This window comes from Danio rerio, chromosome 8 (assembly GCF_049306965.1).
Source record: "Danio rerio strain Tuebingen ecotype United States chromosome 8, GRCz12tu, whole genome shotgun sequence".
Taxonomy (NCBI): domain Eukaryota; kingdom Metazoa; phylum Chordata; class Actinopteri; order Cypriniformes; family Danionidae; genus Danio; species Danio rerio.
The window spans coordinates 18935521-19079699 of record NC_133183.1 but is presented as its reverse complement, the minus strand read 5'-3'; the positions used below and the strand labels follow the sequence as shown (position 1 = coordinate 19079699).

Below are 144179 nucleotides of genomic sequence, written 5' to 3'. Positions count from 1 at the left end.
TTATAGAGTAATCTTATAAAAAAGTTTAATCACTGGTGTGGAAAAAACGTATAGTACATATCAACAAAGGTATTATTAGGCTAAATTATCTATAGTAATTGAACTTTGAAATAAATTTATCTTCCTGCCTCATATTGGTAGCCTAATTAAATGCAAATTGTAACTCATGAATAGAAAAAAAACCTTTAAAATAATTTCTCAGATACGTTTTGTCATTGTGTGCCTGTACACGACAGCTTTCGGGTGTAAGTTCAGATTTCATGTTTTGAATTGCTTCTTTAGCTGTTGTGCAACTGCACGAGCACCAAAGGACAGTCCGTAAGAGCAGTATGACCAAATAATGACTGACGTTAGCATTATTCAGAAGCCTGTGGTTTTTTCGACCAGCACAGCGATGACTAAACACTTCAAAACTGCAAAGACTCTTTCTCTCCGTGTGGCAAATAGTCGTCGTTATACCTTGACAACTATGATCTATTTTCAGCATGTATTATTGAAAGTATAGAGACCTCTGAATACTTGTGTTATTCACAAGGACAGCGACTGTAATGAGATTTGCTATTGTGTTCAAAAAGAGCGAGAACATTCTCTTTTTTCCCCCATTATGCAGCAGGTATTTTAGATTTGTGTGCAATGATTATATACTAGTTCCGTCTTCTCTTTCGGTCAGCTTAGATTTTGTATAGAAAAATTCGAGAGAGAGCTCTGAGATTTGACATCTTACTAATAATACTGGGGAAAAAATATTTTTGAGAACTAAAAAAAGAAAACTTTCAAAGAGTGTACAGTGTTGAGCAGAAGCTAAATACCCACTGCTCACATTCATAATTCATTTATAGCCAAAAATGAAGAAGAAAACAAGAAGAAGATGGATGAAGGAATATGGTTGCTGTTTATTTGACCGTATTTTGTTCTGGATCAATTCCTGTGACTTTTTCCAGTATGTAAAAAAGATTTAATGCACCAAATGAACATGTAAAAATGTTTTATCTATTATAGGAGTCTCATGGGACAGATCCTAGAACAAATGAAGGAAAGAACAGCTGATAAAGTGATTGGAGGAATTAACGAACAAACAAAAAACAATAATACAAACAAAAAGAATAGTAGATCAACAGTATACACTATAGAATAGACAACAAAACAAATACACAAGAACAAAGCAACAATAGAACAAACAATTGAGAAAATGATCCGACGGATGAACAAAAGGAAAACAAAAAAGAATGAACAATAACACAAACAAAAAGAATGATAGATTAACAGTACACACTACACAACAGACAACAGAATAAATACACAAGAACAATCAAATGAAAGAACAAAAAAATGAGAAAATATACGGACAAAAAGATGGACAGAGGGAAACAAAGAAGAAAAACAATAATACAAACAAAAGAAAGGCAGATCAACAGTATGCACTATAGAACAGACAACAAAACAAATACACAGAAGAACAAGGCAACGAAAGAACAAACAAATGAGAAAATAAATGGACGGATGAACAGAAGGAAAACACAAAAACTAACGAACAATCATACAAACCAAAAGAATGGTAGATCAACAGTATTTACTACAGAACAGAGAACAAAACAAATACACAACAACAAACTAGTGACAGAACAAACAAATGCAAAAATGAATGGATGGATGGATGGACAGAAGGAAAACAAAGAAGAACAAACAATAACACAAACAAAAAGAATGGTAGATCAACAGAACAAACAATAAAACAGACAACAGAACAAATACACAATAAAAACTAGTGATCGAGCAAACATTAGAAAATGAACGAACAGAAGGACAAAAGAAAAACAAAGAAGAACAAACAATAATACTAACAAAGAGAACGATATAGCAACAGTATTCACTATAGAACAGATAACAGAACCAATACACAAGAACAAACCAATCACAGAACAAACAATTGAGAAAACGAATGAAGGGATGGTTTGACAGAAGGAAAACAAAAAAGAACAAACAATAATGCAAAAAAGGAATGGTAGACTGATCAACAGAACAAACAATAAAACAGACAACAAAACAAATACATGAAAGAGTAAACAAAAAAATACAACAAACAAAACAGAATGAACAATAACAGACAAAAAGACAGAGTGACCAACAGAACCAACAACAAATGGAAAAACATTTTGACAACATCATGAAAAAATTAACCAACAATAGAAAGAGCTATAAAACAAACAACAAACAAACATAATAAAATACAAAAACAAATACAATGATCGATATCAACAGAACGAATGACAGAATTACTAAAAAATGACAGATAAATATGTGCATAGACACACTGATGATCAGTTGACTTACTGTAAGTGAGTGACCATTTGCCTTGAAATTAGGTAAATGAATTATGTGCATAATTATAAAACAAATATTTAAGTCAACTTAACAGTTCTCAGTTACAATGGGCTTACTCACTTTTTGAGTAGTAAATTTTTCGCTTTTAAAGCAACTAATCCATGTACAGTGTAGTAAATGTACATCTATATACATAGGTACACTCACCAGCCACTTTAGGTACATCTGTCCAACTACTTGTTAATGCAAATTGCTGATCAGTCGATCACATGGCGGCAACTCAACTCACCAACTGAGCATCAGAATGGGGTAGAAAAGTGATTTAAGTGGCTTTGAACGTGGCATTGTTGTCAGTGCCAGACAGAGTATTTCAGAAACTGCTGATCTACTAATATTCACACACAACCATCCATAGGGTTTACAAAGAATGGACCAAAAAAGAGAAAATATTCAGTGAGCTGCAGTTCTGTGGGCACAAATGCCTTGTTGACGACAGAGGAGAATGGCCAGACCAGTTTCAGCTGATAGAAAGGCAACAGTAACTCAAATAACCACTCGTTACAACAGAGGTATGCAGAGGAGCATCTCTGAACACACAACACATCCAACCTTGAGGCAGATAGATGGGCTACAGCAGCAGAAGACCACACAAGGTGCCACTCCTGTCAGGTAAAAACAGGAAAATGAGGCTACAATTCACACAGCCTCACCAAAATTGGACAATAGAAGATTGGAAAAATGTTGCCTGGTCTGATGAGTCTCGATTTCTGCTGCAACATTCGGATGGGAGAGCCAGAAATTGGCATCAACAACATGAATTCATGGATCCATCCTGCCTTCATCAGTTAGGCTGGTGGTGGTGGTGTAATGGTGTGGGGAATATTTTCATGGTACACTTTGGGCCCATTAGTACAAATTAAGCATTGTGTCAACACCACAGCCTATCCGAGTATTGTTGACGACCAGGTCCATCCCTTTATGACCACAGTGTACTCATCTTCTAACACTCTATGTCATGAAGCACAAATCATCTTAGACTGTTATTTTAACATGACAATGTGTTCACTGCACTCAAATGGCCTCCACAGTCCACTCCACGGACGGACGGACGGACGGACGGACAGACAGATACAGACAGACAGACAGACAGACAGACAGACAGACAGACAGACAGACAGACAGACAGACAGACAGACAGACAGACAGACAGACAGACAGACAGACAGACAGACAGACAGACAGATAGACAGATAGATAGATAGATAGATAGATAGATAGATAGATAGATAGATAGATAGATAGATAGATAGATAGATAGATAGATAGATAGATAGATAGATAGATAGATAGATAGATAGATAGATAGATCTTTATTGTACACATGCTGTCAGTATGTGCATTAAAACATATGGGCGAATTAATAAGTCATGAAGGGAAGCGGGTAAGCAGAGTTCTGAGGGCGATGACCGCAACCATCTGGCTCTCCTATTTTATCAACTCATGAACGAAACATTTTACAAGCTTTAAATGTACGTTATGCTGATGCACGTCGCACCTCATTTGCAACAAGGGCATTAGAGTGATGAATCAAAGCTGATCTTCCAGCCAAAGCCAGGTAAAGAACAAGCAGAGGCAGGTCAGTGTGATGATGGGCGCTCAGTGTCTTAAATGGCAAGGGGAAAAAAAACATGGCCCATTAATTTTCATATTACATATCAGCTTTACTGAAACTGCTTTTGTCCTTAGCGATAAAAGATGTCAAATTTATGGCTTCTGTGTGGTCTCACTTTCTCCAACACACACACACTCTCTAATTCTCTTTTTGACTTTCGCTCTCCCTGTCTTTTCCCCCACAGATTAAATGCCATTAACACACAGCCAATTACGGTTGGAAAGTTGTGAACGAGACTTCACCGGTATCTGCCCCAACCTGCCTGCTCATCCCAACCAGTTTATCTGAGCGTCACGCGAGGGCAAATGTGTTTGTGCTGAGTCCACGACACTTAACAACATCAACGCTTCCTCCATGCAAATTGTCTTGACAATGCAAAAACATGCTGGCTAATTCAAACGCAGCTGAGTCCAAGAAATTGTGCAGAACTCCAATTTGCTGGAGTTATCGTATAAAATGAACACGGAGGCTGTAAAATGCTCGTTTATCTTTTCATGCTAATTATAAGAATGGGGAGATTTTTAGTAAAGGAAGACTTACTTTAGAGTGGTTTCTTGCTCAGCTCCTTGAAAAAAAAAAAAAAGATTTATTGCACACCTAACAATTCGATTCAATTCAGGTCTTTTATTTCTATAGCGCTTTTACAATGTAGATTGTGTCAAAGCAGATTAACATAGAAGTTCTAGTAAATTGAAACCGTGTCAGTCCAGTTTTCAGAGTTGAAGTTCAGTTTAGTTCAGTGTGGTTTAAATTTCATTGCTGGAAGTCCAAACACTGAAGAGCAAATACATTGATTCTCAGGTCCCAAACAAACAATACAAAAATGATAACACTAAAATTACCAATAATTAGAAGTTCCCAGTAAAATGAAAGAGCATGCCAACTTGCTTAATTGCTCATCTAGTATCCGCTTAAGTTGTGACGTATGGAGTACTGTTTCCAGGTCAAAGGCTGCTATTCATTTGAATTGATTGTTTATGACTACTTTTCAGTCATATCACACATTATAGTGAAGTTTATATAAAATGGTGCACATGACTGTCTCTGGACTTCACAGACGTCAATATTTTAACCATTTATAAAAAAACCAATCACTTTCCGGCCATCTGATATTATGAATTTATATATTGTGATTCTAATTTTTGAAAGTATTACATAGTTTTGTAAACATATATAATTACCATTTGTTAAGCCTCCCCGTAGAGTTTAATATAGCGATTGGACCCGAAATCCACTTGCATGACATTACACAAAACAAGAGGATAGGGATTTAAAGCTTGCAAAGAATTGTAGTAAATATGGTTTGACAATCTCAAAACCAGGTAAAAAATGAATAAATAAAGTAAAACGGCATGATTCATCACACATTGAACAAATGACGAGGTAAAATGGCATGGTTGCATCAACAAATGTTTATTTATTGCACATTTTTTGTGTAGGTGGCATTTAATTTTCAAAAGTGATAAAGTATTTCATCTTTAATCTTAACATGCAAACTCCACACAGAAATGCCAACTGACCCAGCCTGGGCTCGAACAGCAACCTTCTTGCTGTGAGGCGATTATGCTACCCACTGTGCCACCGTGAAGCCCACTTGCCAACATTTGTCTCTAAAATTCCAAGAGAGCAGGGGGGCAGTTAGTGTTTGTCTGAATGCACAGTTGAGAACTGGTTTAGTAACTCTACTATGGAACGGGTTTTAGGCGGGCGTTGCAATTGGATACTATACCAAAGTTGGCGACCCAGGAGTGTTACAGACTGTACCAAAAAGAAGGACCGGGGGCAGGGTGATATTACTGGAGTTCTCTGAGAGAAATAATAAAACGGGAGGGTTGCGGGAGATGGGTCTGAAAAACGGGAAACTCCTGGGGAAAAACTGTTGGAAGGTATGGTTTAACTTTGCAGGGACGATTCCTGACAGTACACTGTGAAAACAAACTAGATTAAAAAAATCAAGACAATAAATATTTCTATCTTGCTTTAATTTATTTTGATAAGTTAATCAGGTTTCAATAAAAAAAAATAAGTTATACAAAGTTTAACTTAATATTTTAGTCAGTTGATAAGATGATGAGAAATTTGATTGAACTAAGCAATTGACAGTGAACACTGCTTTTTAAAAAACGTGAACCATGCAAAAAGCAGCGTAATATAACTTTGGTAAAAATACACTTTGCATATTATTTGTTTCTAGGATTGCTACAACATGCTTGCAGAAACACAGCAAGGTATTTTAAATTCAGAGTTTGTAATCCAGTATTCGAGTTAGACTGCAGCTGCGTGTCGGGGGAAGGAAAGGTGAAGGAGAAGATGAGAAGAGTCTACAGATGAGACGGGGTGACCTTGATGTTCTTGGAGGGGATCCTGTCCACACCCAGCTCATAAATTCAAGGCTGGGGCCTCCAGATAGTTTTGATGATCAATAAAACATAATTGAATTTCTTCACAGATTTTACTAAAACTGTTATTGAACCCAATGGAAACAGTAAATTCTGGGTTTTAATGCCGGTCAATGACACCTATGCTAAAATCAATCTTCCAAAGTAGGAGCAAATATTCTCACTTGTGAAATTTTTGATTATGAAAAGTTGCTGAAGCTTACTATTGATTTTCCTACACGATACTTAAACAAAAAGTGCTATAAGCAATTTCACACAAACTGCTAGTATCATTGATCTGAGAAATCATAAAGTGTGCAGTGATGGCCTTGTAAACAGTCAGAACATCAGGCAATCATAGACGTTCTGTGTCTGTCAATGATTTTGTGCATCAGGGAATGCTAACATATTTGGAGGTAGGGTGGATTTCATTCCTGGTAGCTAAGGTCATGGGTTCAATTACCAGGGAGTCCATGAACTGAAAAAAATATATATTTTAAATGCAATGAACTTTGTATGGAATAAAGTGTCTGCCACCTGCAATAATTTATACTATGGTTTTGTAGTGTTGACGGCTCTATTCTGATTGGTTGATCAAATGTTCTGGGGTGCCCAAATGCTTTCAGGGAAATGTAATTTTAAGCAGGTTATGACAGACTCTCTATTCCAAATAAATCTGCCAAATTATTTCATTTAATTCGAAGGCCTTACAACCAACAATCATAAAATAAACACAAAAACACCAAGACGCTAATCTGTTTTTGTGTTTTTCCTTCAAAGTTTAAATATTAATTCGTTTTCTTTTCGGCTTAGTCCCTTTAATAATCAGTGGTGGTCGCCACAGTGGAAAGAACCGGCAACTTATTTAGCATATGTTTTACGCCCTTCCAGCAACAACCCAACACAGGGGAACAACCATACACTCTTACATTCACACACATACAGTACTGCCAATTTAGTTTATTAAATTTACCAATATTGCATTTCTTTGGACTGTGAAGGAAACCTACACGAACACGTGGAGAACATGCAAGCTTCACACAGAAATGCCAACTGACCCAGCTAGGGATTGAACTAGCGGCCTTCTTGCTGTGAGGCGATTGTGCTACCCACTGCAACACAGTGCGTGCTGCCAACTACTAAATATATCGTTAAAAAAATTTAAGGAAACACGTAAACAACACAATCTAACTTCAATTGTTCCCTTTATTTTTTGATCCGTATGTATACACAGAAGACATGTAAAACTGCTTATCAGTGAGCCATGTCTCCTTTACAAGCTCTAAAATTACATATTGGGATTAGTGATGGATGAAGCTATTCTGAAACATTTCTGAACATATACAGTGCTGAGAACATCCCATTTTAAAAATAAATATTTTGATCCATTTTTCAGTCAATATAGGCATGTGTATTTTGGTGTGTTTGAACAAAACATTATTATGTATTTGTTTATTAAAAATAACATTTTGTTACTCAATTTTTGTGAGTAACAAACTCACATTTGTTTAATAAAATAACACATTTGTTTATTAAAATAATATTTAATCACCAAACATGTTTAGAAATTGAAATACACTTGAATTCAAGAAAAATATAGCAAAAAAAATTACAATCTACAAAATTTCAACATCATTTTTTCTTTATCTTTTTCTTTTATTTATTTTCTTTTTTTGTTTCGCTTGATTTTTCTTCTTTTTAAAATTTGTATTTAGTATTTTTTCTATAACATCAATTTGGCTGTACTAGTTTTTGGGCCATTATCGTAAGTTATTTTGTTAGATAAGCTCCAGATTTAGCTTCAGTACTGACTAATCTAATGTATATGCACAAATATAATATTGTATAGCTTGCTATTAAAAATATTAATTTAAAAGTTAGATTTGTGAGGGGTGTACTTATATATGCTGATCACTGTATGTACAAATTGGTCTTTAAACATCCAAACAATGAATACAAATTATTGTTATCACATTTATCAATCAATACCAATATAACTATTGATATATTGTACAGCTGTACTAAAATGTCAGCTTGAAAGCCATCAAATTAAGGTGTTTTACTTAAAATATTCTCATCATGGCTCAAGGTATCAAGAAGATCCTTGTGGTACTTTTTTATTCTGCTTACATACACTAATATCATCAGTTGCAGTCACATTTAAATGAGACTTTTCTTAGTTTACTGGGATAAGCATTCTCCTCAATTCTTATCTGCAGCGTGTGCACTTTCTTAAATCATTTTACTGAATAAATTCCCGATTTCATTCATAAAAAAAGTAGATAAATAGTTAAATTTATTACAATCCACAATATAAAGTCAAATCCATTTTTACTACTTCACAGAATGCATATTTAAACCATAAGCAACCATAACCAAGACAGACAGAGCTTAGCTAATTGATCATTTTCTTCATCACCTTCTAAGTTGTTGCCAAAAGAACACACTGCTTACGCCACACATTGGGCCTCAGTGTTTTTTGAACCTCAGAAAAGGTTAAAAAGCACTGCTCAAAAACCAGTAAACCCCTGCCAACAGTGAGAAAGAGGAAAAGCAGCTCTGGAAATCACGTCTGACAGAATTTGCTGATGGTACACAGTGATCAGAGACAGTAACGCCGTAAAAAAGTCAGTGCAGGCAAGAGGAAATTAGCCTGAGGTCAACATGCACACAGTCGTGGGCCGATGGTGCGCAGTGATGGAGAGTTAACGAGGCGGCGGAGCAGGAGTTTGACCTTCACTCTTTGAACCTCCGGAGAAAACCTCCAATACGAGGCTTAGCAACCAAACACCTCTGCCTGACGAACGCCTGCCTTTGAACTCACATTGGCCCAGACCGCAGGCCTGACTCTAGCAGAGCCACCTTGAAGTGACATATGGAAAGTCTAAATGGTCCAGCTGCAAAAATTTTACCTGTTTTATAAAGACCTTGGATACAAACTATGGTTGAAGAGCAGACTTTGAAGGAGCCGTTTGAATATGTGACACCACATATACACTTTAAGTCAGAAATATTAGCCCTCCTGAATTAATAACCAATAAATCAATATTAAATATTGATTGATTTACTTAATTTGACACATATTTTGAGAAAATGCTTTAATTTTTTTTAAAAAACCTCAATACACTCAGGGCAAATTTACTAACCTTTTGTTATGTAAGGGATGAAAACATCCACTAAATTAAACTGCTGTAAAAACGCATCAGATTTTTTTTCCAAATTCCTTTGCACAAATCTGTTAATCAATCTCAGCCCTGACCAAAACTACTGAATTGCTTAGAAAATTACAGGATTTAAACTCTTTGATTGCCAAATTAATAATTGATGTCACTGATTTGTTGAAAAAAAACACACACAAAATGACATATTTTCAATAAGAAAAGTAATTGTGGACTGGATTTTTTTTACCTTTCATCAGTCTTGGACATGTGAAACAACATTGCATCCCAGCTCTCAGAACTACATGGAGTAAACAAAAACAAAGACTGTGTATTTTTGCACCATCAAATGTGGTTATAATGGAAGTCAATGGAACAAAAACAGCCATTAAATTATATTGTTTTACACGCACGCGCATTTCAAATAAAATCCAATATTAGATTTGGTAAAAACATGCACTCCCTTTCCATGTTTACTGAAATATATGTAAATGGCACATGTAGGGCCTATGTTTGCTTTACTGATATTATTAAGAAGTTGAACATTATAATATTCTATTCTAAAACATATCACTTACAAAAGTTATAACACATATTCTAATATCATATATAAATCATATGAATAAATAAATAATGAGACTATCATAAAATGAAATGTAATATTTATTATTTATTAGAAATGAAAATTACACCTCAGAGAGAGATGACCTTTTTTATTTTTATTAATGCTTTTTCATTTTTAATAATTCCAAGTTTGAATATTAGAATGTTCTAAATGAATAGGGCATAGGGGGGATAAAAGGGAATAGAACACAGCCAGGAACTATGTTTCTAAAGATAGCTCCAGAGCTGTAGTTGTGAGTCCTCAAGTTTGCGACACAGTTTGCGAATGTTCGTTGGAGCGACAGATTTGGGAAACGGCAAATCAACAAACTATGTTTGTATCAACGGAACTTGCGACCTTAGTTTGCTAACGATGGTTTTGGGAAACGCACCCCTGGTCCATCCCTTTATGACCACAGTGTGCCCATCTTCTGATGGCTACTTCCAGCAGGACAACGCTCTATGTCATCTCAGACTGGCTCTTGAACATGAAAATGTGTTCACCGTTTTCAAACGGGCTCCACAGTCACCAGATCTTAATCCAATAGATCACCTTTGGGATGTGTTGGAATGGGAGATTCGCATCATAGATGTGCAGCCTACAAATATGCAGCAATGATGCTATCATGTCATTATGGACCAATATGGAGGAATATTTCCAGTACCTTGTTGAATCTATACCAGGATTGAGGCAGTTCTAAAGGCAAAAGGGGGTCCAACCCGGTACTAGTAAGTTGTATCCAATAAAGTGGCCAGTAAGTGTAAGCAAAGATTATGTAAAGCTGAACAAAGCCGTTGTTCGCCATTAGTTCATATTAACTAACGGTTTACATGCTAATATGTTGTTGTTTACAGTAACAAAAATTAAGTTATGCTTATCAGATGAGTTGTTCTGCATTGCTAACTAATGCATTAACTAATGTTACCTAATACAATCTTATTATAAAGAGTAGCCATTTTAATGATTTCTAAAGAATGGTTGGAGTAATGGCTGAAGAAAATAGATATTCCTTTGAATAATGAAATGCTACAGGTTAAATATGAAAAGAATGAAAATTTAATTTACGAAAATGTAAACATGAAAATTTCACAATTTTTTTTTTATACTGACTTTATTTTAAAGTCTTCACACATAAATGTTTTTTTGCAAACTGTCAAGTTTTAGTATATTAATGGCTGCAGTGCTAATATACAAGAAACAAAGCCACATGGAATAATTGGCGAAATTTACCTTGAACCATCCCACTCACGATTTTGTGAGATGTGGAACCGGTCCGATTACAGTAAGCACCCGCGCCACTATAGCAACCTGACAGTCAATTAAATGAGCGAGATTCCCTTCCACTTGCTCTTCCGGAGACATAATTGGTAACTAACAGCCTAGACCTTGGCACTCAGCACTCCCGGAGTGGCTTTAATGGTGTTATTCAAGAAAAGAGCTGACATTCCTTCACACCTGAATTTTAAATTATTAAGAAGATGGCCCTGGCGCTCGTACAGACGAGGAAAAATGACAGCATTTGCATGTTTGCTCAAGTCAAAACAGAAAATTAATATCCTAAGATAAATAGCACGAGTAAAGCACTATGATGAGAAATCTTTATATGCAGCATTGTAAATATACAATATATACCATATTTAACTAATACTCTAAAACAATTTTGGATTTACTATTTTTTTAAGGTAAGTGGTTGCAAATCATTTATATGGGCTGAATTTAAACAAATTAAGTTGGACATTATAAAATTTTATTTGTTTGTTTAAATTTAGCCCATATGAATTGTTTACAACCCCTTAAATAAATTGAGTAAATAAATAGTTTTTTTCGTAGGATGTGCTTTTTATTGATAGTAAATAGCCTAAAACTTAAAAATCTAAGGAATTCTGGCTATTCTGTGTCTGCATGTTCTGGTTTTACCAAATTGTTCATGTCCGAGAGATCAATATTTTGTATATATTTTGTTTTGACTTCAATTTGAGAACACAGTAAAAATACCACACTATATACCTGACAAAAGTCTTGTTGCCTATGCAAGTTTTAGGAACAGCAAATAATAACTTGACTTTTTGTTGATCATTTGGTATCAAAAGGGGCTTATATGACAGGCAAAGTCCTCTAGATTATGCCTATTTTAACAAAATAAAATACGATCATGCCTTGATTTTTAATTATTTAATTAGGACAGTAAGGACTGATTTTGCAGAGACAAAAGTATTGTCACGTAACAGAAATGTCCAGTACAGAATATAAACTCATGGTGCAGTGGAAAAAGAATTAATATTGTGTCTGACTCCCATGAGCTTGGACCACTTTATCCATATATCTCTGCAATGACTCAAATAACTTATTAATAAGTTATCTGGAACGGCAAAGAAAGCGTTCTTGCAGGACTCCCACAGTTCATCACGATTCTTTGGATTTATCTTCAATACCTCCTCTGTCATCTTACCGCACGCATGGTCAATAATGTTCATTTCTGGTGACTGGGCTGGCCAATCCTGGAGCACCTTGACCTTCTTTGATTTCAGGAACTTTGATATGGAGACTGGAGTACGAGAAGGGGCGCTATCCTGCTAAACAATTTGCCCTCTCCTGTGGTTTGTAATGTAATGGGCAGCTAAATGTCTTGATACCTCAGGCTGTTGATGTTGCCATCCACTCTGCAGACCCCCATACTGGAGTTAACCCCAAATCATGAATTTTCCTTCAGCAAACTTGACTGATTTCTTTGAGAATCTTGGGTCCATAGAGGTTCCAATAGGTCTACTGCAGAATTTGTGATGACTGGGATGCAGTTCAACATGATTCATCTGAAAAATTTACCTTCTGCCACTTTTTCAAATGATCAGCTAAAAGTCAAGTTATTATTTATTGCTCTTACAACTGGGATCGACGACAAGACTTCAGGTGGTGTATTACTTCAACATTATCTCTTGGCCTCTTGAAGATCTCTTGAAACTAAAACTAAGATGTGTCTCAGTTTGGGATGAGCTGGAAATAAATTAAGTTTTACATTAAATATGAATATAAAATCATCTGGTCTTTGCCACAGGAGAGAGATTACACCCCTTAGTGATGATTTAAATGCATCCGATTCTGTATAAGATTTAACCCTGTGGCATTCTACAGTATTCTGGAACATTTTAGAACTTGAACTAGAGTGAGCGGTGTTGTTCCGCCTGATAGGGCAGGCCATTTCTCCAGACGTCCGTCCCGTCCCCTTAGAGGTTCAGAGGAGGCCTGCACTGCAGCAGGATTTAACCACAGCTGGAGGCAGCTGGGCATCTAGAGGACAAGCTTTCAAAGCTCCTTGCCATCAAAGACGCAGCTCATTTATTCAAAACCACAGTGTGAAGAAGAGAAGAGAGGCAGGAGAGAGGAGTTTGCATGGCAGGTTAAATTTTACAGCTATTATTAAACGCTGCATGGAAGTGGGAATTAAGCTAAATTGAAAATGCGGAAAATGGTATGTTGTAGTCAAGTTATTAGAAATCACCCTCAATCCTTTTTCAAACTTATACAACTACTTAGCTTACTACTACTGTAAAATAGCAAATTATAAATGGCCTCTTTTAAAATTTGAATAGATCATGCAACATGTTTACAAAAAATAAAAAATGATTGAATAAATGAAACGATGCTAGATGTTAAAGTCAGTGAGCACAGATTTTGGGCAGTCATGATTAGCATTGACCTTTTCAGTTTTTCGGATGATGATTCCAGGACATTAAACGTTTGATATTTAGAGGTGATTTTAGAAGACAAAACATTGTTTTCATGTGTCAGGTGTTTCCTAGCAACGAGGCAGACATTTCTGTATGCATTTGTTGTGTTTGAATTTGCTTAAAGGGCACCTATTTTACCCATTTTTCAAGATTTAAGATAAGTCTGTTGTGTCTCCAGAATGTGTGTAAAGTTTTAGCTCAAAACATCCATCAAAATGTTTATTATAGCTTTCAGAAAACTGGATTTTTTGCTCTAAACACAATGTAGCTTTTTTTGTGGCCTGTGCCTTTAATGCTAGTTCTCCCCGCCCACTGTTCATACGTGCCTGTCAGAGTGTGCCTCAATCTTTGGCTGCGTCAAATAATCAGCACAGTGACAAACATGAAGGAAGCAGATCTCACGTAAAATTTGTAAGAAATACTAAAGTTTGAACTTTTCCGAGTCGATGAGAACAATGAGTCACACAATTTTGTTACAAAGTAAGTATTTGCACGCAAATGTGACAAGATACATATTAATATCCACTGCTGTATGGAAATCCGTTGTTAATGTACAAAATAAACCTGATTTAACATCCACAATCTGAGATTGAATCATCTCCTTTTATAATTGCACTGACACAAGGCTGTGTTGATAAGTAAAGCTGAAGTAAATCGCTGTAATTCATTAAAAACATCCACTTTTTTTTTAAACGTTTTAAACTTGTAAAACTGATTCTTGATCACATTTGATGTTCATAGAGAGTTGAACAGATCTTTTAATCCCAGTTGCTTTGCACACATCCTGTCTTGTTGATATGATTATACACATTACTACGAAGACATGTTAATACGCAGCTGTAAATCAAATTAGTGGGCAGGGAAACCACACTCCAAGTTGCGATGGGCCTCCAAATGGGAGGGATTTGGATGCTATTTTAACATCAAGAAATTAAAAAGAGACTTATTGTGTTTCCACCACTGCAACATGACTGTGGACACACTATATCTAAACAGAGCTCTGTCCAAACAGCTTACAAAAGATGATTTTTATCATAGGTGCCCTTTAAAAGTCTATTAGTTTGTCTATTTGATTGTGAGTGTCCACACTCAAAAAAACATGTTGGGTCAAATATGGACAAACCCAACAGCTGGGTTACAATTTTTTATTTCCATTTAATTGAAAAAGTTTATCTAATTTTGTCAACATTTGACCCAATGTTGGATTAATACATCCGATGCTAGTGTCTCTCTAGTCATTTATAAACCAATAGGTTTAATATGGCAATGTAAAAAAGTTTTGCGATAATTCACCCAAACCCCTCACTCCTTTTAAGGAAAGATGGACAACGGCAAGTTTTTCTTGTATGGACGTCAATGGTTTGCAGCTTTCTTTAAAAACACATTTTTTAGGTTCAACATAATAAAGAAACTCAAAGGTTTAGGATAATTGAAGGGTGAATAAATAGTGAGTAATTTTTTTATTTTTGCGTGAACTATCCCTTTCAAAGGCATGTTGTGCATTCCAGCCTTTAATTTGTATAATTGCCTCCATTTTCAAATTTATTATCACGTTTTAACAACCCTGACACAACTGTGGCGATCTGATCAAATAATCAAAACTCAAAATGTCACTGCAAGCTGCATTTCTGGTCCTGGAAAGTCAAGGTCAAGTTGAACACTATTACCGCACCCTACAAATGCATCCAGATACTGGGGGTTTTCACAAAACAATTGCACATTACACAGTTCCAGTTATTCTGCCTAAAGGCCAGCGATATTACATGATAAAAATGAAAGTTGTAAAATGCATTGAGTGAAGACCTGAAAATTTTCTAAGGAGTGCAAGTATGTGTGTGTGCTAAGCTTCTCTGTCTTATATAAACCGTGCCTGTTCTAGTCAGAGGGGCGAGCGCAGGAAATACGGCTCTCCATTCAATCTGTCTTTCCCTCTCCCTCCCCCTGCGAGAGACGGCCGTGCCACAGCCTCATGACATCCCTCAAACCTGCTTGAAAGGGGCTGCCCTGACAGGCTGCTGTGGAGAGGCCTGTCACAGCAAGGCTGGCTCTCAAAAACTCCAGATCATCGTCTCCCATGGGGAAGATCTTTCACACACACACTCACACACACTCACACACACACTCACACACACACCTGTCAGGATCTCTTAACTGGTGTCTGGCTAACCTTGGGCAGCTGAAAAGGCTGAACAGCATTTTTTTCTCCCTCTCTCTCATGCCTCCCTGCGGACCATCAATAATGCAGCGTGAATCCCTCCCTTATATGATTTATCAGGAGCAGGAGGGGATGAGGCTGCCCTTTCTGTACATGAACATCTGCAGACATCAATATCCGACGGGGGGCCCGGGTCAGACCCCAGCCGTGCTCCTGTGCCACGTCCCGCTGCGCACGCAGGGAATACCTCAACATACATCCGCGCCGTGCGTTTCAAACAACTATCAGGCTGCAAGAGTCCGATAGGAAATATATGAAGAGCAGGCAGACAGTTGCAAGCTTAAGGCTTACACACACTATGAATGATAATGCTATATATAACGATAACAATATTAGTGTCTGTTTTTCCAATTCAATTCATCTTTATTGCTATAGCATTTTTACAATGCAGATTGTGTCAAAGCAGCTCAGCATAGAAGTTCTAGTAAATTGAAACTGTTAGTCCAGTAAGGCCTGTCTTAAGCCTACGCACAGCAGTTTCAAAGTAAATGAATATAGATTTAAAGTATGGGGCTGTTGAATGTTTGATTCTGATTGGATGAACATACTAATGGCCAATTTATACTTCTTTGTAAGGTGCATGTGGCAGGTTTCCACTGGAAAATAATATTTGTTAATTAACAGTTTCCGTATTTTGGGGTTTACAAGCGTTTTCTGCTTATTTACGGTTGTGAATTGCATTACGGGAGCTTTATCTCTGCTCTGTACACTTTTGATGATGACAATTTAACTCTATGGTTTAACAAAGTGACTTTTGTTGACATTTTAGTCATTTGAAATTATATTATGAAAATTAAAATAGAGAAAAATAAATCAGTAAAATAATAAAATGTTTTTGTACCACAGCCCCGGTTCTTGTCAGCTAGATTAGGGTGGGCTGAAATATCTCAGGTGGGCAGTTCTTGGGAACAGGTTTTACATTACATTTTATATTCTTCATAAAACTGTTATTATTATTTTATCATTATTATTATTATTGTTATTAATTAATTACTACTAATAATTATTATTATTTCATGAAGGTCCTACAGCCAACTAATGTTTAATAAAAAAAATTGCCTACAGCCAACATGTTGTTGTTGTAATAAAAATGCATTCATTCAATAATTCATTCTCTTTTTAGCTTAGTCCCTTTATTCATCAGAGGTCACCACAGTGGAATAAACTGCCAACTTATCCAGCATATGTTTTACACAGCAGATTTCCTTCCAGCTGCAACCCAACACTGGGAATACATACACTCACATTCACACACATACACTATTGCCAATTTAGTTTATTCAATTCACCTATACAAGATGTCTTTGGACTTGTGAGGGAAACCAGAGCACCAAGAGGAAACCCACGCGAACACGGAGAGAACATGCAAACTCCACACAGAAATGCCAACTGACCCAGCCGGGCTCCAACCAGTGCCCTTCTTATTGCAAGGCCTTTGTGCTACCGCTGCACCACAGTGAAGCCTGATAATAATAATAATTATTATTATTATTTTTTTTTATTATTATTACAAATACTGTTCTGACATGAAAAAAAAATCTATTCAAAGTTCACAAAAAAAACGAAAAAAAAAAAACTCCCAAAACTTGAATTTGCATCAAGTCGTTAGAGCAATTGATTGTGGTATTGGTAACCTAGTAACAAACAGTAAACAACGAAAGCATAATAAAGACAGCTGATTAGTCAGGTAGGTGTAATGTTTGCTACATCAGAGTTTATTTAGCAAATGTGTTTCCATCTCTCATTATTCGCATTAAAGTTGTAGTAGTTGATTGTCTTCAGAAACATTTTTGTTGGGCTGATTTTCACATTGCAATAGTAAGGATTAAAGTAAATGATCTAAATGTGTTTATTTGTATTTTTATATTCTGGGTAAGGTATAAGACTAAAAATGTTTACAATTAAACAATTAACAATTAAAACTTGTCAGGCCGATAAGTCCCATAATTCTGATAAGTAGCCCAAATGTACACCCCTGTTCACGCAGATAGATGCACGCATGAAAGAGTGACAGCAGTAAAAACAAATGCTGAATCAGAAATTTTAAAAATCCTGAGTCAAAATTGGAGTTACTTTTGCACGCTGGAGGAAGGAGGACACCATGGCTGAAGTATTTCTGTTAGACAGGTCATGTTCTGTTTCGAAACTATTTTAGTCACGCAAAGCTTATGTTGATTTTGTTGTTTTACGAATGGGTTATACGCATGGAAGTGTTGTTTAGCCACTGAAATCTTTCGGCGAAAGATTGAAGTGAGGATCGATAATGTAGATTTTTAATTAGTTGAACAACAAAGCCTCAGTAAACAGCGCTGAGGTACAGTGGGTTTTACATTCACATTGGTTCATTTTTGAACAATGACAACCTGTGACACACACTATACACTTATATTGTTCACCATGCTACTTTGAATATTCAATCTGAAATGGCATGTAAGTATGACTTAATAATAAGTGTAATTCCTGCACTCCGCTTAGTCGCTTTAGGACAAAACGCATAATTGCACTCCAGCCATCCTTGCATGCAAGAAATATTGTAAATTATGACAAGTTTTGCTTGCTACACAACTGAAAAGGTGCTAGATATAATACAGTTTTTTATATGGTGTAGTATTATAAAGTACTATAAAGTTTTCTAACTGGAGAATGACATGATCGAGTGGATTGCCTGCCATCATCTTTAATGTGCGCGTTTGTGATTTCAGAAGGCGTGGCTTTGGACTGCAGGGGAGAGACTGTTTTCAAAGCTGTTATGCTAACAAATAGTATACTGGCAGATCACCCACTGCATCTTCAACAGTTTTCACACAAGTTCAAAACCACCTCAAGTGAGTGTAAAAACTGTATTGGAAATGAACGGATTTTAATTAAAAACTTGTCATTTACATCACTCTTTTCTTATGTGATAGTTAATGCGCATTAACACAGATAGAAACCCAGCTAGTGTTTTTCTAATTTATAAGCTGAAAAAAAGTCCTGAAATACACAACAATATTGCTTCTCTTCATTTTTGTTATTACGAATTTGGTCTGTACTTGGCTGTTGTTTTAAATTTAGGACAATTTTAGTAACTCTATCGTCATCTTTATAGTTATCGTTCCTGGTGTGAACGTCCTTTAATCATCAGTGTGAAAGCCGTTCAGAAATGAACATGTACCAGGGGTATCATTAATTCGGAGGTCTAGCAAGAGATCACATCAAATTAACAGGGGAGTAACGTCAACAGCATTTAATATTAAAACAAAAATTAAATATGTAGAAACATGATGATAATCATCTCTATTTTTTATATACTGCAAAAAAGACTTCAAGATGAGGTTTTAATGAGTCTTGTGTGACCGAACTTAAATGAAAAATAGTGAAACTCTAAAGAAAAAAGGCTGGACAGATAATAGTGCACAGAATATTTAGACCTGTTCTTATATCTTAATACTCAGTGTGTTAAAATCTTGCTACACTGACATTCAGACGCTTGTTATTGATAAAAATGCCATGAGAAAGACAAGAGTGTTATAGATGCATTTTGTGGAAATGTTATAAATCATAGATATTTTTGCTAGACAAATATGTAATTTAGTGTTAAGTGATTTATAGTGTAAAATATATTTTGTTACACTTTCGTTTTTCATTAAAAGTACCTGCATCCTAAATAGAAGTCCTACATTTACAGCGAAATTTAGGCTTTTTGTCTTTTTTTTTTTTTTTATAAAATACACTATATTAATAACATTTATGCTAAAATTATGACATGGATTTGCAAAAACACTGTTGAAAGTCTTAAGTTCCATGAGGAATCTTTAACATCCACACTACCTTTACGTTCCACAACATGATCTTTAGATTGATAGAGTTTTTTCACACCAAGAAAAAAAAAAGTGCATGGTTGCTCCATGGCATCACTACAAAACTTTCAATATTATAAATATGATATCATAGATTTTAATTTAATGTCATGTCAGCAAGGACATTTTCTAGACAAGGCCATTCATTATAAACAAGTGCAATTAAAGCTGCAAGCAGCAATGAAAGGGTCTTTACATTCAGGCTCACCACCACCCCAAAGTCATTAGGATGATTGTGAACACTGAACAATATTATTCTATTATTCATTCATTCATTCATTCATTCATTCATTCATTTATTTTCCCTTCAGCTTAGTCCCTTTATTAATCTGGGGTCACTACAGAGGAATGAACCACCAACTTATCCAGCATACGTTTTATGCAGCGGATACCCTTCTAGCTGCAGCCCATTACTGGGAAATATTATTCTATCATATAAATATATATATATATATATATATATATATATATATATATATATATATATATATATATATATATATATATATATATATATATATATATATAATAAGCTTGACATGAATATGTGTTATGTAGATAACTTCAGCACAGTATTTTTATTAAGTGGGAATTTTAGAGTGAAATAGACATTTAATGCATGAGTTATAACACCATGGCAAAACGCTGAACTTTGTTGCATCGCCACAGACATGCCATTCAGTAAAAACTCTAGATTTTCACAATTTTAAAAAAATCACAAAGGCTTTTGGATCATCACTCTGACAAAACTTGGTTTAGATCCGATTCAATTAGGGTGTTTGTTACCGTGTAAAGGCTGACACAGAGGAACATTTACACCTCACTGCGCAGAAGTATAAATGCACAGCCACGCGCGTTGCATGCGCCATGGGTTACGCCGATCACCTGACGCAGAAGTATAAATCAGGCTTAAAACATGTAATTTCATGTTGCCAGCAGGTGGCGCCATCACAAACTGAATATTGCCATGCAAATGCGTTTAAGGGAAGACTCTTATTAAACGTGAATTTTTTTAGGCAGATCGAAATAAACACTTCATGTTTTTTTGAGTGTTCAACCCCCAATAAATACAATTAAAAACAACAAACACACAACTAATATATATGATAATGATAAAGTTATTATATGATAAAATTTTTCCTTTAAGTGCATCTGTATTTAAAAAAATCTGCAGAAACTACAAGTCGGAACATCGTATAAAATGTTTTACATTAAGATGAATTTTGTAAAACAGACACTTAGTGGGTCATCAATTTATATAAAACATTTTATAAAAAATAAAATAAAGTAGGCTATACTTTCATTAGATGCCCAAATCTACAAAAGTACCCTTACATCTTTTGAAGATCCCAATATGACTGAAGTAAAACATCACTGCCAAGCTGGAAATAAATTCAATACTGTGATGAGCTCCTCACCATGACCTTCTCGGTGAAGGACCTCATGATGAGCCACCGCAAGACAAGCTTATCACGGCATCAGTGTCTGAGGGTCATTAAAATGAGCCCCGCACCATTGACCCTGACAGCAGCTAAACGCTACACTGAGTATTTATAGGATACTTCCATGGTCTGCCGCAACCAGCCAATCAGGAACAGCCACCACGTTCAGCTAGACAACAAAACACAGAGGTCAGCGAAGGCAGGATGAACTTCAACAACTACAACAGTCAGCAAAAGAAATCTCTCCATCCACATATTTTTATAGTGGGATTTTGCATTAAAGGGGGCTAATTTTGATTATTACACTTAATTTTTAGTGTGTAATATTGTTTGTTCACAAAAAAAGACAATCTGCAAACTACAATACCTCAAGTGTAGTCCTACGTTTTTTTCCATCACAATATTCCAAATTTCAAGAGTCTACTTGAGTTGTGTTAGCAATTATTCAATAAACTGATTTGAATATAATTTATTTCTCCATCTGTTCTCATTCACCAACCTGTGAATGTGTTTTGTGTGCACACAAGCTTTTGACATAACCTTGTGTGTATTTGACAGCTAATTGACAGCTCATTTGCATTTAAAGTGACACGCATCAAAACTGTGCTTTTGGTCCCACCCAAAAAGAGGCGTTTACGGCTGTGGTTCCCAATTTCAGTCCTCCGGACCCTCCACCCTGCACATTTTGTACGACTTCTTTTATTAACACCTGATTCAGATCATCAGCTTGTTAACAGAGAGATCTATGAACTTATCCTTGTGTGTCAAATGAGATAGACAGACATACAAAATGTGCAGGGCAGGGGATGCCAAGGACAGGAATTTGGGAACCACTGGTTTACAGCATGGTGTGTAAATGATGAGGTTTGCTCTGAAATTATAAGACCACTTAAAAAAATAATGTACAAAAAGACCAGGAGGAAGACGACATGCAAACAAACTGCAATGGAAATAATAAAAATTCTCAATATACATCCTATGACTTCAACGGATCGTGTGATGGGATTACTTGACTCTCCAGCAGAGTAATCTCAATGCACACCGTCTCAAATGTTGTTTTAGTCTGAAAATGTCAGGCAACATATATCATTACCCTGATTTATCTCAAACCATTCTCTTATATGTGTTTCCAAAATTATAGTGTCTGTTACTGTGTGTGTCTGCTATGCAATCTGAGAGCAAAAGCATTTATTTGTGTTGGGGGAAAAATATTGTGGTTTTCCAGGTTGCCACATATAGAGTCCTGGGTGTGTGTGTGTGTGTGTGTGTGTGTGTGTGTGTGTGTGTGTGTGTGTGTGTGTATATATATATATATATATATATATATATATATATATATATATATATATATATATATATATATATATATAAATAAAAGCAGCATCATACTCGATGTGGCTGTATATAAGCACTGGTATAATAGAACAATATTGTAAAATTATTCAAATATAATAATATAATATAAATAAATGAAATCTAAATTAATACATTATTTAATATAACATCTGTTTAATTTGTTATTGCCACAATCTATAGTACTGAAAGATACGAATTTGTGCTTGCAGCCATTATCTTAGAAAACGCTATTGTTCAGAGGAGTGGACCCTTCTATTCATGGGCCCACGACCAATAATGTGTTGAAGCCACACAAGAATAGCCTCCCTCATTTCCAAATTATGTACTGAAAAGTAAAAAGAAATCCAAGCAAAAATAAATAGGACAAAAAAAATCTGAAATACATGCAAGCAGTAATAAACTTAATTTAAAATACAAGTGAAAAAATTCATTTAGATAAAGAAAAAAAATATGACAATTTTATTAAACAAATTCAATATATCTGTATTATTAAATCATATGGATAAATACTTTATCAGTTTAAGTATATATTTAAGCAGTTTTGTTATTGCCAGTTTGGCCCTCTGTAGACTGTCCTTTTCTAATTGATCATTTGGGCCAGTTTCACCGTAAATTACAAATCCGTTCTTTTGATCATATTGTGAAAACTCTGCTATATTACCCCTGAATGTTTATGGAGTAATTTTATTTGATTTAAACTAACATTAAAGTTTGTATACAAGTATCTAATGAATCACCAAATTAAACCCTGCAAAGTATGTCTGACCTGCAGGTTAAATATATGCCATGGCCTCTAGACTCTCACAGTTTCACTGAGAAACTACGATCCTACAGAATCAGATACAGTAGATAAATAAATCCCAAAGTCAAACACGTTTGGCAGGATCAATGTGTAGATTCGGTTGGCTTGTCCTCCGGGTGCCAGACTCAAAAGCTCTCTCACTTTACTTCAAAGAAAAAAAGACATTTGAATTTCTAATCTCGATCCTATCAGCAGGCCCGAGGCACAGCGGCTGGCAAGAACCTGCGTTTACAGGAAAACTAGGACAGTATCTGGGCACCATGAGAAGGATTCACACCTAAAGCCCAATTAATTATTTTCATCATGACTTCAGGAGCCAAACAGAGATTCTGTGCGAGGATAATTGAGCGTTTGTGACTCAGCCGGAAAGTTTATAATACTGCTGAAAGCATTTTGCTGTAAGGCCACATTCATTTCTCAGACAATTTCTTTCACACCTGCCACAAGATAAAGCAATACGTCGCAAAACAGTTAGACAAGGTTGTGTTCAAATGAGCAGGTGTTTTGCAGAAAAAAAGCTGCACTGCAGGACGTCCTGCAATAAGAGATACACCTGCTCAGGTGACATTTAGCTCTGGAAATGTCAAATATGGCTGTTTGTGCTTCATAATTGCATGTATTATGCATCATTTTAAAATGTGCTATTTGTGAAAAAAGTCAATGTGGGGAGTGATGAAATTGAAAATTGATCTGCATCTCCATGCAACTGAAGAAAAATAAGGAACAAAAAAAATTTGACATTCGCAACTAAAGATTTCCTTTTAATACATATTGATTTATTGCAACCTTCTGCATGATTCCCACTTTAAGGCAACTATAAAATTCCTTGTCTTTCACTGACTACAAAACTGAATTTCCCTGACATTCAAGTGAATTCATGTTTATTTCTATAATGATTTTACAATGTAGATTGTGTCAAAGCAGTTTAACATTACCAAGTTCTAATAAATTGAAACTGAGCCAGTCCAGACATCTAATGAACAGAAAAACAGGACGCTGTTGTGCTAATACAGTTGAAGTCACAATTACTAATACCCCTTAGAATTTTTTTTCCCCAAATGATGTTTAACAGAGCAAGGAAATTTTCACAGTGTGTCTGATAATATTTTTTCTTCTGGAAAAAGCTTGAATTTCAGCTGGAATAAAAGCAGATTTAAATTTTTTAAAAACATTTTAGGGTCAAAATTATTAGCCCCTTTAAGCTATATATTTTTTAGCCGATAGTCTACAGAACAAACCATCGTTGCCAAATTACCCTCCTGCTTAGTTAACCTAATTAACCTAGTTAAGTCTTTAAATGTCACTTTAAGCCTGTATAGAAGTGTCTTGAAAAATATCAAGTAAAATATTATTTACTGTGGTAATGGCAAAGATCATTATCTCATTATAAAATCAGTTATTAGAAATGAGTTATTGAAACTATTATGTTTAGAAATGTGTTTTAAAAAATCTTCTCCGTTAAACAGAAATTGTGGGGAAAAAAAATAAACAGGGGGCTAATATTTCATGGGGTTTTGATAATTCTGACTTCAACTGTATTTTAAAGTTTTTTCTCAGTAGCTTTAGTACATTTCTCAGAACAGAATTGAATTTCTTTCAACTAACTGTTTAATCTTAAAATCATTGCGTCACTTCATTCATTTTCTTTTCGGCTTAATCCCTTGATTAATCCGGGGTCGCCACAGCAGAATGAACCGCCAACTTATCCAGCAAGTTTTTACGCAGCGGATGCCCTTCCAGCCGCAACCCATCTCTGGGAAACATCCACACACACATTCACACACACTCATACACTACGGACAATTTAGCCTACCCAATTCACCCATACCGCATGTCTTTGGACTGTAGGGGTAATGGAACACCCGGAGGAAACCCACGCGAAGGCAGGGAGAACATGCAAACTCCACACAAAAACGCCAACTGAGCCGAGGTTCGAACCAGCAACCTTCTTGCTGTGAGGCAACAGCACTAACTACTGCGCCACTGCCTCGCCTTCATTGTGTCACTTGTGCACTTCAAAAAAAAAAAGAAAAAAAAAGCAGTTTCAATTTGATTTATTTTGTGAAATCCACTTACAGTTTTGCAAATATCAAGGATTATTCAATAAATGCACCAAAGTGACTGAGAAAATCTCTAATACAACATTAAATCAATGTTTTAAAGTTGAATAACTATATTAAAAAAGATTCAGTTGAATATCATTTTTTAGGCTGTAAAAGCCACTATGAGGACTGCACTGTAATGTAACATTTAAAGCTAGTTCTTAAATAGCTTCGTGAACACTAGTGTTTCAATGGCTGCGTGTTTTTTAAGATCTGGGAGTCGCAAACTACACATATTTTTTTCTAAATATGGAACCCAAATATATTGTATATCATTAATGCTGATTTGTAACTCATTATAGGTGGGATTGATTTAGCAGATGTCAAGTTTTGAAGTCTACACATTTCTCTGTAATTTTTTTTTTTCTTATATATTTAATTCATTTTTTTCCCCCTCTTATGCTTTCTGGATGATATGGTATTATGTTGTGTCCGACTGCGTGTGTATTGTCAAATGGCCTTTGAACCCGTTTTTTTGTTCTGTTTAAGTTAATGTTTATTTTCATATGCTAAAAAAGCAAATTTAAAAAATTAAACTGGCCATCACTTCAGATAAAAGAAATAACGATCGAGCTGATAAATAGCCTGGAACCATAATAATTTGTAAAAAAATAAATAAATTTAAAAATTAAAAACATTTAAAAATGCAGTATAGAAAAGTGACATTTTGATAAAATGGAAACTACAATTTAAAACGACAAACAAAAATCCCTGATCTTCCATGACTATAAAAATAATCTAAAATATTGATTTACAATGTCTGTTATAGACCTTTTAAAATTCTATGGTACAGTGCTCAGCATACTTAAGTACACCCAATTTAGAAAATGATTTTTTTATCCATTTCTCAGTGAATATAGGCAATGCATTTTGGTGCATTTAAACAAAACAGATTAAACAGATATATTTATTAAAATAATATTTTAAGTCACTAAACATATTTAGAAATTGAAAAGATGAACCAATTAAATTCAAAAGAAAAATTAAATGTAAACAATTAAATAAAAAACAAAATACAACTTGCTTCTCTTGATTTTTCCTTTTTTTTTAATTTGTAGTTCATATTTTCTGTAACAGAAATTTAGGTTTACTAGTTATTGCAAATTATTTTGTTAGATAAGCTTCAGTACTGACTAATCTAATGTAGGTGCACAAATGTAATATGGTATTGCTTACTATTAAAAATATTAAATTTAAAAGATAGATTTGTAAGGGGTGTACTTATCTATGCTGAGCATTGTATCCCAGAAATTCCATGACCCATGGAAACCCTGTATGTCATTTTAAAATATCTGAATGAAAACAAGCCTGAAGAGTCCAATGATATCAATCCATCAAATCAGCCTCATACTGTGCACGAGCGCTATCAGGCAGTCAACACACACTCCAGCATTGACTGACAGAAGAGGCCATTGTCACTCTCGAGGCTGTGAGCCTGTGGCGCTCCAACTCAAATCAATCCTTTCCAGTTCAGAATAGAGCAAGACACTTCACCCCAATACATACTGTACAAGTTCCTGCCATCTATCAGCCAGAGTGTCAATATAAAAAAAATCAGCTTTTGCAGTAAGTTTTTGTTAGCAGGAGAGGAAAAAGAGTAAAAGTTTAACAACAACAACAACAACAAAACTGTAAAATTATATCTGTACAGATATCTATATATATTTACACTATGCAAAGAAAGAGGTGGTGAAACGAACAATAAAATTAAAGAGAAACTGAAAAGAAACTAAAACTAAAAAAAGAAGAGAAACTAAAAAACTGAAGTAAAATAGGTGAATGTGAAAAAGAAAAAGTGAAAGAAAGGGTTGACAGTAGGAATAGTTGCCTTGTTAGCTAAACACAAAACAGTTGTCACGGTACTTGAGAGCCATCTAGTGCTCAAATAACGCAAAGACAACGAGCGTTTGGTCTGCAACTACCGAAATAATCCACTTAATTCTTCCAACAGTAACCACAACAGATTTTCTATTCATTTAATCGTCAGTCATGTGAAAAACTAAATTTTCATTTAATTCTGCAGAGTGTACTAAAAGAAAATAAGGGCAGACAAGTAAAAAATAGAATAAATCTTGCAAATGATCAGATCTCAAGTCTGTTTAACCTTTTTTTTCCTGCAGGGTGCATTCAGGGTTTGCCAATATATGAAAGATAAAGGGCCACATTGAAGTCATTCTGAAGTATCATCGCAAGAAAAACACACATTTAAAGATTTCTTTAAAAAGCATAAAATGATCAGTAGTGATCATTGGTTATTAATCCATATTTATATATATCCATATATCCATATCCATATATTTAAAATAATAATAAAAATGATAATAATAATAATAATAATAATAATAATAATAATAATAATAATAATAATAATAATAATAATAATAATGATAATAATAATAATAATAATAATAATAATAATAATAATAATAACAATAATCAAATTTATATCTTCAACCTTTCTATCACATCAAAAGATGAAAATCTGAGGGGGAATTTTGGGGGAATGTACGTTCATTTATAGAGGCCCCTACAGTTAAAAAATATCAACCTGGAAAAAGCTGTTTTTTTATTGTCTTAATCCACATTGTAACTACAGAAGAGTCAAGCTTAAAGAGGAAAATTATCTTTTTTTTTTTTTTAGCAAGAAGCTAATGATCTATCTAGATTTAGTGATTTATGCTAAGCTAAGATAAAAGTGCACCCGCCAGACCTGGAGATTAACTGAATGGATTTAAAAATGGTTAAACTCAATTGTTAAACTCTAGGCTATTTGTGAAAGGAGTCAAAAACGATTCCAAAAAAAGGTTGTTTTACTTTCGGAGCATGAAAACAATTCAAAGTGAATCAAATTAGAAGCACTAGACACAAGTCGTACACAAATGAACAAAGCAGTTTTCTTCTTTCTTTAAAAGCCAAAAGACTTGTATTCAGAAGTTTGGAGAACATGTTCTTGATTGTATTTTTTACACTCTAAATAATAAGTTAACAAAACATTTACTTTAAGATTTATTGACCTTGTACAACTAAACCCTTTTAAAGAAACATGCCTTAAACAAATTAGAGAATAGGTCAATAGTTTGCAATCATATTTACAGTATACAAAGTACAGTTTCAATAACTGTACGAAAATGCAAATAAAATGTATGTTTTAAATACTTACACATTTAATATTCAAAGTATGTTATTTTTTCTAGATTCACTAATACATGTTTGACACTCCAAGTTCTATAAATGAACTGAAGCTTTGCTATCAATCCATTTATATCCACCCAGGCAAAAATGCTGCAAAATGTTCGGCTCATTGTTTGTATTTAAAGAGATAGTACACCCACAAAAGAAAATTGTCATCATTTAATCATACTTCACCAGTTTCAAACCTTTAGTTATGAGTTACTTTCTTCTGTTAAACACAATGAAGATATTTTGAAGAAAGCTGAAAACCTGTAACTGTTGACTTCTATAGCAGAGAAAACAATTACTATATAAGGTTTTCAGCTTTCTTCAAAATATCTATTTTATGTTCAACAGAGGCAGGAACTCAAACATTTTAGAAAGACTTAAGGGTGAGTAAATAGTAGTTAATATTATTATTTTTGATCAATCAAATGATCCATTTGTTCATGGCAATTCTTTACATTAACTAATGCAATTAAAACTGCACCTTACCGTAAAGTGTTAACAGCAATCATTTCTCACCTTGACAGTTCAGTAATGAGAAGTAAACACACGATGATGTTCAGTGCTGAGACTGACGGTAATGAAAAACTTGTCTTATCCGTTAAGACAATCTTATAGAGTAAAAGCTCTTACCACACACTCGTACATCTAAAGTATTACCTCTCAAAAGAAGTCCATAATTCTTTCCCCAATACAGGAAAGGCACAAAACATCCCAGCCTGAGTGATTAAGTGTTCCATTGCTTGTCCATTGAAAAGAAATGTCAATCATTTCTTCGCATGTACGAAAGCATCAACCAGAATACGAGAAGACCGTGACATCACTTCTGTAAAGCTAGTAGCCGTTCCCCGTTCCTTAAATTTTAAGAGAAGTGTATCCCAGCAGAGTTGAACGCATGAAGAAGCCTAGCGTAAAATATGGATGCAGAAAAAAATGCTTTACAAAACACCCCCAAAACACAAAATGTACATGAAGTGAAGCGGGTTATACTTACACCATGAAATCATCTATATCCATGGAACGTGCCCTCTTATCACTGAACTTGGACTCTTGAAGGATGCTTTCAATTTTCGGAGCAATGTTGAAATCCTCAGGGATTTCCTGCAATTCAATTTGGAAATATTTAAATATACTTGCATCTACAGATAAGTGCAGTGAAAAAGTGCAGTTTACATCTGATAGCACAAGCTGATGAAGCTAAATACAGGTGTGAAGGGGGTCTAAAGAGTTGAGCTTTCCAGATTTAGAGATGTTTGAAAATGATTTTGATTAGACTTCTTTTGTAGCATAAATAGCTATAAAAGACACCCCCACTCCACCAACTGACCCAACAATGATCAAGCTTGTATATACTAGTGGTGTTACGGATTACAAATCTCACGGTTCGGATCACGTTATTGTTTTTTTTTTGTCACGCATCGGACCATTTTTCGGATCAGTCAAAAAGGGAGAAGACATGTCATTTGCTTTTTATTTATTACAAAAACAGTACTGCAAGACACTTTTGGTTTAACAAACAGAACTTAGAACCTGTAATTTTATTAAAAAGAAAAAAAAAATCAACTAAATAAAAATAAACTGTAAAATATTCAGAACTGTGAAAAATTCACTGTTACTACCGTTGCTGATAACACTAAATGTAGAAATCTAGCATTATAATTTGTACAACCTAAATTTATTTTTAGTTTCATTTTCAATAAATGATTCAGTTATTCACTCATAAAGCTTCATTGCTAGATATGGCATCCTAAATAACCTTCCACAACTTCCTCAATCATCATTATATCTACTATTATATACAATCTTAAAGCTTTCATACATGTGATTTGCATGACACGAGAGGCACTCACTCTGTAAATGGGTAACACATTACAATAAGGTTCATTAGTTAATGCATTTACTAACATGAACAACACTTGTACAGCATTTATTAATCATAATTGAACGTTTACTAATGCATTATTAACATTCAAGTCCATGCTTGTTAACATTAGTTAATGCACCATGAGTTAACATGAACTAACAATGAACAACTGTATTTTCATTAAATAACGTTTAATAGCATAAATAAATACTGTAGTAAATGTATTTTACATTGTTTGTTCATGTTAGTAAATGCATTAAATAACATTAACTAATGAACCTTATTGTAAAGTGTGACCTGTGAATGTTACAAATTTAGGATTAATCTACTAGTAAAAAAGAAAGGTATTAATCTGCAGGTCATGCGTGTTCTAAACCATGGATTGTGATACGTATAGTATGAGTCACAGATTAACCGTGATCCGTTACACCCCTAGTATATAAGTGTAAACAGGACTGAAGCCAATTTAAAGCAGACTCACTATATTGTGGACGGAGCAGTGAATCTTGTAGTTCTTCTCTAAAAGTTTCTCGACTGCAGCAGATCTGTGTTGACAAAAAAAATTTATTCCATATCATAAATAACAAGATTCCTTAAAATGTTTATATTTTTATACGTTTATACTTGCTCAACATAAAAAGCATTTAAAAAGGTCTTACTTGAAGGCAGCACTGAGCATTTTGTTCTTTCGAACAAATGCAATTCTGACCAGACCATCCCATTCCTATGAATGTAGGAAAAACACTGTTATATCATTTACAATAACCATACAGCCAATTTATCATTTCATTGAGCACACATGCCTGAAAGTTGACAGGTGGAGGAGGATTTTTGGGCTCTATCCTCACCACACTGGACTCAACTTTTGGAGGTGGTCTGAAATTGTTCTTTCCCACCTGCAAAAAAAAAAAATATAATAATAATATTATTTATTTTACAGATGACAGTATCAAACTATGCTGGGGAATTATCTATTCAAGCAAGATTCATAACCTTATTGTGTATTTTAATACTCATAACAATAGCCCCTTTCACACATACAGACCTTATGGAAAATTACCGGTAATTTTCCGGAAAGGTGTGTATGTGTGAATAGGCCCTTTTTGAAATACCGGTAAATTCATTCTGGCTATTTTCCGGAAAGATAAGTTGTAACATTACCGGTAATTTGCCGGAATGCTGCGCTGTGTGAATGCAGAAGGAAGATTGCCGGAAAAAGCGCGTCCATGTCTAGAACGTGCTGGACGTGAGACACCTGCTTTAGCCAATCAGAACAGTCAGACGCATTCACATGCGCGCGGTTTATGAGAATAAAAGCCTTTGAATATTTTTCCAGACACCTTTAGCTATTAGATGTTAGTCAGATAACGTTTCTATGTTCCTTCTTAATGCTAACTGTGTAAATAATTATCGATAAAATGTTTATGATAATCCGTTGTTTGTTTTTGCGTGTGCCTGTGAGCGCCAGCACACACACATATTATGAACATCCGACATGCGAAAGTGTTTCTCTATGTTTTCATTAGAGTTGTACTCAACACTTATCCATCCAAAGAGTTTGTAATGTAGTCGAATGTCTACAAACACAAGCGAAGCCGTTTAGAGGTCATTTCTGGTTAATGATGTCAGAATTTACCGGCATTTTGCGATGGATGTGTAAATGCTCTTTTCCGGAAAAATTCCGTAACGTCCTCGCCTGTGTGAACAGCGCTTTTTTCAATATACCGGTAAAGTCGTTCCGGAAATTTTCCGGATATTTACCGGTATCACTGTGTGAAAGGGGCTAATGAAAGTAAATGATGCAGTAGAGAATTAGTAATGTAAACTTGTCATATTAGAAATGTGTTTGCTTCCTTGTATCTCAGTTTCGATTTTTAAATGTAACATATGTTACAAATGTAAGGTGGGATCTCATTTTTTCCCTATAAAAACAGAAATGGGTTTCCATGATCAGCTGGTGAATTGAGGGACTTTACAAACCTTCATGAGATGGTCCACACGGGCCAGCAACTGTGTGTTGATGGACAGTCTGCAGTACAGCTTGTCTCCTGGTTTAGCCACCAAGCGCATTGCAAACTCCCTCTGAAACATCAGCACAGCACATCTAAACACACACACACACACACAAACACACACACACAAACACACACACACACACACACACACACACACACACACACACACACACACACACACACACACACACACACACACACACACACACACACAATAAAACCAACTCAAACAGAATAACAGCACTAATAATACTGATATTGTGATGAACTCAAACTTATCTACATCGAGTGTCATTTTCCACCAATTATGCTTCATTGTAAGTGTTTAGCATATTCATGAACAATACAAAACAGGCAAATCTGAGGCTTTAGCTAACTTGTGTGAATATAAGAAACCTTAAAGAATAATAATTATTATAATATAATTAAATAATAATAAATATTTTTTTTAAACTTTTTGTTTAAAGAATGAATCCTGCAGTCACATTTACTGACACATCCTACAAAAAAAAGTTCTTACCTAAAAAATGGCCTGTGGAGTAACAACTTGAACACAAAAGGCGATGAAATCTAAGGAAAAAAATCAAATGTGCGAATATCAGTGATTTTGTAACAATCTGCAGTACACTTCATTGACTAACATGACCCAACAATGACAAATACTTCTGAAGTGATAATTTCTCTGAAGTTCTTTGTTACTCTCAATTAAAGAGACAATGAACAAATAAAATTAAATTGAATGCATTATTTAACAAAAATCCTGACCTGTTGACCATTCATACTGTAGAAAGCACTGTTAGCACCAGAAAAGACCCACAATTAGTTGGAATATCAATGCAAATTAAACACTACATAAAATTCAATGCCTGTATGTTTAAGTTATTGCATTTATCTGACAACTAGAGTGGGCGACGCAGTGAGTAGCACGCCTCACAGCAAGAAGGTCGCTGGTTCGATCCTCGTCTCAGTTGGCGTTTCTGTGTGGAGTTTGCATGTTCTCCCTGCGTTCGCATGGGTTTCCTCCGGGTACTCCGGTTTCCCCCACAGTCCAAATACATGCAGTACAGGTGAATTGGGTAGGCTAAATTGTCTGTAGTGTATGAGTGTGTATGTGTGTATGTGTGGATGTTTCCCAGAGATGGGTTGCAGCTGGAAGAGCATCCGCTGTGTAAAAACTTGCTGGATAAGTTGGCGGTTCATTCCGCTGTGGCGACCCCAGAGTAATAAAGGGACTAAGCCGTCAAGAAAATGATTGAATGAATGAATGAATGAATAAATGAATGAATGAATGAATGAATGAATGACAACCATTGAGTTCCCATCTAGAGGAATTCATCTCAGTAAAGAAACTATGCATATATTTTCTGGGATTTCTTGGCATTGTGAATCATATTTTAAATTTTGATTTATTCAAACAATGAGTAAAAGATTCTTGTAAAATAATGCATTAAATTTATGTCATCATATTTTTATCATCTTAATGCTGGTCATACACTGCAATTATATGGTCAAGAGTGAACAAGACCTGTTTTTTTCTTTATGGTTACAGAATGAAAAAAGAAAACGGCATGAGTTTGGCATGAAAACCACATCAGAGTAAGCAAGTTTAAGTATTTAAAATTCGCTTTGAGTACATGTTCAGTGCTGTACAGCAGATGTACTCAGAAATCAGATCTACAGCAACTAAAGAGATAAACAAAATAATAAACAAAACATTACCTGATAAGGCAGATTAGCCACGCAGACATCAAAAAAGGGGAGTTCTGTTTTGAGGACGTCCCCGATGAGGATCTGAAGTTTGTTCTGCATTGGACTGTTCAATAAAAAGGATTTTTCGATTAAGCATGTGCTAAGTTTGTTGTTGGGGTAGTGATGATAAAGTTGTATGAAAAGTACTTACGTGCACTGGACTCTTTTTTGAAGCTCAGCAACAAGCCTGGTGTCCAACTCACACGCAACCACCTTTAAGTAAAAAGTAAACAATGAAATAACGGTTGGTTGAGTTCCAATAATATTTAAATTAGAAAGAAAACATCCATTAAAAGCTACTTACTTTCTTGGCTTTCTCCAGAAGTTTGACAGTCATGTTACCTGTTCCAGGACCAACTTCCAGAACAACGTCTGTTGGTCGCAGCGCTGCCTGAAAAATACATTTTGTTAATAAATAAATATGCTGATTATGATGTGCTGTAACAGTATAGACGTGCACTGAGAAAGCTCATTCAGCCTTAAAAGGAAATAGACAAACAATCCAGAAAAACTCATAATCCCTATTACTGACCTTCTCTATGATGCCGTTGACAACCAAAGGGTTTTTCAAAATATGCTGACCGATACCAGTATTAAACATAATTCCTGAAATATGGAACATGGGTTAATGTAATCCAATATTGAACAAAAAAAGTCAAAAGTATTTTTTGAATGGGTGAGTGAGATTACTTAAGGTAAAGTTGTCTATATTCCCACATTCAGACTTTATAATTTCAGTAAAGTATTCTTTGCCAATTCTAAATAGTAAAATCATATTAGCAGCCAGTGACTATCAAAATACAACACTGTTTACAGTTAAATAAATAACACTAATGTTTTTTAAAAGTCACACTTACATGGAATTTCTCACTGAATATTCCAACTAGCATGTCACAAACTGTCACTATTCAAAAAAGAATGAATGTGTGAATATAAAACCAACTTTACCCCGATGTGAGACTAGATTCAACTTTATTGTCATTATACATGTACAAGTACAAGGCAACGAAATGCAGTTTAGGTCTAACCAGGAGTGTGACAGCAGCAAGTACAGGATATAGGTATACTTTATAAAGTGCAACTATAGAAAAACTATGGAGACATTTACAGATGGATGTACTATGAACATAACTGGTTGTATTAAATATGAACAGAGATTTACAATAGATGAATGTGCACAGGCTGCTATTAATAATCAGAAATATGCAGATATATACAGTTGAAGTTAGAGTTATTAGCCCCCTGTATTATTAGACCCTGTTTATTTTTTTTCCCAATTTCTGTTTAACAGAGATATTTTTTTCAACACATTTCTAATTATAAACATAATAGTTTAAATAACTAATTTCTAATAACTGATTTATTTTATCTTTGCCATGATCAAGGTAGATAATATTTTACAAGACATTTTTCAAGACACTTCTACACAGCATAAAGTATTATGTTAAATAGGTTTACTAGGCAGGTTAGAATAATTAGGCAAGTTATTGAATAACAATGGTTTGTTCGGTAGACTATTGGAAAAAATATATATAGCCTAAAGGGGCTAATAATATTAACCCCAAAATGTTTCTTTTTAATTAAAAGCTGCTTTTAATCTGGCTGAAATAAAACAAATGAGATTTTCTCTAGAAGAGAAAATATTATCAGACATGCTGTGAAATTTCCCTTGATCTGTTAAACATAATTTTTAAAACATTAAAAAAAAAGAAAATATATATAAAACTCTGATTTAAGCTGTGTGAACAATTACAAACGTATATGTGCAGTGGACATGTACAATTCAAGATGAATTAGTTCAACAAAGTGCAATGAATACGTATAAATATTAAATAGTGCAGTGTTTATGGGGAGTAAGACCGACTGTTTTGCTTTGGGACATCACTGTTGTGAGAAAACTGAATATACACAGTAAACATATAAATATACTGTACATTTCCTGGTTTAATTTATAAATGTTAACTGGTGTTTTAGAGGTGCAAATACTGTATAAAATAAGTCAAAACAACTGGGATTAATTTATATACATGAGATGAATGAAAGTAAACATTTTGGACCTAAAAATAGCTATAATGCCTCCTCTTCTGTTTTGGAGTAAGAAGTGACCAGGAAGTGTTACTAGCAAGTTCTAAAAGGTTTATATTATTTAAATTTTAAATATATTACAGGTTTAACTTTGATTATTATATCTATAAGGGGACATTTGATTAAATGGTTTGACAGCATGCAGTACTAAAACATTTCAAACCAACCTTGACTCTTCACCTCCTGGTGTGTTCGAGACTTCTTCTCGGCTTTAACCTTCGGCATTTTGACAAATAATATCAGCGACAGTGAAAAGTAAGATGTAAATCACAAAAATACTTATACGTTTACAGCACCACAAACACGTGTAGAAGCTACAGGGTTTATTCTGTTTCCTTTCAGCTGATCTGGGAGGAAATTCGGTTGCGGTTGACCTTGCGCTCCCTCTGCCGTTCTGGAGGAGACGTGCAGGAACCGGAAGTGACCTTTCAGTGGGTTTTGCGGGTAGTACATTTTCGCGGCAATCCGAACGTGATGCAAAGACTGCTGAGGAATATGACAGCTGATTTTGACGTTTAATAAAAGGTAATCTTGTCATACAAGTCATTAAAACGTGTTCATTAGGATTGTCTTATTTCGAACTTGCTGTTATGTTGAGTAAAACTGTTTATAAAGCTAAATAAGTGAATTCGCGAGAGCGCCATTGTGTTTACGTTAGTATTTAGTGAGAGACTTAACATTTCTGACTGTTATAAGTCCGTTTTAATAATTGTGTGGTGTGAATGTTTTTGAAAAACCTGTTTTCTTTTTTAGGAGGTTGTTTTTTTACATTTGAACATCAGAGGACAATAACAATGGCTTCAGTCACTGCAGAGGACATCAAGTCTGAGCTGGACACTTTCAACATAGCCTTCAACAATGACACCATCGACAAAAGTAAATGTCCAATCTATTCATTGTGTGTGATTTTAGTATTGTTGACATGATTTAATGCTCTAAAATATATGCATCTCTTAATTTTAAACACACAAATATACATGTATGTGGTTGTGTGTTTGTAGGCAAGTACTTACAAATACACATTGAGGTAAATTTGGTTTTATGTTCACACATTAGGACTTTCTCCTTAATAATAATAACTTCAGAAATTATTTATTGCAAAAAAAAAACTGAAATCATATTAGCAGCAAATGACTATCAAAGTACAACATTGTTTGGAGTCAAATAAATAGTACCAGTGTTGTTTTCAAGTCATGCTTACATGTGATTTTAGACTGAATATTCAAATTACCATGCAGAGTTTTCAACTAACCCAAGTGGTTAAGATATTTTCTTGCTCTGCCAATATTTTTACTGGCCCCACCCAAAAAAAAAATAATTGCTATTTTTTTTAGCCACACATTTTAAAGAATGTGTCAAAAATAATCTAAGATGTATATATTTTTAAAATGTATTGTGAGCAAAATTCAAAGTGTTATGCAAACAAATAGAGCAGTATGGAAAATGTGCCGGTGTTTTATTGCAGCTCTACATTATTTAACAAATGGTGGCTGACTTGCCAAACTGAAAACTAACTGTGCAAACATTACTTCATTTTTTTCGTTGTGTTGTATCCACATCTGCTACTAAGAATTTAGAAACAAACGTTTTCGTTTAGCCTCATAATTTTATGCTACCGCCTCGTCGCTGAGACCAGAAACAAAAAAAACATGCTCACAACATCTAGTCACATAAGAGGACCCGAAAAGCAATATGGTGTTTTTGATATCACAGAGAAGGTAGCATTTAAAGGCTTAACAGCACAAACTGTTTCTCGATTCTAAGACTGTATTTCGACGCAATTGACATTGTCGCAGGCAAATTAAACTTTAGTAAGCACTGGTACGATTGGGCCAGTAACAATCCTGTCTACTGTCCTGAGCATTTCACACGCTGGCCTGGGCCATCTTCTTGTTGAGCCCTGCCACGGTGAACAATAAAGGGAGCATGTCACAAGTTGTCACTGAACGAATGTGCGAAAAACTTTACCTCAATTAAATACACATGACTTTTGTTTTTTTTTCTATTGTAGTGTTGGAGCAGTGTTTTTGTCACAGGCTGACGGGTGAAGAAATTGTATTCGAGTGGTTTGCTTTTAGCTCCACCAGAAAGCAGCTGCCGCTCACTCTCGAAAACCTGGACCAGTTTGAACAAGAAGTTAGTAAAATGACATTAAAAACTCCAACTGAAATTCTGCAGTGCTTTGAGATGCCAAAAATAAGATCCACAATGTTTCTATGCTTCATTTGCTTTAGAGCTAAACAATACAGTATTCCTGTATATCTTTTCAGCATTGATATTGCAATGTGTGAATCCTCAGTCACATTACATAGATATGCAATGTTGAGTTGACTTTGCGGTGTAATTTATTTTTACATTTACATATACAAAACCATAAAGCTTGCACTGTTTATTACACCTTTTTTTGCTTTGTTGCATTTATCTATGCCTGTAGTGTACTACATTTTATGCGATTTACTCCCTTTTAAAATCATCCCAATCAAACAGATATAATACATTTGTTAACACTTTAGGGACCAATTCTCACTATTAACAAATTGCTTATTAGCATGCTTGTTGTTGATATATTGGCTTCTTATTAGTTCTTACAAACAACCACAATAACTATTAATAAGGAGCAAATTAGGTGTTTATTGAAGCAAAAGTCATAAGGGTTTGCTAAGAGTGAGAATTGAACCTTAAAATAGTGTGACCAAAAAACTATTTAGTCATTTGGTGGAACTGTATAGCATCAGTGTATCGCAATGTACATTACAGACAAATAAAATATTGCAATGTCAAATTTTTCTAGGATTGTGCAGCCCTAATTTGCATACTGCTTCTGCACTCCTTACAGGTACTGAACAAGAAGAAAAAGCCTAAAAGCACCTCAAAGGGAAGCCAAATAAACAAAACCAGAGACATCAACTCCATCCAGGAGCTGTATCCTCATAAAGCTCAACATAAAGATTAATGATTGTTTAATTTTTATTCATAAATGTTCAAAGTGATCTTCTTAACTGAGTCTTGCAGAATCAGAGCAGAGGAGGAAGAGGAGAACATGCTGGATTCCTATTCAACACCTGCCAAGGTGAGACTAAATAAAGACAGAATAATGAGGGAGACTTGTTGGAAATGTATGAAGATAGATAAAAATGCATGGTCTGCAAGTGTTTTTCAGTCACAGATTAACCTCCGGTTAAAGGTTACTGTGGCTATTTTAAATTTCATAAGGTTCCTTTTACAGCATTGATGATGTGATGTATTTAAATTATAATCAGTTAAACAGACGTAAGCATTCATTTAGTTGTTCAAGTGTAAAATTGATTGGTTCGCCAGGAGCAGCAGGCTAGTGCAGAAACTTAATTAAAATACTGGGGTAACATAAATTTCCATATTTTAAGACACCGCATGGAACAATGGAATTTAATGCAGTGCTTCTTGTCCAGTCTGAGACCCACTTTTTAATATATGAATCAGGCAGTGAAAATCATTAATTTTTACAGAAACCAGAATTTAAATGCAGTGATTTTTGTATTTGGATGACAGTTCACCGGAAGCGCTTGAGCTGGCTGATTAAAAATGAAAAGCCTTTCTGCGTATTATATGTTGATCTAAGTTGAGAAAGTAGTGTAGAGATCAGGCTTTAAACTTTCTTTCTGTCATACAACCCGACTTGTTTATTCGATACTGTAATTTACATTATATTAAAAACTGGATCGGTTAAATAACATGAGTTAATTTCTGCATGAACACAGGGCTCTCAGAAGCGAGCACTGACCACTCCTGAACATCCTCAGTCTAAGAGAGGTGTAGCCCGACTCGCCAGTCCCAGTCTAATGCTGTCACCTGCCAGCTTCTCACCAAGGTAAACAAACTGATTTGACATTTTTACTTTTAAGAGAATTTGATGCACTTGTTCTATATTATAAAGATCGGTGATGTGTTTGTGTAGTGCAACCCCTTCTCAAAAGTACGGCATGCGTGGGGGGAGAGGAGAGGTGGTTTCCACATTTGGGGCAGTGCAGGGTCCGCGCTGGATGGGGAAAGGACAGACTGCAGTGAGCGTGGAGATGCTGGACGGAGGAGAGAATTCACTCATCAGCAGCTACAAATACATGTTTCAGAGACTGAGGGACGTGCGGGACGGTGAGAAAACATTTTTAAGATTTCTGAGAAACACAGGTTTTGTACGGGTGCTGGGTCCTTGAAAATGCTTGAATTGTTATGTAAGGTTTGAAAAATGCTTAGATTTTGCTTTTGGATAAAGTGCCTGAATATATAATTGTGGCTTTTCTGTTAATTTATAGGGATGAACCGATATGGTTTTTTTTGGGCAGATAACGATAACCAAATCTTAAGAGTTATGGAAGGCAGATAACCGATATATATATATATATATATATATATATATATATATATATATATATATATATATATATATATATATATATATAGATATAGATATAGATATAGGCCAATAAATATAAACAGCTCAAAATGTAATATTTTATACAGTGAACAACTGGTTTTATTTTTAAAACTTCATAAAAGTTTAAACTGATCTTACTTATGAACTGAATAACAAAAAAGCAATAATTTCAAAATTGCAAGGTGATTATATAGACCTATATTCACCATTTCACATAAAACGGCATGCAAAATATAAATTCTTTTCTTTTCTTTGCATAGCAAATTAACATGCAACTTGACTTTTGCATAAAAATAATTGGTTAAATGGGATTTAATTAATAAAAAAGCAAAATAAATACATTTTAAATAAAATGAACGAATTAAGAACTCAAACCAGCTCAAATGTTATTGAATTAAATGTGTTACAGTAATGTACAAATATGTAATGTCCGAAAACTAATTTTAAGAGGTGTTTTGACAGGTTAGACCCACCGTACAAGCGAAAAGCTTAATAAAGATAGTGTTACTTTTGGAAATGCAGCATAAATTAGACCCATTTGGCGTTTCAGATTGGGCCGGTTAAGATTCTGACGATATAATAACATTGGATAAAAATATCACGGTTTCACGGTATTGTGCTCGCTGCTCTAAAATATATTCTTTAAAAATGACCTAGTAAAAAACAACAGATTTTTTCCCCCTTGAAAACAATATATTTTATTTTTTGAAAGATTAAAATATTTTGGAGCAGTAAACATGTCAGGCTAAAAATGAAAATGTATCATAGACTTGTGCTAATAGCAAATAATCATATTAGATTGTAAACAACCCAACGAGTTGTTTATAACATGTGTATCACTGCTATTATGCTTAACTTTACATTTACAATATTTTTTCTGAGGTGATTTTAAACCAAAATACACAATGACACTATCAAACATAATTACAAAGATGATATTAAACAGAGTTATTAATTATTAATCCCTTATTAATTTATATGAATAAATAGATAACAATGATTAACTATTTAAATAAAATAGATACTCTGGAATCTGCACATGTGCCTGTAGTGTGGTCTGGTCTTTTTTATCTGCAATTAATCTGAAATTAAAATAAATACAAATTTAGGATGCAAGTAAATAACAAATAAGAGTAAAGACTGTAATTCAGTGTCAGGCTTGGGGCAAACATGGAATTAAATATGTTACTATTACTATAGCATAAAATGATGATTAGCATCTAATATAAGTTGCTGATTATGTATATTCATGTAAATATGCACCAGGAAAGTGTTTAAATTTGACTTTGGGGAAAAAATTTAAGAACCCTGTGAAACAGTTCCATCAACATAGTAAGACAGATTTGTGTTTGTATTATATGATGCATAGAGATTGTCTTTTTACATATTTGTATACATTTGCAAATGTTCTTTCCTTTGTTTGTAGTTCTGACAGGAAAGATTGAAGAGCTGGGAGAGGAATTGCGGACTAACTTTAACATCGAGGAATTTGCTCCAGTTTCATTACCGGTTCAGGTAACAACAAGCATCATTATAGAAACTAATTCTAAAACTGCCTAAGTAATATGAAGATAGAACAGGGTAATGGTTGGTGTGATGAAGTTAATTTTGGAGTTCATGTTTACCCATTTTGGCTGAATTTGGTGTAAGTCCTCTTTGGTTCTCTCCTGCAGGACAGCATCACAGTACTGGGGCAAGTGTGCTGTGACAGTAACGGAAAGCTCAATGCCCAGTCTGTGCTTTTGGAGGCTGGACAGGAACAGGGAGGCAGACAAGTTCCTGTGGATCTGTCTGAGCTTAAAGAGTTCTCACTCTTTCCTGGACAGGTGAGATGCACACATACAAGTCTCAGGAAAACACAGGGCATGACAAAAATTTCATATCATGACATGTCATCTCATATCCTAAAAATGAAATGTATCAATCAATTCAATGAACTTATAGTTCTTATTGACCACATGTAAAGGACTATTTCTTTTTTTGCCTGTTAAAGTATATACTCAGAAATTCACTCATCTGTATGTGATCACATTACTTACTAAAATTTCAGTGCAAATGTTTGATTAAAAATGTATGAAATAAATATTTATATTAATTTAAAAACTGCAGTGGTGGCTAATATTGCTCTCATATAAATGATAAAAAAGTGTTACTATAAACAATGTATTTTTTGACACCTTGAAATAAACTATGGAGCATAATAAAACAATTGACTTTTTTAATTTGTAATTTTTTAGGCTCGCAGATTTTTGCATACATTTCTTCACTGATATTGCTATTACATGTATATTTCACAAGCCAGAACAAATACTTCTTTAAAAGTTAAAGAAAAAATAGTTAAGAGTCAAAAAAATATATTTTTGACTGTATTTGTAGGTTGTTGTCATGGAAGGTATGAATCCCTCGGGGGAGAAGCTTGTTGCTACCAAGCTGTACGAGGTAAGGTACCTCAGTCTGTTTGGTTTAGTTTACACTTTGTTAAATGATGATATTTATTTAGAAATGTGTTTGTCCACCAGGGCATCCCACTGCCTTTTTACTGTCCTTCTGAAGTGAAACAAGAAATGGATGAAGGTAGGAATGCTGGACATTCATCAACAAGATCCCTGCTGAGTGTTCACATTAAACCCTTCATAACGAACCGTCTTTATTTCAGTGTGTGAGCCTGTGATGGTCATGATAGCCTGTGGGCCGTACACTCCTTCTGAAAGTCTGACCTATGACCCTCTGCTTGACCTCATTACTATTATCAATAAAGATCGTCCTGATGTCTGCATTCTGGTGAGTTCAGCTTCATAGCTAACATGCGATTATTATTATTATTATTATTATTATTATATTTTTTTCCAGGTTTAAATTTTTCTGTGAAAGTCTGGATAGTGATTAACTGTTTTTCCTTCTTTCATAGTTCGGACCTTTTGTTGATTCAAAACATGAGCAGATTGAGGTAAACCAAATTTCTCGTTAGAGATGCCATTTTAAAAGTCACTATTTTGTTAGTGTAATAGAACTGGATAATATGCTTAATGGGCTGATTACACTAAACACGCTTTTACGTCCAAACACGCGAGGTGCACCACACTGCCTCGCGTGTTGACAAGAAAAAAAGAAGCGCAGTACACTTTGTCACTAGGCAGCGACAATCAACTGCATACTGTACACGAGCGCTGCTGTTGAGTTTGTTATAAATGTAACATTTATTAATCCTGTAATATTCAAGATTTGTAAAGGCATGCAGCTCTGGATAAATTGAAACAGTGAAGCAGCCTCTCCTCCATCATTAAAAGTCTCCTTAGTCATCTTTACAACACAAACACTGCTGTCACCTCAACCGAAAACCCTGCCTCTGCATTCATTTGATTGGAGAATGAAACAGACGCGACTGACTTAACGCGCTTTTTCCGCTCAGAGTTTATTTTTTTCATCTGCGAGCGCACTCTGCGCAACAGCAAAAAGCAGGAGGTTAAAACCTGAGGCGTGCATAAGCAGCGCGTAAAACACTCACGCCCGTTAGTAAACCATTCAAAAGATGCACCTCTAAACGCAAAAAATCGCTTTCGATGTGTGGCCCTTAATTGTACATTACTGCAGCACCTCTATTCTCAGTCTGCATGAAATGCTCTTCAAAAATACATTCCAAATGTATCGCATTCCAAACTACAGTGCTCAAACCTGTCCACTATGAAGGCCCTTTAAAATAAAGGATTTTGAAAAATACAATTGATGGACACTTCAGGCTATTATGCTTTTAGTAGGGAAGCTGTTTGGTGTTACACACTGCACTTAATTCAGAAGGCCTCATCGCTCTGCTCTAATACCTCCATCCCTTTAGAGGGACCCTCGAAGTGATTAGGGCATAAAGATGAGCCATTCTGAATGGAACTTTCCACAAAAACTCCACCTTACAGAAAGCCCAGTGTTTTGATTGGCCAGCTGACCAATTACATGTTGATTGATCAAACATCTCAAACAATAACACAAGGCTTTTTCATCACATGACAACACTGCCCATCACTGAAACCTCGCCTTCTGTATTTGCGTATGCCTTTTGCTGATGTCATGCTAATCTTAAATGTAATTTAACGTTAGAATAATTCCCAAAGTTTTATTTTAGCAGTGATCTTTTTTTAGATATACTCAGGCCAAATGGATTCATGTACATTTTATACAGACACAAACCTACATTACATCCAAGAGGAAAAGGAAAGCTTTACAAACCATCATATGACCTCTTTAACATTTACTGTTATGCACACAAACGTAAGCACTCAATGTTCAACATTCTCAACAGAAAAACCAGGTGACAGAAACATTTGAGACCATCTTCAAGAGATGTATGGACAGCATAGTGGAAGGAACCAAAGGGTGTGTAGATCTTTTTCTCTACATCAACTATAAAGCACTACTAGCGATTACAACTCTTTTTCAATGTACACTCTTTTTCTTTTTAAATTATCATAGTACGGCATGCAAGTTGGTGTTTGTTCCATCTCAGAGGGATGTCCATCATCATTACATTTATCCTCAGCCACCCTTCAACCTGACCATCAGCAAAGAGGATACAGCGGTGAGATGATTAGCTAAACCTTGTTCATCTCAATGTAACTGGCCGTCCTCTTTCCTTGAATGGTGGTGATTAATATTTGATCTATTTGTGTGATTCAGGCCAAGCGTAATTAGAAAGAAATGCTTTTATTCAACATGTCATTATCTTAAACTAGAGGATGTTCCAATTGCTCATGTTGTCTAATATTGTCTTTCCACCCTTAGCGAGTGACTTTAGCCCCTGACCCCTGCACACTCCTCATTGGTAATGTGACTTTTGGCCTGACTTCTACAGACATTCTGTTTCATATGGGAGCAGAAGAGATCAGCAGGTAATGCTACTCACAGCAAATGTACATACAGTATGCGCTGTAGTTTATTTAGGAATGACTTGGTTTTTTTTTTTTTTATTGTGGTTTCTGGTTATTTTCTAATTTGAAAAAAAAAATGACTTTAAAAAAAATGAGTGAACACAAGCATTCAGGTGGCTTTTCTGTTTTTTGCAGTGGGACGGGGACAGAACGTTTCTCACGCATCATGAAACACATGTTGACCCAAAGGAGGTTTGTCAAATATGCATCTTAAAATATAACCTCCCCAGAGAAATGTTATGTTGGTTGTCTGTATTGCTATTCCTGACAATTGAATTAACCTTTAAATGGATTATTATTTCAGCTACTATCCTCTCTATCCTCCTGCGGAAGAAGTTAACATGGATTATGACAAGTTTCAGCAGTTCAGCCAAATGAGCCTCACGCCTGATATTCTTGTGGCTCCTTCTGAACTTCGGTATTTTATCAAGGTAAATCAGTCACGTTTCAGAATAAAATGTTAGCATATTTATACGCATTTATTTTTATATTTACATTTATATATGTCAAAAAGGAAGACATCTTAAAGTGTCTGAAATAATTTGCTATTCTTTCTCAGGATGTGATTGGCTGTGTATGTGTCAATCCTGGCCGTCTCACTAAAGGTCAGATAGGCGGGACTTACGGACGGTTACTCATTCAGCCAAACCCTGCACTGGTGGAAGGCAAGAGAGTGAGCCCATGTATAGCAGGGCAGGTGGTCAAAATATGAGACCATACAATGTTTGAACTTTATTACATCATGTCTGTATTTTTTATATCTGTATTAAATCTTTCCACTTATAGTGACTGGAAATAAAATACTTTGTAAAAAGGGAACCTATCGTGATTGTTTTTTTTTTTTTTAACTGCCTGCTCTACTAAATGGCTGACCATATTTTGACTGTTTTAAATAACGGTTCACACAAAGCATTGTTGGTTTACAAAAAGAAAAACAAACAAACATAATCCTGTTGCACTAATACACTTGATTTTGGGTCTATTGTAAGAAAGAAAACATGTTAAATGAGAATATGAAATATTTTATGGCACACCTTAAAAATGTTTGATTTAGATTTTTTGTTTTTAATGAATTGGTCATCTTCATGTTTTCTGATTTTTCATAGTATATGTATTAATTTTGGTACTTTAACCGTAAATCGACATATGAAACATTTTGTAGAGGTTGATATTTAGAAATTGTGGGATGTGTTGAAAAAAATGCATTGAGTGTTTTAACTAGTAACACGAGGAGTTAATGCAATCCAAATGAGTTTTTCTTGGCGGGGCAGTAAACAAGATAAAATAGATGCTTTTATAAATGTGCTTTAAAAGATTTAACACAAACCATGCTGTAAATGGCCCTTTTCTAGGGGGAAGAAAAAGCAGTTTTTGTTTGTCTATTTATATGTAAATGAGGTAAATAAATGAACTTACATTTTCCTTTATGTGAGCAATTTATATTCCAAAGGAGAAAGAATTGTCATAAAAACATGCTTTTTCAATCTCTATACTGCTGATGTTATTTACACCACACAGACGTTTGGAGAAAATAACCAAAAGCCAATTACTAGGCCCACATGGAATTTAGTTGAGTAAATTAGTATTTATTCAGTTTTTAAATTAATTTCAGACTTGAAAATTAAATTAATCATAGACTTGCTTTCTTTACCAAATAAGTGGATCTAATTGGATTTGCATTGTAAACATTAAATAAGTTTGTATTATTTTTTTATTTCATATATTACATTTTAATTATGATACTCTCAAAATCATTTAACATAAAGCCTCAGATTTTTTAACAAAATCCTCTGCAAAAATAGCAGAAAAATGTCTACAGATTCTGTCTGGCCCTACCAATTACCCATTTAGGAATTCAACATTTGTTGTTGAATAGCCGATTTCACATTAATCATGACATTACAGAAGGTTTATTGAACTTGGTTTCATATTGACTTTAATTAAAGGATTAGTCTAAAATGAATTTAAAAAGAATGAAAACTAAGCATGTATCACCTTTCTCACATTAAGGATGTTTTTAAAACTCTAAAATGAATTGCAATAAAAAGCCTGAATATACAAGAAAAACATCCTTTCAGATGACTTTACAGAAATGTACAAAACATTACCCTGAATGTGGCAACCTGGAGTATTTACATTGAAGAGCTCTGTTTAAAGGTTTCCTCTTTAGCTGGGTATGTGTTCCAGTTTCATCACAATGTCACTTAACTTAGGATCCTCTCTCCAGTTTACTTTACTAGCCAGTATAATTCCCTAGGAAAGAAGGAAGCAATAAGATGACAGAATAATGACAAGTACTGGAGCAAACACAAAGGGAAGCCACATACCCGGAGCACATTTTGCAAGATAGTGGTGATCCTCTGGTATTTCTGCAGAACAGCCTCAGCTCTTTCCTTGGTTTTCTGCTGAACCTCTCCCTGGTTTTCCTTCTCCTGCTTCAACTCGTTTATCTCCTGCATCTTTTTCTTTATCTGTCCTTTTAGATCTGTCAAAAAAAGGAATAAGACCTTTATACTTTCCTAGCCATCATACTAAAAATGTAAGTGTTAATGTATTTTCTGTTTTAGTTTTTAAAAGCAACCATCACAACCTGTCAAAATATTTCAAAATCTTTAACCGATAGACTTTAGCTGATAAAAAAAAAAGTCACATTAAAATATCAAGTACCAAGTCTTTGCTTTTGGACATCTGTAATCTGGTCCTGAAGCTCTCGTGTTTCCTAGGAGGAAAAAAAGATCAGCAATTAAACATTCTGTGGCTATAATTATTCAAATGCACTCACTGGCCACTTTTTTAGGTACACCTTACTAGTACTAGGTTGCTGCAGATTTGTCGGCTGCACATCCATGATGAGTCTCCCGTTTCACCACATCCCAAAAGTGCTATTGGATTGATATCTGGTGACTGGAGGCCATTTGATTTTTTCAATTCAATTCAATTCAGCTTTATTTGTATAGCGCTTTTACAATGTAGATTGTGTCAGAGAATCAGTCTGAGATGATTTGCACTTTATGACATGGCGAGTTATCCTACTGGAAGTAGCCATCAAAAGATGGACAAACTGTGGTCATAAAGGGATGGACACGGTCAGCAACAATACAGGTAGCCTGTGGCGTTTACACAATGCCCAACTGGTACTAATGGGCCCAAAGTGTGCCATGAAAATATCCCCCAAACCATTACACCAGCACCACCAGCCTGAACCGTTGATGCAAGGCAGGATGGATCCATGCTTTCATGTTGCTGAAGCCAAATTCGACCCTACCATCCTAATGTTACAGCAGACCAGGCAACGTTTTTCTAATGTATCATCCAATTTTGGTGAGCCTGTGCGAATTGTAGCCTCACTTTCCTGTTCTTAGCTGGCAGGAGTGGCACCCAGTGTGGTCTTCTGCTGCTGTGGCCCTTCCACCTTAAGGCTGGATGTGTTGTGTGTTCAGAGATGCTCTCCTGCATACCTCGATGTAACGAGTGGTTATTTTAGTTACCGTTGCCTTTCTATCAGCTTAAATCTGACTGGCCATTCTCCTCTGACATCAACAAGGCATTTGCGCTCACAGAACGGCCGCACACTGGACACCGCACACTTTTTTTAAGAGATGGTTGTGCATAAAAATCCCAGTAGATCAGCAGTTTCTGAAATACTCAGACCAGCCTGTCTGGCACCAACAACCTTGCCACGTTTAAAGTCACTTAAATCACCTTTCTTCCCCATTCTGATGCTCAGTTTGAACTGCAGCAGATCGTCTTGACCATAGCTGTTTCCCAATATGCGTTCTTCAGCGTTCTTGGGTCCTCGTGTTCTTCGGTAACGTCTTTATCAGCTGCCAAAGTTCAGTTCCAATACTCAAGACCGCAAGAACGGAGGATGCGTGAAACTTCCCGGATGTGTTCTTGGTATCAAGGACGCACCGATGCAGACTTGAGCACCGATCTTGTTCTAGAAGTGCCAGAAGTCATTGCGACTGGGGGTGGAAAGCGCAGCATTTTATATAGATTTATTATTAAAGTTGAGAGATATCACCTATTTACCTCAGGAGTTTCCCCTTAATAAAATGGTGAATATAAACATAACCATCTTAATAAAGAAATAAACACAATGTTTGTTTGCTGAAAGTCGTATTAAAATCTGATTTATATTGCGCAACATATATTTATAATGTTTTTAAGAATGGTATATATTTTGAAAAGGGGGAAAACAATAAATCGTTGTATGAATGCGTTACTGTTTAAATAATTTTCTATTTAAAATGTGTGATGGTCATGTGACCATCAGGAAGAACGCAGCAACTTATTTCTCACATGACGCGTTCTCTGTTCTCTTGGTCTCCTGAGTTTGTTCTTCCCAAGTCCGTTCTCTGCGTTCTTGGAATTGAGAAACAGCCCATGTCTACATGCCTAAATGCATTAAGTTACTGATTAGAATTTTGCTTTAACGGGCAGTTGGACAGATTAATCTAATAAAGTGGTTGGTGAGTGTATATGAGAGTTAAAATTGAGATTTTGGTGTTAACATTAAATTCAGAAAAGAGATTTTATTTACATAGCAAGCAAATTAAATGCATATGCATAACTTGTGAAAATTCCAAAATATGGGTGGAATTATGTTCTTGCTATTCAGCACTACATATATTTGTGTAAAAGTTAAACTCACAATTTACAAAAAGGGTTCATTAGTTAATGTGTTTGCTAAAATTAACTAATAATGAACAATACTTGTACAGCATTTATTAATCATAGTTCAACATTTACTAATGCATTATTATAATCCCAAATCCATGCTTGTTAACATTAGTTAATGCACTGAGTTAAACTAACAATGAACCAATTTATTTCCATAAACAAACATGAATAAATGCTGTAATAAATGTATTGCTCTGCGCTGATTGTTTATTTTAGTAAATGCATTATTACCATTAACTAATACAACCCTTTTGTAAAGTGCTAGTAATTTAAACCTACCTTTTCGGACACACATTTGATAATACATAGTGCTACATTTTTATATTCTAGATTGTTAAAAGCTTCTTCCTGACAAATTGGTTAAACCCAGTGGAATATATAAAATATATATTGACAATTAAAAAAAATGACAATTAGCTTTTTATATGGCTACATAAACTACTTTCATACTGATGGCTAAATCACTGCAGAAAATATATATATGCAAGTACTTTTTCCTCAGAAAGAAATAACAGGACATGTCCTAATGTACAGAGGAAAATCTAAAGCTATATAACACCTGCTTTGACCCGCGCCATGAGCAAAAATTCTTCTAAATCTGGCAAACCAGATGTCCACACCCACCTTTAAAATTTGGATGGTCTTTTCACAAATCTCAGAGTTCTGATTGGTCAGTTCCTTTAGTTCCCTGTTTGATTTAAAAAAAAAAAAATATTGTTATGACAAGTGTATATTAGACTACACGTTTAGATTTATTTAAATAATCAGGATTTGCTCACTCAGCATCTGCCCCATTCTGAATCATCTTTTCAATAACGGCGCTCCAAATCTGCATTCTAGAACACACACACAAAAACACTTTAACGTCAACAGCCACAGAATATTGCAAAAGAAAGTCTAACAACAGAATCTTTACCTGTTCAACACCAGTGTTTTGTTGAAGTGTGAGAGTCTTGCTTGCTCTATTTCACTTTCATACTTAGATCTACAGATTGTCACAAAGATACAGATAAATACATTAATAAATAATATATATATATATATATATATATATATATATATATATATATATATATATATATATATATATCCAGATGCAGTTGAGTTGTTACTTTATAACATACAGTACACATATATATTAATAATTTCAGACACACTTACAGATCTGCCTCAGCTTCACATGACTCTCTGTGTTTTCCTAAGAAACATACACTAGAATTAGCATTAGGTTAATTAATAATAAGTGATTAATAAATAAGCGTATTCAAATATAAGTCTAAGCTTACCCATGCTGACTTTAACATTCATTTCAAAACACTGATTTTCCATTATTTCTTTCATCCTTGAGGAAAGAGAAAAAAATAATGAAGAAAGTTATGTAATGTGTAAAAACACTAACTTGGTAATTATGTTGAACTACTCATCAATATCAATTTAGGCATGTTGAATTGGCCAAGATGATCTGCTAAAGTAATAAGCAACACTTTGAAGCGGATGAGCTACAGCAGCAGAGGAAGAGTGCTCCTTACAGCTAACAATAGCAAACTGAGGCTTCAGTTCACACGGACTAACCAATATTTGACAATAACAAAATCAACTGGTATAATGACAATTTTTGCTGCAACTTTCAATGATGAAGTCAGAATTTGGCATTAAAAACATGCAAGAATAGATCTATGATGCAAGCTGCCCTAGGTCAGTTAATGGTGTGAAAAAGAGCAGGATAAAGCCCAAGCCCTTGCTGTCAATGGAGGGTAAGAAAGCTCTTGAATTTAAAGGCACCTATGATAAAAATCAACTTTTGTAAGCTGATTTTTCTTAGTTTAATTAAACTGGTGTTTAATTAAAAACACAACGTTTTTAAAACAGAGCATGTTTGTAATAAAGAAAGTAAAATCGCTATGTAATTTTAACCGCTGTAATCACCACAACCGCATCATGTAAGTAAATGCTAGTATGTCTGTGTCTGTACTGCAAACAGCATTTGTGTGAGACGCATCATTTCAGAATGGCTTGAATAAACTCCAGCACAAATACATCAAATAAACTTAGTTGCTATTTTTGAATAATGAGCCGTATTTCAAGATATATTTCAAGTCTGTCTCTGTCACTGTGCTGTTTATCTGATGTAACGTAATATAAGAAGCAGAAACGCAGAAACGGTGGGCGGGAAGAAGCAGCTCATTTGCGTTTAAAGCCACAGGCTACAAAAACAGCCTCACTGTACTCAGACACCAAAATTGGCATATTCTGGAGGCTAGAATAAATAATCTAACAGATATTTTGAGATGCAACTTTACAGACACATTCCGGAGACACCAAAAACCTAATTTACATCTTGTAAAAGGGTTAAAATAGGTGCCCTTTAATCTTATATATTAATTTGTGTTTTAAGATGAACAAAGGTCTCATGAATTTAAAACATAAGAGTAATTAAATTAATACAGTTTTCATTTTTAGGGTGAACTAACCCTTTAATCCCATTCCATAAAATGTTTTATACTGTTAATTGGTTATAAATAGTTTCGCTGTAAGAAGAGAACGACAACTTATACAAATAAAATAATGAAAAATTACTTTAATAAGCTTGTGGGTGTCACCCCATCGGAGACTGAAGATGGATCAGGAAGACTGTTGTCCCTTCTAGGAGTGTCAACATCTGAAGCGAGGGCATCATGATTAACGTTACTGGAACTCATCTTTGTATGTCTGTGAATAGAAACATTTAACCGATTTGAAACGTTGTGCTATTATAAGATTCTGCTGGTATGAAATGAACCCCAAAACAGAAACTACCGTCAGTAACAGTTACGTCACATCACATCTCAGAAAGCAGATTTGTGACACAAAACAGGGTTAAGCGCCAATGATTAACCGTATAACACTCATTCGTTTCCAATTAACGTAGCTAGATACCAGTTTTTTGAAAGAGACTCAGAGAGCGAACTTATAAAAACAACTCGCTTTACTTACGGGTTGTGTTTACTGTTTGTTGTTGAAAGATTTCTAGTCGCGCGATTCCAATCCTGTCTGAAACTGCCGCCAGGAAGTGGGGACGTCACGTGACAGCCACGTGATCGGGGTTATCTCGAAGCCACGCCCACAAGCAGAATAAAACTAAGCATGAGCAGAAATAAAGGATTGGCCGCTACAGTGACAGTCAGGACTCGTGTTTAGTGTGTTTTAGAGGTCATCATGGGGATTTAAGGATATAGTACACTACTAAATATCCTGTTGTTGGTAAGAATGCTTGTTCGTTGTGCTTATTAGCATGTGAAGATCAGTAGGCTTTTAAAATGGTGTTATTATAAAAGCATGTTAGCATGGTGAGCTATAGGGTACAGTGTATTCAATGTTTTACTGCAGTATTGTTTATTATTGTATAGTAATGCTCATTAATTAGATGAATTAGTATGTATATGTCTTTAGAACGACAGCTTGGTTCAAGTTCGTTCAGGATGCTTTATTAAAGCAGGTGATTTGACAGCTTCTTCAGCTCAGTCTAGTCAACAAAATGATTGTAGATATTATGGATATTAATTCTGTATTTAAGCTGTCATTGTGTTTTATGAACTATGGCTTTGGATTATATGCGTTTTTTGCTTGGTTGCCAAATTTAAAAATAGTTTAAATATGCTAAATAAATGTCAAATAAATAATATTCAAATTATTTATTGTTAAATTTAAACGTGCATGGAAAAATGTAATATGTTATTATGTATAATATAATGTTAAATAAATATTATATAAATTAACCATTGTTTAATTACACGTGCATATAATAATGATAATATGCATACATATCTTGCACAAACAAAATCTGAACATTAAATGAAGTCTTCATTTATCTTTTTACATATTCAAGTCAAACTTTATTTTTTTTTATTTATTATTATTTTGTTTTTTACAAAAGGAGAATTTAAAAATATTTTTTATCACTCCAAAATTCCAAAAAATTATGCAAAAAAAAATGCTTTTTGGATAATAAAAAAGTCAGGCAAGTTATATATGAACAAATCTCTCTTTGAAAACAACAACACATATATGTATATGCACAAACAAATAAACTCTTTCCATTAGACTAGCTTTATGGAAGTCAAAAATACCACAGTTGTGATGTTTTGCCTGTAGAGTCATATTTTGAATCATTTTCAATCGTTTAACGTAATTTTCTATTACTTTTAGTTTTATTAGCTTTGATAATCACGGCTACAACAAAATGAATTGAGTTAAATAAGCTTAATAATTGCACTTTGTTCAAAAGAACTGAATCCCATCGCCATTTATTCATGTCCCTAACACCAGCGCCCTCTAATGGTTACTAATGTATTTACTTTGTTTGAACCGGAAGCAGTGATCGGATGTCGTCATGGGAAGCAAAGTGAGTGGCAAGATGGCAGCTGCCAGTCGGGTCGTGCAGGTAAACACTCTCCTCAGCCTGTACACCGGTCATTTTTATGTGACGTCTCGTTTATTTCAGCTCATTGTGGAAATTAGGATCATTTATCCGCTTAGTCTACAGTAATATTTATCCTGAGTGTGTTTACTTGAGCAGAATGCATTGATTTCACCGGTTTGACAGATGCCCTTGTGGCCAAACCAAGTTCCTCTCACTTTCTTTATTTCTTTTGTGTAAAACTCGATATCATCTCAGTAACACCTTACACAATATGCACTTTAAATGTAAAAAAATCTGTAAATGTTAAAAGTGGGTTTGATTGTTCGTCTCTATATTCATAAGTGAGTGTTTTGTACAGAACTGATCTGTTTTGTTTTGTTTTCACTGCAGGTTGTTCGGCCTCATGCACCTTTAATTAAATTTCCAGACCGAAAGGGCGTCTCTAGGCCGAATGGTCAGTCAAATTCACAATTGCTACAGAATAATTGTTGTTTTACAAGACACTAATATCTTTATATTGTGTAAAAATATGGAACAGAGTTCAGAATTATTCTATTACTGTTACATTTTTGTTAATAAAAAAATGCCTTTTGAAAAATCCAATTACACATAAATCTCTGAAAAACTTGCTAAATATTTAGTCAACATTAAAGAGTTTTTTTTTTCTTTGAACATATTAACAGTATTAATCACATTGAAATAGAGAAAAATTATTTTTAATTTACATCTCATTTACTCACATTAAAGAGTTCATAGTTCTGAAACCTACGTGAACATCAGAAAACAACATAAACATTAGATTGAAATGATTATAAACTTTTTAATTATAAAATTTAAATTAATTTTCACTTTCATAGAAGCACAGTTCAGTCCCAAAAGTGTGTGAGAAATCAGCAAAAGGCTCAATTTATTTTTAAAAATGTCTTTTGACATCGAAATTTAAGGATCTTTTTTTACTAATATTCATTTCACCTAATATTGCTTCATACATGTATATCTTTTGTTTGTTTTTACTTATTACTATTTATTCATTCATTCATTTTCTTTTTGGCTTAATCCTTTTATTAATCTGGGGTCGCCACAGCAGAATGAACCGCCAACTTATCCAGCACATGTTTTACACAACGGATGCCCTTTCAGCTGCAACCCAGCACTGGGAAGCATCCATGCACACTCATTCACACATATACACTACGGACAATTTAGCTTTCCCAATTCACCTTTACTACATGTCTTTGGGCTGTGGGGAAAACCGGAGCACCCGGAGGAAACATACACGAACACAGGTAGAACATGCAAACTCCACTCAGAAATGCTAACTTACCCAGCTGAGGCTCGAACCAGCGACGTTCTTGCTGTGAGGTGAACATGCTGCCCATAGTTATTATAACCTTTATTTTACCAGGAAAAGGCACATAAAGATTAAAAATCTCTTTTACAAGAGTGTCCTGGCCAAGATTATGCAGTATACAGTTCATATGGGTTTAACAAACAAACAAAACAAAACAAATAACAGGTAACATCATTCATCCATCAAAACACGCATACAATGAGAGTTAAATCTAGTCAAAACATCCACAGGCCCAAGTTTCAAATTCCAAATAGTTTAAAAGTATGTAGTGAAACCAACTCTTTAAACTGCTACTTTGTTTGCAGGTTATTCCATGCAAAAGGTGCTGCATATTTAAAAGGTTATTGGTTCTATTAAATTATTTTTATAAAAATATATATATTTTTTAAATCTGCTAAAGAAAAATGACGATTTAAATGTACATTCTGAAATTGAATGTGGAGTTGCCTCTCTGGCTCCACTGCTAACTGTATTACCAAAAACAAAATCAAGCAAAATTTCTAATGTTTTGCTTCTCACACTTTACATACCTGAAACTTGCCTACAGCACTTATTCATTGTTACTCTTATAGTTGTGTAAATTGCTTCCTTGTCCTCATTTGTAAGTCGCTTTGGATAAAAGCATCTACTAAATGACTTAATGTATATTTAATTAATGAACTTAATTCATCTTTATTTCTGTAGCGCTGTTTACAATGTATATTGTGTCAAAGCATGAAGTTCTAGTCGATTAAACAGCTTCAGTTCAGTTGTCACAGTTAAAGGCCTTCTGTTTGTGAATTTCTCATTATGGAAATAAGGTGTTTCTACCCAATAAGCTCAGCATTACTTGTTGGTAACCGTTTCATTTCTTTGTGCTGCATTTGCAGTACAAGAGGCTTTGAAGGTGCTCACAGCCAGCCTGCCACAGCTCTCTCAATCCACAGCTCCATCTGCAGCATCAGTATCACCTCCGCCAAGACCACCGGGACCCGCCAGTCGACTCCCCGGCACCCCTGACAGCATCGCTGTGGTTCGAGAGCTCCCTCAGAGATACCGCAGGAGAACCCTAGACTTAAATGAAATGGACTACATCCAGGTTAGTGCTCACCATTTTAAACTGATCAGTTCATTTCATATTTGAGAGAAGATGAGCCGTTCAGTTTGGACTAAATCTTCTATTGTAGTGTTAGCGGTTTGCAATATTGATTTGTTTAATAAATGGATTTTTATTGTAGCATTTTCTTTTATCATTATGTTGTGATGTTTAGGGGAAAATGAACATAATATGGATAAACCATTTTCTTTTTTTATCTTGTTGCAGCGAGGAGGACCAGAATGACTGCAATCTGAACCGCTTCATTAAATCAGACTCCTTATTTGTGGGAATCTGTTGGCTGATCCTCAGCAAAAGAGGAGTTCAAAGCATGTCTCACTACAAACTTAATTAAATTATGTTGTACATACAAATCATTCTTTGACAGTTAGCCTGTTTCATTGTTCAGGTGCTCTGCATTTACAGTACATTAACCTTTTGCCACTTTTCATTTATCAGTGGTTTACTAAATCAACACCGTTTTTGGATTTGAGTTTATGGATCATCATTTGAGGAAAGTACTGAATGGAGAGCCAGCACATTATACAGGTCTCTGCTGAACAAAAGCAGTATTGTGGATCTGAGAGATTAAAATATTTACTCATTTTTGAAAACTTGTTTGCCTTTTATTTTTACCTATTAATAACCGTCATATTTTTTTTACTCGCATACTTTTTAAGTGAGGTTTTAAAGGGATAGTACACTCAAAAATGAACACTCACCACATACTCAATGAACACTTGTTTTGAACACGAGAAGCTATTTTAAAGAGCCCATATTACACATGAAATAGGGTCATATCTTGGTTGTTAGGGTCTCCAACAACAGTCTAATATGCATGCAAGGTCAAAAAACACTTTCATGGTCTTATAATCTGCATTTATTTTTACCTAATTATCCCAGCGACTCCCGTATGAATCGTCCAGTGATTCATTTGTTCCCAAACCCCTCCTTAGCGCGAAGCTAATCTGCGCTGATTGGACCGATGACAGTCTGTCGCGATTGGTCGACTGCCTTCAGTCAGAGAGTGAAATGGCCAATAGCTAATCAGCAATATAAAAAGTAATCACAGTTCATACACGCTCGATAGTGTAGGCGTGGATTTTAGCTGCCACACACACACAAAAACACACACACACACCTCCGGACGACAACGCTCCCGCTTCCGCCCGCACCCGCCAGGTTTTAGCCTGAGAACCCGCTCCGTTTTCTGCCCGCCGCGCCCGATCCTGCTAGAGCGGGGGAGAACACAACCAAAAATCACCCAGCTATACAGTCCAGACAGCCAAGATGTCTGTATAAACACACACACAGCACCAAGCACACAAAGCTCGCTCTCGCTCTCTCTCTCTCTCTCTCTCTCTCTCTCTCTCTCTCTCTCTCTCTCTCTCTCTCTCTCTCTCTCTCTCTCTCTCTCTCTCTCACAGCCGCGGGAATGCAGAACTCTACCACGGAGCTCCATAAACAAAGCAGCACGCGTCGCGTTTTTAACGTGACTTTGCACGCGATAAGAGAATATAGCCAGTTAACCTGATACAGTACACTCGGTTACAAGTAACAAATCACAAATACAAATACATTTGCAAGCAAGAGTCAACGAGGCAACAACTTTAACCGCACGTACTTACACTTGAGAAATGGAAACCCATCCTGACGTCCATCAGTATGTTACTCTTTACTGATCCTTCCTTTAAGAAACGCAGATGAAGTATTCTTTGTAGCATGTAGTTTCCAGAAGTTTCCAGTAGTTTCCAACTGCTTGGTTATAATGCTGAGGTTTCATCTTTGGGTAGAGACTCAATATATCCATCTGCAGTGTGACTTCAATCGACCGGCATGTTTGTGTGTGTGTGTGTGTGTGTGTGTGTGTGTGTGTGTCTGGGTTCCTGCGTCAGAGGGCGGGGCCTCAGGTTTGAAATCTCCCGGGTTTACGCGTACACGTGAATAACTTGGTTTCGTTTGTACGTCATGGCGAAACACCTAATGAATCGGTATCAAGGCGACTCGTTTGAAGCACTATGAGTCGACTCTTTTATAGACGAATCAACTGTTTTAAACACTGTACACTAACAGATTTAAGCCTTAGCTGGATACTTTACTTCACTTAGAGCTGTGTTACACACTACATGGAGGGGAATTTTCAAAAACCCATAATATGGGCTCTTTAAACAATGTTAGAAATTAGATAGTTGACTACAGCCATTTAATGTGGAGATCAACTTTTGCCATCGACTGTTTGGTTATCAACGTCTTGAATCATATTTTATTTTCAGCATAAAGAATTTTTAGGTCCTGTGAAGTTCTATCCCATGTTTGACGTAATCTCAGCATGAAGAGAAGGTGGGACATGGAGTAGCTCCTCCCCCCTTAAAAAATGGCCAATAGTGTTTAGTTTATATCACAGCACTGCCAGTGAGAGTGGCTAAACTCAAGCACATTGGATGAGAAGCTTCTTGAAGGGGTGGGGCATGTCAGATACTAGAGAGCATTCGATTGGTCAAGATTTGATAAGAAATTGAAGTATGTGATAAAAGTTGTTGATTCATTTATGCAGAAGTGACAACTGCAAGCGTTAGATCTGTTTATGTCAGATTTACATCTTCTAAACCTGGGGTGCCCAAACCTTTTTGTATGAAGGGCCAAAAACCAAATATCATCGAGAGCTGCAGGCTGAATATGTAAGTATATTTCATTAAAGTTGCCTAGGGTAATTTCCTAATTGATTTAATAATATTTCAAAATAAATAGAAAACATTAATTTTGAATGGTGTTAACTAATGCAGTTTAACTTTAAATGATCACTTGTTGCAATAAAAACAATCACATTTAAAAACACAGTGACGTTTAATGCTGAATACACTGGTCAAGCAGAACTGGCCTTTGACTTGATTTGCTTAACAAACATGATCTGATTCATTAACACCATTTAATTAAAACTTTTAATTTCAGTTAGCTTTTAGCAATAAAACAAACAAGGCTATCATTAAATTTGAATTGACAATCTTGAACCCATCACTGTCATTCTCCCTCTCTTACATGAGATGGCAGGCCAAATGCAACAGACTCATTCTGAAAACAGCCCTACATACATTTCTGGAGATGGTGAATTGTGTAGCCAGAGCTACGTATGTCTGCATTTTGTCTTTAAAACAAACACTACATGGTGGAATGACGCCATTTCTTTCCTCGTTTATCAGCTGAGCGCTTACCTGCATGTGGACGGCTTTTCCGATGTTTACCAGTTTGTCCGGTAGCTTGACACAACTGCAGACTTGAGACGCATAGCACAGAGTTGACCACAACAACAGGGTTCAAGTCCAGTAAAGAACAGTTCCAAAAAGTGGGTAAGACAAAAACAGAAGCCAAAAAAAATAAATAAATAAACAAGTAAATAACAGGGTGAGAATGTGGTCAAATCTAAAAAGGTGGTAAAATCAGACGAGGGCTTTTTATTTTTTTTTTCTGGTTTGCTTTTCAAAACCCTACGGTTGGGCTACGTTTAGGGAGGTAGGTGGGCACTGGTCATTCAGGGCTTTTAAAACACTGTTGGATGGGTTTAGGGAAGGAGGGTGGGTGGGATCGGTCTGGAGGTCAGTCGACAGCGGTCTCTGGTGGACTATGTGAGCACATCAGGCGCGAATGGCACTAGCAAAAGAAATTAGAGATCTGAAAAAGCATACACATCGGCTTCTGGCTGATTTGCAAAAAAACGTCACTCCTGGGATGTATTTTGCGCTCTCCAGAAATGTATACAGACGAACACAATCAGAATGAGCCTGGGTTGACCAATTCAAAGGTTTCCATGGGTCAACTTTGGCCCACGGGCCCTAGTTTGGGCATTTCTGTTCTAAACACAAAGTTTGTCTCTTTTTTGTGACTACCTTATACATTGACTAATATGCGCACTAGCTTATAGATATCCTAAAATATAACTGTGCTATCTAAACGTATATATTTAATGTCAGTGGACCTTTAAGTTCGGAACAAACGCATTAGATTAATAATGATCATATTTGTATGACAATTGACAATGAACACTCATTTGTTTCCAGAGCTTTTATTTCTGGAGCTTTTTACACCAAGTAATAAAGTACAACAAAAATACAAAATAATGAAAAAGAAAAGCAATACAATCATATGTACAGATTTTAGAAACAATAGAGATATCTGAATAATTCTGTCATTAAATGTTATGATTGTCTGTATATATGGATTTACATTTATAGGATTTGTTGGGGGGGTTTTCTTATTCACAAGTTTTACCATTGCCTTCCTCTCCGTGGTTCAATGTAAAAACCTCTATTGAATATATATATATATTTCAAAATTTCTAAATTAAATACATAAAACATACGCACATCCACTTTACCAAACTCTTCTCAATATATTTAAGATGTAAAATGTTTACTTTTATAGGTCAAAGCAACCTGTACATTCTGCAATTCGACTTAATCCATTTTAATATGCAAAACACTTTGGGGGTAAAATGTCTGTCAATTCACGGTATCGTTTTTAAAGTACTAATACAGAAGAATAAAAGCATTTTAAGGTATGAAAATAAAAACAAATGATATGAGCACCAAGTACTACATTTGTTGATGTATGCTGAACATTTCTGAGCAACAACAACAAAAAAAAGTAGTGCTTTCTAATCATTCATGAATAATGGCATTCATTTGAATCAACATCAGTAATCACAGCTCAAACATGCTTAATGGAGATGCACAGAACTCTCTCAACTCAACTCATAATTGCAAACGCAGTGCATTCAATGGAAAATTGACTCTTCACATTACTAATAGCAGCCGTTAAGAATCAAGAATCGAATTAAACTAATGATGAATGAATAGGTTTACATCGGAGTGTTCATAAAACACATCGCTCAAATAAAAACTAAAGAAAGGCTGTGATATTTTAGCAAGCAACCATAATCAGCATGCATTTGACGTCTGTCACTGCAGTAAACGAAGGTGAAAATAAGCTATGAATATTGTAAGACTTTCAACAATCTGTACATATCTACATCTTATTGCTATAAACACTATTTTTCACATTTTTGCTTTTCCCTAATTACAAAATCAGGGATTTTAGTATACAAACGAACAAAGTAATTGTTTTGAAATGCAAAATAGCAGGAAGGACTCGAGCTCGGAGGCAGTATCGGTTTTGATACAGTGCGTCAAGCTGATTGTTTTTTTTTTGGCATGTAATATTAATCAGCTTGAAATATGTCAAAGGATCAACAAGAGTCCCGTCTGCTTCATGCATACAATACACAACAGAAGAGGTCAAGAGTGATTAACAATTAGCTCAATTAACATTCAGGTGTTCTCTGTACCCCTGGCAGCTACAAAATATACATAATGCATAGCTGAAAAATTAACACTGGTTCAAATGGTACTAAAGTTGAGCACCAGCAAAAGTTACGCTTGGTAAAAATGACCTTTGTTAAGGGTATAAATTTACACTCAAAAGGGAAATCATAAATGTTCTGCACACTCATGGACTAATATTTATACACAATTCAGACTAATACTGTCAAATGCATATGACAGTCTCATAAATGTCACATGAAGCATTTGAGTGCCAAATCTTAAACAAACAAAAAAACTTTGCAGACTAAAATATGGAGCTAGAAAATTCTCAAAAATAAAACATTTATGAAGTTCATACATGCACAGCACAATTCACATTTACAAAATACAATTTGTAACCATGAATACAACACACAACTTGTAAATTCACAAGTAAAAATCATAAATAGTTAATTTAATAGTTAATCCAAATAAATTGAAGTTGTGTATATTATGAAATCATGTGTCGAATTTGTGTATTTTTTAATCATCTTTTGAATTTACGAATTGGATTTGTGTATTTTTGTATCGTGATTTAAATTAACAAATCGAATGTGTATTTTTGAATTTACAAATGGAGTTGTGTGCTTTAGAATAGTGATTTGAATCTACGAATGGAATTTGCGTAATTTTGAATCGTTATGGATATCCGAAATGAAGTTGTGTATTATTGAATCGTGTTTTGAATTTATGAATCGGATTTGCGTGTTTTTGAACCGCGTTTTGAATTTTCGAATTGGATTGGTGGATTTTTGAATTGTGTTTTGAAAATACGAAGAGGATTCGTGTATTTTGAATAGTGATTTGAATTTACGAATAGGATTGGTGTAGTATTAACAAATTGAAATTGTGTATTTTTGAATTGTGTTTTGTATTTACAAATTGGAAATTGTGAATTGTGTTGTGAATGCATCAATTATAGTTTTTAAATGTATCATTTTTGAGACTGATCTGGCTCCATATAAAAATGTACATTTTTAACAGTGTGCAGCTGAGAAAGATCAAGTCAATAATGATACTTCAATATAGGCCAAAAAATAGTAACTCATTAAATGTTCCAATTACTACAATAAATTGACTTATTAAAGCTTAGATCTACAAATAACCCGAACACTAACCATTTACAAGACTTTTTTCATAAACACTTGGTTATCTCAACAAAAAAAGAGGGCCAATACACTGGAAACATCTCATAGACTGTAAGTGCTCTTTGTTTAAACATGTCAGTCTTTCACTCTAAAGAAATCACTATTCTCAATTACAAAAGCCAGTTTCCAGATATACAAAATGCTACATTTCCCAAGGGGTAGCCTATCTTGGGCGGTGTAAACACTGAAAAAAAGGTACCATTTTCAGAAACAAAGGTGTTTGTGAAAAATCCTAAAACAACGAAAAATGCAGTTTCAGAGGCAACGACAAAAAAAAAAAAAAAAAAAAAAAAAAAAAACGCTGAAAGATGTAGATGTTGGGATGAGTACAGTAAGAGACCACGGCTCTCTGCTCCAGCATTTAGGTTTAACTGTAGTTCACCGAAGACAAAAAGGATATTAAATATCTGAAGGACCAGAAAAATAAATGGCTATTTAAACTCTTGAGAAATCAAGATTCCTTATTTCTGTACAATAAAGACATCACTGATGTCATATTACAAAAACAAAAAAGACCAAAAAGTATATTCATATATTTATATATAGATATCATTTTTTAATTTAAAAAAGAACTAATAGTCAGTGAGCGGATGAAGGTGAGTCTGGATGTCAGAACTAGAGAGTCAGTCGGACTGAAGTGCAGTGTGTTGGTGGTGTCGAGAATGAGAGCTGATGAAAGCGTTGGCTTCACTCCCGATGCCACTGAAGTCTGTGACCGAAACCGCCATTGTGGCGCCTGTGATGCGATGTGCTCGTCTGCCCTCGAAGTCCACGTCGTTGATGAAGGACTCTGAAAGGCCCATTTTGAGCCTCTTGGAGGGTCGTTCGCAGTCTTTGCTGCTGCACATGCTGAGCTGGCCCAGGTCAGAGCGGTAAAAGCCTGAATCCAGCATGTTGAGGCAGACGCCGTCTCCATTCGTTCCGTAGCTGAGCTGATCGTCATGGTTCAGGGCTGCTCGGTGCAAACTTTCCAGAGGGGGGAAGAACGGAGAGTCCAAACAGCTCATCTCTGCTGGACCGTTGCACACATTCGCTACACTGTTACTAAGAGCTGCAAGAAAAAGAGGAGATCAAAATTACATGAAAACCTACAATTGCCTAGATTTTGATGTCTCTGCTTATGTCTATTTGAAGTTAATACTAACAGAATTAAAAAGCAGTTCTCAAAGCATATTTAATGAGTTTGATATACACTGTTAAAATTCTGGGTTCCACACAATAGATTTGTGTTTGCACAACATGAAGTTAAATAATTAGTATTTTTTTAAATTTAAGTGGATTGAACAAAACAATAAATTTGTCCCCCAAGAACTGTGTTATTTCAGCTCAATTTAAATAAGTGGAACAAACAGCAAATGTCATTTGAGTGTATTCTAATGTACACAGTTTATAAAAAATTTGATATAAAAAAAATTAAGATTTAGGGAACTCTTTGAGACTGCTACCACAGGCATCTCCAGCAGCATGAACCGGGGGCTAGTTCAGAGCTAGTGCTCTTCCTGCTCCAGAACTAGTTAATCTGACAAGCTTTCTAAGGATGGCTTTGCTTTTCATGTGATAGAAAGTCACCATAAAGTCAGGTCTGACATCAATGTCTAATTTGCTTTTCCTAGCAAAGCATATGCAGGATCGCCTAATTCCAGCAATAATTTGCCAAATTCAATAACAATAAAAGATTTGCAAACAATGCTGCGAGTCAAAGAGAATAAAAGTCACTTCCTGAAAAACTGGCACCAAATAACCAAGAAGAAAAATGAAATTGGCTGAGGTATGAGAAGCTGTGCAACCTCAGAAGATGTAATGAAATGAACACGTGGTGATTTGAGGCGTGAGATGCCGTTTGGGAGCAGAGATGCTCGAGATAGTTCTGGAGGCTGTAATTCCAGTTACACTGAACCACTGTTGTGACTGTCGCCCTGCTGGTTTGCCTATTAATGCTATTTTTATCATTACATGATCTCTTATAACAAAATCACATCACATATTTTGATGCGCATGCTGGAATTTATTCAGTAAAAATCTTTTTCATTGCAGTTCATGCACTTTTTTTCAGATTACAAGCAAATACTGTGGTCACTTTTCACAACCTCGCAGTTTTGCAGATTTTTTTTCCGTGTAATTTGACATGCTTTTTTTTCTCTACAGCGCATTGTGTTCCGCGTCCTGATCAGCGCATTGTGTTCCGCGTCCTGATCAGCACATCGTGTTCTGCATCCTGACTGTAGACCAGGGGTCACCAATCCTGGTCCTGGAGGGCCGATGACCATGCAGTGTTTAGCTCCAACTTGCCTCAACACACCTGCCTGGGTGTTACAAGTATACCTAGTAAGATCTTAATTTCCTGGTTCAGGTGTGTTTGATTAGGGTTAGAGCTAAAATCTGCAGGACACCGGCCCTCCAGGAACAAGTTTGATGACCCCTGCTTTAGACCATTGTCAATCAATCTTCTGTACAGTACAAAATGCGTTGAGCTCGCCAAATTTACATTAATCTTTGATTGCCAGCAGTGTGACTCTGAACTGCTGTACTGTGTGTTTGCAAGTTTGCTCCCCACAATGTCAATGAAACATTCTGCACTGTCAAAGGCACCTGCGGTAGCACCCAAAAGGCAGAGGAAGATCACACAAAAACACTTCTGGACATGCTTAAGGAAGGTAGAAGTTACGCGGCTGTATAACAACATTAAGTAGAAAATAAATGAAGATCAAATGGTTTTGCTCTTTGGTTTAATTTTATAATACTGGACTTATTTTTTAACGAAGGTTTGAACTTTGGGAGTGTTAAACACGAGAAAAAAAGTGTGAAAATGTAAATGCCTGTCTGAGAAGTGCTTAGTGAGGGGTTTTACAGCCTTTAAACATCTATAATAATTGTAAAAAAATTAAGCGGACTACTTCGCGGATTTCACCAATTGCAGATTATTTTTAAAATGTAACTTTCGCTAATAACAAGAGACCACTGTACAACAAAAATCTAAACTAATTATAATAATTAATTATAACTAGTTATGATTATAATTATTCAGTCACAGGATGGCACCAAACAGTTAAAAAGAACAGCATATTTCCCTAATTGTGCTCATTTCCTTAATTATCTATCCAACAACTGAACTTACGCAGTTTTCACTGACTTCAAAAGATGGTGAGCTGTTCTACAGTTCTCCTGTTCAGACAGTTGTTACCTGTGAGGTCACTGGCAGTGATAGAGTTGAGCAGTCCGAGCTGTTGCTCTGCCGATGCCTCTAGTCTTCCTCCTGCTCCAGCTGAACACACCGGTGAAGAGCCGTCCACTGCCAGACCCTCAGCCTCGTCTACCAGCCGATCCATCAGGTCCCTGAGGACAAACACACATACACCGTGAACCCAGCACTTTCTCTAAAACACAGAGACCAAAATCATCCCAATACTTACGTCACACCAGGGTAACAGCTGTATTTCTTCTTGCCAAATCGGTTCTGTTGAGCAAAGTAGTCAAAACGTTCTGACTTTTTCCACATGTAGTAAAAAGCCACACATTCTGCTACAGTCCGTGTTTGAACCTGAAATTACAAAAGCAGCAATGACAAATTAGTATTTAGTCACTATATACTGTATTTATTAGCAAAATGAGTTATTGTACAGCTCTGCAAACCCCAAATATTTATGATTTGTGCAAATTATTAATAGAAATAATCACTAGGAATTAGTGATGGGTCAACCTTGAATGTTTCATTTATTTTGAACATATCTTTTATGTGACTCAAGAACGAGGAGTCTTCTAAGGAAGTAATTCCTTCATTCATGCACACATTTGTGCAGGTGGAGGAGAAGATTAGTTTCTTTTTTGAGTTTCGGGTTTGAGTTGTTTGTTCGTCACATGAAAGACAGAAGCCAATCATGCATTTAGAGCTGGAAAAGGTTTGATCCATTAATTTCTTGAGTCATCGGTTTTGAGTCATCTCTTTACATGCTGTACTCATTGATTAAGCTTACATAGAACGAATGACTCTGGTTTGAAGACATGCCAGACGAGGTGATCAGAGTTAATCCTTCAATGTTTACCTGGTGTTTTGTCTGATTATTTTCTCTTAGTGTAGTAGCATTCTAGTTTTAACCTGTTTGTGTAGTGTGATCAACGTTTGGTGTGGTTGTAGATGTGTTGGAAGCATCTCGTAACATTTTAATGTCAATTTGGCAAAATTAACAAAATTACTCGAAAAAAAATTTGTTTCTTTCGATAAACGAGACTCAAAGGTCTGAGTCAGTAAAATGATCCAAACTTCCCATCCTGACTATAAATGTATTTATGAAATTTAATACAATAAAATAATAAAGTACAATATCAAGAACAGCATGACTTTTAAATATAGTGAAGAAAAAAACTTTCTAAAGCACAAATATTCTGATAATGCAGATACTTAGAATATTTACTTAAGTACAAAAATGAAGTAAAAATATTTAGTTACTGTTTATCACAAGCTTTTGAATAATTGTAAAGATATAAAATGAATATATGTATTAATTTAATTACATATCTAGATTGCAGTTTAATATAGCTAATAAAACATTATAGTTTATCAACTAAAGAGTTGAGTGGATAACACAATATACACAACTTGCCTTGTGTTTCTGAATAAGATGGAAGTTTTTCTCATAAATCTGCAGCGCATGTTCGAAGTTCCTACATTCCTCCTCTGACCATGGTGGTGATTCTTCTATCAGAACAGAACAAGTGATTATTTATGGCATTACTGTGTAGAAAAGGTTTTTGCTCCTGTACTGAACAGCTTACCTTTTGAGGTCTTTACATTACTGCAGTATCGAACCAGCGCCTCACGAGTGTCATAATTACATTTCAAAAGCTCAAACAAAGCCTAGAATAGAGACCAGAGAAAGAAAAATGATAATCGTAAAAATATGATTAAACCATAGCAGCCGCTCTTACATGATGAGTGAAGAATTTTCATGTTAGGGAAAGAGACTACAGGTGAATACAGTAAAATAATTCTAAAAAGAAGAATAATAACAACAACAACAATCATAATTTAACTAAATATCTAAATAATAATAGTTATTGCCACACATTTACAGTTGACAAAAAAGGAACAAACGTTTTTGTATTACAAGTCTTTAAAAGGTTATTTTTAAACATGCAAATTAGGCATCATTTACTTAAATATATGCATATTTACACACACTTCTAACAAAAAAATCTAAAGACTGGATCAAATCAGGCTCATAATTCTTGATAAATTTTTGTTTTGACATTGTTTTTACAGAGAGAAATTAGGAAATCTCTTTTCATTAACAGATGAAACATTTACTTAGAACAAAATGTAGTATTTAATCAGGTAGATTATGCATAAACACATACCTCAGCTAAAACTGTATTTTGAATATTTTGTTTTTACTAAACTAAAAAAATAATAATAATCTCAACATTTACAGGAGTATGAACACAGCGTTTTTGTTTGCAGTGTCAGTGACCTTAACTATTAGAATGAATGAGAGCTTCTGAAGAACACAGACCTGCTCGTTGTCTCGTATGTGTTCAGATGTGGAATAATGCGTGCGGTCATCTGTAGACTGTGACAGTGCTTCTCTGAGGTAGTCTTTCACTTTATACTCTGACAGTTCGTCAGGACACCACAGCAGCTGATCTTCCTCCTCGTACACTGCAAACACAATACGCATTCAATTGATGTCACTCATAATGTATTCTAATTGATTTATTAGCAGAGTCAACTTTGAATTCACATTAAGCAACTCACCCTTTTCATCATCATTATAGTGGCTGAGCCCTGCTGGGACTTCTGCTTGATATTGAGATCCCACCATTATTTCCTGTGTTTAAGGAAATGGAATTAATATTAGTTAAATCTAATTATTTTACTTTTGAAAACCATCATTGGGCATGTAGGAACCCCAAATTCTTTTTTTAATTTGACCGTGCTCCATACAAGATTCAAATAAAATTTAGCGATAGAAAGGGACAATTTAATGGGGGAAAAAATCTAAGGAATCTGTTATTTTTCTGTCACAATTTCTTCAATTTATACTGAAATTTTATTTTGACGGGTTGAGTTTCTGTTTGTACATAATGACTCTTTTTATTTTTTCACAAATAAAACTGTAAAATACATTTCTAAATGGTTCAAGGAGCTTCCATTTAAAATAAATGCAGTTGATTTGAACTCCCTTTTAATCAAACAACCCAGCAAAACAGAAACAAAAAGTTTTTTGAGCACAAAATCTGTATATAATAATAATAATTTCCAAACACAGCAACAAAGCAAAAACTTGAGTAATGGCTGCAGTGAATTCTAATGAAACATCTTCAAATAGTTATTAATATTTTCTTATTATTTATTGCATTTTTTTCCTTCACAAAATTACAGAATGGTTTTTGATTTAATAAACACAGCCTTGGCACAAAGCTTGTCACATTGAACAGTATACACTAACAATAATAATAACAACAATAATATAAAACCAACCTTTCTAGAATCTTCACTGTTTACACCGTCCTCCTCCCCCTCAGATTCTTTATCACCGTCATATGTTACATTGGCTGGGGAAAAAAAGGAATCAGAGGATTAAATAAACCTGCACTTTTACAAAAGGACAAAAGATGGTTGGTGGAGGGTGATATTGCATTTTTTATTTGAACACTTTCTATTCACCTTTTTCTTCGCAGACAAATGCGCGCAGCCCTTTGAATCTTTTTGGCTCGAGACTTCTGGTCTCATTCACTTCTAGAGCTGCACAATTAATCGAAAAAAGATCACGATCTTGATTCGACCCCCTAGACCAGGGGTGTCAAACTCAATTCCTGGAGGGCCGAAGCCCTGCACAGTTTAGTTCCAACCCTGCTCCAACACACTTACCTGTAGGTTTCAAACAGGCCTGAAGGACTCAATTAGTTTGATCAGGTGTGTTTAATTAGGGTTGGAACTAAACTGCAGAGCTGCGGCCCTTTTGGAACCGAGTTTGACACCTGTCCCCTAGATGATCTTAATCCAGCATTTCTAGATTCTGACAATCATATTTTCAAGTTCAGGAGAGAAGCAAGGGAGACTGCATGAGTCTTCATTGTTTCACATACATTGCTCAGCGACACGGACACCTCCAAATATTGTCGAAAGAGTAACATACAGTATTAATAAGGTATAATTCAACTAAAAATTTAATTTTTGTCTTTATACAATGCTGTATTTGCAGCCTGGAAATCACACGTGACGTGAGCTGCCGACTGTGAGCTGTTATCACAGAGAGGGAGGGCATGCACTGTACTTAATGATAGACGTGCGCGTGTCTACTTTAGTGAACAGAACCTGCATAGGCTGTGAATAACATAATACAGTTGTAAATAATATTCCGTTTGTGGCACACAGTGATCGTTTGGGAGCCGCGCATGAAGTATGAACAGCACTTAGCAGTGAAAATGAAACCGAAAGCCTGCACACATCACTTAAATAATTATTTGGCATTTTAGAGTTATGACTGAGACAAGCATTTGGTATGTTTTTTCTTTCATAGCGAACACACAGTTGTGCATAAAAGTAAATGTTTACAGAGTCAGTATAACTATTCTAGCCTATATCATGTTGATTTTACTAGTGAATAAAATGGTCTAATAAGTTGTCAATGACAGAATGCAAGCATAGGAGTTTATATCAAGCATAACTTAACATTAGAATTATTATAAGTAGAATATACTTATTTATACAAACCAGTAGACCTGCAAATAATATTATTATTGTTGTTTTACCATATGTTTGAGAAAAAACAATAATAATTGCAGACTCATATTAAGCTTTATTTTACATATACAGAATTGAGAAAATCCTGATCTTTATTTTAAGTTAAAAAAAATAAATAAAACAAAATCGCGATTCTCATTTTGCCCAGAATAGTGCAGCTCTATTCACTTCCATTCATTTTTATGTCAAAAATCACTTGTTCTGCTGCGTGATGTTGCAAACTGATATTTTCCTATTATATTACTCTGCTTTGTCTGTATAGTCATGAGCACACTTGTATGAAGACTGTTTTCTGCAGTTCTTTATTCCCATTCATTTCTCCTATAGGCAACTAAATTGGAAGTTCTAAACCAATCGAAAAAACGAGAGCACTTCCACATTGAAGAATAAGGTCAATAGAGTGTCTTTTAAGTTTAAATAAATAATTTTGAAACTATAAAACACTTTCATTTAAAAAGAAAACAATTTATGATTATGTAAACCCATTAAAACTGTACTAATAGAAGATTATAGTTTTTCTTCTTACATCTTAGAGTTCTGGGGAAGAAATCCGTGGCCTCATGGGAAGTGACAGAAGGGGTCAGATCATCAGCAGACGACTGGGTCTCCTCCTCATAATCTCCTGACAGGAGATCTTTAGCAATCTCCTCCTACAGCAGAAGACCATTAGTGACTTCATCTTAGAACTTCTATTAACATTATTAATGTTTCCATCCACCTATCTCTATGCACATTTGGAGGTATAGCATAAAAAAGCTTAATTAAAATGCCAATGTGCACAAAATTTTTGAAATTGCACATAAAAAAATTCACATAACTGAGTTGGATAAACTTTTCATTGGACAAGAAAAAAATATGCAACTACAATTGATGTTTACAAAATAAACTCCAATATGCACAAAAAAAATAAAAATAATACAGCACTGCTTTACCAGATCATGTGATTACAAAAACTGGCATGTTAAATAATTGTACAGCATTAATAGACAAACTGACCACATTATAAAAAATCTGAAATGTTGTTTTGGTCATTCTAAAATCCTTTACCCAAAGTCTGTTATCAAAAGGGTTTAGTATTCTTACCTCTCCGAACTATCAGGCACAAGTTATTGATTTATATATATATATATATATATATATATATATATATATATATATATATATATATATATATATATATATATATATATATATATATATATATATTAGTGCTGTCAAAATTAGTGCGTTAACGCATGCGATTAATTTTAAGTTATTAATGCGTTAAAAAAAATTAACGCAATTAACGCAGTTGCTGTTTTTTTTTTTTTACTTCCTGTTGTGGTGGACGTCTGTTTAACATGCAAGAAATGTGGATGAGACCAATGAAGCACTTTTTGAAGGCAAGTTTCGGTATAAAACAATTAGCCGCATCACCAGGCTCTCTAAAGTTTTATGCAATTTCGGGTGTTTCATTTTTAACTTTCGACTTCTGTTGGAAGTTGATAACGCATGGCGAACAGAAAAAAAATCCTCTGCATTTCGTGACGGTGTTCCTTTAAGGTAATAAAATCACTGCTGAGGCTACACTGTAGAAGTATAATCTTAATCATATTAAAATCAGAGTATTGGTGTCTTATGTGAATGTTCTCAGAAAGTCTGGTGAAGTCGCGAGCTGTCAAATACAGGGCATTACTCTGCCTTTTAGCATGAGCCCTCCAAGTTTAGCGTGTTTCCTCATTAAACGCAATGAAAGTGTATGCTTCGCGTTGTTGTGTCAGAATCCTTGTGAAATACAGTAATACTTTAGGACGCTTAGTTTAAGCAAATTTGATGAACGTGATCATGCGTGTTGAATCTGAGGGGAGTCGCTCAAGTACGGAAGGCCGTTGGGGCCAAAATGTCTGCAGCGCGTTGTGTGTGTGTGTCTGTGTCAGGCCCGTTGAGGGGTGTCAGGGGTGGAGTGAGCGACGTATCTGAGTAGGGGCGTGTGCGACATAGGCTACCTGAAGAGCTAGGAGGGATGCGGGGGAGAGGGGTTTGCAATGTATTTAACGATCAGTTTGCGAGAAATTATCATTAATTTGCGGGCATTTGGGAGTCTCTGTGCACTTGCGGGATACTCCTAGTCTTAGCAACTGGATGAATGTAAAGGAGGATTAAGCAAAATTGTTTCTACTCTATAACTAATGTTCTCAACTCACAGCAATAAAACTTTACAATAAGTCCAACAGTTTGTACTCTATAGTTTATTATTATAATTTTTCATTTTCCATATCTCCAATTCCTGTATTTTGGCATTTTTTTGCAGTCCACTTAGAATCCAACATGGAAATCAATGTTTTCTTTATTGGCATTGATTGTTTTGAAATTTAAATGTCATTAACATGCCTGTGTTTTAATTTCTTTAATAAATATTTCTTTAATAAAAATATTTAATAAACCATCTTGATGGTTTATTGTGGGTATGTTGTTTACATGAAGAAATCTGTGTTACAAGTTAATCAAAAATTCTATTAAACAATTATATTTTGAATTTTAATTCTAATAAACACTTATATTTTGAATTTAAATAGTTTTTGTCTTGCGTTTACATTAATTTTACATTTGAACAGCCAAAATTACAAATTTCAGTATTTTAAAAGCGATAATTTTTTTAAAATGGTGCAATTAATTAGTTAATTTTTTTTAATCGATTGACAGCACTATATATATAAAAGGCTTCTCCTACCAAAGCATTTTTTCTTTTTAATATTTGGGGCCAGTTTAATAGGAAGTGACTTCTGTTCTTTTTAGACTTGGATGGAATCCATGCTTTATTAACATATTATTTTACATAATAATCCAGTTTTGCATGTAAATTTAATTTGTATCTTTGGATGGAAACAGCTAATGTCCTCTGGCACTATATCAAATTCATAGCAGCTACCTTATCCAGGGTCATGTCAGGCAGATCATCTGCTAGTTCAACAGAGGAACTGTCAATGCTTGATCCTGCACCAGTACTGACTGACGCCTCGTAACGATACATGGCCAACAGCTCATCGATCGGCATGTTCCCCTCCTGATAATGTAAAAAAATAAATAAACAAATAAAAACACACTACAGAAACAGTGACTTTTTTTACAGAGACTGTAATAATACAATTGCACACTAATAAGCCTACACATATTCTAGGAAATAAATAGTGTTGCTTGCGCAGAACTTAATTTGAAAAGCTTTAAGAACTTAACTTCATATATATATATATATATATATATATATATATATATATATATATATATATATATATATATATATATATATATATATATATATACATGGGTACAAATTTATTATTGCATATCAAAAAATATGTGACAATCCATGTTGTTTGTATATATAGCTATAGAATAGTTTTCAGAAAGTATCTTGCTGTCTGCATGAAACTTTAAAATGTTGGCTTGTATTTTTACAAGACTTAAGTTTAGTACAAATTAGCCTTTAGCACCCACAGTATCTTCCCTTTTCAGTTAGATATTGTTTCAGGACACCACACTCAAAATGCATCTTGACTTACAGTAAAAGCGAATGAAAGACAGGGCAAAACTAAAATTGCTTTTTACCCATCAAATATAGTATCAAGTACAAGTTAAGTTAATCTCAAATATATTCAAGTACACAGATAACTGTTAAACATTCATGACTTTTCCAAAACATTTGGGGTTTATTTGTTTTTCTAAAAACTTTTGCAGGCCTGTAAAATGCCTTATCGAAATTTCATGAATTTTCCAGGACCATATGAACCCTGTCTATTAATACTGCCAAAAATAAAAAAATTTGCTGTGTGTATTTGCTTGGCTCCTTTAGACCAGTCATGTTTGTAAATATATGAAATAAATAACCCTCAAACCAAAAGTAGGTTGCGATGAGTACCTGTTAATGAGGCATCCAATGAATCATTCTTTTGTAGGTTAAAAGTGTCTGTCTGCATTACCTCATTTAATTCAAAACTATTTTATTATCAAAACAGAAATATAAAAATTCATCAACTGTGTACCTCACTCAATACAATCTACTAACTGTTGAGTAAAAAAAAAAAAAAATAGTTTGCGATTGGTCTCACATATTAATATATATGATGAAACTTCAATATGACTCCTATTACTTATAAACATAAAAAAAGAAAAGCCATACAAACCTTTTCATGTTTTTTTTTCACCAAAATCAGTTACATTATTTTAGGCCACACAACAACTATTATAATTTTTATATATATATATATATATATATATATATATATATATATATATATATATATATATATATATATATATATATATATATATATATAAAAGTTAGTTCTTTAGTAAATCACCATTTAACATAATCTAAATCAAAACATAATACTGCTTAAAATGTGACTTCAAACCTTAGGGACGTAACAAAACATATTCCATCATTTTTGTATTTTCCCCTAATTCATGCTCTTTTAAATGAAGAAACAAATGGATAGCACCACATGCACTTTACCCTTTCCAAGTCGGACAGTTCTGCACTGAAATTTCTCTCTCCTTCTAAAAGCTCTTCCTCTTCCAATGTTCTCTCATCATCATACTCATGAATCAACATCTCAGCGGTTGGATCAAAGTCGTGATCCTCTGAAGACAAAGAGCCAACTAGAGGGAAAAAAATTAAACACTGTTACTGATTGCACACATTTGAGTTCATTCCCGAAAAATAAAAAAAAAAAGTCAAATAAATGATGACTAAATTTAACTTTTAGTTTATATTAGGCATGGGATAACAACCGTTTTCAAGGAATACTGCGGAATATATATATATGAATATATATATATATTTTTTTTTAGGACAACAGTATCTCAAGCAGAAAAGATATCCAAGGATGCGGTTTTAAATTGTAAAGAAATCTGTGTTTTTAAAACTAATGAAGACAGCAGAGGCCAATGATTTATTTTAATTACTTAGCATGACATGTTTACTGTCCCAAAGTATTTTAAATGTTTCTAAAAATAAAATATATTGTTTTCAAAGGGGGAAAAAGGTTTTTTTTTTTTTTTTTACCAGACATTTAAAAAGAACATATTTTAGAGCAGTGATCACAATACCGTGAAAACATGAGGTTTTTATCCAAGGTTATCATACCGTCAGAATCTTATACCGGCCCATGCCTAGTTCATACAACATTTTTTAAAAAGTGTAATTATTTTTTATGAACTTTTAACATGTACTAAAGAAAGCAAAAACAAATCATACAAAATTAGTAAAATAAAAAATAAATAAAAACATTTTCAGCCCTGAAAAATGCCATGTCAAAATTCCATGACTTTTTCAGGTTTTCGATGACCATATGAACCCTGTTAGTTGACATGTAGATGCAATGTAACAAATGGACCATCAAAATAAAGTGTGACCTAACATTTTATTATATGATAGAAAAAACTACATAATAAAAAAATCCTTATTAGTGGATCCATATTTGACAATTATTACTCTTATTTCTCCAAAATAACAGTAATAGTAAAAATAAATAAAACAACAATAATAATAATAAAATTAATAATAATAATAAGCTATTAACACACCACATATATAATAAATATATAATAATAAAACACATTGAAATAATAAACTAAGAAACCTACCAGGGCTCGAACTCCCCAAGGAAGCCTGTGAAGACATTTAAAAAAAAAAAGGTGGGGGAGAGAGAGAGATAGCGAAAGACAAAAACAAATGGGTTAATGCAAGCAAAACACATTGCAGCGCACTCATATACATCATACTAAGCTAAACGAACGTGCACTGAACATGCATTATACGCGCAAACCCGACAATACCCGCGACGGTAACGTACGATGTGAATTCAAGCCTATTTTCTTCTTGTAAAAAACACAATGACGTTTTAAACTTATTAATACAGCGATATCACGTAAAAACGACATAAACCAAATAGCCATCAACTTCACAGCGATGCTGTCATCCTCTCCAAACAGTGCAAAAAACCATACCCCACACACCATAAACAAACCTCTCGCGCACGTTAACAGCCCAAAATTATTCGCTAAATATATTTAAAACACGATTAAGCCTAAAAAACAAAGCAATGCGTCGCGAAAAAGGCGATTATATCGAGTAAAGTATCAATTATAGGCGCCGATATCTTGTTTGTTTTTTTCCTGAGAGCTAACGGAGATGAGATTCAGAGGCCTCCGTCGATCCAGAGAGATCACTCTTCACTCAAATCGTTTTTTCACCGTCAGTTTTGCACAGTTATAGCTAAAAACCTCAGCGTATACACACCAGCATCTACTCTACGGATAAATATCAACGAAAGCCACCATCACTGCACCGAATCGTTAAAGAGATGGGTTTAAAACCGAGTAGTTTTTCCAGCTATCCAGCTTACCTCCGCCATATTGGTGTCTTTGGCCTCATAGGTTGCTGCGCTGCGGTACCCGGATGAAAGCAGGAAGCCAATGGCGGGCGCAGGAATTTTGGCTCGCTTTTCAAACAGGTTTTCAGGAAAAATGGGTTTTAAATTCGAGATGTTAAGTTGCCGTCGTGGGTTTTTGTTTGTTGTGATATTTACACATTCTTCTAGAAGTAAAAGGTGAACTTCTGCAAATCCACTGGATACATTACAAGTTATATATTGTAAATAAAAAGTATAAAAAGTTTTGGTCAAATTACCAGAAACGTACATTTTCATTTATAAAAAGTGTGACAGGGCTTGAATTAAATTAAGCTTGTCGTCCTCAAAAAATAAATAAATAAATAAATAAATAAATAAACAAAAAAAAAATCCTACAAAAACAAGCATGAAATCATACAATTCAATGATGAAACGCATCCTTGATCACTGTCAGCTTTTCTTCCATCAAATAATGTCGCTGTCGAGTCAAATCCTTAAAGGTGTATTGCACGCATTTTATGTTAAGTTTAATGCAAATGTGAAAGGACTGACCAAAATATAGGGACATTGTAAATTTATTTGTAGTATTTTATTTGTAGATTTTTTTTATAATTTCGTTTTAAATTAATTGATGTGAATATTAGCAACCTAAACTTGCTATTTCTAAAGTATTTTTTTAGCATAACAAAACTATTAAAGCCGTAGGTTCAATTGGGCTGAGGACAAGGACTATGACAGGGTTTGTACATTTGTAAAGTGTTTTGTTTTTGTGAACCAAATGAATGATTCCTTTACAGAAAAACTCACAGAAATCAACCATCTATCCGTTTTAGACATTTTCCGGCTGAAATACTTTTTATTTACTGTATTTAGGTTTTTATTTTAGGGAAAGATCATGTATGTTTCTGGTAGAATGTCCTGAAAACAGAATTTATTAGGTTTATGCACCAGCACTAGTTAATAATATTGGAAATAGACCAACAATGGCACATCCACAGTACCTGGCAGTCATCATTGAATATGCTATTCCACTATAGAAGTACAGATTACATTATTAAATTTGTAGTTTAAAAATGCAGCAATTTTACCATCCACTTGCTCCAAAGCTTAATGAGTTTCTGTTAATCCCAATACGAAGAATAATATATTTTCAATATATTTAAAAGGCTATTTTTGTTGTTGATGTTGTCGGCTACTGGTTTCTAACATTTATTTTTTAAATCTTCTTTTGTAGGGCAGCACGGTGGTGCAGTGGGTAGCACTGTCGCCTTAAAGCAAGAAGGTCACTGGTTCGAGTCTTAACTGTGTCAGTTGCCATTTCTGTGTGGAGTTTGCATGTTTGCATGGGTTTCCTCCGGGTCCTGCACAAGTCCAAAGACATGCACTATAGGTGATTTGGGTAGGCTAAATTGTCTATTATATGTGTGTGAATGAGACTGTATGGGTGTTTCCCAGTGATGGGTTGCAGCTGGAAAGACATCTGCTATGTAAAACTTATGCTAGATAAGTTGGCAGTTCATTCCACTGTGGTGACCCCTGATTAATGAAGAAACTAAGCCGAAAAAGAAAATGAATTAATAAATGACCCTTTTTTAACAGAAAAAAGAAACATAAACCTGTAAGAGCATTTGAAAGCAAGTAACCGATGAACAGACTTTCATTTGACATCCCCTTAAAATTGAATGTAATTATTGTGTACATTGATATAAAGAGAGAAATAAAAATTGCATTAAATATTACTTCACACTTTGTTTTCCTGCGATGTGGTGGTGCAGTAGGTAGTGCTGTCGCCTCACAGCAAAAAGGTCGCTGGTTTGAGCCTCAGCTGGGTCAGTTGGCATTTCTGTGTGGAGTACGAATGTTCTCCCCGCATTCGCGTGGGTTTCCTCCGGGTGCTCCGGTTTCCCCCACAGTCCAAAGACGTGGTACAATGGGTAAACTAAATTGTCCGTAGTGTATGAGTGTGAATGAGTGTGTATGGATGTTTCGCAGAGATGGACTGCAGCTGGAAGAGCAGATGCGTAAACACAAGTTCTAGATAAGTTGGCGGTTCGTTCCACTGTGGCGACCCCAGATAAATAAAGGGACTAAGTCAAAAAGAAAATGAATGAATAAATGACCCTTTTTTAACAGAAAAAAGAAACATAAACCTGTAAGAGCATTTGAAAGCAAGTAACCGATGAACAGACTTTCATTTGACATCCCCTTAAAATTGAATGTAATTATTGTGTACATTGATATAAAGAGAGAAATAAAAATTGCATTAAATATTACTTCACACTATAATGGTTGATTATTTTACCAATTTCTTTCGTATTTCACATTATGACACTCAGCCAATATGTTGGGAAAAAGGAATATATTTTAAACATATTTTTTTCTCTTTTTCTTTTCATTAAACAATTGTATTTGTATTGCTTAAAGCTGATAAATTAACTGAACTTCTTCTGTTGAGTGTGATATGCTTTGCATACTAATGAAGCATTTTTTGCAGAAGTTGATGAAGCTGACAGAAATGCAAAGACCTGATTGTCTAGATTGATAGGCCTAAACTTAACTTCAGCTCTGCAGCTAAACTTCCTGTTAGCAGAAATATGTTGAAGCTTATGTTTTAAATGTTGTTCAGAGAATTAATGGAAAAAGAGGACGTATGTATGGGTGCGGCCAATGCAGACGGTGTGTAATAATTATTGCCCAGAACTATAAACATGCTAGCTATGCATTAAGTAGCACAGCTTGCTGTTAATTTACTAATTTTCAGGCCACCCAAGGCATACAGTAGACTTTTTTTATCGGCAGCTAAACATAAAAAAATCTGATTTCTCTTTTATTTAGAATTATGTGAACACAATAAAAAATGCCGTAGACTAACAGCGTATAGAAGTGTGCATAAGAATTGCATGTAATAACCAAAATACAGGTTGTTAAATAATAATATTAATAATAATGCCAGCAACAACAATAGTGACAATAAAAAGGAAAATCTGAAGATTAAATTACAGACATACTAAAACAAATAATAATAATAAATATACATACAAACACACAGACACACACACACACACACACACACACACACACACACACACATATATATATTCAAAATTCAAAACAGCTTTTATTCTAGCCGAAATAAAACAAATAAGACTTTCTCCAGAACAAAAAAATATTATCAGACATACTGTGAAAATTTTGCGAAAACCAAAAAGAAAAAAAAATCGAAAGAGGGCTAATAATAATAGTATGTAACTGTATACACATACATACATACATACATATACAGTAGATTTTTACTTATAAACACACACACACACACATACATACATACATACACATACATACAGTTGAAGTCAGTTATTAGCCCCCCTGATTTAATAGCGCCCCTGTTTATTTTGTTTCCCAATTTCTATTTAACTGAGAACAGATTTTTTCAACACATTTCTAAACATAATAGTTTTAATAACTAATTTCCTGATTTATTATATCTTTGCCATGATGACAGTAAAAAATATTTTACTAGATATTTTTCAAGACACTTTTATACAGCTTAAAGTGACATTTAAAGGCTTAACTAGGTTAATAAGGTAAAAACTAGGTAGGTTGGGGTAATTAGGCAAGTTATTCTATAACGATGGTTTGTTCTGTAGACTATCGAAAAAAATAGCTTAAAGGGGCTAATATTTTTGTCCCAAATATGTTTTTTAAAAAATCAAAAGCTGCTTTTATTCTAGCTAAAATAAAACAAATAAGACTTTCTCCAGAAGAAAAAATATTATCAGACATACTGTGAAAATTTCCTTGCTCTGTTAAAAATCATGTTGAAAATATTTTAAAAAGAGAAAAAAAAAATTAAAAGGGGGCTAATATTCTGACTTCAACTGTACATACACATACATGCATACACATACATATACAGTAGAATTTTACTTGAACCTTTACATTTTTATAAAAAGGTCTATGGCTGTATGTACTTTTTTGTTAGTTTATTGCTAGTTGTTATTATTTAAGCTTCATAAGACGTAGATGTATCATCAAGAAGCATGAATATTATGTTAATTTTGACTCATAGGTCTGCCGATAGAATCACGTTTCCAGCAAAAAAATGTCTACAATTTTATATTTGTAATATCCAAAGATTAAACCTAATTAACAGTAAATATTTGTGGGATAAGGAGCTCTTTAAATAAATATTATTTTAAACTATTTTAATACAGCATGTTTGTAACCTGAAAAACAAATATTTTCTAAAAATATGTTTTTTCATATCAAATAGTTAAGTCTACCAAACTGTTTTTTCTTAATGATATAGCAATGCTTTATAACGGTAACTAGTCATTGCAGTATTAAGCCTGCATTATTCCACAGGATGGCAGTAGTAGCCAACACTACATCTAGCACAATCACTGTTATTTCCATGTGGGATGTGCTGTTCTTTGAGAAGACACGCTTCCTCTTTCCACTTTTCTTCATCCATCTAAGTTGTAGCACTGATTGTTGATGAGTAAAATTATTTGAGAACATTTGTCATCTGTTAAGAAAGGGTGCAGCTTCTGTGTGCTTTTATGTAACTGTTGCGCTGTCTTCAGATCACTGTAATTCATGTCTGCCTGGACTGTTGTCTGTGATTACTCTGACCTTCTGTTCACAGGAACTAGCTCGATATGTTTTTCTGCTCTGCGATGACGTTAGTCCCAGACTGTATTGGTACAAGGTCATGCATATTTAACGCTGAATTATTGTTCAGTTGAGCATGACATTGATTGCTGAAATCACAATCCGCTGAGAATTAAAGCGCCGCTTCCTCTGCAGTGTCAGACCTGGAAATGTGTGTCAGAGGTTTTGGCTTGATGAAAATGAAAATGATTTATTCGTTCAAATTGACTTGCATTCTGGCGTTTACATGGCATGTGACTATATTCATAGAAAGCATATTAGAGAATTTATTTTAATATATTAAATGTGACACTGGATCACAAAAGCAGTCTTACGTTGCACAGCAAGTTTTGGGCAATATCTAAAATGGTTGATTTTTCTTTTATACCAAAAATCATTACAATATCACATTGCGAGTATGCAAGACATTTCCCAAATTTCCTACTGTGCATCAAACTCAATCTTTGTGTAATGTGCATTGTTAAGCACTTCATTTTGACAACTTCAGAAGTGATTTTCTCAGCATTTAGATTTTTTGAACCCTCAGATTACAGATTTTCAAATAGTTGTTTCTCAGCCAAATATATACTAATAAATCATCAATGGAAAGCTTGTTATGCAGGTTTCAGACGTATGCATATTAGTTAATTAAAGAAATAAAAAGGCACTTAAACCAGGGCCCAAGCATTAAATTTATTAACAATATTTTGTGCATGAATAATAGCAAAGTATTAAGATTTATAATAACAGTTAGCAAATAAGGCTGATATGAAACCACCCTATTTTTGTTTTAAATATGCCTGAAAAGTCTGTCTGGTACATATTTTTACTCTAAATTTTAACACTTAATGACAGTCATGCACAGATTTTTTGTTTAATAATCTATATTGTAGTTTTTTAAAAACCTCTTTTGCATATTTGGCCTATATACCGACATACACAGTTAAAGACACAACTATTAGCCCCCCTTTTAATTTTTCCTTTTTTTTAAATATATTTCCCAAATGATGTTTAACAGAGCAAGGAAATTTTCACAGTATGTCTGATAATATTTTTTCTTCCGGAGAAAGTTTTATTTAAAATAAAAGCAGTTTTTAATTTTTTTTAAATCCCCTTTTAAGGTCAAAATTATTAGCCCTTTTAAGCTATATATTTTTTCAATAGTCTACAGAACCATCGTTATACAATAATTGACCTAATTACCCTAACCTGCAAAGTTAACCTAATTAACCTAGTTAAGCCTTTAAATGTCACTTTAAGCTGTATAGAAGTGTCTTGAAAAATATCAAGTCAAATATTATTTACTGTCATCATGGCAAAGATAAAATAAATCAGGATTTCTTCTAAATTATGTTTAGGAATGTGTTGAAAAACTCTTGTCTCTGTTAAACAGATATTGGGGGAAAAATAAACTGGGGGGTTAATCATCAACTGTATATATATATATATATATATATATATATATATATATATATATATATATATATATATATATATATATATATATATATATATATATATATATTCTAAAACCGTTTGTAGAAACGTAAAATGACTAAATCATCCAAAAAAGCTATACTGTATGCTATTATGCTATTATTTATTGTGTAAAATATCTGCATAAAACAATTCATAAGGACACACAGACATCATATTCAACTCTCATGTAGGGCATGCATCTGTATCAGCTAGGAAAATCAGACAATTTAGCTTCAGACGCGCTAAATATAGACCATGCCCTCCCTTATCCGTGAGAAACAGGAGGTCTTTATTTTAGCATCATGCTCCGCTCACCGGGTTTAGACACTAATTGCTAGTTTTTGTGCACATTTCCTCTCTCACTATTTGTTTATATTTTGTGCTGTCATACGAGCACAACTGGGTTTGTAAGCAGAACATTTAAAAGAACTTTATCCCGCTGGAAAGACCAGAATCAGTTTTCATTCTGTTTATGTTGATTAAAGGATAGTTTGCCTAAAAATGATAATTCTGTCATAATTTATTCATCCTTGCTCCAAACCTGTTTGAGTTTCTTTCTTCTTTTGAACACAAAGGAACATATACTGAAGCATACAATAAAAAATAAACTGCCATTCACTACTATGGCTGCTTTTCCCAAACATTACATCTTAATAAATTGTTCTGTGTTCAACAGAAGAAAGAAATGTATAAAAGTTGGATGCGTCTTTCCACTGGAGGCACTGGACAAGCAGTTTGAATTTTTTTTTTAAACCTAGTGTAGGGACACCTTTGTATCCAAACACAACATATATTTTCATCAGGGAAGCCTTTAAAACAACTGTTTTACATATGTATCATCTGTGAGGTATCATTCATATATGGCACAAAGATAAACCATCATATTTTCGTGTCAGTTTTAACTAAACTGTTTTCTATCTGAATTAAAAGCTGATATGTTGCTCAAGGATCAAATTCCTACTATTACCTATGTTGAAAACAGTTGGGTTGCTTAAAAGTTTTTTTTTTTGGAAACAGATGTTTTGAATGTTTTGATTAATAGAGAATTAAAGGCTATTATGTAAGTTTGACACCCAGTGGTTGAACTAGGTATTGCACTCCTGGTTCCATACACATGCAAGCGGAGGTTTCCAGATTGACAACATCAACAGCATGCCTGACTATCGAGCCTAAAGACTGATTTAAGATTGATTAATATTGTGTTTTAATAAAAGCAACAGCACACAATAGAAGTAATATTTTCCATATTAAAAGCCGTTTTTGTCCTAAATAACACCTGAAATATTTTAGAAACGGTTTCCTTTTTTTGCATCTGAACAACAGAAAACTGTTATAAATGTAAGGAATTATCATTGTTAATCATACTACTCAAAGCAGCAGCAAATAGTTCACCTCAGATCTTGGAAATAAAATAAACCGTTTTAAATTGAAAGGCAAACCAACACATACCAGTGATTCGGCATGTATATTTATTAATGTTGAAGATTAAATGTTAAAGAGAGTAAAAATAGGTTTAATATGTATTAATTAAGTTATAAACCTTACCGTTTTGTCGAGGTGCAGTAAGCGTACTATTTTGTGCTTTTGTTGTGCTGTCTGGTGCAAACAGCTAAATTGCTCATCACAGTAGTGCACATTAGTGCACGGGTTACAATATAACCTTCTCACCCAATGTTTATGTTCCTAATATTTATATTATTTGCTAATTAATAAACACACCATGTGAAACTCTGAATCTGCATCTTATTTCGGAAGTAGTTACTGGTCACCGGAGGTCATATTTCGGTCACGGACACAGGCTTTTAGAGCCTTAATGACTGAGTGAGTTTTCTAAGGCAACCCGGGGTGCTGAAATATAATTGAGTAAACTGGCAGTGGGCGGGTTAAAAAAAACATAGACAGCGTTCCGGCAAGGAACAGTCAAAAACGTACATACAGCACCTTTAACAGAACAGCATATTTTTTAATCAAATAAAGGGCTTTATAATCACCTTTAATCATTTTAATGTACTTTGTTTACATAAAAATCTATAAGCTGCTTTGCTCACTATAATGGCGCATGAATGCATCGAAAGTACAGTGATCTGGGTGTTGGTTTCATTTCACACCATTGTGCTGTTCCTTGTGGAAACTAGGAAGTCCTGCTCAATATTTCACACTGACCTGAGCTTTTACCCCGCTGTCTCAAGACCCCTCGCCCTGCTGTTGATGACCTCCAGGAGCAGGAAAATGCAGAAACACACTGCCTCAGCTGCGCTTATCAGCATCATGTGTGCCAAAGTGTCACATCTGGTCCATCAGGCTTTCCGGTAAAACTACAGCAACCCCTATAAAATCAACGCAAAATATTTATACTGGCTATTGTATAGAAAATCACATACTTTTTAATGTTTATATGTCCCTTACAGCACAGAATTCATAAAAAATAATAGAAACATAGAAATAGAAATAAAATAAAACTAAATCCAAAAGACAATTTTCTATTCACGTAGGCTATTAGCGAAATATTTTGCCATGTTTGCACGTCCTTTACTGTAATGAATTAATTAAAATAGAAGTTACATAACATTCATTACAAGTTGATTTTAAAAAAGCACCTAAATAGTTTCGCAATTTGTGATTTTTTTTCAATTGAATAAAAGATTTCTTAAAAATAGTGTAAAAACCTCATCTCGTGAACCCAATCTCGTGTCTCGTCTCATCTAGTGGAGTAAGCATCTCATCACACCCCTAATAGGTGCTGTTAAATCCCATGGGTGTATTTTATAACTTTGTTTACTAAAATCAGAACATCTGAAAACATTGCAGCATCTTAAGTGTCCACTTATTTACAACATGTACACTAAAAATATTCTTTTCAATTAAAAAAGTAGTGTTTTTAACTTATTTTTTTACTTTAAAAAGTAAAATAAAAAAACAAACAATCAAGTAAAAAGGCTATTGAAACATGCCATGTGCATGTGTTAATTGCTGTTTCTGAGCAATTTCATAGCAAAATTCTGAGTGAACCATGCTCTCACAAAAAAAAAAATATATATATGTGTGGGAAATCCATGGAATGTTTCTTTCAAAATGGTTATTTTTATTAATGATGTTCTTCACACCAAGAAACAAATAGTTATTTTAATTCTTTATTGAAAGGTTGTAAAATGGTTCTTCTATATGGCGTCACTGCAAAATGTTCAGTATGAATATGTTACTTTTGCAAAATTATAAATGAAATGCACTTATTTTTGTCAATTGCATCATAATAAACTACTTACATTAGTATACTGCACACTGAATGATACATTAATAATATTATTTTAATTTAAACTTTTTAAGCCATTAAAAACCATGAATCCAACCAACTAGTAAAACCCAATAAATGAAGAGAACTCAAACCAACTGAGTACTGTAAAACTCAACAAGTTAAGGCAACTCAAACTGTTTAAGGAAACTGATTGCTATAAATCATTTGAGTAAAAAAACTAATTTGTATTAGCACTTTGAACTTACTCCATTTATTTTGTAATAATGAGGTATTCGGTTATGAGTTAAAACTCTTTCCAAATGAGTAGAATTAACTTTCAGTCAATTATAAGTTAAAAGCACTTATTTCAGTCAAAGTTGACTGTTGGGTTTTACAGTGTAATATTTAAGTTTTAGTAGCTTTACAGTATCATTCTTGGTGTGAAGAACTCATTTATATCATATCTCAGGCGTTGAGTTCATTGAGGAGATTTTCTATTCATATTCTTACATTTTTCACACTGCAATAGACAAAACAATAATTTATGTTTGAAGGTCTACATTGAAGTACCGGAAAAACATTAGTGCTATGGTTGTCGGGTCCTTTTAAATTGACTCAGTCAGTAACCAGCTATATACAACCCCGAAATCATGCCTAATGATCTAGTTCAGTCAAGTATATCCATTCCCATGGTATAACCTTAGCAGCATGATGAAAGGAAGTGAGGTTTTAGTGGTACAATTTTACTGCACTTTCTAGTGACAAGATGACGCAACGATGATTTGTAGTCCTAACACTCAGCGCTTCGAGCTTAAAATAGGGTCTGCCTCACAGCGAGAAAACATCAACAGATTGTCACTAGCTTCCTGTTTGACAGTTTCTCATCCCTTATCTTCCCAAAGCTGTCTCAATTCATTGTGTTGATAAATGCGGCTGTGGCCCAGATAAAGCTTTTGTGTGACCGATTTACCCCTAGATAACGCTTACAAACAACAGCAAGTGCCAAGCCCAAAAAACATATTTATAACAATATGACAGCTACATTGCGCACAAAAAAATGTTTTGTAAAAGGATAAAGATAGACAGAACTATAGATAGACAGAACAATAAAACGATAGAACGATAGGTAGATAAAACGAAAGAACAGACAGACAGACAGACAGACAGACAGACAGACAGACAGACAGACAGACAGACAGACAGACAGACAGACAGACAGACAGACAGACAGATAGATAGATAGATAGATAGATAGATAGATAGATAGATAGATAGATAGATAGATAGATAGATATGGAAAGATTTTTTATTGGACCAAAAACTCTTCTTCTACCTACTTTTGAAACCATTTTTTAAAATGTAGATAGATACTGTAGGTTTTCCTAATGCAGCTGATGAAAGTCAATACAGGCATTGACGTGGTTTCTTGTAACGTATTTCAACCTCAGCACATGGGGAACTTCCTCCAGATTTCCGTTCCTCCGTTTTACTGAGGAAGGATGCCACACATTTCCTCTGCAGATGCTTCCAGCTTCCTTTAGTCGCTTTAGGCTCAACAGAGAATGTGTCTGTGTGCATGACTGTGTGTGAGGCAATTACAGAATAATAGAAACTCCCACTTCCTGTCATCAATGCATAAACAAGGTCTGCAACACAAAAAGCAGATTTGTGCATTTTCCCAGAATCCAATTAGGCAAATGCGTTTATTAAATTGCAAAAGACTACGTTGCGTTTTTCCATTTTCCATTAGGCATTACCTGTTCTTTATTGGCCTCCTGGAGTTAATCATATTATCCAGTGATGTAGAGCTATTCAGTCTTGACAACAATTTGCAGCCCACCCAGATCCTCAATTCACCATGGCTTCTCTGAGCTTTCTAATATTTTTCAGTCCTTTTGGGTTTACTTATAAAATAAGGTCTAAGGGTATAGCATGAATAGAATTTGGCTTTAAAATAATAAATCAGATTATGCCAATAAATTACAGGGTTGCATTTGTTTGAATGAGGACAGAGGTTTTTTGGTGGTACGGTGGATCAGTCGTTAGCCCTCACAACAAGAAGGTCGCTGATTCGAGTCATGGCTGGGCCAGTTGGCATTTTTGTTTGGAGTTTGAATGTGCTCCTCGTTTTGGTGTGGGTTTACCCCAAAGTCCAAAGACATGCAGTATAAGTCAATTAAGTAAACAAAATTGGCCTTAGTAAATAAGTGCATGTGTGAATATGAGAGTTTATGGGTTGCCCAAATGAGAGTTTATGTTGCCCAAAAGAACACCTTAAGCCAGTATTTTTTTTTTTTTCATAATTGGGATTTGAAGTTAGAGTAGTTTAAACTGGTCATTTATGGAAATGTAGAATATATTGATATTTTTAAGTTTCAAATGTCTGAGAGAATCAGTGGCTTATATATAAAAATATTTACATAATTGACACAACAGTAGCTGTTCCTCCTTGTTTCAGAACATGTATCATTTGCCATGTTGCAACCATCAGAGCCAGTCAGTAAACACTTGAGAGCAAGTAAGTAATGTAATGTAATTTGTGTTTATATAGCGCAATTATCGTGTATGGCCATACACCCAAAGCGCTTCACATTCATGAGAGGGGTCTTTTCACACCACCACCAGTCTGCAGCATCCACTTGGATGATGCGACGGCAGCCACAGGACATATATGTCCTAAAACTAGTGACACTTCCATAAAAGCTTGTCCCAGATCCAGTGAATTTAAGCAAAAGCAAGAATAGCAAGAATAGTTGAGACTTGATGAAGAAGTTGAGGAAGAGTGAAAGGGTTACCGGGTTTTTCATCTGATTCAGTAGAACATCAGAGAGTATGTGGGCTGGTGAATCTCCCTGTTGTCTCCATAGAGATCAGATCCCTGTTAAAACCCAAGTTTACAACGCTGGCCTGCGGTTTGCAGAATCTGTGCCGCTGCTCTCAGCCCAGCCTTTATGAATCACTCCACTGGGGGCTAAAGCTTGGAAATTCATATCTGGATGAACTGTGAATCTATGTACTTGTGCCCATGTAGGTGGAGGAATGCCTATTTGCACATGTTGTATTGTCTGAAAAACCTTAACGCTGAGAGAGTTGGAAATGGATCCCCAGATATCACAATTAAGGCAGGGTTAATTATGCTTTAAAGGAACAGATCGCTCCAAACATGCATTCATTTCTTCAGTGGAACAACAATAAACTCAACTGTTTTTGTTTCAGCATTCAGGCTTACACAGGTCTTGCAAAAATATAGTGTCTGGTTATCAAAAGAGAGACAGACAGATAGACAAATAGTTTTTTTTTTCTCGTGGAGAATGTAAATTAGAGTACATCATATATTTTTCTTAACAAAAAATAAATGTCATACATTGTTACCATGATGAACTGACTGAGAGACAGATAAATAGATATTTATATAAGACAGATAGACAGATACATGCTTTAGATAAATAAACAGACAAACAGATTGACAGACAGACAAACAGACCAATACATTCGATAATAGTTAGATAGACAGACTGACAGACAGACAGACAGGAGAACTGAATATATTTTGTCAAATATTTTAGACAGACAAACTAAAAGATTGACAGACAAATACATTAGACAGAGAGATGAACAGACAGACAGACAGACAAATTCATTAGATAGACTGATATAAGTCTAAGATAAACGAGTCATTCAGATTTTCATTATTTGTTCACATGAAGGATACATTTGCTGCTAAAGTTTGAAACACATTTGTAAAGATCAGCCATCTGCGCTCCTACTGTGGCCTCACGTATGTGGGAATGTCCTGAGAAAGCACCATGCAGAAACCTGCGACTGAACTGAAAGTGTACGCACACGGGTTAGTCATCATCACTTTCCCAGCGCAAATCGGGGAAGCCGTTAATGCACTGATGTCATCTGTTCACGCAGGCTTGTTGTTTTGCATATATTTACTGGCTTGTGTTGAAACGATAGGAAAACATGTCTAGCTGAGATGAAAGTTGAAGATTTCCAATTAAGTGACTCAAGATTGCAGCAGAAAGCACAAAGCTTCTCTTCTCTTTGATCAGCAGCTAAGCCGATACTCAAAATGGGAAATGAAAAACGACTGTTACACTTAGCCACTAGCACAGGCATCGTAGGCATGTTCTCACAAACAGGGCCGTGAATTACAATGACTGCTCTGTACTGAAGGAATGTGGTTTAACTTGATTAAGTGCAGTTTGCAATCCATCAGATGAGTTTACTGTAACCTTAAACAATGCAGCTGATTTATAAGTAGCAGCTATGTGGACAGAAACTAGCATGAGTGCTTTTAATTGTTTAAATAATTGCGATTCCATTCATTTCCTATTTGACAGAAGCATCCGGTACACTGTTTTTGTTTTGTCCACCTCTGTTTCAGCTAAAATTCTTAAAAATACATTTCATTTTGATGTTTGCTGATTGCTGTTCAGCAAGGATGTAAGTGCTGTTAAATTCCATGAGTGTATTTTATAACTCTGCTACTAAAAGCAGAACATCTGAAGACATTGCAGCATCTTAAATGTCCACATGTACACTAAATAATATTCTTTTTCATTAAAAAAGTAATCCATTTTAAAAAGCACTCAACTTTTACTTTTAAAAAGTAAAACAAAAAAAGATAAATATATAATTAAATAAAAAGGCTGAACTGCATAAGACTGAAACACGTCTTATGCATGTGTACGTCTTATGCATCTAGCAGTTTTGGGTGAATAATTTATTTTTGCAAAATTTTAAATGCATCTTACAATTTATTGGTTATTTATTTTGTCAATTGTACTAAATAAAAGGTGCAGTAGGTGATTGTTTTCAGAAAGATGTTTGTTGTGTTGGTTGAAAGTCTCTTCAAATTTCCTTTGTCCATTTTTTAATCTAGGATGAAAACTTACCTCTTTAATTTGGCATTTTGTTTTTCTCTGTTTTGATTTTTTTTCTGTGCAGCACATTAGTCAACCTCTGGTTGGGTTAAATAGTGCTATATAAATAAAATTTACATTGACATTGACACTAGTAATGATTAAAGTAAATGATCTAAATGTATTTATATGTATTTTTATATTCTGAGTACAATGAAGTCCTATGAAGACATGGGACAAAAAAATTTTCATCCAATTAAAAATCATCTGGCTGACAAATAACTCAATTACTACAGGTAATTCAAAGTGTCTGTCAACATATTTTAATTTATATTTCTGAGTAGCCTGTCACACAGTCAAATTTGCATGTGCATGTGAAGTGACATCAGGTAAACTCAGCAACCATCAACCTGAACTTCCTTCTGAAAGACCAACATGGCTTTGTATCCTATAAGAAAGATTGTTTTTAAAGGGCTTCTGCCAAAAATGCTGAATTAGATTGTTTTTTTGTTTTTATAATAGGGCACGAAGGTGTTTTTAGCTACTGAAAACATCCTGTAAAAGAAACTATTTTCAAGTTCATGGTGTATCTTGTACAGCATCTTTAATATAGTCAGTTAAATAGACCTAAACATTCATAGATATTCAAGTATAAAATAAGATAAAAACAAGCGATGTATGAAGATCAATGATCAGAATTGAAAATGAAAAGTCACCCGTAGTCTTGATGTCAGTGTAATAAAAAAATGACAGGATATTCCTGTTTTTAGCACTCCTTTTTTTCTGATCTGGTTTTTAGTTGAATAACAAAACATAATAACACTTTATTTTGATGGTCCATTTGAGTATTAGTAGGCTGTCTGCTTAATATCTGTTGATACTGCTCCTACAACAGACATTTAACTGACTATAAGAAACTTTGCAAGTACATGTCAACTGACACTAGCCCTAACCCCAACCTAACAGTCTACTTATAATCTAATGAGAATTAGTTGTCACGTAGATGCAATGTAACTTAAACTCAACAAACGCACCATCAAAATAAAGTGTGACCCAAAACATAAGTAAATAGTGCTCTTCTGCCTAACCAGCTTTGCTGAGGTGAAGTTTGATTTATATTAGCACATTCATACATTTTTGAACAGTGACAGTGGCACCCGCTGGACTGTCAACAACTACACTGCAAAGTGTGTGTCTTCATAGAGCTTTCTAACTGATGGATGACATGATCTAGTGTTATATAAGGTTGTCTATCGTCATCAGATCATCATCTATTTGGTGCACATTAACGCATTCATGACCTGAGGCAGCATGGCTTTGGATGGCAGGGGTGGGACATAAGCTATTACGCTAACTTTAGCATTCTGCCAGATCACCTACTGCACCCTTGAGCTTTTTATATTGGTATATTGCATACTGAATAAAAAAAAACATCAATTATTTTTTAAGTGCTAAGAATGTAATTTTGTTGTAAATAAAATATGAATTGTTGAATCCTGTATGTTTTTTTTTCTAATTCATGTTCAATAAGTTATTTATGCTTTTGCAGTTTTATTTATTTATTTAAGTAATTTTGGAGAAAAACTGTTTATATTTTGTTTATATTTATTATTCATTTATGAAGTAAACTGAACATTATGTGTTCATGTGGCTGATTTTAATTCAAATTACTCATTTTTAAATTTTTATATTTTTAATATTTTAAAACATGCAATTTCATTTTATGCAATCAATGTTTGACTTAATCTCAACTGAAAGAGAGGGTGGGACATGAGCCCCTTTCACACAGTGATACCGGTAAATATCCGGAAAATTTCGGGAACAACTTTACCGGTATATTCAAAAAAGCGCTGTTCACACAGGCGAGGACGTTACGGAAATTTTCCGGAAAAGAGCATTCACACATCCATTCCAAAATACCGGTAAATTCTGACATCATTCACCACAAATGAGCTTTAAACGGCTGCGCTTGTATTTTTAAACATTTGACTAAATTACAAACTCTGGATGATCAATATTGTGAACAACTTTCTCAGGATCACTTTCGCATGTCGAGATGTTCATAATATGTGCGTGTGCTGGCGCTCACAGGCTGTTTCACAGGCACACGAACGTAAACAAACAACGGCTTATCATAAGCATCTCATCGATGATTATTTACACAGTTGGCATTAAGAAGAACATATAAACGTGACCTGACTATCTTCTAGCAGCTAAATGTGTCTGGAAAAATATTCAAAGGCTTTTATTCTCACAAACCGCGCGGACGTAAATGCGTCTGACTGTTGTGATTGGCTTAAGCAGACGTTTCACGTCAGCACGTTCTAGACGTGCACGCGCTTATTATGGCAATCTTCCATCTGCATTCACACAGCGCAGCATTCCGGCAAATTGCCGGTAATGTTACAACTTCTCTTTCCGGAAAATAGCCAGAACGAATTTACCGGTATTTTCAAAAAGGACCTGTTCACACATACAACCTTTCCGGAAAATTGCCGGCAATTTTCCGGAAAGGTCTGTATGTGTGAAAGGGGCTATTGTGTAGCTCCTCCCCTTTATAAAACAGCCAATAGTGTTTTGTTTTTATCACAGCACTGCCAGTGAGATTGGTTGAGCTCAAACGCATCAAATGAAAAGCAATTGACAAGATCTTGAAGGGGCGGGGCATGTCAGATATTGGAGAGCATCTGATGGGTCAAGATTTGATGAGAAACCAAAGGATGATGTTACATGAAAAAAAAAAAAAGGTTGCCCCATATAGGCAGAAGTGACTAACTACAAGTTTTACATGTTTATATCAGTATCTTGAATGCAAATTATGAAATTGTTATGGAGCACACTAGCTTATAGATATCCTTAAAACTACCAATACTGATACTAACATCTAAAAAACTTTATTTTGATTTCATGAGACCTTTAAAAAAGATTTTAGCTAAAACTTTGGTCCTTAGTGATTCATAAAATGCAAGTCAATAGCACCAGCACTTTGAGAGTCAAACACAAATATAAAAGCAAAACAAAATAAATACACATGGCTTCATACGATACACTGAGGTCATAAAAAGCAAAACACTCAGTCTGTGCAGGAAACAACATCAATACAAAAAAAAAGATATACATATATATTTGTTTTGTGAGTTTTGTTTCTAACAGCGTTAGATTTTGCACACCAAAATCCATGCAGCTCTTATCCTTTAGCAGCAAGGCAAACGAGGACGTCACCTTTGTCTCAGGCGGGTGTTCAGTGTGTTTGAAAGTGAGGTGGAACAATAGGTGAGGTCACTTCAGCCAGGCAATGTTCCGAGTGCTGGGAAAAGAAGGCCAGGCCACGGTGAGACCTCCTGATCATCCAGCATGACCGCCTGCTTCTGCAAACAATGCTGTGAAATGGAAAAGAGGAAAACAGGATCCAGAGTTTGGGAACTCCCTTTGCCTGCAATTACAACACGGTTATCTGGGTTACAGGCCTTTGGTGGGAAAAAACAATGAAACCAGATCACAGCAGCTCAGTGTTTATCACAGGTTTATCGTAGCACAAAATACACAGATTATACTTTACAGGTAATGTTAAGTAAATGCATTTATGCTAATAGATTTGCATACCCATTGCATATGCTCATTCATTAATTTTCCTTCAGCTTAGTCCCTTTATTCATCAGGGGTTGCCACAGTGGGATGAACCGCCAACTTATCTAGTGTATGTTTTACACAGCAGATGCCTTCCAGCTGCAACCCGGTACTGGGAAACACCCATACACTCTCGTATACATGCGCACACACACACTAATACACTACGTCCTATTTAGTTTTATTCAATTCACTGGAGAAACCAGAACACCGGGAGGAACCGTATGTATGAAAGTTATTCATAAGTTCAGGGGATAGCTAGGGATAGAGATAGCTCACCCAAAACAAAAAATTATGTCATCCTTTTTTTTTTTTTTTGAAAAACACGGTTAAACAAAAAAGAAGATTGTTTGAAAAATGTTAGAAATCTGTAACCATTGACTGCCATAGTATTTGTTTTTTCTACTATGGAAGTCAATGATTGCAGGTTTCTAACATTTTTCAAACAATCTTTTTTTGTGTTTAACAGAAAAAGGAAACTAATAAAGATTTGAAACCCCTTGAGGGGAGTAAATGATGAGAACATTTACATTTTAGGGTGAACAAAGTCACTTTGACAAAGTAAGTGAGATAATAATCTAAATGCTTGTTATTTTGACTGAACTTACAAAACTGATGCAGTTCAAAAGTACAGTGTGCCATTATCTGGATGATCCATGACTATTCTTATGATTTGTGACAGTGATTTACAAAGCTCTTGTTTGTGTGCAGCACTCAAACAGTACACTGTTCATCAGAAAAAAAAATCTTCAGGGCTCTTTTAAACTAATACTCGAGTTCAATCCTCCAAAGTAAAGTAATATGTTTAGCAGAAGCGTTCAAAATTCCAAGAGCACAAAGTTTTCATCATGCATATGCACATATTCTGCTAAAACATAAATATGACGCATGACTTGAGATCTCAATTGTCTTTTAAAGGAACACTCCACTTTTTCTTCTTTTGAAAATAGGCTCATTTTACAACTCTCCTAGAGTAAAACTGTTGAGTTTTTCGACTTTTTAAATCAATTCAGTTGATCTTCTTGTCTGATACATTAATGTTAGCTTAGCTTAGCATAGATAATTTATTCAGATGAGACTATTAGCATATCGCTAAAAAATGGAGAGGGGTCTGGATGCACACCTAGTGCAGTGCAATCTGAGCTGTATCCAATGCTTTTTAATGGGCTCACCTAACCCCACCCATCACAGTGACGTCACTAGCTCCATTGAGTGCATTGTGTCTGAAATTGAGAGATGCAGTCTCAGCTTGCATCATAAAGGCTGCATCCAGATATTATTGAAAAAATGACCAAAACGACAGGCTAGACCTGTTGAAAATAGATTTGTGCAAAACTTATCAGTATCAGTTTTATATCAGTAATTTGTGATGGTGGTGGCCCCATATAGCATTCAGGGCATTAACAGTTAAAAGTATGGCCAGAAAAATACAAATAAATAATAATATTTAAGTTACTTTTTTGTAACTTTTTAGTTAAATTAATTAGCTTTTAAAAAAAATTATTGCTGAAGTAAAATTAAAGTTGTTACAATGAATCACGCAGTCAATGAGAGAATATGTTCATTATTTTAAACGCATCGAAGAAAAGGAAAATGAGATAGTCTTAAAAACAATGATTTTACTTAAGACAAAGAGCACAAACGTAGTAAACACATTGCTTTAAACTATATCTGTATATAAGGCTCTAGTGTCCGAAAGGTCTTAGATAGCATTATCCTTAAATATTTTTTTGATGTGCTTTTTAAAGTTAAATGTAGATGAAGGTTATACAGTGAGCAGTTCATTGCAGAGCTCCTCTAGTTAAAAAAAGAAGGAAAAAACCCTGAAAGTTCTGAAAGATATCAAGCCTCAGTCAGGTAATAAAAAACGCAAAAGTAACGTAATTCATTACTTTCCATAAAAAGTAACTGAGTAACACAACTAGTTACTTTTTTGGGGAGTAACTCAATATTGTAATGCATTTCTTTCTAAAGTAACTTTCCCCAATGCTGCTAATAAGTGCTGCATTAGCTCTTATTTCCTCTAAATAGATATCAGTACTTTGTATAAGTGTCATTTCTTTATTATGAGTATCCGTATTTGTAAGTCACATCTGCTAAATGACTACATGTAACAGTAAATGAACATTTAAATGTTATCATTATCATCTCTATAAGACAAATAAATAATCAGACAATAAATTTTGGATTATTTACATCTTTTTAATGTGTGCTGCTGGCCATGAGGGTTATGCCTGGTGCTTTTCACATGATGTGACTCAGCAGACGCTTTAGTTAATGCTCCAGTAAAGACATGATGTCATCAGTGTAGGAGGCAAAAAAAGCGAATTTTAGAGTTGCAGTTTGGAAATATTTTATAACAAAGATCTTTTCCTCATTGATATGTATGCATTTTTGTTTTTGTAATCATTCATTCATTTATTTTCTATTCAGTTTAGTCCCTTTATTAATCTGGGGTTGCCACAGCAGCGAATGCCCTTTCAGCTGCAACCCATCACTGGAAACCATCCACACACACACACACACACACACACACACACACACACACACACACACACACACACACACACAAACATACACTAACCAATTCCCCTATAGTGCATGTCTTTGTCTCCTGGCCTAAAATCTTTCTCAAATATGTATTTTTGTATTTGACACATTTGATAATCAAAATCAAAAATTTTGTATGACTTCAAGATCAGAAATGAATATTGATGAAAACAACAAACTCTCTTGACCGTTTCCACTGCACTAATCTTCAAGTTTAAGTGCTGAACGTTGTATGATGATGTGTAGTTCACACTAGTTCCTCATTGGCACCTCCTTCTCATGCTGACACCTCTCTCACACACAAAGATCCATGTGCAATTCACCACTGACTCAGCAGCACTGAGCTAAACTTTTCTCCCTCTGCCTGTTCCAGCCTCTACACTATGATGAACACTAATCAATACTGCAGCCAGGAGAACACTTCACTTTAACAGGTAGGGGTTTTGCAGTGTGTGAAGAACCTTTCATCATCAGCCCTGTATACAGTCCATGTAATACAGCATGTTTGATGTCTCACAGAATCATTGCAGATACATCTTTCAGATGAAAACAAAAAAAAAACAACAAATATAAATCTCTGTGATGTACATGTGCTATCAGAGATAGAATTAACTTGCATGGTAATAACATGCTTTATCAATTAGCATGCTGCAATTACCTATGTTTTTAACATGCTTCAACCAGATTAACATGTTTTAGAACACTATGATGTACAGCAGTATTGGCGACATGGTGGCTCAGTGGTTAGCACTGTCATCTCACAGCAAAAAAAGTCGCTGGTTCAAGTCCGGCTGGGCCAGTTGGCATTTCTGTGTGGAGTTTGCATGTTCTCCCCGTGTTCGTCTGGGTTTCCTCTGGGTGCTCCAGCTTTTCCCCACAGTCCAAATACATGCGCTAAAGGTGAATTAAATAAACTAAATTGGCTGTGGTGTATGAGCGTGTGTGAATGCGAGAGTGTATGAGAATATTGTTTTTTTACATGCTGCTAACTGTAACGAGGGGTCTGACACAGAGAGATCCATTTGCAGTATATTTATTAAACACAGTTTAATAAAGAGCACACAGTATGCACTAGTGTGCGAACTCACATCAATCACAGTTGTATAAGGTCGATAGGCTGGCGGCTGGCATACACAGGACGATGTAGCAGGCATGGGTCAGAGGCAGGCGGCTAGGATCAATGTTGTTATACAAGGATGGGTTCAAGACAGGCGGCAGGCAAGGCAAGGTCGAGGAACAGTCCAGGTTAGCAATGGGGAGATCAGGCAAGGATGAGTAACGCTCATTAATGTCAGCAAGGGCAGAACAAGAGTTCGCACTGGAGTGTGTGTGTGAGCTGCTTATATGTGTGTAAAGGTGATCAGTGTAATGTGTGACAGGTGTGTAGCAATCAGTGTCTGAATGGATGACTGAATGGATGAAGGACTGGGACCGAGTCGGTGACAGAGCCCCCTCTCCTGCGGACAACTCCTGACGTGAGAGGGCCCATGACGCCAGGGTCTTCCACGGGGACGAGGGGCCGACATTACCGGATGCTGAAGGTGAAACTCTCTTAACAGAGATGGGTCGAGAATATCCGTACGGTTGATCCATGATTGTTCCTCCGGGCCGTACCCCTCCCAGTCGATCAGGTATTGAAGCTGTACCCCCCTCCCCAGCGTCTGGATTTCAGGATTTCGTGGATCTGATAAGCCTCCTCTCCGTCGATGTATGTACCTGAGGACCTGGGACTGAGTTTCTTGCAGGGGAGTCTAGGGCGGGTTGACAACCACACCCAATGTCCTGGGGAGTATGCCGGATTGAGGTGCCGATGACGATCAGCCTAATCTTTAAACCGTCTTATGGCGTGTGACAGGTGAGTGTGGGCCGCATTCCATATGTTTTCGCAACGCAAACCAGTGATCAATGGCTGGGAGTTCAGAAGGTTCTCCAGACCATGGGATCAGAGGGGGATGGAAACCTAGCACACATTGGAATGGGGTTAATCTTGTGGATGCCATTCTTAGGGAGTTCTGCGCATATTCTGCCCATATCAGGAAACGACTCCAATCTTCCTGGTTCTGGTGACAGTAGGTATGGAGGAAGCGTCTTATTTCTTAATTGAGGCGTTCAGTTTGACCGTTGGATTGGGGGTGATATCCGGATGTAAGACTGATGTTGATGTTGAGGTTTTTGAAGAATGCAGAGCATAATCTGGATGTAAATTGGGGACCTCTGTCAGACACGATGTCTTCGGGCAAACCATAATAACGGAAGACGTTGGTGCATAGAAGTTCCGCCGTTTCCAGGGCTGTGGGTAATTTGGGAATGGGAATGAGTCTGCATGCTTTGGAAAACCTGTCGATGACTGTGAGTATGGTGGTATGGCCTTAAGAGAGGGGGAGATCTGTGACGAAATCAATGGCTATATGGGACCAAGGACGACGTGGAATATCCAGGGGTTGTAAGAGTCCTGCAGGGCGATGGCGAGAATGTTTGTGCATGTTACATAGAGAGCATTTCTTGATTAACTTAATATCATCTCCTCTTAACGTAGACCACCAATAACGGTTTTGAATGAGGTCGAGTGTACCTGTAATGCCTGGGTGTCCAGAACGGGGGTTTAAGTGGATCTCTAATATTAGTCTTTCTCTTAGTGACAGGGGAACGAAGATTTTGTCTGCTGGACAGGCTGGAGGTGTAGGGTGTTGGAGTAAAGCTTGTGAGATTTCTGTATCTATATCCCAAGTGAATAGGGCCAAGATGATTGAATCGTCGAGAATAGACTGTTCTTCCTCTTTTACGATCACTTCTTCAGAAAGACAGGAGAGTGCATCGGCTTTGACATTCTTGGAACCAGGAATGTACGTGACTGAGAAATCAAAGCGCGTGAAGAACAGTGCCCATCTTACCTGCCTGGGATTTAGTCTTTTGGCCGAACGGATATATTCAAGATTTTTGTGGTTGGTGATTACCGTAAAAGGGTGTTTGGCTCCTTCCAACCAATGTCTCCACTCCTTCATAGCTGCCTTCATGGCGAGAAGTTCGCGTTTACCCACATCATAACTTCTTTCAGCAGGGTTAAGTTTGCGGGAGAAGAAAGTGCAGGGGTGGAGTTTGTTCGAGCTTTCTTGTCTTTGGGACAAAACGGCTCCAATGCCAGTATTAGATGCGTCAATTTCAAGGACAAATGGTACATTAGGATCTGGATGACAGAGAATTGGTGCAGTTGAGAAGCGGGATTTAAGGTGGTTGAATGCCCGATTAGCTTCATTACTTCAACCTTCTGTAAAAGTTGGTGAATACCAGAAATCGTTGTAACTCTTTCAATGTCTTGGGTTTTGGCCAATTGATAACAGTGTCCACTTTCTTCTCATCCATAGCCTCTCCCTCTGCGCTGATTATGTATCCTATGAATGAGATTCAAGTTTGATGGAACTCACACTTGGATAACTTTGCGTACAGTTGGTTCTCTATAAGTCTTTTCAGGACTGTTCTGACATGGTTGATGTGTTCTTCTAGGGTGTTAGAATAAATGAGGATATTATTAATGTGAACGATTACCCACTGGTTCAGCATGTCTCGGAATACCTCATTTATGAAAGCCTAGAAGACGGAAGGACTGTTTGCTAGGCCGAAGGGCATAACCAAATATTCATAGTGGCCGTTGGCAGTGGAAAAGCCGGTCTTCCATTCGTCACCTTGTTTTATCCTGATGAGGTTGTATGCACTGCGAAGATCAAGTTTAGTAAAATGCAGAGCAGAGCGTAATTGTTCCAATGCTGCTGGGACCAAAGGCAGGGGATAGCAGTATTTGACCACAAAAAAGAAGCCTGCAGATGCAGATGACGTTGACGGGCGTATAAATCCTTTTCCCAATTCCTCCTTAATGTAGGCGTTCATGGTTTCGGTTTCTGTTTGAGAGAGAGGAAAGATTCTCCCACGAGGGGGCGTTGTATCAGGCAATAATTCAATGGCGCAATTATACACACGGTGAGGGGGAAGCTTGGTAGCGTTTTGCTTGTTGAATGCTTCTGCAAGATCATTATACACTTCGGGAATCTGGGAGTTCTCAGGGGTTCCAGTACTGGTGACTATGGCATTGAGCTGGATGGGAACAATAGAACGCATGCAGTTATTCAGACATGATTCACTCCATTTAGTAGTCTCACTCTCTTTCCAAGAAATGTGGGGATCATGGGTCTGTAACCAGGGCCATCCTAGGATAATGGCGTGTTGCGGAGACTTTGTGATAATAAACTCCAACTATTCTTTGTGGAGAGAGCCTGTTTTAACGGAGAGTTGGAGAGAGCGATAAGTTATGTTTCCATCCCCTAGAAGGTGTCCGTCTATCGCCGTAATTGCTAGGGGGGAAACACAAGAGGTTAGTGGAACAGCATTGTTACTGGCAAACGTATAGTCCATGAAATTGCCTGCAGCTCCTGAACCAACCATTGCGATAGTGTGGATTGTTGCAGTTCCAAAATGCAGAGAGATGTGTACGGTCAAAGTTTTACTGTTACGTGAAGAGATAGAGGTTAAACCACAATACAGGCACAAGTTATTCTTTAAGCGTCTGTTACACTCTTCACTCGATAATTGGGTCCGACCCAGTTGCATGGGTTCAATGAGGCATGTAGATGCTGGGGTTAAGTCTTGAACAGGACGGGGGAGATCGTGTGGGGTGGTCTTCATGTGCGAAGCAGATTATCCAGCCTGATGGAGAGTTCAATGAGTCGATCCAGGGACATCCCTACAAGCCATCTCAGTTTGGAGTTCGGGGTTTAAAGCTTTACAGTAGAGGGTCTTTAGGGGATCATCAGACCAGCCAGTTTGTGCAGCTAATGTGCGAAAGTGCAAAGCGAACTCCAAAAGTCAAAACACTAACATTCTTGCACATGCTTTAATCTGTTTAACAAGCATTGGCATGTATCTAGAGGGCTTCTAGCATGCTAACACATTTTAACATGTTGCTAACATAAATTATGGTGGTAATATTCTACTACTATGTTTACAACATGTTTTAACACATAGCATCATTTTGATGGCATCCCAGTCGGCATTTCAACAGTGATTCAATGTTGGATCAAATTGGATCAACATAGATATGATGATGTTTTTACCATCGGACCACCATCGTTGAATTCACAACGTTTTACGCTCTTACGTTAGTCATGGGTGTTTTCTAGACATACATTAGCATGGTTCAACAAGTGGCAGGAAGGTTTAAACATATGGCTAACATGTTCCAGCACATTGCTAGCTTGAATTGACGTCTTGCTAGCATGTATAGCAATTTACTAAAATGATTTAATGTTGTTAGAATATTTAATGGTCAGCATATGCTATATCTCTTCTCACAAATCTAATTTAGTCACAACATCCTGAAGATTTGACCTGAGTTTGGTGTTTTTAGCTTAAAAGTAAAAAAATTGGTCTCAGAGACCAAGTCCTACCAAGTCCTAAAATTTATTTAATTTTTTTTTTTGCAAAATGCCAGTGGTGGGGAAAAGCAAAAACATTGTTTTGAAAAATCTTGGTTCTCCACTGTACGCAAGCATGTTATGAAAAACCAAAGTGACCGTGAACTTGAATTTAAAGCTGTTTAAATAACAATAGGGCAAACAGGAACCAGCTGCCGTAATGCATAAGGCAGGAAAACAATGTCATTGTTGAAAAATCTGTCCATCATCTGTCAACATGGCAAATAAAAACATTAAACAACTTTTCTTATGTAATATTCCACACAGCTTTGTTTGTATAAAAGCTTGTATATACTGTATGAAGCCAGTAATTAACTATACAGTAGGAAAAGCATCAGCTGATCAGCATCAGTCATCCTCATATCTGAAAAATGCCATGACCAATTATAAAACAAAGCATGCCATCGTGGTCCTACAAACACAACAATGTCATCCAGAACCTGATGCACGATGCTGCTAGAACATCAATTACCAAGACCAAGCTCAGAACATTTTGTTCTCTGGACTTGTTACTGGTCTCAACACTTGAGACATGGCTTAGTTGATTTGAGGAACATTAATGATACAGTCTCTCTCTTGTACCTCTGAGCTCAGCTTTTTTTTCTCCTTGTAAAAAAAAATCACATTTGTATTCAAGCAAAGCATTCTTTGAAAAAACACAACATAAAGGAGTCATTTTCGTTGCAGGCCAGTGATTAATGGATCTGAATGAAAGGTCCAAGCTGATATCCTATAATTGCAGGGAGCAAATGGGTCACATCAGGTTGTTATTCAGGTTTTATGAAGACGGCAAAAAAATGATAATACAGAAAATAATAAAAGATGTAAAAACTATTTTCACTCAGAAATGCAAGCTGTAAATGTATTGTAGATGCAAACAACAGTTCAAACATTATGAAAAGCACAAGATCAGAGCTGTCACCTACACACAGGACCCCACACAACCTAAACTGAGTCTGCAAATAACCAAAAGAGACAGGCTGAATGAAACAGTCATGTTTGACTGTTGTCAGCTAACAACAGGAAACGGAGGCTACAATTTGCACAGGTTCACCAAAATTGGACAATAGAAGATTGGAAAAACATTGCCTGGTCTGATGAGTCTCAATTTCTGCTGCAACATTTGGATGGTAGGGTCAGAATTTGGCATCAACAACATGAAAGCATGGATCCATTCTGCCTTGCATCAATGCAAGTGTGGGGGACATTTTAAAGGCACACTTTTAGCCCATTAGTACCAATTGAGCATCGTGTCAACTACCTGAGTATTGTTGCTGACCATGTCCATCTCTTTAAAGGGCCATGAAACCCCCTCGTTTCAGCAGGGTGTTTTCACACCTCTACTTTGGAAAAAGTCAGAAAAGTGGGCGTGTCCAGCTTTCTTTAGGGGGAGTGTCGGAGGAAGAGGCATGGTGTGGGAGTGTCTATTTGGGCGCGCTGGCTTTCCGAGTCAAAACACACACCCACACGGGGGACAAAGTGACTGTGTTTACATGAACATCTGTAGTCGAATTTTTTGCCAAATTATTAAATGGTGGACTTTAACTGCAGTTTGGCTCTTTCATTCACTCATGTCCCTCGCGACAAACGAAATATTTTTCATGCAATGTTTGATACCGCACAGCGAATGAGAGAAAAAAAAACTCAGCATTTCCCGGAAACTTAGATGCACACGGCAGGTAGCGTCAGAAAGCTGCGTGTGTCATTCCGTCTTATTATTATTAGTCTTTAGTCTTATTATTATTTAGTATCTTTAGTATTATTATTATTATTAGTCTTATTATTATAAGACACACTCTGGCACAGACGCCCAGTCTGCACGCTGGAATACAACGCTATTATGTCATGACCGTGACGCAGCTTCAAAAATTAGTTTCAAACCGGAAGTACGAATTTGCTTGAGATAACGCAAAAACAAACCAATTTACACTTTTTAGTGAAATATAGGTGTCCTAATAGTGTTTTTAGCAGTGTGGGACACATATACGACTGTCAACAGCTCAAAAAATGTGTTTTGGTGTTTCGTGACCCTTTAAGACCACAGTGTACCCATCATCTGATGGCTACTTCCAGCATGATAACATGCCATCTCAGACAGTTCTCAATATGGACAAAAATCTTTAAGGGAATATCCAGTACTTTGTTGAATCTGTGCCATGAAGGGTTAAGGCAGTTCTGAAGGCAAAAAAAGGGGCCAACCTGGTACTAGTAAGGTGTACTTAATAAAGTGACCGGTGAGTGTATATATGATTTTCTGCAACAAAATAATGGCAAAATATTATTTGCTGTTAAACAATTAAATAGTTGGTATTTTAGTATTAACCATTTATTACATACGATCACACCAATGTAATAGTTATTCTTAAACATAATAAGACGGTGTGTGTTATCTGATACACACTGTTTAGATTACTAGAACATTTACTCCATCTTCTCCCAGTTAAACTGTGACTTTCTTCCTTGTATTTTGGGAGAAATTGATCAATTAACATTAAAAATGAAGCAGATCTTATCTCTCCACTTTAGCAGTCGCTAACATGGCGGCACATAACTCATCACAGGTTCTAACATATATTTGAGAATTGGAATATTAGATATTTCAGAATATAATTTGGATGTTTGATGATGTTTGATGCAGAAACTGGAAAAAAGAAATAGCAAGAATATATCATCAGGGCTGTGAGGTCACGTGTTGAACTTCACACATTGAAATTGGAAACTTTAAGCAATGCATTTTAAATGAGCGTCACAAACCAAGTCAAGCATAGCTTAGCAAGAACATGCATATAAATGTATGTGTGAAAGGGATCAAAACATATTAATATTGAGAAAAGGCATTATGAAAAAAATGCCAGATATACCAATATTTAACCATTTACATCTAAGTGAAATGAACTGATGTACTTCCTACACCGTACATTACATTACTCTTGTACTGAATTACCATTTCTTTCCTCACCTGGTCCTTGATATGCAAATATCTCCCAGTGGCTTTGCTGCTAATCCTCATAATGGCGTATACGTGAATGATGAAAGCCAGGGAATCGGCTGTTCAAAGCAGTCCTCATTAATATGGGTGGATCACAGTTCAAGAAGTTGAAGAGCAGGCCTGATGTCTTCATCATCTCAAACTGACAGAAGCACAAACAAACCTCTCCACATTTTCGTGACTCTTCCTATTCTTATGTAACGGATTGCAGCCAGGTTACAGACATCATGTCCTTATGTAATGTTGGAAGGAAGGGAGAGACGATTGAAATGGCCTGCATAAATCTGCCCTGCGCCCTTTCCTTTCAAGTTTGATTATTAATTTAACAAGACCAAAGACAAAGAGAAAGAACATGAGGGCAGGAAAATTTTTCAATTTGAACAACTATTGAAGATTCTGTTCTTGTAGGTCTGAGTGAAATGTAATGGTCATGTTCTTGATGAAAGTACATTTGGTTCTTTTTATTGACCAAGAAAAACCAATAAGAAACTAAATTGATGTAACTATTAAAGAAACCCTTCATTCAGATGATGAATAATCATTTACTTGCCTTGCAATGAGGTTCATTTAAGTGTTCCGTCTAGCAAGGGTTGGATAGGGTGGAGGCATGGTTAAAAATATACACGCATCGGCCACTTTATTATGGCTGGTTTCCAATGAGTGGTACAGTACAGTACAGGTCGGTACGGGTCACCTTTATCAGGCAAGCATTTTCACTGCTAAAAGGGAACCAATGGTACTCTTTTGGTGGGCGTAGTGTACGACAAAGTTTCAGACTACGTCTCTTTTGCTTGAGGAAATGTCTACAGTAAAGCTGTACGGGTCATTCACATACAGTATCATATGAGAATCACTTCTCACAAAACAGATACTTTATACACAAAAACTTGTGTATAAATGTTTATTACTAACTTTTCTACGAACATATTTTGATTATAACTGCAGATCAAATAGCCTACTGTAACGTCTGCAATTATATAAACTAATGCTATATAAATGCAACATATATGAACACATACAGACTCTTCCAGTCTCCGATATGCTACCACTTACAGAAAAACTACACAGTTTAGTGTGTAGGACACATTTAGTCCTTATTTAGGTTAAAAAATAACACGAAATATAGCCCACAGTGTAGCACGTGTAGCCTCTTGTTAGACAGTAATTCGGTCATTCCGAGTTAATAACAGTCCAAAAGGTGATAATAGTTAAACATGGCAGTTTGTTCATGTTTTAGGTTGCAGACACATAATTTGCTGCTGTTTTTTCCAGCTTCTCCTTTGTTTTCATGAATCATTCTCGCATTTGTTCCTTTCTGACAGGATCGGATATCAAAGCTCTTCAATGATTACGAGCAGATTATTAATATGAGCTCAAAAAGTACCGGGTTGGAGCCATTTTTGGCCTTCAGAACTGCCTTAATATAGAAATTGAGACTCATCAGACCAGGCAACATTTTTCCAATCGTCTATTGTCCAATTTTGGTGAGCCTGTGTGAATTGTAGTCTCAGTTTCCTGTTGTTAGCTAACAGGAGTGGCACCTGGTGTGGTCTTCTGCTTCTGTAGCCCATCCGCTTCAAAGTTGGACGAGTTATGCATTCAGAAATGCTCTTCTGCATACCTCTGTAGTAACGAGTGGTTATTTGAGTTAATTTGAGTCATTCCCCTAGAGAAATTGAGTCAAACCCCTAGAGATGGTTGTGTGTGAAAATCCCAGTAGATTTTCAATTTCTGAAATAGTCTGACCATCCAGCCTGGCACCAACAACCATGACACATTCAAAGTAACTTAAATCACCTATTTTTCCTCATTCTGATGCTCGGTTTGAACTGCAGCAGATGTAATTGACCATGCCTACATGCCTAAATGCATTGAGTTGCTGCCATTTAATTGGCTGATTAGAATTTGACATTAATGAGCAGTTGGACAGGTGTACCTAATAAAGTGGCTGATTAATGTATAATGTTCACTTATATATAACATTTATTGGCTAAATTACTTATGTGAAAATAATAATAAAAAAAATCTGTAAAAACAAACAAAAAGTGCTCAGGGGTAACTCATATGTTTGGTCGGTCTTTGGGTAAGGGATTAATTAAAACAACAACAGGAATCAGTCCAATGCACTTGAAAAATGTGGAAAATTTAAAAAGCCTTTATTCTCATGGCTAAATCTTTAAAAAAAAATCTAGGTGTTTCGGCAAGAATCTGCCTTCATCAGGGTGTTGTTGATGAAGGCAGATTCCTGTTGTTGTTTTTAAAAAACATTTACTTAGACAGATTTCATATTATTCCTACAACACAAAAAGTGGGAACACTGAAGGGATTTTTGTTTTTTTGTTTTTTTTTTCACTGAAGGGTTTTTTTTTTTCACACACCTGTGAAAAGAAGCATTAAAAGATTTCCTCATAATCTTCACCTGAATTATTAACTGTGCATATGTGAGATGTCTTATTATTGCTGCTAATATAACTGTTGCAAATAAATAAACTTTTTATAATGACGAATTTAAAACATCCATTAAATAAATGTGTGCATGTACTCTCAGCTTCCCTACTCTTACTTTGAAAATTGCAGGTGGTCATATTAATGTGTCTACTGAAAAACACATTTTATCTTTCCAAACACTTTTGGATCTGAACTGCTCCACTGGTAAAAGCTGTTCACCACTGTAATTTGGTATCATTTTAGGATGAGAATATTCCATTGTTTTTTTTTGTTTTTTTTTTTTCACTTTTACAGCTTTTATAAAAACAAGAATGGAACTTCAATTTGCCTGCACATATGTGATACAAGAATAATGTGCTATTAGAATAAGGTACTCCATGGAGAGTTACTAAACATAATACGTGAAAACAATGTTTCCATGGCATGATCTAATAAAAACCCTCTGTTGGCTTGCTTGTAGCAAAGTAAAATCAAGACTGTTTAATGTAATGCATGTTTAATCTAATTAAAGGGATTGTTCACCAAAAAGAAGATATTTTAAAGAATGTTGAAAACCTGTAACCTTTGCCTTCCAGAGTATTTAGTTTTCCTACTTTGGATGTCAATGGTTACAAGCTTCCAGCATTCTTTAATATATTTTAATAATAATAATAATAATAACAAAAAATAATAACTTACATTTATTTTGCGCTTTTCTGGACACTCCAATCGCTTTACACAGTTTTTGGGGGAATCTCCTCATCCACCACCAGTGTGCAGCATCCTCCTGGATGACACGATGGCAGCCATATTGCGCTAAACCGCACACCACACACCAGCTGATTGGTGAAGAGGAGACGAGTGATGAAGCCAATTATGATATGGCGATGGTTGGAAGGCCATGATGGACAGAGGCCAGTGGGCAAATTTGGCCAGGATGCCAGGGTTAAGCCCTTACTCATTTTTGAAGGACACCCTGGGATTTTTAATGACTTTAATGAGTTGGTACCTCGATTTAATGTCTCATCTGAAAGATGGCTCTAACTGAGCAGTATAGAGTCCCCTTCACTATACTGGGGCGTTTGGACCCACACAGACTGCAGGTTGAGCACCCATCATGGAGAAGCGGAGAGCATAAAACTGATTTCTGAAAGACCACAGTGACAGACAAGTCTCCATATTGATCTGGTGGGCCAGCCTGAACAACCTGGCCCTCTCCCATCTGCAGTTCTCCACGATGGACGTCCAGCGTTCTCCAGCCCCTGGTCCTTGACTACAGCTCTTCACGAAAAGTTTGGTCAGAGGAGAAATGTCGTGCCCAACAGAGCCTGTTTTTTTTTCTTTTCTTTTGTCAATTGGTGAATTTTGTTCCTCGCCACTGGCTTGATTGGTTTGGGACTTGTGAAGCTGCGCAACGATGGATTTGCTCTTTAGTGTTTGGACTTTCAGCAGTGAAAACTAAACCACACTGAACTGAACTGAACTAAACTCGACTTCAACTTTGTAAACGGCACTGACACATTTTAAATTTACTAGAACGTGTATGTTCAGCTGCTTTGACACAATCTACATTGTAAAAGCACTGAAAAGAATTAAACATAAATTTTTATTTTGAGTGAACTATCCCTTTAATGTGCCATGGAAACTTTTTGGAATTTTGATTTTATGAAGCAATAATAACAATGCACTATACTACAACTAAATATTACTGGCAGCATGCAAATGATATGTCATGTATGGCAGATCATCTCAAACTGCAGCCGAATCCCCAGAGCATCATTTCGAGCAGAACCAGAATGGTGTGTGATGCACAGAGCTACTTTTACATGGAAACACACCTGAACTCAGAGGACTGGGGTTAAACTGAAAGCATCATAATTTACATCAGTTGGCATACTGAGTTGTGATTGGTTCATTCTTGCGTATATTCTACCATTTATAGCTGTCTTTATGCTGCACAATGATTATGTTTTGTTTCTTGCGTGCATAAGACAGCAAAGACATGAACCGAGTGTCATGACAACGCTCTGAAGCAAAATCATTTACGCAGAAGCATAGACTAAAACCTTAACTTCTGCTACAACTCTAATGATATTCTTTGGCTGCTTCACAAGCATTGGTATTTCCTTCAGGAAAAGCAAATCAGCTTCAATCCCCCACCTCATTTCTAAGCAGCAAGTGTGGCAGACCAACAAATGGAGTCGTGAGATTTCAGTAACAGTTACAGACTAAAGAACAAACTGTCCAGTCCTCATTCTCTCCACTTCCTGTGTGACAGATTTCTGCTTTTCATGTCTTGTTTAGACTAAGAACTGTAAGGTCACAACACCTGTGAGAGTCACATCCATACACCTATTTTCTGCCTCTAGAATAAGACAAAAGTGGAAGAAAATGTATTCTAATTAATTCTCTCCATGTTCCCTCTCTGACTTTGTCAGTCACTTAAAATTGCTGGTTGCCGTGGAGCCTGTCGTCATTATGATGTGGTGGATGACTGCAGGAAGAGGAGACTAAATTAGCATTAGCGCGGATGACGAAACCACACACACACACAAAAAACACAGCTGTGTAAAGAAATGTTCAGAGAGATCTGGTCTCCTCACGCGATCGCATTAGTATTCTGCTCACTCAGTCATCGTCTGATCCTCAGACCTATGCGTAAATCTCCTCTTCTCTCATTCCTCCTCCTCATCTCGCTTTCCTGTTTCAACCAGAGCTGTGCATCTGCTTTTATGGAGCTAGAAAAATATGAAAATGCAATAATAATGATTGTAATTTCTGCAAATACTTTCGGGTCAGAGTCAGGAAATTTCAGCGAATGTTATCTCCGGATGACCGTATAATTAGTTTTTCTCTGTATCCTCAATTGGTGCATAGACCTTATTCATTGTGCATTGCATATCTAAATTGCAAATGGGCAGTAATAATACGGTCGTTGACAGCTGTCCATCTTATCAATGCCACTTCTTCACACCTTACTAGTCCTATTCCACAGATATGCAGGTCAGAGCAGAAAGAGTTTTGCCTTAGCTGTTGATCTTATACCTTCCCATTTACCACACCTCATGGACTATGTTTACATGGACATAAATAATCAAATTATATGCCTCAATCTGAGTAAGACAATAATATGATTAAGGTGTTTACATAAAGTAAGTTGCTTTTTAAATGTTCCTTTCATGATTCCCTTATAACACAAAGATCATTTAACGTCATTGCGTCATCACACTATACACATTTTCTCTGGAGTTTCATGTGATTTTGGGTGTTTAATTTCTTAATTTGTCGACTTTAACTGCAGTTTGGTGCTTTCACTTTCATTCAGAAACATTTCATTCATGCCCCCGTGACAAACAAGATATTGGATGAGAGTATGAACTGCTGGACGAGTGTTGTCTTGATGGAGTTTGGTACCACATGATATATGGGGAAAAAAAATCAGCATTTCGTGATGTAGGTGTCTGCAGTTCTTCCCTGACTTGGTAGGTGCAGAGAATAGTGTCAAACAGAGCTGGGTGTGTATGGAATATCCAGTCACAAAATGCGGTGAATATCTAACACGGCAGTTATAGTTTGATTATGGTGTTTACATGTCTGTACTTCACTTCAATAATGCGACTAAAATCGGCATACTTCACATGTCTTAATTTGCCTTAATTCTGTTTAGTTCGATTATGACCTTAATCGGATTAAATTAATCAATAATCGCTGTTTACATGGTAGACTCTTATTTAGAGTATTGTCTTAATCATATTAAAATGATTGGATTTATCGGATTATTGGGGTCCATGTAAATGACCAGTCTGCATTTGTCCGACTCTGGCACATCATCCTTGCATTTCAGGTTTTATTTCCTGTGGTTTATTTGAATGTCACTGCAACTTGGTTCAAAAACCATTACAACCTTCTACTGCACAATAAATCATGTAATCACTTTCTGTTTGCAATTTCTGTAGCAATAGAATGTGGAGAGAAATGCTAGCTCTTTGCCAAATCCTCCTCCTATATCCTGGCTTGGGTCAGGCAGCACAATGGACTACATAAACTATGCCATGTCACAAAGCTCAAATAAACTCTGACTGCTTTCTTGAACATAATAATGAGTTCATGATCCTCAAATGGCCTCCACTGTTACTAGATCTCAATCCAAAACAGCAAACAAACTTTGAGATGTAGTGGAAATGGGGGATTTGTTTCATGGATGTGCAAAGTAGACAATACTTTCTAAAAATCTGTGATTCTGACCCGAAATCTCTGTGGAACATTTCTAGGGTTGTTGCTAGATCAGATATGGTTGCGGCCGGAAGTTAACAAGAATTATTTATATTATTTATTAAATTTCCCATAAATTGTATTTTATTAACGTCTATCCCCACCTTAACTGTCACATTAATGTAAAAACAGTAGTTGTACTGAGTATTATTTATGCTATCTATTGAATTACCCAATATATTTTATTTTTTAACGCCTACCCCAACCCTAAACCCAACCATCATAGTACTGTAAAAATTCATTATTGTTATACAGTGTCATAACAAAATGCTGCTACTGTATATTGATGTGCATAACGCACAATAATTAAGGCAGATTTGTACAACAAAATATGGGTTTAACTTAGCACTAGCAAGGTCTTTATTGTGCCTAATTAGTGCATTCTAGCTCCATATATTTCAGGCCAAGACATTTTAATACTTATGAATTTTTTTAAGACTCAGACTCAACTTTATTATCTTGTTTAGGGAAACTAAAACTACAGCAAGGTGCCATAACACAGGCAAAGTTCCACAAAACATACAGTACATCATTTTTTACATGCATTTCCCTCCCAGCTGGACTCATTTAATGACCTAATACCATTATAAAGGAATTTCTAATTCGGTTTGTCCTGCAAATGTCCAGGAACTCTAAAACAATGTCCTGGTGGCAGCAGCTGAAACACAAAGTACAATGGGTGATATAATATAATTATAATAAAAAATATAAGTACAGTAAATTAACATTGGGCCCATTTGGTTAAAAGCTACAATGCAGAAAGATAAAACAGATTCAATAAATTGTTTATAAAACACCATCATCATAGAGGTACAAACCCGAAATGAAGTTTCCGCAGTTTTTATTTAACTTTTTTATTGACAGTTTGTTTGGTTTGGAATGTCATGCTGTCGATAACAACTCCTAAATATTTATGTGTGTCAACAATTTCAATGTCCAAACCTTTAATAATTGTTATGCTGGGGGTAGCAGAAGTCTTCCAGTAATCTATCACCATAGTTGCATCCAAAACCGCATAATTCCAAACTATATATTACAAAATCAGTATGCGAGCCGAGTAGTATGTCCGAATTCATAGAATTAAAAAATCTGTATAAAAGAAGTACCTGGATATTCTACAACTTCCACATTGCAAAAAATGCTTTTCTTACTTAGAAGCAAAATAATCTGCCAATGGGGTAAGCAAAATAATCTTACGTCAAAAGAAAAAACAAGATTATTTTGCTTGTTTTATGGAAAAACTCACTTAATATTGGCATATTATTTCTCAAAACAAGACAATATGTTTTGCTTGTTTAGAAAATGCCTCTTGATTTAAGAATTTTTAGATATTTAGACAAGAAATCTAAGCAAGAAAAGCATTTTTTGCAGTGCTGCGAGACCCTGAAGTGCACATCCCATGCACGCTGTGCTATCCCATGATGTCCCGCGAATTCATGCATACTGAGTGGTAGATGGTTTTGGAGGCAGCCCATGTCTTTTATTTTATTTACATTCAATAGGAGATTTTCAACTGACTCCCAGGGATTTCGAGCAAGACACGAATCAGGAAACAAGTTTCATAATTTGTCCGACTTAAAATTTTGCTTCTCTGCTTTCATCAGGCAACTGAGTCCACAGCTCTACTTGAGACCAAGTCCAAACAATGCCAAGTCCAGCAGGACTGCTGATTTTGACAACATACAGACTCACAATGGCAGAGCAAATAAATTGAATGGGTTTATTCTTGCTGAACATGTACGCATAAACAAATAGTCCCCATGCTCTCCTTAGCAACGCAGTTATCCATCCTGTCAGAATCCTTTGCGGAGCTGCAACATTTTATCTTTAAAAACCCAGACACTCAAAGGGGTTGTGTCACGTCGTGAAACTTCAAAGGCAGCCCCTGCTTTGCATAGAATTTTAAATAATGTGTTCTGGCATGGGAAGTCAGCTTTCATGTAACTGTCTCGTACAAAGAACGGTTGGAAAGTGTGTATGTCTTTGTGAAAGACACAGGGAGGAAAAAGGCCAGAGTGAGAGAGAGCGTGATCGTGATTCCTATTGTAGCCCAGGAAATCTGAACAGCACAGTCTGCTTCTGAGTGGATGGTGGTTGTTCCGATGAGTCACAAGGAGAGAGAGAGAAAAAGAGAGCAAGAGAGAGAAAGAGAGAGAGAGAGAGAGCACCACCCCCAGTCGATTCTCTTCCTGTTAGATGCACAGAAGGAAAATATTCTGGCCAGCCCACACAAACAGGAAAATCGGAAGTCGACAGATAATGGCAGCGTGAGCGGGGCAGCAGATATACCTGAATCAACAGACAATGAAAAGAAAAGTCCTTTCATCCGCAGATCTGCTGCAAGAATGTTTTTGTGTGTTTAATTGAATTGTTTGCTGCTGTGAAAACCACACGTATTCAGTGACACAGAACAACTACAAAATGTCCCCAATTAATGAAGCCCATGTAGGGACTATAGATTCCGGTTTTCAGTCAGTGGAGAACAAAATAGTCACCTTGGCATTAGAAGTTTCAATTAAAAGGCACAAGCGACTCTCACTTATTCAGTTTCTTTTAGCGTATTCCCTGCTTTATCAGGGGTCGCCAAAGCAAAATAAACAACCAATTACTTACATTTGTTTGACCGCAACTTAGGCCTGAGAGTACAACCCTCAGTTGTGGAAAACACCCACACACTGGCTATCGCAAACTCTCACATGGTCACCGACTGAAGCCAAGCAGGGTTGTGAGGCCAGCAGGGGATGCCCAACCTGCAGTCTGTGTGGGTCCTAACGCCGCAGTATAGTGAAGGGGACACTATACTGCTCAGTGAGCACCGTCTTTCGGATGAAACATTAAACCGAGGTCCTGACTCTCTGTGGTCATTAAAAATACCAGGATGTCCTTCAAAAAAGAGCAGGGATTTAAATTTGCCCACTGACCTCTGTATATTATGGGCTCCAAACCACCCCCATATCATAACTGGCTTTATCACTCAGTCTCCTCTCCACCAATTAGCTGGTGTGTGGTGTGCGGTCTGGTGTAATACTGCTGCCATTGTGTCATCCAGGTGGATGCTACACACTGGTGGTTGATGAGGAAATTCCCCCTAAAAATGTGTAAAGTGCTTTGAGTGCCCAGAAAAGTGCTATATAAATGTAAGAAAGTCTAATTATTATTATTACTATTATTATTATTATTATTATTACTATTTCCATTTTATTCATTCATTCATTTTCCTTCAGCTTAGTCCCTTAAATAAGGGACAAAGCTGAAGGAAAATTAATATAAATATCAGGGGTTGCCACAGCAGAATGAACCACCAACTATGTTTGGCATATACTTTACATAGCAGATGCCCTTACAGCTGCAATCCAGTACTGTAAAACACAAATACAAACTCGCATTCACACGCACACAATCATATACTACAGCCACTTTAGTAAATCCAATTAACCTATACCACATGTCTTTGGACTGTGAGAGAAACCAGAGCACATGGAGGAAACCCACATGAAACACGGAGAGAACATGCAAACTCCACACAGAAATGCCAACTGACCCAGCCAAGGCTCGAACCAGCTACCTTCTTGCTGTGAGATGACCGTGCTAACCACAGAGCCACCATGCCACCAAATTCCCATTTTCATCAGTTAAATTATTAAATGCATTTCTTGTGATTTTGTCGAGGCACCTTCCATATAATTTTGTCATGCTTTATATCAATTTCAAGAGTTCACTATTAGCTGATGATTGATATAGATCGTATTTGTCATGCTGTCCCAGGAGAGAGTCATGAGCTTGAGGGGAGTTTGAGCTCAGGTGGATCTCAAAAACTTCCCTGCTATAAATTATGGATTACTATGGAAATATACTGCTGACTAGAACTCGTCTATAGTGCCAGTTTGGTTTGGTCAATTCAGCTATACCAAATGTCTTTGGACCGTGGGAGGAAGGTAAACCCATGCAAGCACGAGGAGAACATGTAAACTCCACACAGAAATGTCCTAGTCCTAGTAAAGACTTGAACCAGTGATGATCTTGCTGTGAGGCAACAGTGCTAACCAATGGGTGGCTGTGCCACCCTGTCTAGAAAGAAAGGAGGAGTAGGGGAGGAAGGGGGGATTCTTTAAGATGGAAAGACTGAGGTAAGAATCTTTGGTTATTTATAGTGAGTTTGGAATTGACTGATTGGTAAAGTGCTTATTAGCTAATGCTGGACCAGCTGTGGTCAATCATAAGCATGTGCTTCCTCTCAAAATTAGTTTATAAATAAACCGTACTTTACAAGTATGATGTACCCTGTTTTTAGTACTTTTTTTTAAAACAAGTCTCATATACAAACTTTTTAAAGCCGCAACCTTCTCCATTGTTAGTACATCGTTGTCGTGTAAACGTAACTTTAAAGAGTAATACATTTTTAACGGATAATTAGGGATAAAGTTTGTTCAAATGACCAACCCTATGGGCACTTTTGCTTGATTAATAGACTGTTCAAAACAGCACTGCTATTGCACTAATTATGATTGCTAAAACAATGGTCACTAGTAAGCTGACGTTTGTTTCAGCAATCACAACTAATACAGAACAAAGCAAGAAATATTTCATCCTTGCCACCACGCTGTGCAAATAAAAAGAAAGATTGAGTAAAAGAGAAATTGTTTACGTGTGTAGGGGGAGGGGATTGACTAATGTTAGTGTTTACCTTATGTGAAAATACGAGACAGCTTGAAGACAGGAGTGTTGATTGCTGTATGTGTGTATGTGTGTGTGTGAGCGTATTCTCCTCTGAAGTACTCTCACTCACTCACTCTCTCTCTCTGCGTCATTTCTGACACCTGTTTCCTGCCCCTGCCACACTTCTGTATGACCCTTATCCACCCACTGCAAACCATAACAATCCACTGCTCTCCTGCCGCCCTGCACTGCTGTGCTTCACGCTGGGACACACTGACTCACGGTCTGCCGTGGGAGACACTTTCAATTTCTGCTGCATACTGCGTTTCTGAGCTCATAGAAATGAGGGGGGAAAGAAAGTTTAGTTTAGCCAGATGAAAATGAGGAGTGATTATGGAGAAATTTGCATAGTCAATCATGGCTTAATTAGAATCACACATAAAAGGAAATGTGTTCCTGAGAGGATGATTGCTGGCAGATCTCTCTCTCACACATGACTGGCACATTACTTCACTGGCATCGATGTTGTCATTTTTTTTTTTAATTTTTGCTATAATTTCATTCCAAGCCACTGCTCTACCCTTAATATTGAAACAAAATGATTTCTGTTTGTTAAAAAAATACTACATTTATTCTCTACTGTAGCACAATGCCATATGCTTTTATTATTTAGAGAAGAAAATGTGTGTCATAACTAACTTCTGTCCTAATATCTTTGTTGCCACAGTGCTGCTAAGTTTTAATGTGGTTGCTAAGGTAGTCAGAGTGGCTCTTGTGGAAAAGATTTTATCATTAGACTACCATGCACATATTGTATGCTAGGGCTGCACAATATATCATATTATCATTGATATTGCAATGTGTGCATTAACAATAATAGTCCCATTCCAAGATATGCGATGTTTAGTCTGAATTATTAGACCCGTAGCCAGGGGGGTTCGGGGGGTTCGAAAGACCCACCCTAACACTCACAAAGGTCCAGAATTTGTCCCATACATAAGCTACGTACATTTGTCCTATTTTGACAGCTATGTCACCATAAATTGTAAAAAAATTAATTGCAGCAGAAGGCTTTAAGACATGGGTCTCAAACTCAATACCTGGAGGGCCGCAGCTCTGCACAGTTTTGCTCCAACTCTAATTAAAATGATCCAACTAATCAATGTGTTCAAGACTTCTAGAAACTACTAGATCAGCTTTGTTAGAGCAAAACTGAGCAGAGCTGCAACACCCCATAAATTGAGTTTGTGACCTATGCTTAAAGACCAAGCAGAATCCTCTGTCGGCTGTCACTTCGGCGTGACTTCTGCTAATCATTTTTGACTAATGCAAACAGCTAAATTTCATGACTCCAACATCCAGCTGTGCAAGAAAACTTATAATCTGCTTTAAGTGAAGTCATCTTTTACTACTATATAACTATTTTACAAATAACTTTTATTCCAAATCTTGGACCTTATACTTGAAAGAAAAAATGACCAATAATTTATAAGAAATTTTAATACTAATTTAGCTATTGTAGTTATTCATCATATTTCAAAATTACTTTTTTAAAGTAGAGACTAGAAAAATCGTCAAGCTCTCCATTATTATTCATTCATTCATTTTCTTGTCGGCTTAGTCCCTTTATTAATCTGGGGAAATGAACCGCCAACTTATCCAGCAAGTTTTTACGCAGCGGATGCCCTTCCAGCCGCAACCCATCTCTGGGAAACATCCACACATACACACACACACACACACACACATTCATACACTACGGACAATTTAGCCTACCCAATTCACCTGTACCGCATGTCTTTGGACTGTGGCGGAAACCGGAGCACCCGGAGGAAACCCACGCGAATGCAGGGAGAATATGCAAACTCCACACAGAAATGCCAACTGAGCCGATGATCGAACCAGCAACCCAGCGACCTTCTTGCTGTGAGGCAAACGTGCTACCCACTGCGCCACTGAAAATTCATTATTATTATTATTAATAAATTAGGCTCAGAACACACTGCCAAAAAGTTATAGAATTTTCCGATTGCTCTGTAGCTTGTTGCCTTGCTTGTTTATGATGTGGCCGCTGGGCTGCTTGGCCTTGATAATTACTCCTTGCAATTGTATTTATAATAACAACAACAACAACAACTATTATTATTATTATTATTATTATTATTATTATTATTATTATTATAACTACTACTTTTTTATTATTATTCAATGGCCAAATTCTGACTGAGGAAAGTTGAATATACTGGTCAGTTTGTTATTTACCTAACAAATGTTAAAATGTCACTAAAATGCAGTGTTTAAAGCTCACAATTAAATAAAAAAAGCGAATACCTGCAAAAAAGTCTACTTTTTGAGAAAAAAGAAGCACCCCTTTACCAGGCTGGCTACTGGCCTGATTATAGTTGACTAGGAGCTACAAAATTGCATTTATTGCATTGTGATCATTCCATTTCTGTACCTGAATACTGTTAGACTCCCTAGAAAAACATCAAATAGTGCTCTGCGCAATATATCATTTGAGCATTAATTTCACAATGTACGCATCGGCAACAGTCACATTGCAAGATTTGCAATGTTGACTCTGAATTATAGTTGACCATCCAGGAGCTACAGAACACATCTAATTTGTAGAGTCACTGCTAAGTTTAGCCACAATAGAGTGAGCGATTATCATTTGCATGTGTTTTTAAGGCCTTGGAATGAGCATGTCAAGAGTTTGGGGACAAAAAAAGTATGATGTTTGGAGGTGTAACAAAAATTAATTGTATTTAATTATTAATACAATTTATTTTAAAATGTTTTTTTCTACTTAAAATTTTTGTCTTGTTTTAGTCCAAATATCTACATTTCAAAGCAAAAATAAGATTATTTTAATAACCCCATTGGCAGATAATTTAGCTTGTTTTAAGGAAAAACAAGAAACAAGACAAAGCAAAGTAAAAAAAATATTTTTTTTGCATTGTAATTTTTCACTTTCTGTACCTGAATATTGTTAAAATCAGAAAACAGAAAACTGTCAAATAAAGCTATTCAATCCATTTGTACATATCACAATGTTTATTGCAGAAAAGTAAAATATTGCAATATCAATTTCCTATTCAAACTAAGCATAAATGTATTCATACTGCAACATTTAACGCAGAAAAAATATCACAAATCAGATTTTTCCAATATTATGCAGCCCTATTGAATGTGCATCACCTAAATTTCAGTAAAAGTGGAAAAACATTTATATATTTATTTAATTTTGTTTTTGCTGTTGTTGCAGTAATCAGTTTTTCATTCAGGTTGCAACTGTGCCTCAGGGTGTTGATTCACAAGGTAGACAAAGAAAAACTGCATAAACAGAAAAGTCCAGAGCATACTGTATGCAAGCTACATCAACATTGTATGCCACAGAAAGCACCTTCACTCTAGCATAAACAAATCTATATCGGTTATAATTTGTGACAAGACATTGAACACAGACTCATGTAGACCAGAAGTATTGAAATTTTTTTGCAATGCACATACATTAAAATCAAATGATGTATAAAGTATAAAAAAGGTTGTTTGTTTTGTTAGTGGTTGATATACAGTTGAATATGTTTTCTGAGTGTCTTTACCATTCTGCAGTGCAGGTCAGTGCAAGGTTTAGTGCATTGCTATATGGTTGCTGTATATTTAAAAAGTTTTTTGGAGTATTTTTTAAACATTGCTATGTGTTTGTGAAGGTGTTTCTATTGCTGTGAGTCTTTAAAACAATTTTGATGGGTTTGCTAAGGTGTTGTTATGCAGTTTCAAAGGAATGAATGCTTTTGAACATGTTGCACTGGAGCTCTGTAATAATACACCTGTCCACAAACAGACACATGAATTGCTAAACAGTTTGAAAGCGCTAAAATACAATATAAAATGTGCATCCCAATCACTTCACATGTTCAGTAGCCAGGGTACTCAACAGAAAGTCGGCCATTTAAGGGTCGCAAAATTCTTCCAATGCATTTATACATCTGCTTCCTGAAAAGTCCCACAAGGCACCATTAAAATCAGGAAGAATCGATGCTCACTGTGGTCACTTAATGTAATTCTGAAGCTGTCATTTTTTTATCCAACAAACATAGTTAGACAGGTACCAAACAATCTAGCAAACATTTCATGCATTCATTCATTTTCTTTTTGGCTTAGTCCCTTTATTAACCTGGGGTCGCCACAGCGGAATGAACCGCCAACTTATCCAGCACATGTCTTACATAGCAGATGCCCTTCCAGCTGCAACCCATCACTGGTATACAACCATACACACTAATTCACACCCATACACTACTGACAATTTAGCCTACCCAATTCACCTATAGCACATTGTCTTTGGACTTGTGGGGCAAACCGGAGCACCCAGAGAAAACCCACGCAAACACAAGGAGAACATGCAAACTCCACACAGAAGTGCCAACTGACCCAGCCGGGGTAACCTTCTTGCTGTGAGGCGATTGTACTACCCACTGCGCCACCAAGCTGCACCCCAGTAAACATTTATAATTGATTAATGGTTGAAATATTTTTGGTATATGAAACAATCAAAGTACACTGAAAAAGTGTTGCATGCAAAACTGTTAAAAATAATTTATTTGTGTTGAATTTAAACAAACAAATTAAGTTTAATAATGTTCAACTTAATTTGTTTGTTTAAATTCAGCCTAAATAAATTGTTTACAACCACTTAACTTAAAAAAATGGAGTAAATCCAAGGAATCATCTTTGAAGAATTTTTTTCAGTGTATTCAACTATAATAGATTTTAAATAAACAATACAATTAAATAAAAAAATACAATTTCTGCTGTTGTTTATATAACCCATTTTGAACGTTGTAAAATGAGGAAGTTCTGATATGACCATCAGTTAATGCTTTAGATTAAAGAGCCCCAATTATGCATTATAAAAGGTCATATTTTGGTTTTGGGTGTCTTCAACATAAGGCTGATATGCATGCAAGGTCAAAAAACACTTTGATTGTCTTAAAATATGCATTAATTTTTACCTGATTAATCCACAAAGTGGCAAAGGTTGAACTATTTAGAAAATTGACTGCACCACGCGTGTGAGGAACAGCTGATAAGGGCCATAGCAACAAACAGCAGGAGATCACGAGCACAAATAAATTTGAATTGGTAAAGGAAGAAGAATGCTTCGCGTTGTCAACTGGACGATATGTGAAATAGCCTATACAGATTTCACCTAAGAGATACATTTCAAGCACTGATCCATAACCTACGTGATTACAAGCCACGCAGAGCAACACACTATTAAATACATATTTTGCAAACTACAGAAAACGAGGCCACAATTTTAAAGACACTTCACATTGTGTAGGAAGGAGAAATACTTACAGGATCTGGAGGCAGAAGAAACAGGTCCATACAAACTGTTTAACCGTTACTGACAAAGTCCTATACATTAATAGTCTTTGCTGATCCTTCCTTTAATAACAAACAGCCAGTGTATCAAGCGTTGCAGGGTAGGTTTTTGTATCAATCATCAGAAAAATGACAGAAACAAACACAGCACACAGTAGGCTATACTGTGGTGTGGTTGTGAAAATGAACTTTAACCCTTTATTCCCCACAGCCGCATGTCTGGCCATCTCTCAGTGATAGTTATCTTTGTGTCATGGTCAATCCCATGATCCCTCACACTCTGCTAGTGTCTGAAGGAAAAAGCACGTTCACGTTTTACCTGATCCGGTACTTCATATTTAGTATTGTTTCGTGTCGAAGTCGATACAAACAGGCATAAGATCTGGACGAAAGACAAATCATTTAAACGACTCTGAGTCAAATCTTTTATTAAAAAAAACTGATATTTTTAAACAAGGTGCACTATCAGATTTAAATCTCAGCTGGATGTTTTCATTCACTTAGAGTTGTGTTGCACACTGCATAGAAGGTAATATTCAAAAACCTTTGATAGTGGCTCTTTAATGTTGACAGCACGTTTTTAAGTGAATTAAATTATTGGTGGAGTCGGTGGATATTTGTGGGGACACATCCTCGCCATCCATTCTAATTCTACGTCCCTGCCATCAGTGTCCCAATGTGCAGTGAGCCGGGGTCCATACGGTTCTTACCAAAGGCCGAATTTGTATACACAACATACTAATTCATGACCTCTGATCTATGGTATTTTGGTGAAAACTCTCTTACCAAAGTAATGACATTTGCGCATAAACCCAAGTGAAGAATATTGGTGCACTGAATGCCATTGTATGAGGATCTGCAGCTCATCACTGCAATCTTGGCTTCCTGAACTAGATTTACAAATCTCTTTAGTTTAGTTTTGCCAGACAAACCAATCCAAACCATATATGCTAAGACTGTTGTCATTACACAAGCCCACCAAATGCAGGGAAGATAAATATTTCTTAAACACGTTTACACAAAGTGTCTTGTAGTTACATAATGTTTATGAAGTATATCAAGTTTCTGTACCCGGTGCTCCCGATGGTGTGTCTCTGTTTTTAGGGTTTCCAAGCACCTGAGCTGGCACACCATAGTGCCAGCTGCAAATGTATTTCATAAGTACGTCTGTAAGAACATCAGTTTACTGAAAGAAAAAGCCTCTGGCTACAATGTCTGCGCTCACAAACCAGATGTGACACACTGACACGACACATTTGCTCCTGGTGTTGTTGCAGCATTTCAGCTGCTGTTTGGGTTGTGTGTCATTTTAGGGGGGCTTCGACATGTCTGTTCCTGACAATCCTCCTCAGACCTTAATGAGGAAGATCCAGGATTCTGTCTGCCTCTGTTAAAGTTCAAGCAGACATGATCAATTTCTGCCCACAGACAGAGCTCTGTATGAATCACACACGCGCGCACACACCCACCCCTTGCGCTAAGGTAAGAGTGATGTGCTATAAGCAATGACGCATAATAAACATTTAATTTTTCTAAGTCCAGTTTTCTATTAATATTGGTCAGATTTGGGGGCATTCACGGGCAACAAAAGGTCACATCTTCAAAAAAATTCACATACCTGCCGGGTGCTTCGTGTTCAAATCACTGAGTGGGCTGAGCATCATCTGTGCCCAATTACAGAGCATCAGTCTTGCAGATCGCCAGCAGGAAATCTCCTTCTACTTGTAAAACCGAAGTTGTCAGAGTGCCCTCAACCTACCTTTCAGTAGTAAGAAACTTTCACCAAGGGCAAGATGTGAAACCTAATGGAAAAACAAAAAGCAAATGGTCAGTGTAGTTGCAAGATTTAAATAGCATTCATTTGCATGTTAATAATATTTGCCAAAAGCATGTCCCAAAATTAACAGTCAACAAGCCCCAATGCAAGTAAAATCTGCATGAATATTAAAGAGTGTCACATGTCAGTTGGATAGTTTGTTTGATACTTTTTATTAAATAAAATTGTGGTTTAGCACATCTAATTGATCAAACAACATTGCAATTATTTAGGTGTGTAACCATGCAGAATAGGGCTGCACACAGCATATCGATTCAACATCAATACTGCAATGTGCACATCTGCAATAGTCCAATCGCAGGGTCTGCAATGTTGAGGGGAGATTATAGCTGACCAGGATTGTGTTTGTGTTTTTAAGGCCTGTGATTGTGTAAGCATTTAAAGCATTCATGCACTAGAAATTATTCATGCATTCATTCATTTTCTTTTCGGCTCAGTCCCTTTATTAATCAGTGGTCACCACAGCAGAATGAACCGCCAACTTATCCAGCATATGTTTTACGCAGCTGATGACCTAACAGGTGCAACCCATTGCTGGAAAACACCCATACACTCCCATTCACACACATACACCAAGGACAATTTAGCTTAGCTAATTCACCTATAGTGCATTTGTTTGAACTGTGGGGGAAACTAGAGCACCTGGAGGACACAGGGAGAACATGCAAACTCCACAAAGAGAAATGCCAACTGACCCAGCTGAGGCTCGAACCTTCCAGAAGTGAGGCGATCATGCTACCCACTGCGCCACCGTGCTGCCACACAAGAAATTATAATGTTTTTAACTTTAAGAAAGATTGATTGTGCTTATGTATATATACACACACAAAAAAACAATTTTTTTTTTACATTTGATTACTCAATTTGTGTATCTTAATACTGCTAGACTCCCAGAAAAAAAAAATAGTTTTTTTATTTTTTTTATTTACTCTATATCTTTGCTGTACTATTTCTAAAAATACTTTTGATTTGTTTATTTTATTTAATGCAGATGCACTCTACAAAATCATCATAATCAATGTAAAATTATGTTTATTCTTTTTACATGAAGCTATTACTTTCATCTGGTAAAATTATATACAATATCACAATATGTATCGCAGAAAAATTTAATATTGTGCAGCTCCAAAGAGCACAGCCATTTTCTCACATGAACAACCAAGTGTCTTCTTGACTCACAGTCACAAATGTGCACTTTAAGAAACAGAATAAAGTTCTCTAAAGAAACTTTAAAAGATCCCAATGAACATATGAAAGCCAAAGCATTGTAAAAATATTTAGTGGCAGTAAAGCGGACTAGCAGCAGGTGTGGTAAAATATTAGTTTTAAGTCTTCCAAGACAAATCTACTATGAAACTAAAAGCACTACCACACCCACCCATGCTATTGTTCTTCTTAAAGTGACAAACATGGGATATCCACTAGGATGTGTGTCCAGGATTTCACAGCATAAATACACAGCAATATTGTTAGTTTTGCCACTGTTGACAGAAACTGTCCAACTGGCATGTTTGTCTTGGGTGTATTCAGAAATAACAAGAGAACAGCTGCACACAGCTTCTTCATGTTAGGCATGTGTTCCGGTATTTCACGGAGAATTTTATCTAAGCTGGCATGTGTCGCTGGGAATTTTCTTGTGTAAGCTAGCACATAGTTTGACAACAAGAGCAAATTTGTAAGGCCATGTGGAATGATTTATTCATAACTCATAAAAACATTTTGATAGTTTTCAGATTAAACTTTGTATTGTTGTGTAAACAAATTACATAGCTCTGTTATCAGCACACATTCCCATAATATGCAGCATGAAGCTGTCCCATTTTTGCTGCTACCCGATTGTCATTTTGTGGCAGCTTTTCTGCTGTGAGCATCCGCTGAACCTTCTCTGGTAATTAAATGTGAGTCCTCTGAGATGCATTCAGACCACTGATGCCCTGAGGCTGACTGCTTTTACCCAAAGCCCTGACAAAAACAGACACACTTTAAACTCTGTTCACTGATAACATTTGAAATGGTATTTCTCTGAACTCACATGGTTTAGAAAGTCAACATGCCTCAAGGGTTTGAGAACTTTGGGTATTTTAAGGCTGAGAAAACTAGTAAAGAATTTAGTTTAGTATGTTTGTATGAGGCTTGTTTTATCAAAAACATACTATTTTTTGTTGTTCATGTAGGTTGGTAGTACAGTGGTTTTCTTTTGCACCAACTGGTATGATCACCATGGCATACATGAATGTACCATAGTATAATTAATGAATTTTCTCATCATAAAGAACAATTAAATATGCTCAAAACTGCTGTAATTAAACAAGTTATGCCAACTGTGTGTTACTTTAAAGTTCCAAGCTTATACACCGGGGCTGATACGCACAAACACTGGTTTAACTATGGCTAAGGCTATTAACTAAGGGCCGTTCACATATCATGTCTTTTGTGCACGCAACTTCGTTATTTCTTTTCTTTTCATCACTCGGCTCAACTCGCTCAGGCTTTCTATGCGCAGCTAGTTGAAAGAATGGCTCAAACATACTGCGAGTCACGTGAAAAGAACTAACCGTTCAGCTTCATACTTTGTATGGAATATACACACTTCTCCAAAAAGAAAAAAAATACAAACATAAAATACCAGACAAGTTCAAAATATAGTTGGTCAAAGGTGCATTTCAGACAGGTTCAGCAGTCTTTTACTCTCTTCAAAGGGGAAATACAGTAATACGATACCTAGATTTACACTAGACAAATCACTTATTCTTATTTTTATTTACTTAACCATTGTTCTGTCATTTATTTTTTAGTGTTTTCAGTGTATTTTCAAGATTTATATTTTCAATATAATCAAAATGGATTATATTGTTTGTGTTTTATTATTTTGTACTGTATTATTTAGTTGCTGAGCAGCAATGAATAACACTTTAAAATTTTAAGTTTTCATGTGATTTTCTAAACTAAGTGTGTTTTGAAATGCATAAAAACAGTGAGACTGTGATTATTCTTAAGACTATAATCATACAACCAAAATTTATAATCGATTCATCCCTACCTAGAATAAACAATGTTAACAATACTAAAAATATTTTTGTGTTCTCAGCCTGATGTTAAAAGGTGGTTGAAAGTGAATCATCAGCCAATGGTGACCAAAGGCTAGCATTATGTGGCTGGCAAATGTGTTCCAGATCTATGTAGAGCAGCTACGAAAGTGAAACTGAAATCGCTGACAACTTTTTTTATAGTTCTGTTTGTTGCGTACTTTTTACCTTAACAAACCTGCTAACATGAAAACTGGCATTTGAAAAAGCACAAAAACTGGCAGTGACAATACAATGTACATATATAGTTACTCATTTAGCAGTTAGAAAGTTGCTATTTTCTAGCTCAATATGGCTAAGAACTGTACTCTTATTCCACCATAATAATCAAGAAAATATGCTGCTGTACCACGGCTGCAGCAGGTGCAGTTATAATTCAAAGTTGCTTGATTATTATCTCAGAATCAGAGTATAGTTTCTATCCATATCACCCTAGGAAACAGCTACATTTAATTTTCCGTCTGGTACACGCTGTAACTACAGAAGAGTCTATAGTTTAAAAATAGGTAAATCATCCAAAGCGGAGGTAAAAGAGTTCGCACCAGACCCAGACATTGTTTGAATAGACTACAACATGATAAAACTCAACCCTTTAACTCTGGGGGAGTAAAAAAATTGAGAATATTTTCAAAAAGTGAAGTTTTCCTTTAAATATGCTTTAAGTGAAGTTTATTTATAAACTAATTTCGAGAGGATCACATGCTTATAATTGAACACAGCTGGTCATGCATTAGCCCATTCATAATTCACCAATCAGACGATTTCTTAGGCACTATAAATACCCTTTGTAGTTATAGTTACGAATCACAGCCATCTTAGTTTTGAAGAATCCTCCCTTCAACCCCTGCTCCACCTTCTTTCTTAGATGGGTGCAATCTCATCTGTTCATTATCTGCTACAGCAGGGGAGTTTGAGCTCAGGTAGATCTCGAAAACTCCCCTGCTGTAGCAGCTAATGAACAGATGAGATTGCACCCATCTAAGAAAGAAGGTGGAGCTCTGTAATGGGAGTGAGTCCTGGGCTCGAGAATCTTACGTTTTGAGGTCAGGGCTCTCTCGAGACAGCATGCCAAACAAGCTTAATAGTAAATCATCAGCTAAGTGTGAACTCCTGAAAAAACCATAGTCTTTATACCACAGTCATCATCGTCTTGAAGAATCCCCTCTTCCTTCCCTATTCCTCCAGCCCTTTTTTTTCCTAGATTGGGCAGCCTGGCGGCCCAGTGGTTAGCACTGTTGCCTCACAGCAAGAACGTCGCTGGTTCTGGTCCTCACTGGGTCACTAGGCGTTTCTGTGCAGTTTGTATATTCTCCCGATGTTATCGTGGGTTTCCCCGAGTAGCCAGGTATCCTCCGACCGTCCAGACATGCATCATAAGTAAATTGACTAAACCAAATTGGCACCATAATCAAGTTCTTAGCCAAAAGTATTTTTTCCACATAAAGCAATTTGTCATCAACCACAAATTAGCAGGGGGAGTTTATGAGATCTACCTGAGCTCAATCTCCCCTCCTGCCCTGTAAATTTGGGAGGGAGCCCAGGGTGATCTTATGAGCTCAGATCTCTCTCCTGGGATAGCATGCCAAAAAAAGCTTTATAATCAATCATCAGCTAAGTGTAAACTCTTGAAATATATTTATGTAGAAATGTATTTTATTATGATTTTGTAAAATAATAATATTTCACAATACTGATGTTTCTCTGTATTATCAAATACAACACTGGTGAGCATAAGGGATAACTTTAAAACATTTAGAAAAACTTTACCATTTTGAGCGTAAATGTGGATAATGTGGTTGTAATGGTTTATTAATGTGCTAACCATCAAGAAAATGATACACAAATGAACCATTGCTGGTCATAAAAAGCACTACTTCTTTCCAAGACTAAGTTGTTTTAAACAATAATAACTAAAAACTGTTCAGACATGCCTTAGGTTGAACATCCTTGACAATGTGTTGAAAAGGAATGATGTCTCAGAAAATAGTCTTCTGTTCATAAATAAGTTACTGTGTTCTTTTCATGATATAATTTCTGACGTCAGCAACTAGATCGGGCTTGTAAAGCAAATGGGAAGCCACTGTGTGTGCGTAAGTGGGCAGCTTTGGCATTTTCCGAAACAAGAAAGTTATTCATAGTAAAACAATGTTGCCAATTGGGTTGGTTCCACATGGAATACATGTGATTTTGTGCCCAAAGGAATTCTTCTCCCAGGACTAAAGTCAAGGAACCAATGTGAAACATCCCTTTTTTGAGTTTCACAGCACTGCTGGTATAAATCTTGTTTCCTGCTTTCTGAGAGCATTTTCCTTTCATCCAAATGTCAAGTACGTTGTGGAGCTGATTACTCGAGTGATTGCAGCGCAATGTCCAAATTCAGATGAAAATGTTTCATCTTCCTACATCAGATCGCTGCAATGTATCCTCTAAATGATTTTAACTCTTCCTTTCCCTTACACTCATGTTGTATTCCTCCCAAAGCAAACTCAAAGTGTGATACAGAGTGGGCTTATATGGAAATAATTTTCATCGTTTTTTTCTCTGATTATTGATTCATTTCCCCTTCTGCCTTCCTTTCTCGATGTATTCCACCCTTACAGGGTCAAATGTGAAATCTGAAGGATGGATCTGTTTGGGAAGCAGTACAGAGCGCATGAACTAAACAACATTTCATCAGATTGTCAAGCCTGCAATGAATCTGTGAAGCCCACACATCAGCACAACACGTGCGCAGCCAGCTCAGCTCTGACACACTTCAGAAGGTGTGTCACACGCATGCAAAAACAAAAGCCAGAACATACACACAAACGTCAATGTACACCAGCGCAAACACATCATACACATCCATGGAGACGTTTGCTTGGCAGTGGAGTTCTCAAAGAAGAAATCTGAGTCATCCTTGTCAAAGATTTGGGTTTTTAAATGTCTGCCAGATTTATTTTTTGCACAGGTCAGTCAGGCAGTAACACAATCTAGTTCATTATAAGTGCACAACGCATGGTGAGGAACCAAGCAATTTTCTCAAGAAGGAGTTCATGAACTTGGAATTCACAAGAGAGAGAAGTGTTTTTGTACTGAGAATATCAACGGGCTAATATTTAGTGACCATTAAGTATTCTTGTACAGTATTTAAAGTCTACTGGGAGTACGTCGAGGACAAAACACTTAGATGTGGCCTATTTTTAATACTTTATCTGCTTTGTTAAATTTAGCTTTAATAGCTAAATCATTTTCTTTCAAGATAATCCGTCAAAGGGGTTTAGGAAATTCACATTAACGCTGGCTTCAAAAGTTTGTGTGCTTCCTGGTTGTTTTTAGACAATATCTTGATTGTGGGGTTTTTGATGCTAAGATAAAAGTGGCTAAATATATTCTACTGACATAACACTGTGCCAGTAACATTCGTGATTCTCCGTTTGAGGTGTGGCAAGGTAATATCCTTATTCTTTCAGGCAGTTTGTCTGAAATGCTTCCTTTAATTGTAAGTTGGACGTAGTTTATATAATGTGCAATGCCATGTGTCATTCATTTATCATCTAAAATAACAGCTGCGTAATGTTTCTGCATTCCTATTATCCATCTGATGACTATCTAGAAAGTTGACATCATATTTGTATATATTCTTAAGTAACATTGGCCATTTTACAAAGGGCCTTGTCCTCTTTAAATTAACTGTATTGTTTTGATTATTTATATAAAAACTGTCAATAAAATTTGATTTTTAATTATTTTTTACTGATATTTTTGCACAAAAAAAGCTACATAACAGAGAATAAAAACAAACTTCAGAAAAGTTATTAAAGTTACCAAACTTATGCTGAATACACTGCTGAATTCTATTATGTAGTGTATTAAAATCAGCTTGCGTCAGTCTACATAAATAATAATGATGTACATTCATTCATTTTCCTTTAGCTTAGTCCCTTTATTCATCAGGGAGTCACCACAGCGGAATGAACCGCCAACTCATTCAGCATATGTTTTACACAGAGAATGCCCCTCCAACTGCAACCAACCCAGTACTGGGAAACACCCATACACTCATTCACTATGGCAAGTTTAGTTTATTTGATTAACCTATACCCATGTCTTTGGACTGTCAGGAAACCCATGCCAGGGGAGAACATGCAAACTCCACACAAAATGTCAAGTGACCCAGCTGGAACTTGAACCAACAACCTTTTTGCTGTGAGGCATCAGTGCTAATCAGTGAGCCGCCATATAATTATGAATGATTATGAAACTCAAATGTTTAAAAACAAAAACATACAAAAAAGTAGTGTCCCCCTAAATAAATAATAAATAATGATAAGTTAGTTTTTAGTAACACTTAGTCCACTGTACTACAAAATGTCTCCAGATCAGAAAGTTTCAGAAATGTAAGTAGGCCTATTTTACGTTGATGTTTTATGTGCATTTAATACTTAAATACGATCTTTCTGACATGACATAAACTCATTATTAGACGCTACCAGACTTTAAATTCATTCTAAACATTGCAAACTGTTCTGCAAAGTTTTGCAAACTAGCTTTACTTTTCGACAACTAACGACCTCAACTCAAAAGCAAAACAAACCACCTGCCCTCAAAGCGCATGCGCGCTCACAGACTACGAGGTCAAATAAAAAATGTATGCGAAAATGACAATTAAAACTATACAGTTATAATAATTGCTGACAGAGATACCGAGTTATTAAACTGGTTTACCTTAGTTGTCATCAATCTCTGACAAATGGCAACACTACATTTTCAACCAAGTGTGTTTCGGTATTCGTCCATGGAATGGCGGTTTGCACCTGCCACTCACCTTCTTGGCCACACCCATTTCAGTAACAGCCCTGTGTGAAAGTTATAATTTGTAATTTGGGGCTATACTGTGATTCTTATATTGAGACTTAATATATAATCAAATTACTGATGCTCATAAACCTTTTTTATTTTTGACACGTGCCTGTCTATGAGTGTAAATTGTGTTCAATTCAATTAATCTTTATTCTATAGCACTTTTTACAATGTAGATCGTGTCAAAGCAGCTTAACATGGAAGTTCAAGTCAATTAAACTGCTTCAGTCCAGTTGTCACAGGTGGAGTTTAATTCATTTAATCATTCATGTTCCTTCCGTTTAGTCCCTCAGGAGTCACCACAGCAGAATAAATCACCAACTATTCCAGCATATGTTTAACGCAGTGAATGTCCTTCCAGCTGCAACCCAGTACTGGGACACACTCATACACTACATCCAATTTAGTTTAGTCCATTCACCTATACAACGTCTTTGGACAGAGAAAACCAATGTGAAGGAACAACATGCAAACTACACACAAAATGCCAACTGACCCAGCTAGGACTCAAACCAGTGACCTTCTTCATGTGAGCCGCCGTATAATTATGATGTTATGAAACATTAAAATTTAAAAACAAAAACATACATAAGCGTACTGTCCCCCTAATTCATAAATAATGACTAGTTTTCAGTGATATTTGGGACAATGTCCTACAAAATGTCCACAGTTTCAATTTCAGAAATTTATTTAGGCCTATATTTTGCATTGATAAAATATAGGCCAATACAATCTTTCTGACATGACATAACCTCATTATTAGATGCTACCAGACTCTAAAATCGTGATAAACATTGCAAACTGCTCAGCAAAGTTTTGCAAACTAATGTTAGTTTTACTTTTCGACAACAACCGACCTCAACTCAAAAGCAAAGCACCTACCTTCCTAGCGCATGCGCACAAAAAGTGTTTCTCACAGACCACGAGTTCGAATAAAAAATGTAAACGAAAATGACAATTAAAACAAGTTATAATGATTGCTGCCAGAGGTATTGAATCATTAAACTGGTTTACCTTAGTTATCCTCGGTGTCTGAATTATTCGCTATTCGTCCAAGGAATGGCATTTTACACCTGCTACTCGTCTTCTTGGCCACACCCACTTTAGCAACAGCCCTGTGTGACACGATGTAGATGTCGCATTTTGTCAAAACATGTTTTATTTTAGGGCTACACTATAATTCTTATATATTGAGGCTTTTTATATATGATCAAATCATTGATGCTCAAAATCTCTTTTCATTTCTAACACATGTACCTGTCTATGAGTGTAAATTGTTCAGTTTAGTTCATTCATTCATTTTCCTTCAGCTAGTCCCTAATTTTCCTGCAGATAAAAACAGCTTAAACCAGCCTAAGCTGGTTTGCTGGTTTTAGCTAATCATCCAGCTTGGTTTTTAGAGGAGTTTGAGCCATTTCCAACCTGGTCTTAGCTGGTTAGGCTGGAAGATGACCAGCTAAAACCAGCTTGACCAGCCAAGTCAGGCTGTCACCCCAACCAAAACCAGCTATGTCCAGCTTAAACCAGGCTGGTCAATTTCCAGGCTGACCAGCTAAGACCATGCTAGAAATGGTCCAAACCTTTCTAAAACCACGCGCGTCAATCAGCTAACCCCAGCCAACCAGCTGGTTTAAGTTTTTTTCAACAGGAGGTCACCACAGAAGAATGAATCGCCAGCTATTCCAGCATATGTTATACGCTGCGGACACTCTTCCAGCCACAACCCAGTACTGGGAAACCGTTTAGTTCAATGTAATGTATTATAAAACATAATAGGTAATATAATAATGTGTATAATACACTCATAAAAATATAGTTTTTATTCATTGCTTAGACACTAATATAAATGGGAAAAGGCAAAACAGTTTAAACAAGTGAAAGCAATGAAATCACTGTTCAAAAGTTGTTAGAATATTTTTGGCTTTATTCATTAAATAAATAAATAAACAGCTATGTACACAATAAATATTCTGTAAAGACAGAGTCAATAAAAGAAACAAACTATTTTGCAGATCAAGACATGCATGTGTGATCTATAAACATTGCACCACACACGCACACACACGCACACACACACAAGAAGTCAGTTTCTCGTTGAGGGATCCCTGGTCCCAGCCCAGTATTTCTTTCCTCTTGATAATCTTTTCCTCACATCACTCCTCCTCATCGAATTACATCATTTGTAAATCTACAGAGTCTTAGTAATCGAAAAAGCTCCATCTGGTCCACATTCCCTCCTCATTGCCCTTGCATTGAAAGACATCGTCAGCTCGTGCTGAGTCAGTGGCCAACTGTTCTCCTCATCTGTCCGGCTCAGTTGCATCGCTGCAGCAGCATGTTGAGTGCGTACTCGAGACGACTGCGCAGATCCGCAGTGCAGCCCGCGCTCAGCAACGTGCTCAGCTGGAAGGTAGCGGACGTTCTCTCCTCGTTGATGTACGTCAGCAGATACTCATCCTGCTGCGTGCACAGGATGAGCTTGGTGTGGTCGTGATAAAAGTTCACCTGTTGGGAGAGGAAGAAAAAGAGCTTTGTTATTCCTGCCGTGAAACACTCTCGCAGGATGCAGGATGTTATTACAGCAGAGTATGTGACCTTCTTCTTCCCACAGGGCTATAGGATACACAGCTTTTTAATCTGAACAAAGGCAGACCTGACTGATAACTACTCATGACTGCGGATGGGCGTTGAGAGCACTAGACAGAAGCTTTTTACATTGAGTTCTACCAACGTTTACACAAGTGCCATTAACTGCGGTGTTCAAGGAATGCTTTCACCCAAAGATGAAACTTCTATTGTCATTTTTGACCACAAAATAGACGTTAAAGAGACAGTTCACATGAAATGAAAATACTGTCATCATTTATTCACTCATCACTTGTTCCAAACCTGTTTGCATTTCTTTCCAACCACTAAAGAAGATACTTAAAAGTAAGATGAAAACCTGTAATCATTGACTCCCACAGTATTTGTTTTTCCTACCATGGATGTAAATGGTTACTTGTTTTCAGCTTTTTTCCTTTGTATATAGAATAAAGAAACTCATAAAGGTTTTGGAATGATTTGAGGGTGAGTAAAAGTACAATGTTTATGCTGCTTTTATCAAAGAATGCAAAAAAATTACTATTTGTTAAATGTTATTATTTTTTATACCTAATATCTAACACTTTTGAATCTGAATCAATAAATATTGTTCAGTTTCTTGCACACACCAATTGTTTCAAGTCCTCAATGTACCATCGTGAGCCTTGAATATCACTCTGCATATGTTTCAAATAGCTTTTTGGATGAACTGTCCCATTAAGAGCTGTTTTTTTAAGAAAATAAGGGTCATAATTTTACCTGAAATGTGCCATCGTTGAAAAGCATCAGTAAAGCTCTGTCTGATTTCAGCCACTGCAGCAGGTATATTCTTGTCTTCTGAATATCTGGTTCACTTATCACATCACCTCCCTGCATCAAATAAAAATAAATTGCATACATTAGAACTTCTTGTAATGCAAACCAGAATATAAAATCAAATCTTCTGACTTTAAATGTGAATACAAGCATAAGGGTTAAGACTAAGAGTGCACTCACATCCATCAAATTCTCCTCCATGTAGTGGGCGAAGTACTTGAGGATGGTGACATGTGCCACAGCACACTCTGGAGCCTCAATAACAGAGAAAACAGACTTCTGACCGAGGGCAGCATACTGATGTACAGTCCTGAAAGACAAAAAGTAAGAGAATTATCAATAACTGCACTTTCAAAGCAACACAGTGCTCATGGATTGTTTCAGTAAGCACATATATGAGGTCTATGACTAATGCTTGCTCTTCTGCAATCTTTCATCTGTAATGCCATTGCAGCTGACATTTGCAGAATATTGGTGCAATTTTCTTTCTTAAGATTATAAAGAATCTACGCTGAAGGCTAGGAAAGGGAATCAGAGGGAATAATAATGATCATATTGAATATACTGTAGACTACCGTTCTTTTATGCTCACCAAGGCTGCATTGATTTGATCAAAAACACAGTAAAATAATGATATCGAGAAATGTAACATTCCTAAAGGGGCAAAGCTGAATTTTTAACATCATTACATCAGCTTTCAGAGTCACATAATTCTTTAGATATCCTCCTAATATGTTTCAGTAATCATTAGAATTTATTTGATTTTCAATTTGAATTGAGGTCCAAACTTAAGTAAAATATTTCAAGACATTATAAGTCTCTACATTTACCTCTGATCACTTTATATGGAGCCAGATCAGTAAAAAAAATACATTTGCAAAATAAAATTCATACAAGCACAGAACAATTCACACTTACAAAATCCAGTTTGTAAATTCAAAACACAATTCATAAATACAACACAGAACTTGTGAATTAACAAGTACAAATCATAAATATTTTTGCCAAATGAATTGAATTTGTGCATATTATGAATCTTGTTTTTAATTTATTGGATCTGTTAATTTTCGAATCGTGTTTTAAGTTTACGAATTGGATTTGTGCATTTTTGAATCGTGTTTTGAATTTACAAATGGGATTTGTATATTCTACAATCATGTTTTGAATCTATGAATTGAATTGGTGCATTTACGAGTTGTGTTTTGAGCTTACAAATTGGATTTTGTTAATGTGAATAGCGTTATGGATGTATAAATTATATTTTGCAAATGTATTATTTTTAAGACTGATCTGGCTCCATAACTTAAATGCACCACTGATGAACAAAACTGATTTAAACTTTTGAATGGTATAATGTATTCCTATAGATTCTTATTTCCCCTATTTTCCATTACATGTAGTCACCAATTAACTCTCTCTGACAGTTAATCACTAAAACCACCAATATTATAACACTCTTTAATAAAATCTTCAATAAATATTCATAATGAATGTTAAATTATGCTTAAATTCACAAGACATTTTGCATCATTTCAACATTCTGCTTTAGCCCACACTGCAGATTTCACACTGCATTAATATGGACAGCAAAACATCTGGCAACATCGAAAATCAATCTGACATCACACGTGAACGATTTATTAAAGTTGAACTTTATAATTTTAGTTTTTAAAGACTAAGCAAAACTGAGCTAGCAAACAGTCAACTTGAAGCACCTACTTCTTGTCAGAGAGAAGACTCATGTGAGTCCCACTGTTGAAAAGGACGCCCACCGTGTTGTCAGACAACTGGTAGCCAAAGCCGTATTTGTTTGAATAGTCAACCCACTTAGTCACCCACTTCAAGCTATTACAACCATTTCCTCTGGGAAGGCTGTCCGCTGTAGGGGGAGAAAAAAAAGCATCTTTTTAGATGCAAAGATAACACATTTTCTTTCCTCAGTCAATCTAGAAAACATTGAGTGTGAAGCATAATGGGTCTTATTCACCTTTAGGCATGTGTTCGAGACAACCTCTCAACACACTAATAACAGCCTCAGCCACGGTGCCAGTAGTGCTGTCTTCAAGACCTGCAGAGAGACAGCGGGATGCATTACGTCAGCTTGCAATACTAATGAGCTGGAATCAGACTGAACAGGTGAAACACACACACACACGCTTACATTCACTGCTGCTACTGCTGCTGCCCAAGCTGCCTCTAACAATCAAATGAATGGTATCTCTCGTCGTCTGCGGCCTTCCGGCAGTTGCCTGGGTAACAGGCTTTCTTGTAGGTGCTGACGGATTTCCTCCTTCCTAAAGAGGAAAAATCACAGCATACGCGTGTCACGCATGACCTAACACTTAGCCTTTATTAATATCTCAGTACTGCGCATTAGAGTCTGCTATAAAAGGGAACGACGCTCACCTCTGGCGAGTGTGTAGTAATCTGATTACTTATTGCAGTCTTTCGGAAGTCTTGTCGGAGCTTGAATATGTCTTCCTCTTCTTTTGCCAAGCGATCTGTCGGAAGGAGAACTGTTAGTCGTGGGTGCACTGAATGGATGGTAATAATGCCATGGTTACATAAAGCAAGAACATACTTATGTTTTCATAGTACTTGGCCTTGTCCTTCTTTCCGCCGAAAAGAGCCGCGGCCGCCTTTTTAAAGAAGCTCTTGGCTGGACTGGAAATGTGGAAGTCTGGGGCAGAAAGGCAGCAGCTGACGGGCAGCGTTTCTGGCATGAAGCCCTGCGGAGAAGTCATAGCAAAAACATTAAAGAAAAAGCCAACTGCTTGGGTGGGTGTTCTGAAACCTGCAGCGCAACAAATTAACCTACCTGAGTGAAAAATTCATGCCGAATGATGTCATCCAGGTGCGGGCGATCCACAGGATTCTGGGCGAGCATACCGGAAATTAGCTGTTTGGCAGGAAGGGAGAGGGAGGACGGGAGGGTGTAACGGGCCTCTCGAATACAGCGGTATGTCTCCTTCAGGTTAGTGGTCTCGAATGGAGGTTTGCCCAGGAGCATGGTGTACCTGAACCGGAAGATGAAGGCAAAACATCTTTAAAGAGATGGTTCAGCCAAAACTGAAAAGTCTGTCACCATTTATAAACCCTTACGTTTTTACAAAGCTTCATCTACATTTTTAAAAATGTTGGTAAACTAACAGTTAACACAAAACACTGTGTTTTAACAACTAACAACACTAACAACTATAGATGTTAATATTAGGTTCAATTTAGGTCATTGGAAAGTTGGACACTGATGTCGGTCTGACGCTGGGTTCTGACGTCAACCCAATTTTCATTTCCACTCAAAAAGCAACATTCATACTGGAATTCGGTACCAATCGATACTGAAGTACGTTTTTTACATTTTTTAACAGCGCTGATTTGCCATTGTGTTCGAGTGCTCAACAGAAATGACTGTTATTGGCCATGAAGGTCATCAATTCACTGAACTCACCGCTGTTTTCTGAGTGTAACCACAGTTACAGAGACACTAAAGCTTTTTGAAGCTGTGATTCATCAGCGGATCGCTCGTATGTCAGCTTATAGACAAACTAGCTGATCGACATGACTTTGAGCCACTCCAGTGTCCCTGTACCTGTGGTTACACTCAGTAAAGAGCGGTAAATTTGGTGAACTGATGACCTTCACGGCCAATCACAGTCATTTCTGTTGAGCTTTTGAACTCAATGACAAATCAGCACTGTTTAAGAACGTGCTCAATAGCACTCAAATGTTAGCTTGGAATGGGCGTTTTTAGTATTTATTGGTATCAAATTCCAGTATCGTGACCTTAGTTTCCACAAGGTTGAGGTACAATGTCAATCTGACATAATTTTGACGTCCTATGCTTGCTGGACTGTTTGTAATTTCACATATTTTCAAAATGTCTACATTGTGGCATTCAACAGAAGAAGGATTAGGCTCCTAAAAATAGGTTAGGCAAAAGGAAAATTCTACTATTATTTAATCAAGTACATGTCCTTTTTCATTAGTTAATGTTTTTGTACCATTCATTTAAACCATTTTTGAGACTATTCTGGCTTGAATGATCACTTAAAGGAAGTTTTTTTTGATAGCTAGATTGACAGACTAAAACTGAAGTCGTCATTCATTTATTTCACAATAAATAACGCATGAAATGCAAGACCACTTTAGTGTTACACTTTATCAGCCATTCACGTTCATTATTCTAACAAGAGCAGCTGCTATATTTTTCAAAAACCCATCTTTTGTGTTCATCGGATGAATGAATTCATTCAAGGTTTTGAAATGAGACTAAGGGAAAGACGCCAGCATGTAATCACTGCAGATGAACTGTACGCCACTCGCTGTGATTATGACATTCAAACACTAAAGGTAAAGCATGATCACCAGACACAAAAATACTCATTCATCTGAGTCTGAATCTGCAATCACCGCCTATTCATGCTGAGCACTTTCCAAATATAGCGTATAAAAGGAAACCCTCGGATCTGAGGGTGACAAACTTACATGATGCAGCCCAGAGCCCACACGTCAGACTCCCAGCCATGGCCCTGTTTGTTCAGCACTTCCGGGGACAGGTAATTGGGTGTACCGCAGATCGTTTTGCGTCTGTTGCTGACTGGCTCCAGCTTGGCAGCCAGCCCAAAGTCACCCACTTTCAGCTCCATTGAGTCACTCACAAACAGGTTGCCTTTGAATGATGAAAAAGAAGAATTTTAACTATTTATGCACTGATGGAATGTTAATATGCATCCTGTGTGGACAGCATGCCAATGCATACATACCGAGTTTCAAGTCACGATGCAGGATTTCCAAGTCGTGCAGGTATTTTAAAGCAGAAACTGTTTGTTTCAGGTAATACCTCACTTCTGGTTCTGTTAGGACTTTACGTGCCTTCAGTATATGAGCCAGTGACTAAAAAAAAGATTAACAGGAGTCAATTAGGGTGCATTTGCATGACACATTACTATAAAATTGTTCACTTTAAAAATGCATACCCTTCTTCCACAGTACTCCAACAGAATATAGATGTTGTCTTTGTCTTCAAAGTGATGGTAGAAATGCACTATGTGTTTGTGGCTGAGAGTTCTGTGCAGCTCGATTTCTCGATTAATCTGGAACAAAAGGTACAGAGAATTAATGAGACATCTTATTTATCAAATTCTATTGCAATATAAACAAACTCTATAATTATAATTATTATTTTATAACTATATAACATTTTTGTACATATGCAGTGTTTATCCTACCTTCTCTCTCTGGTGGGGTTTGGACACACGTGTGTGTGGAATGATTTTGGCTGCATAGATTTTACTTGAGGACAGGTCAGTCATTTCATAGCACTTTGCAAAGCCTCCCTATGGCAAACAGAGAGAAGATAATGTTAATCAAGATGCACAAAATGATAGACAGACAGACAGACAGACAGACAGACAGACAGACAGACAGACAGACAGATAGATAGATAGATAGATAGATAGATAGATAGATAGATAGATAGATAGATAGATAGATAGATAGATATAGAGATAGATAGATAGATAGATAGATAGATAGATAGATAGATAGATAGATAGATAGATATAGATAGATAGATAGATAGATAGATAGATAGATAGATAGATAGATAGATAGATAGATAGATAGATAGATAGATAGATAGATAGAGATGAGAAATGCATTTTATAAAAGCAACACAAATAACATAACAATAGTAAAAAGTAATAAAGTATTTACATAAAATAAATACTTTCTGTACAAATAAGGAATATAGTATTTCAAATAATATCTGCATCAACTTTGAGGTCATTACCTTTCCCAGAACTTTTCCCCGGCAGTAACATTTCCCAGTGTTGGGGTCAGTGATGATTCTGGAATACTCTGTCCGACTGTTCTCCTCGGATTTTTTCCATCCTTGCTCACTTATTTTACTGAGCTCACACATCTTTTCGCTGTGTGTGGTTATAGTTGGGTAGGAGGTATTCCTTAGTGTCTCCATGGCTGTGTGTTACTGTGCTTTCTGTCACAGTGCTGCCGGAGCAGAGTGTCTCCTGGCTTTTATAGCTCTGACGAACTGCGTCACGAAAGGGGAAGACCCTATATGGCGTACAGCTCTGGCGTACAGCGCTGTCATCTGTGTGAACTACCTCACCACCGTATTCATTATTTAACATCCCAGACACTCCTATAGACACCTACTAGACAACGATTACAGCGAAAACCAGGTCTGGATGAGCAATTGTTCCAGACGTCCACACTTTAATCTCTCAGTGCGCAGTGATGATAGATACTCCAGTCGAAATCTCAGGTCTAAATACATATACGGTCTTGTTAAACGAAAGACTTCATATAAAGTATTTGAGGGAAAAGCACTGTCGTGATATTAGCAATATTTTATTTATTACAGAAGCAATCGTCGATACATGATTTGTGCGTTTTTTTAAATTGTCTAAATCATTAGGAAGTTTAAGAGCACCGCCTTGTGGCCAAATGGATTCACAACGTCTGGCATGTTATGGTTATTTTAAAGATTACAGATGTAAATATAAAATGTTGTATTACAATGAGGATGTATTAGTTAATTTATTTACTAATTTAATATAACTACTAGCAACAGATTTAATACTGAATTTGTTCATCTTTGTTGACGTTAGAATGAAAATAAAGTTGTTCATTGTTAGTTCATGTTAAGTGAGTGCGTTAATTAATGTTAACAATCATGCATTAGGATTTTGATAATGCATCAGTAAAACTATGATTTATAAATGTTGTACAAGTATTATTAGTTAGTAAATACAATAATGAAATCGTATTGTAAAGTGTGAACAAGATTAAGTACTGAAAATGTATTTCATAATCTAAAGGGATTGCTGTAACTCAATTTTCTAAAAGTAAATTATAAGCATTCCCTTATTTTACATTGCATTATTTGAAGTTAGCAAATGCATGCTTTCACTTATTTCATTAATTCTTTTAAATTAGTTTTAGACACACAAAATTGTTTGAATAGCTCTGCTGCTAAACACCAGAAGAGCTAAATAACATCTACACTAGTGCAAATGTAAAAAAATTCTTAAATCAACATACTTTTACTCTAAAGGCAAACTTACATGAGCTGCAAAGTCTCATTTTCTGTGAAACTAATCAAAATGAAGCAGATTTATGTCTAAAACAAGACCAACAATCTGCCAAAGAGCTTAGAAAAATCCACTTTATTCAAACCTAAAAAGTCATTTCCACACCTCACTAGCATTTGTTCTTATTTTAAGCAGAAACTCACTCAGTTTTGATTTGTTTGCTAAGAAAACAAAATTTAACTTCTTCATTTTGTATCTAAAGTAAATGCTTCTTGGTTTAAGGATGCTTATGTCACTGTATTGAAAAACACAAATATTCTCGACAGGGTTTTTTTTTCTAGTGCAGGTGTCATTTTGCCATTACTTATTAAAT

General features: G+C 35.9%; 6 protein-coding genes and 1 long non-coding RNA gene across 18 annotated transcripts; 3 read left to right on the top strand and 4 right to left on the bottom strand.

The window, feature by feature from the left end:
* Window positions 1-28407: 28407 nt before the first annotated feature.
* On the bottom strand, window positions 28408-36845 carry dimt1l (DIM1 dimethyladenosine transferase 1-like (S. cerevisiae)). Of its 2 annotated transcripts, XR_012383675.1 has the most exons (13): window positions 36673-36835; window positions 34953-35026; window positions 34725-34811; window positions 34572-34633; window positions 34391-34484; window positions 33192-33241; window positions 32637-32760; window positions 31460-31552; window positions 31316-31380; window positions 31138-31201; window positions 29787-29893; window positions 29142-29697; window positions 28408-29048 (listed from the first exon to the last, which is right to left on the bottom strand). XR_012383675.1 is itself a non-coding variant. In NM_001003556.3 (12 exons), exons 1-12 carry the CDS (start codon window positions 36728-36730, stop codon window positions 29655-29657), a joined length of 921 nt encoding a protein of 306 aa, NP_001003556.2. In that variant the 5' UTR covers window positions 36731-36845; the 3' UTR covers window positions 28408-29654. The 2 variants fall into 2 exon arrangements, 1 of the variants encoding a protein (NP_001003556.2); NM_001003556.3 differs by having other exon boundaries at window positions 28408-29697; window positions 36673-36845.
* Window positions 36846-36930: 85 nt separating this feature from the next.
* pola2 (polymerase (DNA directed), alpha 2) lies at window positions 36931-46651 on the top strand. 2 transcript variants are annotated; one of them, NM_199581.2, is made up of 19 exons: window positions 36931-37030; window positions 37259-37381; window positions 38517-38641; window positions 39342-39427; window positions 39518-39575; window positions 40243-40352; window positions 40440-40633; window positions 42343-42431; window positions 42590-42742; window positions 43293-43355; window positions 43436-43490; window positions 43573-43697; window positions 43825-43863; window positions 45208-45281; window positions 45378-45483; window positions 45687-45793; window positions 45968-46024; window positions 46137-46263; window positions 46392-46651. In NM_199581.2, exons 2-19 carry the CDS (start codon window positions 37300-37302, stop codon window positions 46542-46544), a joined length of 1803 nt encoding a protein of 600 aa, NP_955875.2. In that variant the 5' UTR covers window positions 36931-37030; window positions 37259-37299; the 3' UTR covers window positions 46545-46651. The 2 variants fall into 2 exon arrangements, 1 of the variants encoding a protein (NP_955875.2); XR_012383564.1 differs by having other exon boundaries at window positions 36952-37030; window positions 43825-44844; window positions 45088-45281; window positions 46392-46646.
* A 1090-nt stretch (window positions 46652-47741) lies between these two features.
* Window positions 47742-53575, bottom strand: cenph (centromere protein H). 2 transcript variants are annotated; one of them, XM_005166882.6, is made up of 10 exons: window positions 53489-53575; window positions 53093-53224; window positions 51802-51857; window positions 51677-51713; window positions 51432-51500; window positions 51295-51351; window positions 51140-51203; window positions 48500-48551; window positions 48160-48317; window positions 47742-48085 (listed from the first exon to the last, which is right to left on the bottom strand). In XM_005166882.6, exons 2-10 carry the CDS (start codon window positions 53212-53214, stop codon window positions 47999-48001), a joined length of 702 nt encoding a protein of 233 aa, XP_005166939.1. In that variant the 5' UTR covers window positions 53215-53224; window positions 53489-53575; the 3' UTR covers window positions 47742-47998. The 2 variants fall into 2 exon arrangements, with proteins under 2 accessions (XP_005166939.1, NP_001107081.1); NM_001113609.1 differs by lacking the exon at window positions 53489-53575 and having other exon boundaries at window positions 47999-48085; window positions 53093-53214.
* Window positions 53576-53617: 42 nt separating this feature from the next.
* kgd4 (alpha-ketoglutarate dehydrogenase subunit 4) lies at window positions 53618-57954 on the top strand. 2 transcript variants are annotated; one of them, NM_001113608.1, is made up of 5 exons: window positions 53618-53755; window positions 54867-54935; window positions 55305-55368; window positions 57135-57343; window positions 57569-57954. In NM_001113608.1, exons 2-5 carry the CDS (start codon window positions 54885-54887, stop codon window positions 57584-57586), a joined length of 342 nt encoding a protein of 113 aa, NP_001107080.1. In that variant the 5' UTR covers window positions 53618-53755; window positions 54867-54884; the 3' UTR covers window positions 57587-57954. The 2 variants fall into 2 exon arrangements, with proteins under 2 accessions (NP_001107080.1, XP_021333965.1); XM_021478290.3 differs by having other exon boundaries at window positions 53655-53755; window positions 54870-54935.
* A 5026-nt stretch (window positions 57955-62980) lies between these two features.
* On the bottom strand, window positions 62981-134395 carry mier3b (mesoderm induction early response 1, family member 3 b). 8 transcript variants are annotated; one of them, XM_073909721.1, is made up of 15 exons: window positions 134367-134395; window positions 125206-125389; window positions 86271-86434; window positions 77209-77233; window positions 76076-76221; window positions 74492-74626; window positions 72110-72233; window positions 70318-70391; window positions 69592-69664; window positions 69350-69495; window positions 68613-68694; window positions 68441-68535; window positions 67253-67380; window positions 67024-67175; window positions 62981-64893 (listed from the first exon to the last, which is right to left on the bottom strand). In XM_073909721.1, exons 5-15 carry the CDS (start codon window positions 76172-76174, stop codon window positions 64466-64468), a joined length of 1536 nt encoding a protein of 511 aa, XP_073765822.1. In that variant the 5' UTR covers window positions 76175-76221; window positions 77209-77233; window positions 86271-86434; window positions 125206-125389; window positions 134367-134395; the 3' UTR covers window positions 62981-64465.
* On the top strand, window positions 96156-97440 carry LOC141375608 (uncharacterized). Its single transcript, XR_012384206.1, has 2 exons — window positions 96156-96196; window positions 96313-97440. It is a non-coding gene; the product is annotated as an uncharacterized lncRNA (long non-coding RNA).
* An 860-nt stretch (window positions 134396-135255) lies between the features above and the next one.
* plk2b (polo-like kinase 2b (Drosophila)) lies at window positions 135256-142762 on the bottom strand. Its single transcript, NM_001099245.1, is given in 14 exon segments — window positions 135256-135857; window positions 136695-136805; window positions 136932-137061; window positions 138471-138630; window positions 138739-138819; window positions 138913-139045; window positions 139158-139252; window positions 139333-139480; window positions 139570-139768; window positions 141237-141420; window positions 141515-141644; window positions 141728-141844; window positions 141980-142087; window positions 142543-142762. Coding segments are annotated over 14 exon segments (1974 nt in total). The 5' UTR covers window positions 142729-142762; the 3' UTR covers window positions 135256-135665.
* Window positions 142763-144179: the final 1417 nt, after the last annotated feature.

Coding starts and splice junctions, on each gene's coding strand:
- cenph (XM_005166882.6), bottom strand. CDS start 53,214: ATGAGTTCCAGTAACGTTAATCATGATGCCCTCGCTTCAGATGTTGAC. Junction 51,858..53,092: donor ACACCCACAAGCTTATTAAA/GTAATTTTTCAT, acceptor TCTTTCCTCAAG/GATGAAAGAAATAATGGAAA. Junction 51,204..51,294: donor CAGAATGGGGCAGATGCTGA/GTGAGCAAATCC, acceptor TAAATCAAACAG/GGAACTAAAGGAACTGACCA.
- pola2 (NM_199581.2), top strand. CDS start 37,300: ATGGCTTCAGTCACTGCAGAGGACATCAAGTCTGAGCTGGACACTTTC. Junction 43,491..43,572: donor GAAACAAGAAATGGATGAAG/GTAGGAATGCTG, acceptor TCTTTATTTCAG/TGTGTGAGCCTGTGATGGTC. Junction 43,698..43,824: donor GTCCTGATGTCTGCATTCTG/GTGAGTTCAGCT, acceptor CTTCTTTCATAG/TTCGGACCTTTTGTTGATTC.
- kgd4 (NM_001113608.1), top strand. CDS start 54,885: ATGGGAAGCAAAGTGAGTGGCAAGATGGCAGCTGCCAGTCGGGTCGTG. Junction 54,936..55,304: donor CTGCCAGTCGGGTCGTGCAG/GTAAACACTCTC, acceptor TTTTCACTGCAG/GTTGTTCGGCCTCATGCACC. Junction 55,369..57,134: donor GGGCGTCTCTAGGCCGAATG/GTCAGTCAAATT, acceptor CTGCATTTGCAG/TACAAGAGGCTTTGAAGGTG.
- dimt1l (NM_001003556.3), bottom strand. CDS start 36,730: ATGCCGAAGGTTAAAGCCGAGAAGAAGTCTCGAACACACCAGGAGGTG. Junction 35,027..36,672: donor CCAGGAGGTGAAGAGTCAAG/GTTGGTTTGAAA, acceptor TCCATATTTCAG/GAATTATGTTTAATACTGGT. Junction 34,812..34,952: donor TCAACGGCATCATAGAGAAG/GTCAGTAATAGG, acceptor TGTATTTTTCAG/GCAGCGCTGCGACCAACAGA.
- mier3b (XM_005166879.6), bottom strand. Junction 74,627..76,075: donor AACTGTCCGACTTGGAAAGG/GTAAAGTGCATG, acceptor TTACATTATCAG/GAGGGGAACATGCCGATCGA. Junction 67,176..67,252: donor AGCTGTTACCCTGGTGTGAC/GTAAGTATTGGG, acceptor GTTTGTCCTCAG/GGACCTGATGGATCGGCTGG.